This window comes from Phalacrocorax aristotelis, chromosome 2, assembly GCF_949628215.1.
Source record: "Phalacrocorax aristotelis chromosome 2, bGulAri2.1, whole genome shotgun sequence".
In the NCBI taxonomy this organism is placed as follows: Eukaryota; Metazoa; Chordata; class Aves; order Suliformes; family Phalacrocoracidae; genus Phalacrocorax; species Phalacrocorax aristotelis.
The window spans coordinates 2,895,613-3,027,411 of record NC_134277.1 but is presented as its reverse complement, the minus strand read 5'-3'; the positions used below and the strand labels follow the sequence as shown (position 1 = coordinate 3,027,411).

The 131,799-nt window shown below is 45.7% G+C and overlaps 1 protein-coding gene across 2 annotated transcripts; it reads left to right on the top strand.

The window, feature by feature from the left end:
• The first annotated feature begins 10,716 nt into the window (after positions 1-10,716).
• WNT9A (Wnt family member 9A) lies at positions 10,717-70,174 on the top strand. Of its 2 annotated transcripts, none has more exons than XM_075082149.1 (4): positions 10,717-10,871; positions 46,492-46,751; positions 50,700-50,962; positions 63,330-70,174. In XM_075082149.1, exons 1-4 carry the CDS (start codon positions 10,777-10,779, stop codon positions 63,801-63,803), a joined length of 1,092 nt encoding a protein of 363 aa, XP_074938250.1. In that variant the 5' UTR covers positions 10,717-10,776; the 3' UTR covers positions 63,804-70,174. The 2 variants fall into 2 exon arrangements, with proteins under 2 accessions (XP_074938250.1, XP_074938251.1); XM_075082150.1 differs by lacking the exon at positions 10,717-10,871 and adding an exon at positions 11,211-11,292.
• Positions 70,175-131,799: the final 61,625 nt, after the last annotated feature.

Below are 131,799 nucleotides of genomic sequence, written 5' to 3'. Positions count from 1 at the left end.
ATTCTCACATATGGATTTTACTGATTATGTCTTCACCGACTAGGATGAGAATTTAGATGTTAAGGGGAGAAGAATTGCCCTTTAGGTCCCACTACATATATTGCATAGATCTCCAATAGCTATAAAAGGAGTCTGACATGAGTGTCTGGGTCAGATGGAGGTATCTAGACTGCAGACCTCTACATCCAACCCAGTGAATCTCATTTAAGGATACAATGGAGAACATGTGAACCAAATATAGCCAGCTGGTGGATTTTGGGCCAGGTCTGGAGTGACCCCATTGGTACATCTTGGATGAGTATCCTGCCCTATAGACTGCACGCAGATCATAGCTTACCAATGTGGATGGACCCTGCTTTTCAGTGCTCTGCTTACCAACTACCCAGCCTGCCCACATAATAACCTCTCATCACAGACACAAACTAGACAACACAGCCTTGGACTCTTCCTAAGATTTGGACTCTTGGACTTTGGGAAGGTTCAGCCCACCTGCAAGAGCCTTGTGGACAGACAAAGCTGGATGCTGTGAGATAACAGGGCTTCAGGCTGCCTCTCAAACTGGTTGTATTAGGTGTTGAGCTGCAACCTAAGACATAAGGGCAACAGAGTGGGAAGGGAACAGAATGAAACAGCGAGATGGCTTCGCTCAGCACGATGGTGTCCTTGTAAGGAGTTACACTGGATCAAGCAGTACACACTATCATCATCCTTGGCCATCATGACGGAGTCCGACCACCAATGGTATCTAAATGCCTAAATATGATGGCATCACAGAGTTCAGCGCTGAGTTATTGCAGTGGCTGTATATGGAGACCACCCCAGCTGCACCAGTTAGCTCAGTACTGATCCTCAAATCTTCCCAGCAGTGAGTTACCTATTGATATCTGGTATTTTTATTCTGCCTGTTACTGAGATGGAAAAAAGTGGGAAAGGATTTCAGAGATGTCGTGGGCTGGGATAAGGTTTGCAAGGGCCTGAGTAGCAGCTGGCACATTGCAAAATTATTATTTCCTTACTCCTGCTGTGCAGGGAGGCATTAAACATGGAGCAAGCGAGCAGAGAGCAGGACTGGCAGCAGGCAGGTAGCGTAGCAAGAATGATCCTCTACTCTCCTCTCCGGCAGTCCTAACCCTAGGAACATTTAAGTCTTTAGAAGCACCCTGGGTTTTCAAGCTCCCTTTACAGCAAATGGAGATACTCAGTGCCATTCACGGGGTGGACTTGGCAGTGATAGGTCAGCGGTTGGACTCGATGATCTTAAGGGTCTTTTCCAACCTTAACGATTCTATGATTCTATGATTCTATGATTAATGGGTTGAGATTCAAATATCTGGACATGGTCATCTGGTGTGGTTTGAGATGCCCTGAGGTGTCCCAGTGACCTTCAGCTGCTCCAGAAGACACACATCTCCTGTGTCACACCTGTGTGGGTGTCCGAGGCCAACTTGCTGAAAACAGACACCTACTTTCCATCTGTAACAGGGGCTCAGGTGCCCAACAGACTTGGGACACCTCCACTGGAGACCTCTGGATGGAGAGGGCTGTGTCCCACTGAGGGGTTCTGTGTTTTGCCACGTATCCACTTGAGAGCACCACAGCTGACAAGCCCAACGACTGCGATCCTGGCTTCTGAGCTTGAGTTTTCTTTCTAAAGGCTCATTTTGCTCACAGGTACGGGGACTTAGTCATGAGGAGCTTCTTCCAGTCGGGCTCATGAGCAAAAATCTGGCAGCCTACTTGTGCACTAACACAGGTAAAACTACCCAGCTTCTGGACTCTTTGGCTGAAAACCAGGCAGATGACAACCTTCAAGACAATGACATTTCAATTGCAGCAGTAAATCATAAGTCCCACTTTAAAAGAAGGCTAAGCACTGTGAAATAAAACCCTTTTATTAGCATGAAATGTCCAAAAAGTGAAATAACGTGACCGAAATCACCCTTCATCTAAAAATAAAAGCAAAGAGAGAGTTTTCAGCAGTGCTGGAAAATACCCGCTGCGTTCAATGGGTGGGCTTGATATTGTGACTACAAAAATATTTTCGCTCAGTTTGTTTCTGGCTGTTTTGCAGCTGACAGGTTGCCAGATCTCTTGGCTGGATCGCTTCTGCTTTGGCATTCAATAAGATGGGTTTGCTAGCTTACCCATATGGCTTGAAGAGACGGCGGTGCCACTGGACTCGGGAAGTGACCCCCCAGTAAATATCCTAGAAATATCCCACCATTTTGAGCCACTGCAACTGTCAACAGTTTCAGAGAAACTTCCCAGAACTGCTAAAAAACAACCAACATCATCTTGCTTTGGTATTTTGAACAGAGCGTAGCAGGACCGAGGAGCAGCAGTTTTCCCCTTTTGTTTAAATAAGTGTGGCTGCTCGCAGGACGGAGGAGCACGGGAGGACAGGTCCCTGGGGAGACGCCTGCCATCCAAGAGCTGGCGGTGAGTGGTTTTGGACAATGCTCTTGGCTCCTCTCCGCCAACCAGCACAGCCCCAGCCTGGGGGGAAGAGAGGTGGATCTCCTGAAGGGCAGCCAAAGGGAGGCTGAACCCAAAAAAACAAGGGCTGGGAAGTGGTGACAGAAGTACGTTCAGGTAGATTGGAAAGACCAAAGGGTTTGTCTGGGTGTTTTTTTCAGGCTTTTCAGCAAAAAAAGATGAAATCAGAGAACAGCAAATGTGCTTTTGGCTCAGCTCGTAACAGTCCATTTGAGCTCAGTTGCTGGTTTTGTTTCCTTCTGAGGGTATTTCACTCCTCCCTTTACTGCCTTTCCTTTGCACATAGAGATTTTTTTTTAAAGAGAAAATGTAATTTTCAAACAAAAAGGTCATATTTGGAAATATCCAAGGAAATCTGTTGGTATTTTGGACCTGCCTTGAGAACGTTGCAGGGAAATGTTTCATTTTTTCCCCAGAAATTTTCTCCCACCTTTTCTCCAGCCCACAGAATTTCAACATGTGTTTATGAATATCTGCTGTCCCTTCCAAATCTCCGTTTCCAGAAAATTCACTATTTATAAAAAAAAAAAGAAGAAAATAGAGAAAAGACACTACCCAGACCTGCTCTTCATCCATTATGAGTATGATTTCTTGTTCTTTGCCGTATTAAAAGTTGATCCAACATCCCTTCTCAGTGGAGCCAACTGAGGGAACAGGATCCAGGATGCGCATCCACCAACCCACGCCCTGCTTCTTCCCTCACTTCCCGTGACCACACATTGACATTCGACACACACCAGCCCATCTCAGCCACGGCTGGCCCTGTGTTGTTGCAACCCACGTGCATAAATGCAGTCCAGGAAAAGCAGATGCTATGACCTGTCCTTTACCAGCAAGGAGAGATCCAAAATGAAATGGTGATAAGAAACTAGGTATCAATAAGAGGATTAAAAAAAAAAAAAAAATTATGAGAGCAGTAATTAATTAGGGGAACTTCAGAGAAACCCATGGTGGATGGCAACATCCACAGACAACTGGGATGGCTAGAAACTGTTACAGAATGTCAACAAAAAATTAATTTTCAGAGATCTAAAGAGGTTTCTGTGTACTTCTCCTCAAAGGGACAGCAGTGACTGCAGCCAGGGACACAGAAACATGGGTCAGCTGGACTCCAGAAATGCAGCCTCTACTCCCCTCTCTCTATTTTTCTGTTCTTTTTTTTTTTTTTTTCCATTATCATCTCACTCATTTTCCCTCTCAGGGACCATGCATGTCCTTCAGTTAACTGGTTTAATGTATGTTCAAGGTCAAAGACCCTTGACTTGAGCATATCCCTCGTCATTGCCATCAGTCCCTAAGATACTGAGACAAGGTGGGTGACCTCAAAGATAGAGGAATAGGTTACCTCAGGGCATCTGTCACCTATGGATGAGGTAAACAAGAGGCCCTACAGGAGCAGAGCTAATGAGGTCTCCTATAGATCTGCAGATGGCATCGTGACATCGACCCTCGCAGTAACCCTTGCTTCACCTTCAGCTCCCCTAATGCCTACCTCCACACACTCACAACCTCAATTTCCCAGTTTCCCTCCTCTAGTCGCTCCCCTACCACCTCCAGTATCTCCCCAGCCAGCCCACGAGCAGCACGGCCGGGGGCTGCTTCAGGGCTGGCACCACGTTAGTGGCATTAATCAGCTCAAAGAAGCTGCTGAGCCCACACAGGGGCCTCTCCCTCCACCGTGCACCAGTCCAAGCCTCTCTCTTCTATCTGATTTTTCTAAGGAAGCAAACTCTCACCAAAAGCCCTCAAATAATGGTCAGTAAATCACTGTGTTTTACAGCACAGGCTCAGGCAGAATGTGAAAAGAGTCCCTGCTTGCTTGGCCCTATTTCTTCAGACCTGAAAAATACCTCCTGCAGCTCTGTCTAACAAAAACACATTCATTCCTAGCATGCCTGATTGTCATAAAGACAATAAGGACCTTATTTTGCACTGGGACTAATTGCATTAAAAATCACTCTGGCCCAGACTATAAAGTCCCCAATTCTCTGTGAAATCACCAGGAGAAAGGTGTCCATGTAAAGGACAACTTGTCTGGGTTTACTCAGAGAGGCTGTTTTGATAGTACTCATGTACTTAAGAAGAAAAGCCTTTTCAAGAGCAGAACACAACTCAGGGAAGATATGCAAGGGAGCAGGAGGTGAAATATCCATTTTTTAGGTCATTTTTAAATAATGTTGCCAGCTCTTTGGAACATCAGTGAAAAGACATGTCCTTTGCTGCCAGAGAGAAATTATTAGACCCTAAGAGAAGCATTTACTGGCTTTCCATGAGTGGGAGATACTTTAAAATTTCAATTTTTTAATGACAGAGAGCAATTAAAAAGTCAGAGGTTTGAAAACATTTTGTTTCACACACACACACACGCATAATATCAGCAAGCCCTGAGGTTTGGGGACCCCCTGATGGTGCTTTCCTCTGGTTCAGGCCCATCAAAGCCATTTGGGGGGGTCCCTCTGAGTCACCCTCTGCTCTCCATGTTGCTGCAAGGCCCTGTTGCCTGAAGGGCAGCATCCCTGCCTGCCCCTGGGCATGATTTGCTAACGGGTTCGCCTCATCGATGGATGCAGAGCTCTGCATAGGCATCATGAGGACTTCGTAGTCCAGGAGTCCAGAAAGTCCCCCTTAAATGGGAGACACGGCTGCTGCTGGAGCCTGTTGAGCTTCTTTTGGTTGGACTGCCCTAATTTGGATCTGCAAGCCAATGCAGGCGCTGGGTTATCACTGCCGTTGCACATCAGTCCAAGAGCAAATGTAACAAGGCATCAACAGCTCCTGTGGGTCAAGGTTTGTACAGTGGACCTTGGGATGTCGGAGCCCTTGCAAAGGATGCACAAGGGTAGACCAGCTGCGTCTCCACCTGCGTACGATGCTTGTATGCCTCTCGGGGAAACTCTGTGCAGCCACCATGAGCTCACTTGATACAAAGAGATGATGAACTCCGTCCTTTCTGCAAGCAATAGCCTCTTAAATTAGAGGGAAAGGTGTGAGTGCTCCTAAAGATCACCCCTTGCTCTTCTTGCATGAGATACAATTCTTGGAGGGGCCTTAGGAAAGCTGGAACGTTTCCTCTCTTCTCTTGGTGGCATAACAGGAGAGCAGAATGCCCACTGATCACTCTTAAAAAAAATAAGTAAAGGAACTGTGCCTGCCACAGAGTGGGGGCTGGACTAGATGACCTCCTGAGGCCCCTTGTAAACATATTTTATGAGATTGCCCGATTATACCGAGAGCTGGCAATGCTCAGAAAGGATCTGCCTGAGCCTGTTACCGTGGGCCAGGAGTAAGGTGCTTGCTAATGCTTAATAAGATTTAGCTGCTGTGTAACAGATGCCTATTGGGACCTGTTGGTTAAGGCTCTTTCAAAGTATTTTAATATGGGTCCTGTAATCAGTTAAGAGAGGGGATCTCTGATGGGAGTGAGGTTTAGAGAAACCTATGGCTGGTTGAGATTTGGTGTGAGGGGCCCTGCTAGGGGTCAGTCCCATGGCAGCTTGGTGCCCTGGCCTGATTCTGATTCTCTTTCCATCTGATTGCCTCATTTTGGGGTACACTTACAGTGGAACCAGCAAAAAACTCAACACATGTAGCCCAATGAGCTATGGCTCTCAGTCTGGCATGGTCCCCACAGGTCTCAGGACAAAGCTGGTGGTTCCCCCTCTTCTGCAGCTGGGAACAGACACAGCCTTACAGACCCCCCACATCCCTGCATCCAGCTTTGCCCTGGATGGAAACCGGGGCTCCACAATGGAGAACTGCTTGCAGACCATCACGGCTTGGCAGTCTCTCATTTGCTTTTCGCCTTCAATAATGCTGAAGTAATGGACTGCAGCTGGCTTCAGTGCCTTTTCTTCATCTGGAAAGGTGCGAAGACACAGGGTAGGAGTGGGGACGGGGGCGATGAGGACCGTACCGCTCCTTATTTTCAGATTTTCAGTGATTCGTACTATTCAGAGCCCTGGGGAAGCAGGGGTGCTCTCAGCCTGGCTCTCAGCAGCCCAGCTGAAAGCAACAGGCATATTTTGACCACATCTCTACCCCTCAAAATCAGCGACCCTGGCCAGAGGGCTGGGTGCTGGCAGGATGGAGGGAAGGGATGGAGGTATAACACAACACCATGTTGCTTGAAGCTCAGAGCTGTCTCCGGGGTGACTCTAACTGCATCCAAGCCTGATGGAGAAGAAGCAAGAATCTGGCTTTGAGCTTGTGTGTGATCACTCAGAGGGAGGAAACACCCTGGAAGTCCACGTGATGGTGAAAAAAGAGTAACTGGAAATGAAGACGGTGGCAGCAGTGGGGAGTTGCACGGCGTGATCCCTGAGATGGTGGAATAAACAGCATCCCATGGGCAGGCGGTGTTCCCGGGTCTTGTCTGTTATTTCAGACTGTATCCGGAGGGCAGATAAATGCCAGGCCCACTTCTAATTAAGGAAACTGAGGAAGGGAAATGTGAGTGCCTTGTCTCGGAGGTGATTTGTCGGGAGGAAACGCAGCTGAAGGCTTCTCAGCTATCCCGGGCACAGCCTCGGATACCCAGCCCAGGCGGAGGCTGATGAGGTCCCCACCTCTTGCTGCCTTGCTTGAGTTACTCCGACCTGGGAGTGAGTGCCAAGTATCTGGTGGGGAACCCATGCAGGACTGGCAGCGAGGGATGAACGAGATGACCTCATGGGTATTTTCCTTCCCTCTCGCACTCCTATGACTCAACCGCCCCGCTGAGCTGGAGTCGCTGCCCTGGAGAGGTTGGGTTCATGCAGCAAGACCTCAGTGAACTGCTCAAAGTCCTGGCTTCTCTAACAGGAGCTGCTTGGAGGGCAGACGGAGCTGGGCTCCAGGCTGCAGAGGAAAGCACTGGGAGCAAAGCCATAGGGAGGGAAGGGGAACCCTGAGCGAAAGAGGCACTGGGTTTCCTGCAAAAACCGTAACAGGGATGGTGGTGAGGGCTCCTCGGGGCAGGGAAGCCTCTGGAGCGATGCAGGCAGGCTGAGCCCCAGGAGCCGCTCGAGAGCTGAGTCATGGAGAAGGAAACTTGAAGTCATCCTCCAGATCCCCCTGTGGTCTAATGTGCCTGGGAAGAGCCTGACAGGGCAGCTGCAGCAGCCTTGTGCTGTCTGAGGATGTCCCACTGACTGTGACCGCTGGCTGTCACGGGTCGGTGTCACCTGTGGGGCTGGGAGGCAGGGCTTGCCCCGGCAGCAGGTGCAGGATGCCAGGACCCTTTGCTGGGATCCTCACGGGGTGCTGCCCCAACTGCCTGGCACACAGGAGCAAGTTACAGAAGCACACCGGTGCGTTCGGGGGAGGATGCAGGTTTTCTGCTGATGCCAAAGCAGAGGCAGGTCTGGTGACGACTGCTCTGGGGCTCCTTGCCCAGTATGAGTGTTGCACCCTGGCATCTTTTTTTTGATCCCAAAGATGGTTTCGTGCTGGTAGCGATGCCATTCCCTGGTACGGTTATGGCCCTTTGAAATAGTCGCTTGAAATGCCAAACTCCTTGGCCTCTTAACTGCTTCACTCTGGCTATGGTGTGTCACCTACATCCTGGATATAAACCACCCTGCTGGAAAATGCCCACTTAAAAAGCCAAGCGTACCGTAACATGTCCACGCTGCCCGTGACGGCACTGCGCCTGTGTGGCACTGCCCTCTGCTGTCGGTGGCTATGGGGACACCGGCCGAGGCCACTGCTGCTGCGTAGAAACACCCAGCTTTTGTGTCACCCTGGGGACTGCTGAAGGACCTGGAAAGCCACAAAGCCGCCCCAGGAGGATGCTGCGCCCAGGACTGGTGCATGGTTCCCCCCCGGGCATAACAAGCCGCATCCGCAGGCAGCAAAGCCCTGGAGGGGTCAGCACCCGCTTGGGCTTCCCTTTTCCCCCGGCTGAAAGCAGAAGTGGTGACTATTTTTGGTGCTGTCTCACTTCGGAAAGAGTCGCGCACACCCCAGAGCATCACTCTAGCTACGGCACCTTGCTCTGGGCAGAGGAAATGAGTAACGGCGAGGGTCGCGCTGCCCTTCCGTGACCCGGTCCCGGCTGGGTGCCCCAGAGCTTTGCCTCGGGGCTGCCTGGCGTAACCGGAGCTTCCTTCCACGTGCTGGGCTCACCAGCTTCTTGGGGACATGCACAAAGAATGACTCGCAAACTATCTTTTCCATCAGGGAAACACTCAGGCAAAGCCTCCCAATGTTATATAAATAACCTTGCTTGCCCTCTGCTCGATCTGCAATCCTTTATTGCCTTTTCCCAAGCTGGAAGAGCTCAGGTGGGAGCATGAGGATACCCAATGTGACCCCAGAGCTGGTCCTCATCTCCCAAACTCTTCTAAATGAAAGGCCTCTAGATGGGGCTTTAATGCAAGATTGCTGCTGGCCTCAGCGGGGCTGTGATCGCCCGCGGAGCCCGGGGGCCGCTCACCTCCCAGCCCCCGCGGGGGCGCACGGGGTGGTGGCATGATGCCACTTCGCCCCAACCGCAGGGATAAGGGAACGGAGATAATCCCAGACCTTGGCGAATCATGCGGATTTGAGGAAGCCGTTTGTTGGATTGGATTTGACACCCCACCTTCCCCCCAGCAGCATATTTCAGCCCTCACCCCAAGGGGTTGCTGAGGCTTGCGGTGCAGAGCTGCAGTGGGGACCCCCAAACCTCACGCACGGGCACGTGCCTGTGGATGTGCAAAGGTGCAAAGGTTTGCGTGGCGCAAAGCGGGCTGCTTTTCTGCAAGTCTGTTTTGCAAAGGTTCAGTCAGGGACTGGGCTGGGATGTTTTACACATTAAAAATTAAAGCAGCTTTCCTCCCCCCCCCATCCCCGCTTTTACTCTGAAAATAAGCAGAACCCAAGACGTTTGCACAGTGCTGGGAAAGGCTGGAAATGCCGGAGTGCATGGCCAGTGGTGAGAATAAATTCAATGAGCTCCCAGTGTCGCTCCAGGGGCTATTCCGGGACAAAAGGTTCATCCTCATTAACCCACCCCCTGCGTGATTCCTGAATGGGTTTGTCCACAAACTATTGGAGTCAGAAACACAGTTATCTGAGGGTCTCTCTGTCACTTCGTGCGCCCAGTTGTCACCTGCTGAGCACAGATTTGCAGAGTTGAACACCTTAAACCCCTGGGGACAGTGGCTTTTGAGATGAGAGTCCGATGCCAAGTACCTGCGTGTCCTCCTGTCCCCGTCCCCACGGGACGCAGGGCGGTTCGGCAGCTCAGGAGGGAAACTCTGTTGTTCTTTGGCAACAGCGGGTGCAGCAATTGCCCCGAGGATGATGGCAAGAGTGATGTCGACCGACCTGGAACTGCCACTGAGCACCCCAAGAGCTGACATTTAGGATATTAACACCTTCCTAGCCGGGGTGCTCATTATCCTGTCCATGCACTGGGGTCCCTGTGTTCCCCTCCACTGCACCAGCATCACTGGGGTGCATCGCTTTTGCACAGGGCTGGAAGTGTGTGCACAGGAGTGCGAGGTGCCTGTGCCTTTCCAAGTCCAGCCTTTGCACCCCCGATCAGCTCTTGCATGCTGGATCAGCCCTTGTCCAGCTTGCCTTTCCATGCCTGTCTAGTCCTTGAAATATTGAGCAGCATGTTCAACCCTCGGACAACTATCCAGCGCTTGCACAAGTGCCTGGTTCTTGCACGATGGATCAGTGCTTGCAACTGCAGCCCTTGCGTGACCACCCAGTCATTGCACGTTTAGTGTTTGCCTGACTGATTGGCCCTTGCATGTCTGGTCCATGCATAGCTCATCAGCCCTTGCACACCCAACCCTTGCACACCCACCCCTTGCACAACAGCCTGACCCTTGCACGGCTGCCTACCCTGGCACATTGAACCCTTGCATGCCCAGCCCTTGCACAGCTGCCCAGATGTGACATACCCACCCCTTGCCCACCCGGCCCTTGCACGACTGCCCATCCCCGGCACATCCAGCCCTTGCACACCCACCCCTTTCCTGCCCGGCCGTGTCACACCCACCCCGGGACACCCAGCCCGAGGACACCCCGCACCCCCCTCTCCCCCCCGTCCCTCCCCGCTCTCCCCGCCCCGCCGCGCTGCTTCCCCCCCCCTCCCGCCCCGCAACGCCCCACGCCGCGGCTCCCTCCTCCCGGGGGCGTGTCCCCCCGCCCCCCCGCCCCTGCCCCGCCCCTGCCCCGCCCCGGCCCCGCCCCGCCGCCGGCCGGGCTCTCGCCGCCGGCCGCGCTATAAGAAGCGGTGCGGGCGGCGGGGCCGCAGCGGGCGCGGCGGGGGAACGAGATGAGCAGCGCCGGCGCCGCTGCAAGATGCTGGATGGACACGTCCTGCTGGGATGGCTCTCCTCCTGCGCGCTCCTAGGGCTGCTCGCCTGCGCCCCGCGGCCCTCCGCCGCCTACTTCGGGTAGGTGCTCAGCGCCCGCACCCCCGCTCCTCCTTTTTAAACTTTTCTTTTCTCTTATTTTTTTGCAAAAGGGGTTTTTGCACCGTGCCCGAATCCCACCCGAGGTGGAGATGCTGCCGGCAGCCTCCTTTCCCCGCGGTGGGTGCGGGCATCCCCTCCGCCGGCGCTGACAGCCCCGGTGCGGGGCTCCCGCTCCCCCCGAGCCGTGTGACCCGCATCCCCTCGGCGTCCCGCGTTGCACGGCTGGGGTCCCCGGGAGCCGCAGGTCGCTGCTTGCCGGGGGCTGCCGTGCTTTTTTTTTTTTTTTCCCCAGGGCAAAAACTCTGCGGGCGAGGGAGCGTTTTGGTCTGTCCTTCCCCGACGGGAAGGTGGCCCGCACGGAGGGGACCCGTAGCGGGGTGGCCGGGGAGTTCAGCCCCAGGTGCGTGCTGTAACCTCCACCGGCATGGCGAAGCCCCGAAAAAACTTGGTTTTCCCCCCAATTTTAAGCGCATGCTTCAGCACCAGGTGCTGGCAAGCGAGGATCGACATTATCCCGGCGGAGTTGTTATTTTTACTGGGGGGGATATGCATGCTGCTGTCACCAGCCTGGGGCGATGCAGAGCTTTACTCCCGACGGAGGCGGGGTCGGGGTGCGGAGCCGCCGCATCATCCCGCGCTGCTCACCTGTGCGCGGTGCCGGGGCGCGGCCGGCAGGGGGCGCTACCGGCCCGGTCCGCGCCGCGCAGGTGGATCCCGCTCCCACCCATCGCCCCCCAACCCGGACCCCCTTATCCCCCTTCCTTGGGCGAGGGGCTAAGCCGGAGCAGCCAAATAAACCCCTTCACCCCCTCTCCTTATAGCCCTCCCCGCAACCGCGGTCACGTCGCGAGGCTTCATCCCGCAGCGAAGGGTCCCCGGCTTCCATCTCCGCAACCCCCCCACTTTGCTTTTTGGGGTGTCAGTGTAGCTGCTTCTTGTCTTTTTTTTAAAGACTTGTGCTTAAAATGGGGTCGGTTTACGCGGGAGTTTGGATGCGAGCACCTGGTTAAAGAAGTTCTGGTGCAAGTTTACTCAGGAGTGATGGTTCTTGCTGCTTTTTGGGATGCTGTGTTGTGACCGCTGGTAGGAGCCACTGGACTGGCCCTGGAGAATGTTTTAGCAGACTTGAGGTTTCCCCCCCCCTCTTTCCAGTAAAACAAATCCTGGTGTTGAGGCTTGTCCATTGCTTGTGGTCTGGCAAAGTTTTCCAAACAGTGCTACTTACATCTTCTGTTTCCAGCTCAAGAAGCATTTAACTGAGCTGCTGCTGGGGCTGGCTTTGTGAGGAAACAGCCTGTCCTGCGTGTAGGGCTTTAGGAAAAGCCCTCTTCTCCCCCAGCAGCTCACAGAGGGCTGTACCGAGCCTGTTAGCTCGTGTGTCTGCCGAAGACCACCGGCACTGCAGTTGTACAGGGAGTGACAGGGATTGTAAGGAGTTTGGCTGTAACTCCCCTGTTAATCCATGCGGTGCTGGTATCTGCTGTAGTGCAGCAGGTAACTCATTCCAGTCGCTCGCTTCTGGGACTGCTCTTCTGGCCTCGTGTGGCTGGTGTAGGTTTTAACTTTGGAGAGAGCATGTTGAGCCGAGGGAATCGTGCTGCTAGGTCTGTCCTGACCACTTTGGGTTATTTTCCCTGTCTCAGTACGGCTGCTGTTTCTGATTTGAGACTCCCTCTCTGGCAATAAGCAGGGGAGAGGAGATGCTGCCAGCTGTGCACCCAGCCAGATGTGCCCTCTGGGGCTGCTGCGGTGCGCCGTGAAGTTTGCTTATGCAAAGTGTCCTGCTCCCTGGTTAGAGCCCCGGAGAAGGAGCAGCATCTGCTGCTAATCTCTTTGTTCTTCCAAGAGGCTGAGAGCAGAGATTGCACTTGCTGAGCTGCTGGGGACACAGGGGGATAGTCAGCGCTGAGGTCCAGGGTCCCTTCTAATCCCCAGTGATATGTGATCTAACTAGTGTGTGTGGAAGAGCTGAGCCCTCCTTGCCGTGGGCTTCTGTATGTTGATAAGGAACGGAATCTTACCTAGTAAAAGGTGTGTGTTCCTGCAGAGCTCTCAATGCCTCTGCGAGTGCCCCGTGAAGGCTGGAATTAGCCCTTCTTGTAAGCCTAGAAAGGTAATGACATGCATGGAGGACTCCTCCAGGTGAGGAAGCACACCTGTATTCAACATAAACCTCTCTTAAAAACCTGGATGCATCACCCTTTGAGGAGCTGAGCTGAAACGAAGCAGGCTCAGTTAATGCAACACCCTTTTGAGGCAGGGGAAGGGACGCTCCTTCCCAGTCAAAGCTACCACGATGCCTTTTGGTGGCCTGCTAGACCCTCGGCCCTGGGTGCCAACATCCCCGTCGGAGGAAGCGGAGGGGCACGGAGCACAGCAGACGGCTGTGATAAACAGATGTCATGTTGTAGCTGCAGCATAGCTGTTCTGTTCTGCAGTCTGGTGGGGGACAGGGACAGCTGTGTATGATCCCCTCCACCCCATCCCCAATGGCTTCTTTCAGGAAAAGAATTCGGTGTCTCCAAATGCGTGGCCTGGCAGGGGAATTAGTTCATGGGGACAGAAATTGGGCATGGTTACATGATAACAAGATTGTGTCAGCATGTAGTTATGTCTGTGCCTGCCCCACAGGGGCAGCTAGCGAGTGGGAGGGGATGCTGGGGTGGGAAGGCTGTGGCTGGAGGCTGCTGCTTCTCTGTGTGCCTGGCCTTGGTGTCTTGGAGGGTCGCATAAGCAGCCAAAAATGATAAATGCCCTCTGGAAGTTTGGGGTATGTGAGAAAGCGTTGGTGCAGGTGGGGCTTCTGCTACTTGCTCTGTTCCCAGGCTGCCTGGTGAGGACATGTGCGTACGGTAACAGTTGGCTGTCCGGGGTGAAGGGAGGGACAGGCTTGTCCCTTGCCTGGGGTTGTGGCTGATGCTCCCTGGGTGTTGCTGGCCCTCTCCCCGCTGCAGCAGAGGAGGTGCCAGCCTGACCTGATACACAAAGGCAGGACCTGAAGTGATGCTGCTGTGCAGGTGTGAGCAGAGCTGAGTCCCTGTAGGCACCCCCTCAGGAGGGGTCTGTCAGTGCTAATTACTGGAAAAAAAGCTGAAAGAGGCTGGCTTCAGGGATGTGGTGGTGCTACAGCTCCTAAGCCTTGTCTGATATGAGACCCCTTGATACTAGAGAGGAAAAAGCATGTTTGCAAACCTGAGCGGGCCCTGACGGCTGGTGCTAGGTTTGGAGTTGCCCATCGGGTTGCCTGATGACGAAGGGTGTGTTTTAGGGTAGGAGTATGTATGAGAGACTGTTACTGGCTCAGTCTATACCAGAGGGGGAAGCATTGCCTTGAGATAAGAGTCAGCTGAGACTGGCTTGTTGAGATGCACTGGCTGTTCTAACAGTGAGCCTGCTTTTATGCTCAGCCATCTCCTCTGCAGCTGGGCTGTCTGAAAACTAATTTGCACCATATTACAACTGGCTGGTGGGGGTAGCTTGGAGCAGCCCCAGACTGCTGGGATCCCTGAGAAAGCATTGCATTTCAGTTTCCTCCCCTCTCTGCTTTCCTTGTGCCTTACAAGCTTTGGGTGTGGGTTTCTCCCCTCCCTCCCCTTTCTCTCTCAAACGTGGCTAGGGGGTGGTGGAAAAGCCATAGCGGCATCTGGGAACTGTGTTGGGTCTTGCACTGGGCTTTGGAAGTGGCAGATGAGAAGATGAGCCATGCTGGGGTGACAAGCAGGCTGGTTAACTTCAGTCCTGCTGTGCCTGGGTCCTAAGCAGGGTGGCAAACCAGCCTGTAGGAGCTTGCTGCTTTCCTGAGCTGCCTGGTTTGCAGCTCTGAGGTTGCAACCTGTCCAGGCCGTAAATCAAAACCCCTCTATTTCTTTCTGGGTGTTCTGATTTATAATCTCAGTTTTGACACACGCCCTCTATTTTTCTTGCTGGAAGAAGTGTTGGTTTCTGCAGCTTGGAGTTTGCTCTGCTGTCCTCCAGCAGCAGCAGGAGCTGAGTAGCTCTGCCCCTCTGCAAACACTTGTCAGGACAGTAGTAATGTTACAAGTGGCTCATGCTTACATAGTGTTTATATTGACAGATTGCAATGTTCTTCATAAATGTAACTGATCTGTACACTGCACGCAGGCAACAGGAACCCTTAAATGCTTGTGTGGGGGAGAGGGAGGGAGGGGAAGCATAGCTTGCTCTAATTTACCAATGCATCGCTAGCAAGAGCAGGTTCCTCGCTGCATGGTGGGTTTTTTTTGGTGTGGGAAGTGCAATATATTTTTGTTCCCATTGGCAGGTGCAGAATAGGTACCCTGCTATGCTTTAGGTGGTGCTGGGGTAGAAATAATTACATGCCCTGCAATTCAGGGTGTGATTCTGCTAAAATTCCTTAGAAAAGATACTGGGCTTGAAGGGGTATTCAGGGGTTGTGACCACCCGATGAGGTCTGCTCTTAAGGGGGCCTGAGGGCTTAGCATGAGTTCCTCAACCCTGTCACTGCAAGCACATGGCGTCAGCTTGAATGTCATCTCCAATAAAAGCAAGCCCGCTGGTGCTGGCAGGCTTTGCTGCCTGTTTTTTCCCAGCCTGCGGGATATGCTAGGTGCTAACATGGCTGTTGCATATCAAGAATTTCTGTACCTGTCACTTGATGGTAGTGTGGGGCCACACACTCACGTTTGCAGCTTTCGACTGAAGGCGTGTGAACTTCTCGGGAAGCTGTTGCGTAGCCAGGCCACAGCGTGTTGGCTTTCCAGACGCGCCGGTCGTCTCTGGCATGTGTGAGATGGAGCAGCTGGTTCTCAGCACAACCCAAAAAAACAAAACCTGGACTCGGGTGGCGAGGGAGGAATGCGGCACGCAGGCAAACACAGCTGGAGCGTAAGGAGGCAGCTCCTGGGGCTGGGAGAGTGGCTTTGCCATCCCACCCTGTGGTGTTCTGCTTTTTCTAGATGGCGGTGCTGGATTTAAGGTGCTGGATTTCTGGTTTTCCTTGGAATAGGAAGGGTGTGCCTGGCTGTTTGTTTTTTCTTTTCCTGCTCCTTTTGAGCTGGCTGAATTGTCACGTAGAGACTGATCTCTGAGTCCTGACTGGCCTCTCTCCCAAAGTTGGCCTCTCTGGGGCAGCTGAAAGCGGTGTTTAACCTCCGTTCCTTTGTGAAGGGGAACCCTGTGCCCAGAAGAAGCATTTGATTTGTAGGTGCTAGAAGGTGGCCCTGGACTTGATGAAGTGCCATAAGGGTTGTGACAAACCCAGGAGCGTTTGGAAAAATAACTGTGTGTGCAGCTGATGTCCAACAGACCTGCATCTTCAGTCCTGGGGACCCACATCTGCCCAAATTAGGTTGGGAGGTACCTGAAAGCTTCCTCCATCCACAGTGTGTGCAGAGGATGGGGCAAAACTGTGTTCAGACTTGGATTAGTATGTCTTGGATTCATGTACGGGATTGACCATGTTGCTTGAGACTTGAACCACTACCTTGTGCCTCAGTTTCCCTTTCTTGGAAAGGCGCTGGGGCCATCTCTCTCTGAACTCCACTTGTTAATGGAGGCAGCGGCTACATACAACGCTCACCAAATACTGTGTGTTTTATTGGCAGGGGCCACCAGTGCTACAGATGACTCCCTAGGGGGAGGAGATGCCTCGTTGGGACAACACTGAGTGACACTTGGCAAAGCAGGAGGTGGCCAGTGACTTTCTTAGTGTGACTGGTGATGCAGAACTAGAGACCACGAATCTATAGGACTCTGGTCTCCTGGTGAAAGGCTTGGTCAATGATTAACTTGCTTTCTGGAAGCTGCTAAAAACAATAAAAGGGAGTCCAGCCCCACAACCCCAACACAAAAAGCCCATGAGTGTTTAATAATTAAAGGCCTCATGCTTTATTGCAGGGTAATGAGAATCGCCTTGAGGCTTATTCAGTGGTAGGTAATTGAATTAGGTTGTGGGTTTGGGAATGGGGAGGGTTAAGTGGAAGGTCTGGAAGACTGCGTGGAGAAGCTGATGTGATGCTACTGAGTTTGAATCTTGCTGACCAGACTGGGTTCTGTCAGTCTTTGCTGCTTTCTTCACTTTTCTGTCTGCTTAATCCACGGTGCTTGCAGGGTTCCTGTAATTGCCTCCTGGAGATGTTCCTGTCCCAGGGATGCTCCATTCCATTCCCTTCATTTAGGGAGATCCTGACAGTGTTTTTTATTCCTGGTATTTTTCTTGAGGAAATGTTGCCATTTAAAGGCTTCTTGAGATTTTCTGGTGGAAAAGCCGAGCCAGGAGGCACTGCTGAACTAAGCTATCTGTATTCTTGGAGGGGTCTCAATAGCCAGAGGAGGTACTGAACTAGTGAGCATCACCAGTGCTTCCACTGCATGAGGCAGTTTCTGATGCAGAGCTGACCTAAAAGCTCAGCTTATAAAAGCTGAAGGCCAAACCTGCCTGTCCCCTCTCCCTCCTATGCCTCTGTGCATAGCTCCTCTCTAAGAGGAACTTAGCTTGGGGAGGGATTTTTAAGCTTTTTTGGACACCACTGAAGAGATGCTACACTGGAGTATCCCCATGGGGGAGACTGTCTTGAACATGGTCTCCTAGGTCAGGCCACCAGAGCTGTACGGGCTTCTGCCAGAGGCTTTGTATTGACCCCCTGTTCCAGTTATGTGGGCAATGTAGCAACGTCAGGGCTTGGGTTTTCTGGTCACTCGAGTTCTGTGGAGTGCAAATGGGACAGCTCTGATCCTAATGTTTGCTGCTTGAGGCATTTGGGAGGACAGGGCTCAATGCATTAATCTGCTGTAGGTAAAGGGACCCTCTGCCACACCATGCAACCACCTCCTGGAGAAAGCACTCCTGGGTGGGATGGCACTTGCTTAGTTCGTACTAAAAGCTATGTTAGACACAAATGTCTTTACCCTGAGTTCCCTGACTGTCCAGGTAGTGACCTGCCAGCTTCCCAGTGCTTCTCTGAGGGTGTGTGTTGAAGCAATCCAAGAAGCCTCAGGTACCGGGCTTTCCAGACTGCAAATATGCTCAGTCTCTGGCTTCCCTCCATAATGAAGCAGCCTTTCTCTCGGCAGCCAAAAAAGCTCTCTAGTGGCTTGTAGCATGTTAATGCAATTGGTTTCCCAACCTAAGCAGCCCTCAAGCAGAGGGCCTGTTGCTTGCACTGTTAAATGCTGATGGGAGGCTACTGCTCCTCCTGCAGAATGTGGCTGCAGGGAGACTGGTGCTGCAGGTCCTGCACTAGCACATGGTCTGGCTGCAGGCAGGGCAGGTAGGATAAGTTTTCCTGATTTACTGGACCCAGAGCTGGGGAGCCAGCTCAGGTGAAATTGAGTAGGAGCTAGAAATTATGATGCTGGGTGGAAAGGGTTAACCCTCTAGAAGCTGGGGTTTTTTTTGACATCTAGTTGCAAATTTTTCTTCTCCTGTTTTTAACTGTGCTTTTTAAGGTTCCCTCAGATCATGGCTGTAAGTGCTAATGAGCCTTATCTCCTGAGATACTGTCATGAAATACACTTATGAAGTTTATCAGCTCAGTAAGCTTTACATTTTATTGTAATGCGTGTTTGCACTGTGCTAAGTGGAACAGGGAGTATTTTGACTACATGGATAAACATAGCAGTTACGGGATTTGCTCTAGCTGATAAAAAAAAAATCTATTCTAACTCTTTTTTTTCCCCTTAGCTGTTGCAGAGAACTCTATCTCAAATGGATCAAGCAGCTCCTGCATGTGCTATGTGGTCTTCCAGTCTGCTTGTGACCTTAAATCATTCTTCTATAAGGTGTGGGGAATATTCTGTTAATTCAGTTGCTGAAGGATTTCTTTTGGGGGAAGGGGAAATGATAGGTTAAAAAAACTTGAACTCTTCCTTTGGAAAGAGCACAGAGCAAAAGAGCTTTTCTATACATCCACTGTAGAACATGCAAACTCAACAGTATCTGACATTAATGCTGAGTCTGTGCTGGCTTGGAAGGGAGCATGGAGCATGCGGTTCATGCTGATGGGATGTCATGCCCTATGGGAGCTGGCATGAACTTTATGAGCAGATTCATTTGGCCTAGCTCATTAAAATAGCATTAATTGGATAGCCAGATGCTTATGCAGTTTGGGGAAAAACTAGCTTGCTCCAACTTCTGCATTTGCCGTGCGCTGGATGGACAAGTTTCACAATTGTAGCAAAAGTTTCCTTTCTTAGAAAAACTGTTCTGAGGCTTCCAGAGACTGAAGTAGCATAATTGGTCATTTACCGTGCATAGCAGGAGGTAGCTGCTTGTGCTTTGGAGCAACGTGTGATTTCCCCTAGATGTGAATGAAGTACTGAGATGCCCATAGAAATATCTGGGCTTTGCTAAAAAACCTGTCAAATGGCCCTGGCTGGCTAAGGCAGTCCTGGGAGGAATGGGCAGAAACTTAGCCAGAACCTTGGTCTGCTGTTGAATTTCTGAAACCAAACTGTGGAGCGGCCTCGCAAAGTCCTTTTGGAAGAGGTCAGATGATGAGCAAAAGAATGAGCTTCCATCTGCTCTTGGTCTGCTTAATTTTTTTCTCCATTGTTAGAGTCCAGCAAAATTAAGTTTCCTCTGAGATACACAAGGGTGTCTTGAGTCTGATCCCTGGGTGATGCCTTCATGTGTAACATATATGTAGGCGAGACAGGCTGCCAAGATGAATTACTTTGATGCACGGAGCCCCTGGTTTGACACTGGGATTCCTGCTTCTTTGTCTTAAGCACTTCTTAACTCCTTCCCAAAAGGAGCTGGTCAAGACTCTGCTCCAAAACCATCAGCACTGCCAGATGAGCATCTACTGAGGTAGGCTCACCCATGTCTTCAGGAATACCTGTTCTAACTTCCAGTCAGAGCCAGTTATTACCCTTTAAATTCCACTTCCACAGAGTGCCTTATGTTGCCTGCTGTCATCAATCAGCTGTATGTGACAGCTTTCCCAGCTCTGCGTGTGGGAGTGCGCTGTGTGTTGCTACAGCGTGCGCGGGAGTGCGCTGGTGCTAGCTGACCCCTCCGCAGGCTCGGCTGGAGGGGCCGTTGGTGGGGGGCTGCAGGATCGCCAAGTGCTCGTGTTACAGGAGTGCCCATCTGCCGAGCTGTGGCACGCACAGCCTGGCAGGTTGCTCTCATGACTTGGCTGCTGGGATCTTTGTAGAATTCCCCACCTCATTGCTTAAAAGAAACTGCATGGAGGCATTGCTATGGCCTAGTCCTCATGATTTGCCTACAGCTAATTCCCGGTGTAGCTCTTGCTGTGTGAACCCCTGCTGAGCTGGGTGCATTGACTGGCTTTCCCTGTTATGGTGAGCTCAGGCCTTTAAATATCCTCATTGTAATGTCTTCTCTGCGGGTTGATTTTTTTTTTTTAAAGATCGGTGATCTCATGCTTGGTATTGCAACAAAACAAAGCCAGGCAGCCCTGGGGGGCATAACTGCGCTTCTGTTAGAGATTGCAACTGAAGATTGTAGGTGAAGCTGGTTTTGTGTGTTGCAGAGGACCACTTGTGGGTCTTTCCAGCTCCATCTTCCAGGATTACTGTACATAAGCACCTTGCGCTCTGGAGTTGCCAAGGTGAAGTGTTCAATCTTCTGGATGTTGAGAGTGCTCCTTGGCTATGCCTGAAGCTGAGCTTACAGGGGCTTCATTTTACCCTGGTGACCAATACAATGCCTCACTGTGAATCAGAGCTAAGACCTCTGGTAGCTGACTGCTGGTGGGGTGTGGATTGTGGTGGGGATCTACCCTCCTTGGCCTTGACACTGAAGCTCCTCACTCTGCCTGCAGGAAGGGTAGGTGTCTCGCCTGCAGAAGGCCTGCCAGATCCTTTCTCAGATGGCTTGCCACCCCCAAATCTTGCTTTGACTTCAGTGTCTCCTGATTTCCATAGAAAACCAGCCAGTCCTGTCTCCTGTGGGTGCAGAGCCCCTTCTAAGGCCATGCCTTTCAGCATTGGGGAGTGTGGGTGAGGGCACATCGAACAAAGCCTTGCAAAATAAGCAAGCAAAGAAAATGTGCTTCCACTTGAGTTTAGCCTAGGAAGAGCACTGTATATTTTGGTGTTTCTCAGCTTCTTTAAATCCTACTGCTTGCTAGCCTCAAGCACAAATATCCCAACCCACCCAGGCTTTGGGTCCTGCCTTCAGTAGTCTCAAAGGAGACTTCCAGTGTGGCACCTCAGGTATGGGAGCATCAGCACCCCACTGACCTGGGGCATGTCATGGCGCTACTTGCCCCTACCTCTTACAGTGGCTCTGCTTGTAGAGCTGAGCTTCTCCGCTTTATGGAACAAACTTTGGTCTTGCTCAGGTGAGAGTTATGATGTGAATGAATGAGCTCTGATGTGTGCTATGACATCGGAGTGTCTGGGAGCCAAGTTCAGTTCAGGGTGTGGTAATCACCTGGGAGCCAGGGCAGTTGGTGGGACTGGGTACCCGGGAAACATCTGAGTGCGATTGCACTTAGGAGGAGGATCCAGCTTTGGCAAGTCCTTTTGGGCTGGCTCCCTTGGTGTTGGCTGCAGGGACTGCTCTCCCAGAGCAGTCAGTGGCTTCAGTGGAGCTTGCCCAGCTCAGCAACACAGAGTTCAGCTTACTGCTCTGTTGCAAGCCCTGCTGTGCTACAGCACTCCAGGGCCGCCCATCTCCTCTGACAAGAAATCCTACCCTGGAGCCCAAACCCCTCTGGGGACAGTTCACCAGAACTGATACTTTATTTAAAAGAACTGACTTGTTTTGCTTAATCTTGACAAAATTCTTTTCTAGCCCTAATCCTCTTCCAGTGTAAGGTGAGATCTTGAAATACCTGGCAAACTTATAGCATAGCTCTTTCTGCATCTCTGGGCCCCGCTGTAATCAAAGGTTGTGGGGGGTAGGGATGTTTTCAGCCCCTGCCAAAGATAAATCTCCTGCTGGGAGCTAGCAGGGAGCTGTTTCCCAGTCTGTGGTTAGCAAGTTGATCTGACAGGCCAGAGGTGAAACAGCCACTTGAGCTGAATTACAGGGTCTAACCAAAGATCCAACACTTCCTTTGGCTCATTAGCGCGGCTGTGTTGCATCCCCGGTGACTATTTCTATCTTCTGGCTTGTCCCATGTTGACTCTGGAAATCCAGAGGCTAGTATGAGTCTGAAGAGGGGACTGAAGCTGAAGAGCTGCTTTTGGGAGAGTGTGAACTGGACTAAACAGGCTTTGAGCAGCCCCTGGGGTCAGTGCTACATGGCTATTCTTTGAAGCCATTATCTCCATGCTGGTTTTTGTAGCTGATGGAAATGTGTTTATAGTCAGAGACTTGTCTCTGCAAGGTGCAGGGTAGATGCTGGGCCAAAGCCATAGCATTTGGAGGGGAGTGGGACCAGGCATAATCCTATATCTGTCTCCTGAGCTTGAAAGAGGGATCAACAGCCATGCAGAAAGAAATTTTACTTGATGTAGTGGAGATGCCTTAAAACTAACTGCGGTTTATCTCTGAGGAGCTTGTGGTCCCAGTCTTCCCTGGTGCATGGGCTGGATTCCCTGCGGGCTGTCCCAGGCACTGCCTTGCGGAAGGAACCAGGGTAAGAGAAGGGCATCCTCCCTCAGCACTGCATTCCTTGAGGCACTTGCTCGAGCTGCAACAAGGCTCATGGAAAATCTGAGAGCTGGCACTGGGACGGGGGAGGTGAGCTTGAAGGCTTGGCCTTTTCTGACTCATTGGAGTTTGAGACCGCACCAGGCTTGATGACCCTTTTACGTGGTGACGCTGGCCATATTTTTACTATGTCCCCTAGCAGCTGGCGGGGGTTGGGTGCTCTCCCTTGCAGACCCCTGTAGGCAGGGGGGCACCTCGTGGCGTGGAGGTGGCCGGTGAGCCCATCTGCTCCCAGAGGCTGACTGCTCCAGCACTGAGTGTGGTGTGAGGCTGGAGAGCTGCTCTCAGGGATGCTGTGCTTTTGCTGTTGGACAGATCAGCACAGGGTCAGAGGCAGCTGGGTAGTGCTGTTCAAACTGATGCCTGCTTGTGTGGGGCTGTTTACTCTTACCAGAGCCCTTTGGAGCACTCCTTTCAAGTGCTTGCAATTGAAGTGGCTCTAGAGCTGGTGTCTGATCTGTCTGGATGTGTTCAGAGGCTGGGGTAAGTTTTACCTCGTTGCTTCATGGGGGTGGAGGGAGCAGAGAGATTGCCAAACATCTGCATGGCTTTGGGCACATCCATTAACCTCAGAGTACTTCAGCTTGTAAAACAGGGCTGTTTTCTGGGGGAGCAGGCTGTGAACTGAGTCAGGGACTTAGTTCACATCCATTGGCTCATCTCAGGACCTCCCAAGGGTTGTTAGATTATAGACCGGGTCTGAAAGTGTCTCCCATAGGTGCCTGATGAAGCAGAGCCCTCTGGGGTTGGAGTTACTGCTCCTGTTGCAACAATAAAGGTGTTTCAAAGGCAAATGTATGGGGGATCTACAGATGGCTTAGTGAACTCAAATGCTAATAAGCAGGAAACCCCCTAGCTTCAGCCTGCAAGGTCTGACTTCAAAACAAGCTGTGTAGTTGGGCCTTCATTTCAAGGGTGCAGTGTTGCACCCCTGTCCTTTTCCAGAGCCTTGCTGGGAGATGCATGGCTGGATTTCCAGTGCAGCTGCTGCCCTTGCATAAAGCACTAGCCACACATTGCTCTTGCTACTGTCAGCTGCCTGAGCGCCTCTGTTTATGTATCTAAAACTTGAAGGCTGGAGAAGGAAGAAATCTGACCAGTGCAATGGAAACCTTCAATTCCCTGCGGTCCCAGGAGGAGAAGAGTAGCTTCAGGCTGGAGCTAGGAATGAACTTCATTTGTACACTGCCTCGCCTCTCCAGGAGGATCAGCCAGGAAAAATATCAACAGTTCCATTAAAAAGTCTGCTGGTTTGCTAAAGTAGTGGAATAAACATACCTGTAGGCATAACGGCCTGAACCGCACAGGAAACATTAACTAGAACGAACACACGCAGACTTGCTCCCTCTCCCCCTGTATATCTACCAGATAAAAAACACTGCGCGTCCATGGTAATGTGTAAATCAAACAGCAGCTGGGGGGATTATTCTTAGCTGGGGAAGAACTGGCTTGGATCAAACAGAGGGGCTCAGTGCTTTCCTAGAAAGGCAAAACCTGTGCTGAGCCTGCTCTGTGCTGCTATGCCTGGTCTGGGTGGGGGGAAACCTGCACTAGAAACTGGGGCAGGATGGGTTTTGGGGTGGTTATTATCCCTATCTTTGATTTCTTATTGCCCTTTCTTAGCTTCCCTTTCCCAGTTTCTGTGGGAAGTGTGTGGGGCTGAACTGGTTTTGCTCTAACCAGTTGAGTCTAGTTGAAAAACTGGTGTGGAAACCAGTGGGAAGTGGGTAACACCCTGGGAGCTTGCAGAAGAGTAGGGTGGATGTGATAGCATTAAGTGGGGGAACCAACCGCCCCCAGCCATGAGTGTGTGGTGGAGGCGGTGCCTTCGGTCCTCCACTGAGCCCAAAATACCTCTCCTGACATCTCTGGGACAGGGGGAGTGGAGACCTGCAAACTTGTGTTACGTATTTTGGTGAGGGGATGTGAGCTTCAGGCATGGCTTGAGTGAGAGATGCTGCCAGCACTTTTTGGACCAGTAACCTGGTCCCTGAGCTGCCCATAAAAACAGCTTCCCCCTTGGCCTTACCCAGCATAGACGGTATGTACAGAAAATACATGTGGAAAATGCCTTCAGTTGCAACCAGATGGCACCTGTCAAGCACAAGTAGACATTTCTATTAGTGTTCTTATTGGAGTGTCTTGGACCACTACCAGCCTCTGGATAGCAAAAGAGCCCTGCTGTAGCTGTCCTCCCAGAGCAGCCCCAGAGGCAGATTGATGTGATTATTGCATGCTAGAGACCGTCCCTGTGCTCCCAGGCCTCATCTGCACAGCCACTTAGCACAACTAATCTGAACTGACTTTTAAAGTGGATTAGTTCAATTACTCTTAACTAGCCCTGGTGGAAACACTCTCCTTGGGGATTAAAGATCCTTAATTTACTTTAACATACTGGATTTCAATGCAAATCAGGCTAAACTGAATCAAGGGTACTTTAGAGCCTTGTGTGGAGGCACTCCTTCAAAATTGATGTGGTTTAACCACCCCACTTTGCATTCCTGTGCTCAATTCATTCCGGTTAGCATTGCTGGAGTGTCCCCTTACAGATGACTAATATAGGCAACCTCTCAGATATAAAGCTGCAAACATGTTACCTAGGCTAATGTGTGAACCAGCTCCTGTGAAGAGCTGCATCTGCTGATTCAATGCTTAAAATTGCCTAGCCAGGGTGTTTTAGAGGTGTTTACTCTTTTGGTTTTTTTATCCTTTTTTTTCCTTTTCCATGTCTTGCTTTTAATTCTTCAAACCAAGCTTTTTGCTTTTTCACTTAAAACGCAGGGCAGTGAGTCATGCATCAGTGTTTCTCTGCTCTCCTTAAGTCACTGGATAAAATGGGAGTACTTCACCAACAGTGCGCTCATCCTCTTAGCTCAGTCATTTAACTCTCCAGTTGAAGATGAGCTGTGGTTGTGAAAGATTGGCCTCTGTTTCCCTGAAGCTCGAGTGAAAAATAGTCATTACATCTGTGGTGCTCTGGGCAAGTGGGCAGGATAATTCATGCTTTGGTGAAATTTGGGCGGTACAGGGGTTTTCTTCTGTGTTTTAAGTGTCAGAGGATGTGTGTCTTGAGGAAAAGAGGGGAATCCTGCCAGCACCAAGTGAGGGGAAGACCCATGATTGGTGGGAAAAATTATCACAACATTCTTTCCTTCATACTGACCCTAAACATTTTGGGTCCCCTTTCTGAAAGGGAGAGGATGTAGCGCTGACCCCTCTGCAGATGAGGCTCTCCATCCCCTTGCCTGTATCCCTGCAGTCCATTAACTGATTTAATACCATCCTGACCCCCTGGGCTTCACCTGAGACCCCTGTTTTGTTGCTCTGGGCTTAAATTTAATCCCTGCTGTGTGGCTGCCAGACTAGGGAGGGGATGGCCACTTGGTATGGCTTTGCCATCTTTCACAGGGACAGCAGCCAAGGAAAGGAAGGGTTAAACCCGATGACTGAAATGAGTGCCAACATTGCTCTTGGTACTGCTTCTTCAGCCTGCCAGAGCAAAGGTTTATTTTGCTAATAGCCCTCTAACTTCACTCTCCCCTTCTTGCATTTCCCTCTGCTTATGATATTTCAGCTCCTTTACTTAGTTTAGCACCACTTAAGAAATAGGTGAGCAGTTTGGGTGGCCGCAGGCGGAGCTGGCAGCTATATGAGCTTTTTTTGGGGGAGCAGAGGGGGGAACAAACTTTCAGTTTCTTTATCTTGGGTTTTTCATGGTGCTCATGAGAAGTCCCCTGTGCCCTGCAGGCTGCGGAGAAGGGAACAGGCATTGCACACAAGCGAGATGTGGATGCTGCTGTGCTGGGGCTGCGAGACCGCTCTGTGCTTCGATGCTGCAGCTCTGAAATCCCTCAAAGGACCCACTGTGCTACTGTGCAAAACCTGCATCTAGCTTACAGCCGTGGGGATGGTGGAGGAGAGGCATGCCCAAAGCTGCCAGCTGTCCCTTTCTAACCAGGTGTTCAGATGTTCAGGGTCTGTAGGGCTTTATTTTGGGAGCGGAGGTGGAAGGACAAGGCAGCCCACCGCAGCTGCATTATAAAATGGATCTGGAAAGGGCCCTATTTGCAAGTGTCTGAACAATCGCTGGCAGATACTTTCCCACAGCAACCTTTCAAATGCTCCATGGAAGGTGCTTTGCCATGAGCCTGGCTCCTTTAATCAGTGCTTTGCTTAGTAATAAAGGGTTTTTCTCTAACAGGTGAAGGAAACTACTTTGGCTGAACCATAAGCTGTTGTCCTCTTATTTTCTTACCACCAGGCAACTCCTTCCCTCTCTGTAGCACGGCTCAAGAACATCGCCATGTTGCTTTTCAGTCCCTGGTTGCCTTTAGGCTTGGCTCTGAGGTCAGCACAAACAATGACAACGTGGATGTTTGATGTAGTTATGCATTAAATCTCATCTCTCTGGCAAAGTTTTCTGGAGCAGTAATGTAAATCAATGTCCAGGTCCTGGGGGGAGTTTTCCTCTTCTTGCCCAAAGAATACCAGCAAAAAAACACACTTGGAGTATTGTCTACAAATATGGGGTTTTCCCATAGGACCTCAGTCCTATAAATTTTATTATATCCTTAGGTCTTGGCTCAGGTAATTAGCAAGACAGAGGTTTTTAGGTTTTGGTGGCAAGCCCTAATGAGTTCAGTACCATGAGGTGTTGGTGTTTCCTCCTTGAAGACATGGGTCTGTTAAGAGATGCTAAAGATGTTAAGATTTTCTGGGGATTATTGCTCTGGGCAGTCCTGAAAAGAATGAGTGCGGAGCACACATGATTCCTTCTGTGAGCAGCAAACTTGTTTTCTCAGGAGTGAGAAAACACCAAGATCTTACTGAAAGGAGATGTTTCACCTAGGTGCAAATCTGTACTTGGGGAAGATGCTGTCTTCCAACCTCATGATCCATGAAGAGTTGCATTAATACGTCCTGCCAAACTGTGCCATCCACAAACTACCTCTTCTCCTAGGGATGCCTGGACAAGCCTGGGGGACCTTTCCAGGATAGCTCTTTGAAGGCCTCTCTGCTGAGGCCATGCTTGTATGAAGTAGGCTTTTTCAGTAGAAGACAGCAAATAGGGCTACAGATGCTGGGAGATAAGGTGCCCCAATAGAAAAGAGGGGCCAGCTCCCCTGATGAATTGCCATCCCTCTGTGCAGCAAGTTGGAGGTGAGGATCTGCTTTAGGTAATTAGTCTCCTGCCTCTATCTTGGGGGTGTCACCCTTACTCAAAGCCTGTGATCAAAAGACCTCAGACTTCAGCAGTTGAAGGCAGCTGGCATTTGGCTGAGTTTGTAACCATCATCTAAAGGAGGGAGGCTAACGAGCTGCCTTTGTAAGGTGGCCCATCAAAGAGCAAACCAAAGTGTAACTTTCTAAGCCTTGGGGCTTCCCAGGGTGGTGGCAGGGGGCTCCAGGGCTACTCTTGTAAGTAGTCAGGAGTGCTGGAAACCTAAATCCAAACCTGCATAGACCTGTGAGCTGCATTTTGGACCCAAATAAAGTGATTCTGCTTGAGATATGACTTCTTCCATTGTGCATTGCGATGACCGTTGGGCAGAATGGTAAAGGATCTGCTAGAGTGGCCCTTAAAATGAGTTTTCAGTAGGTGGAAAAAATCTGGCAACATCTGAACTGAATTCTCCCTCCTGTGAGCTTGCAGTCTGAGGGATGATGGCCTGTGGCATTCATGGGGTCTGTGGAGTTTTCTTGCTTTGTTTTCAAGCTGTGTAAATTGACCCCTTCCTTTCTACTCTTGCAACTTGACTGTAGGGTTGGAAAGTGCTGTAGATGCCAGACTTCCACCTACAAAAAATGAACTAAGCAGTGTCAAAATTGGGAGTAATGGTTCAAGTGAGTTATTGGTGTAGGGGTTTTATGGCTTTTTGTGATTTCAGGTTGGTAAGTACAAAGTTCAGAAGTTGAATTCTTGCTGTAATCAAGTGGTGACTAGGAGGAGGACTGCGTGGAGGAGCTGAACAGAACTAAATCTGGGGTAGGTTCTAGGCTGCTCCCAAGTCCTGTCTCTGGCTACCAGGACTGGCCTACAGGATACCCAAAGGAGAGGTTTCTTTGCAGACTAAGCTCTTCAGTTAGATGATGAGGCCACCATCTTCTCTAGTACTTATAAATGTATGTTTAAGAGGATGATGGTGTTCTCTTAAAGTTACTGAAAATTCTTAAAATCAATAAAAATCCCTGCTGTGCGATTTTTTTATACATCCTGCTTAAAGGGTTCAGACTGGAACTATTTCTTGATCTCTTGCTACCCTGTTTTCAGCAGCCTCTGGACACCCTGTGGGCCATGGCATTTAGATGCCAGTATAATTTGGTGAGGATTTGTCCTTTTTAATGGTTTCTTTCCCAACTCACTTTTAAAAGCTGCTCTAATTCCATATTGCCCTAATTGTGATTGCAAATTTTAAAATGAAAATCGCAGCCAATGTATTTTAAGGTTCTTATGGGCAAGCAGCCCCCTGCTTAATGTGATAAATTGGACAGCTTTTTTCACTAAGGAAAATAAAAAGCCTTCCAAATCAAGAAAATTATGTAAGCAAATCCGATGAGTGTGCTCTGAAATTAAACCTGCCTCACAAGCTCTTGCGCCTTCAGTGTGAAGTTGATGAAGACTATTCCAGGGAGACTGAAATCTTGCCTGGGGGGGTGTCCTCAATTTCTTTCCCTCCATTGATCAACTCGCCCATTTGATGCGACCAAATGTGTAGGAAGATAAAACTGTCAGGGACCATCCTTGCCCGGGACCATCTCCCCAACATCCTAAATGAGCCACGAGAGGCACTTAGCCCAGAAATGTCTCAGAACAACTGAATAACTTTTCTCCTACCCTCATGTAATTCTTGCCATGCAGCGTCTTACTCAAAGGCATGACTCTGTAGCACAGTTATAGCTTGGTGTGGCTTTGCTGTGGTGGAGCAAAGTGATGTATCATCATCTGTGACTAAAGATGCCTGGTGTGAGCTTCCTAAGCCTGGAGTTTGCAATCTGTTACATGTGCTCTGCAAATATTGGTTATTCTAGGATGAAGGTGGCAAATTAAGTTACAAAGGCTTTTACTTGCCATCTTGCCATAACCCCTGTTGCCCTTGTTTTGTGTGCAATGTGAGGATTCCTCTTGCCTTACTGCTGTATCTTCATCTTCCCTTCTGTTTTATTACCTAGCTCTTCTCCACTTTGCAGTTACATAAAGCATGTTTTTCTGTGGTATGTGGCCAAAGTTGCTTTGGAAACCTCTGTTTCCATGCTGTGAGCTCTGTTTAGAAAGGGTCAGCATTATCCTCCAGGGATTCGTGTCTCTATGAGGTTTCCCCGCAGGGACTCTGGTGCCAAACTCTTCCAGTCTGGGCTGGGAGAAGGGAAGTATCTCACCTCTGCATGTGGTTACCAGTACAGTAACTCCAGCCATGGTGGTACTTAACTGACCTCCTCCTTAGCATTTGTGCTGAGATGGCTTTAGACTGTTGATAGACTGGGGTGATCTTAAGGGGTTCATGGCCAGATATAAACACCTGGAAAGTCTTAGCAGGGAGCACCTCTCACATTATGCTCTTAGTTCTAGTTATGCCCAATAGCTCTGTTAATTCAGCTGCACAAGGTATTTCCATCTGGGGAAAAATCCCCCTAATTTTGCTTTACACTTTTAGTTGCAGATTGATGACAGGTTTCTAGCAAACATACAAAGCATGTGTTAGCGTTGCTATCCTTTCCTTTCTGCCTGAGTTGTTCTTTTTCTTTCTTGGCCCTTGGTCCTCCTGAGCTCTTGCAGCCAGGAGGCACAGAAATCACAAATGTGCAAAATACAAGATGGATAAACATCTTAATCTCACAGATACTTCAATATAAATGTTTCTCGAGGCCCTCCTTGAAGGAGGATTAGCCGGTAACAGTGTCTGAAAGGTCGTAGCCTTGCTTCGATTTGCTCTGCTGCTCAAGATACTAAACGTGTGTGAAAGCTTCAGCAAAAGGCCTGGGATGCCATCACTGTTCTCTAAGGCTCCAGGGAGCATCTGTGTGTCCTCTTGGGCTTTGGACATTCATCTTGGAGCTCTGCCTGCCTGTATTAGCCATTGTGATAGCGTTGCCTAGAGCGCCCAAATGTGACATGTATCAACTGGCATTTTGGCTGCACTAAGTGTAAGATTTTTTCCAGTGTAGGTTTATATCTGTTTTTTTTTTCTCAAGTGTGTGCATATTACTGTTATGATTTATTTTCAGGCTGTAACTTTGGTTTTATCACTTGAAATGCTTTGGAAACTTGGAGGGCTTTTTTAATTACTTGCAAGCCCTCTTTAACTTGGAGGAAAATTCCAGTGTGAAGAATGCTGTTGATTCACAAAGAAATTATGTTACAGAGCTCCGGTAGAAAGGTTTCCTCACATATTTGCATTATTTGGGCCTAACTTTCCTCCCTGAAGCTGCCATTTGCTTTGATAAACCTGACTTTGCTTCTTGACAGCTCCAGAATAGATCAGAGTTTGTTATTGACATGTCAAGACTATCAACATGGATATCCTTCAGCAGAAAGCTGGGTGGGAAATCATGAGCATGGGAAGCTAGTCTCGAGTACTTAACTCTTAGACAAAGAGTGGAAGAAAGGAATAGGTATAAGCTTATACAAATAACGGGTTTTATAAGTAATAGCAATAGTTGTGTGCTAGGATAGGTTATTCTCACTCCCTTTTGTTCTGAGACCCTTTAATCGCCCCGTAACAATGAGAAAGTGAATGGCTCCCCGTTGTTCCTTTGCTATAAAATAAAATGTCTTTCTGTGATTTTATTTTCAGTAATGCTTATTGCTCCAGCTGCGCACTCAAGTTGTATGCTGTTGGGGCGCTTTCAACCACTGCTATTTTGGGGCTGGAGAGGGGTAAACTAGAGGGATTCCTTTCTCCACCACTGAGAAAACAAATGTCACTCTGGGGATCGCGGTGGAGAGAAAGCTGGCAAAGCAAGTGAGATCCTGCCACTCTTGCTGCTGTGGTTCAGCCTGCAGAATTGCAAGTGTAACCCGTGCTCCCAGAGTTTCAAGGAAGTGAGGTGTGAGATTTGTGGGTTAGTGTCCCTTGGGGATGTGGGTCAGGGGATGCTGGATGCCTCTGTAACCTCAAGGAGGGCTGGAGGGAGCCAGGGAGGTTGGTGGAAGGCTTGGCAGAAGGCACACACCCTTGCAGGGATGAGAGACCAAGGCTGGGGGTGGGACAGTTTTCTTGACACGGGGCCAACTGGAAAATCTCAAGTGCAGACGAAGAAAGGGGAAGGGGAATGTGATACCGTCTACCAGGGAAGGACGTAAAACCTAAGAGAAGGACGTCGCCAAGTTTTGTCGCGTTGCTATAGGGTTTCAGCTGCTGCTTCAGCATTGCTGTTTTGCAGTGATCTGCTTAAAGCGCTGGGAACTCTAGTTCTGGTTTGCAGAGTAGGCCAAAGGGATCTCTCACCTTGGCTTGTGTAGCTTTTTAAGCATAAAACTTTCCTGAATCTCCCAGTCATTTCCCTTTACCTTGCACTCATACCCCATCTTTCAAATATGCTTTGCCACAGGATTCAGGGGAGAACGTAACTCACGGTAAATTTGGAATGCAAGCTGGGTACAGTTGGTGGCTCAGCCAGTTTTTGACTTCTTTTGCCCTGACTTCTGTCTTCTGCATGTTACACAGCGTTGAGTGGACAGCTCTGGTCCTGCTTCTCACATATGGTGAGAAAACCTGCTGGTTATTCCTAGGCAAAATGTTTCTGTTCTTGGAAACATAGGCCTGTACTCTTGCTCCAGTATCACTGTTTATAATTTTTGAGATTTCACTGTGTAGCTGGGCATCTTTGTGACACTTAGATATTAAGTTAGAACTTTCTGATCTTGTTTTTTTTAGCCCCTTGGTTCTAATTCTGATAGGTTCCGTGTAGTTGCCCTGTATCATCCTGGGGCTGATGACTCAGTCTCCAGACCCACTGAAAGAGGTGGGATGTGGGAATTGCAAAGCAAGCCCACATGCGTTTTGAAGACAGATGGAAACTTCATTTCAGGCTGGATCTGCTCCGGTAGTGAGTAGCTCTAATGAGCATCTGTTGATGGAGTAGTCCAGGGAGGGGGTTTTCAATATTCTTTATTAGTGATCATGTTAGGATATGAAGGGCTAAACTGAAAAAGAAGATACAGGTTATTCATGAAGACTTACAGCAAAGCTTACAGAATATGTCCAATGTGGTTTTTAGTTTTTCTTTTCCTGTTTGTAGTATTTCCATGTCAAACAAATTCCACCTGCACTAAACCATTGTCAGAAATAGATTTATTATCTGATAGTTTATACATGCCACAGGATTTCCCTGATGCATATATATGCCTCCCAGGTTGGAGTCCCTAGAATTTGCCTGTCCCTTGTAGTGCTGGACATAGTTTCTGGCAAATGCATGTATAAAACGGAGCATAACTACTGAAGGGCGTCTGTAAGTGAATCCAGGAGCAGAGCATTTTAATGCCAGCACCTAAAGCATCTGGAGATACCTTTTAATACAAAATTACTGCTAATGTAAGGCTTCACAGTTTAATTTGGGAAACTTCAGAGGTGAGCTGTATAAATAACCTAAATCATCTCCTTCGTGCACGCACACTGCGATGGAACATTGTGTTGTGATTTCATGCAAGTTTTGTTCTGCATCCTTGCCTCTTTCAGAGAATGGGCAATTACTAAATATTTCTCTTTACTGTTCTCATTAACTGTGTGGCCCCAAGGCTTATTTGGAACACATTATCCAGGTTCTGTACTCGATGGAAAACACATTTGCTTCCTCATGGGTGTGTTTAAGACAGTCTGAGACTCAGAGCTCAAAGAAAGCTATCAAGAGTCCACTTATCTACAGCATCCCTTCTGATGCTGAAAGTCAGCTTCCTTTTTATTACTTCTGAGTACTTAGGATTATTATAGGTCATCCCATGTTTAGTTGTCATCACTAGGGAAACCCAAAGACTCAGTACCTGGAAAATGAGGCGTGCTAATGACTTGTGAACAACTGTAAAAGCTGTTTACTGAATTTGCCTTCTATCGTGGCCCTGCTGAAATAGATTTTAATTCTCCAACAAGATACTCATAAGATCATAGTTTGCTCTTCCTGTGGTGCCCTGTCTCCATCTAGTTGCCCTGAGGGAGTGAAGGCAAGATGGGAATTTGGAAAAGAATATCGATCTCATGCAGTGTTCCTTTGCAGAATGTGGTTCCATGATATTTTTAGATAGAATTGATTTCCTAATGCATGTATGTCATTATGCTGATTCCTGACCCTTGTGTGGCTGAATTGAGTCATTTCTATATGACAATTTTGTTCTTTTTCACTTCTTTCACTTCTAGTTTTCAAATTTCACAAGGAATAATTCAGAGAACTTCCAAATCTCTTCTACACCTGTTTCACCTATGGACTCTAAAGCATTCTGAATTCTAGAGGAGTTTAGGGATACAGACCACAATTATTTCACATGACATGTCAGCTAAATGCCTTTGTGAATCTTGGGAAAACTGATCATTCAGCCCTGGACTGGGAGATGGATCATGTATTTTCAGACCACATAAACAATTTATTCTGTAAGATGGAATATCAAGCCAGGCCATTCTTAGAGTGCAGAAAGTGCACTCGTCGTTTTTGTTCTTCCCTGTTGGTTTTTCCCAAATGTCCAGATTAATGGGACATCTCTCACTTGAGGCTTCTGACCTTGCTGCAGTTTCTCACAGCTGAAACCTCTAGGCTATTCTTGATAATCTTTCTAAAGGAAAAGACTCAAATCCTGCTCTGTAGATTTGTTGAGGAAAGTGGACCCAATGATGTTTCTGGGGTCTAAGAAGAAAAACTATTAAGACAAAGGTAAATGGGAAGCTTTTTCTGTTAAGTTCTTTGGGGCCATATGCTGCATTAGATATGTGGCCACCATCTTCCCTTTCAGTCCTTGGAAATGGCCATTATATGACACGTTGAAATGGCATACTCAGTGTTAGACTGGCATTTTTATATATCTCTTAATGCTATTCAGTAGTTGGAGATAAAGCATCATGTAGTATGCACCCACAGAGCTTACAGCTTACCTCCAAGGCATTTTTGGGTAACCAGTGATGTAAGGACTGCCTTTCTGCTGTGGTGGTTTTGCTAGCTGTTGGTGGGTGGCTTAGAAAATGGGAACTTGCACAAATTCGTTGATGGTGTCTTGGATGATGTTTGCACGCTGGGATAACTCTAAGCCTGTGGATCCTCTTCCCATAAGATAGTTTTTTCCTCAGGATGGTTTCTAGCGTGTTTTCTTGCACTTTTTACTTAGAATTGAAAACGTTTCTCCCTTTAGATGTCTGCAGGCATTGGGAAGGAGTGGTGTACAGATTGGCCTAGACTGCTATAGGAATAACATTGTGTAGCTCTGCATTTGTGGGGACTTCCTTGTCAAGCATGAGCAACCTGAAAATCAAATGGTTTCCTCGCTGGGTTTGCTACTTCTGAGGTCATGTTTTACAGGCAGTGGTTTTAACTCAAGGCCTGCTCTGAGCTTCTTGGAATTGAGGTGAAACAGTCCCAGCTTCATGAAGCATATGTCTCAGGGAGCTGGGGAACTGTGCTCTGCTAAATGAATGTGGATACAACTGTGGCATCCCACAGTGCTGCATCTTTACGTCCAGTCTTAAAGTGAGGCTCCATTCCTCCAAAGTAACTTGAAATCTGTCAAAAAGTTGTGAAGGACCGTTTTCACATTTGGTGAGGATTGGGCTGGCGAGGTGCAGTGTGACATAATATGTCTTTGCCCTCTGTAATCTTTTACCCCTTCCAACACCCAGGCACACAAGAGCCGATTCAATTCTTAATCTTGGTGTAACGAAACCACCTCGTGGTTTCTGTATTTCAGTTGCTCTAAATTGGGATGGCAGGAGTTCCTGAATCCAACAGCTTTAGGCTATTTTAGGTGGTGAAAATCTGCCGTTGGCAGTATGGAAGGCATTTATAAGTAACAAGCTAATTATGTAAAATGCACACTGTCCACTTGCTAAAATCTTCTTAAAGTTTCATAATCTAATCAGAATTTGCTATGTATAACACTTGGCTTGTTGTCCTCCCCCCTGCCTTTTTAATGCAACTTAGTTGGATGGATTGATGATCAATACAGGAAGGAAATGCTTTCCTTAATACTGGTTGGTTGTGTGTCCCACATGCCTTTTTACAATGCATAAAGGATTTTTTTTTAATTTCTGAGCACAAATATATTGCTTTGAAAATGGATGATATGCAGTCCTGTCCGCTAAGCAGCACTCAGAATAAAGCTTTTGGTCTCCCTGGACTATAGTACTTCGGTTAACATGACTGTTCATATAAATACTATATTGTACCATGAAAAAGATGTATATGCTGAAGTCGCCAAGTATTCTGAGGGTATTCACCTGAAGTGTTGGCAAAGGTAGCTCTGACTGAGGTCCTTGCCAAAATTCTGTAGTCCAGTCACCTTCAAAAGGTAAGTGAGGGTCCTGCCGGCAGCACGGGTCTCTTAGAGACATCTTAACTATCAATATCAAGTTATTCATCACCGGTGATTAGCCACTGTCACAGCATCTGCTTCCCTTCCACAAAACTGAGCATCCTTTAAGGAAGGGTTGCACCATTTCTATAATGGGGTGGGACCCAGGCCTTTCTTGATGGTGGCGAATGGACATCTAGAGATTGATGGCAGATGTTCACATGGTTCTTTTCTTCTTGCTGGGATGAATTGTGGTGTTTTGGGGTGCTGGAGGAGATCAAGGGAAAGAGCAATGTTGTTCAGCAGATGGCAGTGAGGGCAGGACCATGCAGTGCCGTTGCATCTGGAGCAGAAGACAGTGAGGCTTGTGATGTTGGTTGGCTTCATGGGAACCTGTTGTAGGATACATCAGTGAGAACATCTCCTGCTGGTGGCTTACCCTTATCCGATGAGTTTGAAACCTTGGGCAGAGCTAGTTTGCTTAGCTGGAGATCTGACAGTTGAAGTTTCATCTGAGGCTTGTAAAACCACAGGACTGCAAAGCTCCTCCAGAAAGACATTCATGAGACACCTTTTGTCATGGTATGACCTTTATGCAAGAGCCTTTGAGTATCCTCCTGTTGAGTTTTGTAAGGAACCAGCCTCTATGTTCACAGTTCATTCTGTTGGAGCTCAGAACAAGGATAACTTGTACCATCCCGTCACCCTAATCTGTCTCGCATGCATTCTGCTCTCTCCAGTGCCCAGAAAGTTTGTTTTTTCACCTGTTTAGTTTTTAAACCTGCCACGAGGATAATATGACATTAGAGTGGAAAAGCTATCGCTGTTGTGCAGGGGAGGAATTGCAGAGCTGTAAACTGCTCCCAAAATAGACCAGATGATGTGTCAAACCGCCCAACCATCTAAATACTCCACGAGCTGACCTCGTGTGATACAAAATAGGGGCTGGGTGAAATGTTTTGAGGGGAGGGGGAGGTGAAAACCACCTTCTGTCTGAACCTGCACGCTTGTTTCTAGAAGTTGTCGTTAGTCCAGAAGTTGATTAGGAGCCAGTCTCTGCTTCCAGCTGGGACCTCCAGGTCCGGAATATAGAAGCTAAGGCTGGGGAAGGAGGAAGCTCATTCTCAAGTTCTTTTTCTGTCCCAACGGACTCAGGGAACTCTCTGCATTCACTGTGCTTCCCTCAAAGGTTCAATTTTGGCCCCCCCCAGCTTCTGAGATCTGTGTTGTCTGGAGTAACCTTTATTTTCTCTTTAGTTGCTGTGTTACTTGAGTGTGTGTGTGCATAGGGATATCTCCAGGCAGCGAGGGAAGTTGCTGCATTGGCTACAAGGAGTTTCTTCCCTGGCTGCCAATCTCTGTGGTCTGGGCAAGGGCAGCTATGTAACTGCAGCATCTGCCGAGAACAGACGGGGCAGTGTTTGGGAGGGACAGAGCGATTTATCCGACAGACGGGCTGGTGGAGGAGGGAAAGGAAGAGGCCAAGTCCTGCTGTGTGATGAGTGCTGTGGAGCTGTTAAATTTGGAAGATAAAGGCTTAACAAAAGGGCTGGCTGAGGTGTTAGGGAGACAAATGGGTAATTCTTTACAAAGTCAGATGCGTTCCCTGGCAGGGGCGGATGGGAGAGACTGACACTAACACATGTCTGGCTGTGCTGTCGCTGGAGCCGTGCGAGGCATGCCCACGTCCCAGCGTGCTGAGGGCTGCCGTGGGTGGGAGGCTTGCTGGGGACGTGGCAGGATGGCTGCTGGGACCGCGGAGGTGGGGTTGCTGAAAGGGGGCGCAGCAGCAACAGCCTCTCGGGGGAAAGAGCAGGGTGTTCTGGTTATGTGAATCCATCAACCTGCTGTTGCAAAGTGTTAGTGTGTGGCGTGTGCTTGACGCCGCTGGGTTGCTTCTTGCTGTCATCCAGAGGGTTGGAGAGTGCAGGTGGGTTAAATGCTGCAGCCGAAGCAAGGTCCTGCAGTGCATCTTACAGGCACCTGTCTTGGTCCTGAGAACATAACTGCTATACAGGGTTGAACCAAAGGTTTCTTCAGCCAGGCACGGGCATCTGGGGAAGCCAAGGAGAAGTGGGACAAGTGATGTATGTCCTGCTCGCTCCTAGCAGTCAGCGGTTTAGAGGCTTCCTGAGCCAGAGGCTGTGTTCGAGCCATCATGTCTCACCACCCACCTAGGTGAACCTCCCTTTCCTGTATTTGTCTAATCACTTCTGGAATCTGTTCATATTTTTGGGCTTCGCAACATCCGGTGGCAATGAGCCTTGCAGTTTAACGATGCGCTGTTTGGAAAAAAGGCTCCATTCTCAGTGTCTAGCATGTATTTATTTATTTATTTTAATGCTCCTCCTGGCCTGACTTGACAGGTCTGACACTTGCATTGCCCTGAGGAAAGTGCTCCCTGTGGAGCCCCAGCCTTGGGCAGATCTGCAGGGCTTGGTTAGGCTTCATGTCAGTAGCTTGAGCTGTAGAGTCCCAGAAGGAGAGACGGGAGGTTTTTTGGGGACTAGAAGTGCCCTTGTGCAGGAGTGATTTTACCCTATGTGTGATGCTTTCTGATGCCTTCTGTGTAAACCTGCTGGAATAAATATAAAGTAGCAGCAGTGCAAAAAGCACAGTGAACAAATATCTAAGGTTTTTTGGTCCTCTTTGTTTCGATTTCAAATGCTAAATATCCCTTGTGACATGCAACTCTCCCCAGAGAAGGGAAGTTACCAAGAAAGACCTTGAGGTTGGATTTCATTTGCTTGGAACAGAAAACCAAAACTATTACTGCAGGTTTATATCACAGAGGACTTTCTGCCTTTTAAGAATTTGGGCTTTATGTAGGGGCAGACGTAAGAGAGTTTGCACGACCCAACCCTTTGTTTCAAGAAAATCATGCCATTGAGTACCTGGCCTGTTTCCTCTGGTCTGTTGTCTTTAAAATTGGTATAAATTATTTGCTGTATTCCTTTGTGTGATCCATTACACCTGTGGGGGTGTCCTTGTCCTCAACCCCACCAGAAACATTAAAAAAACAAGGCGGGGGAGGGATGGTTATGTATATTTTCTATAAGTGTGACCTAGATATGTCCCTTTTTTATATGTCATGGAGAGCTCTTAAACCCAATCTAGATTAAAATGAACTGATCTAAACCTGTGTCAAGGATGGAGCTGAGTTGTCTTTTACTGCATCAGGGATCTGAGATCCTGGGATGGCAGAATTTTCATCAGTGTAAAACAAAACACCCAAACAACTCCCCCCTCAAAAAAAAAAAAACCCAACCCACAAAAAATAAATCCCCAAACAACTGAAAAAACCCACAACAATCAAACAAAACCCCCTACCTTATGTTTTGTCTTCCAGCTGCAAGGTGGTGTTACTGTAGGGCATAGGTGTGTTGTGCATGTGCGCATCTCTCACCAATTTATCATGATAAATATTCTGAAAACCTCTTTCCTCCTTCCATACCACGGGGAGCTAAATAGGTTAAACCAAGCCTTTTAGCCTTTTTTACTCTGAGCTTATTTCTTCATCTTCTTCCATCTTAGTGCTCCCCACTTACTGCTTCCTTGCATCAAAACTCACAGCTACACGTTGCTTACGGTCTAGTGGGACCCATGCCAAAAGAAACGATAAGCTGAAAAAAAAAAATAAATAAGAATAAGCAGTGGCTGGGGATAAGAAGCTGCAGTGGATCACAGGGCGGGGGTCTGGGGGGGTCCAGGAGCTGTCCAGCCAGGGAGGGGGGCGCCGGCAGGGGTGTAATTCCTGGCACAGGCTGCCAAGGGCAAAGCTAATGCCCTCTTAAATCAGGAGTGAAAGCCCCTGTTGCTGCCTGGCCCATGCATTCCACTGGCACCGTGGTTCACCGGCCAGTTTTAAGTTGGGTTGAAAATCCTTCGTAAATCTCACTTGCTGTTTCATTCTTGAGAGGATGAAGGGGAGGGGAAACAACCTTCCCCTCCTCTCTTCCTTTCTCCACCTCTGCTTGCTTATGGACAAAATGGGTTGTTCTAGGGGAATTAGGTTGCAGGCAGCTCTTGAGGCTAAGCTACTGGGGACCTACCAGCCAAGGACAGCTAGTAGTCGTTGAGGTGTAAAATCTGAACGCCGCCTCCTCAAAAAACCAGCAGTGTTTTCTAAAGGTGGTTTGGTGCTGGGAACTGTTCAGTACAAGCCACGGGAATTGCAAGGGACTATTGCAAATGCTTGTAGAGTTCGTCCTGATATTTGCCTTCTCATTGTATTTTTTCCTTTCTGGTGAATCTTAATCCTGCAACTCTTAAGATATTTGCCTAGAATAAAAATGCCTTTTGCTCTTGTGGACTGGCAACTTCCTGAATAAGGTTTGTTCGTAAGGAGTGGAGGAGGGGATAGGAGGAGCGGTAGTGCAGCCTTGTGGTTCAGGCACACCACCAAGGGCTGAGAGACCCAAGTTGGATTCCTTCCTCTGCTGTGGGGTTTCTCTGTGATTGCTTATGCCCTCCCCACTGGGGGAAGGGAGGCAGAAGGGAAGGCAACACTTCCTTCCTTCAGTGGAGTGGTATTAGCTGTAATTCATAACCTGTGCAGGTCTTCTGCCTTGCATAGGTGGGAAATGCTGTAGCAGCTTGAAGTATTTGCTTGTGGTGCTTCTGGTTGCCACAGTGCAAAAATAGCTGCTCCTCATGGCACCCTGGTCCCATAGGTCCTACGCAGGAATGCACCGTAACAAGAACATCTCCAGCTCTCCACATCTGAACTGAGTCACGTATTCCCTGCTCATTCACTGAAGTATTTTTCCTTCAGTTGCTAAATTTTGCCCTCATATACTATGTGCCAAACTCTTTTTTTGGTAAGTTGTACAGGAGAAGTTGAGGGCATGTTTTGGCAGGAATTTGCATGGAAGCTTATTTATACATGCGGCAACCACCCTGTATCTGGGAGGCAACCGTCTGTCTTGTCACATCAGCCCGGAAGGGATTTTTTTCTGTGAATGGGGCAACTCCTTTGTAAGGGTGTTGGGATCCACCTCTCTTCTCGGTGCAGGACAGCTGGCATGAGGGGGTTTCACTTGCTTGGACCTCTGCATTCAGCAGCCTGGGAGAAGTCCTCTGACTTCTGTGTGAACTTCAGCTAAGGTTAAAATGGGAAACCTGGATCAAAATAGCAATTGGGCCGCACTTGTGATGAGGGTATCTGTATTTTCTACTCGAGTTTCCAAATGTTTTTTTGCTTTGTTTAATGGTTTTCAACAGCAAGACACTGTTTATGGAGAATGACATGGAGAGCAAAAAGGAGAGGTGAGCACAAGCAGAGAGTTCTTTTCCTTCCAAGGTCATTCCCAACCAGCATGTGCATAAGGGCAGTGGTCTGTGGATGATGACAAGGGGAGGAAGCCTTGCAAAGTTCCAGGACAGATGGAGCTTTAGCAAAGCTGGTTTTGGTTTCTAGGTGGAGTGTAGGCTGTTTAGCTCTGTCCTGTAAAGCCCTCGGTGGTCTACATTTTCTCAACCTTCTTTGACCCTCACAATGTTACAGTACCATGCCAGAGATCGGTGGAAAAATTACACTGAGGAAGGGTTGAGCTAGAAGAAGCGAATACCTCTAACAGCAATCTTCATGAAGGGACTTAACACTTGCTGAGATGGCAGGATATTGTGGAAGCCAAGAAATTCTTGCTGAGGTTTGGAGAATGCATTGCGTTATTTTTTTGTAAGGACTTAAGGGGATATGGGATTTTATTTTTTTGCATGTGTATACATCAGCCAAAGTAGGAAACTTTTGGCTTTATAGCTCAGAGAATGGCAGAGAATTTGGAACTAGCATGTGTGGCTTTGGATTTTGTGGTGTAAGCAAGGCAGCAATAGACATGAATGCCTGAACGCTGGGGCGAGCAATGCATCTTGGAGCAAAAACACCTAGTTCTGACTTTGAGGGGTAGAAAAAATAGAGAACTAATTATTTACTAACAAAAACAAGAAAGTCTTCTCTGATCCCAAAAGTTTGGGTGTCCGCCAATGGTTCTGATAGCTCTGGGAAGAGCAGAACTGAGGTTGTTGAGTGCTCTTCAGACGGTTTCCTCCAAAGGACATTGAGTTAATGGGAGCACAATGGTGGCACCTCTACCTGTGAATACTTAAACCCAGACAACACAGTGCAGAATGAGATAGTTGATGCTTCAATGACCAACTTTTGGTCCATATATCAAGTCTTCATCACTCACCATGGAGTTCAGACTTTCCTTGGACTTTTTCCTTCTTGCACTTCAAATAGCAATTAGCCTTTGTGGGATGGGTAAATAAATTGAATCAATTTAGGAAAGCTTCTTCACAGTGAGGGAGTGTGCTGATGGGAGAGAGGGGGCAAGTGAAGGTTGCAAAAGAATATAGACCTGGTGTCCAGCATAACTCAGTCTGATTCCTTCAGTTGTAAAGTCAAATTAATTAAGTATTGCAGTGAAGAAGGTTAGCGTTCAAGTTGTCAACTTGTCATAAACTCTTATAATTATTAAAAGAAAGGAAAGTAGTGGTGGAAAGAGAAGTAAAAGGGTTGGAAGAGTAGCAATACTGCAGGAAAGACATTCATGTAAAAAGTGAAAATAGAATTCGGTCATTGTACAAATGTACCAAAGATAAATCTCCTGACAGAAAGAAGCAGTGAGGTAGGAATGCAATATTTCAGCAAGCCTGTCATTCCAAGGAGGTATAAAAGAGGTGTTTCCTTGCAGGAAAGCAGCTCACCTTTGCTCAGGTCTCTGGTGGCACTTGCAAAGGAAAGTCTTGAGCATATCAAAAATGAGAGTGCACTCACAGGTCTATGCAGGTGCCTTACTTCTCTCTTGTCCCCATCAAATTCTCATCAGGAAAATCCTTAGACAAGGGAAAATACAGGGACACCGATGGAGTGAGCTGGTGAGGCAATAAAACATCCTGACTTGCAGGATGAGCTGAAAGCAGGACTGATCTTGAATTGCCTCTCTGGAAGGGCAATAATTCCATGGTGCTACAGATAAATGTTGGCTACACAGCTATTGGCATGAGTTACACTGTGGCAGGGGCTGTGTTTGGGATCTCTCCCAAGCCTGGGTCTTTCTCCAGGTTCCTAGTGGACAAACACACCTTCACCTCAAGCTCAACTTCCTTGATCCAAAATAATACAATTGCACAGAGCGCTGGCTGGCAATTTAATCATAATAGTTGTGGATCGGGTGTATATAAAATAAAGAACACCCCGATCGCTTCCCAAAAAATTTCCTTGGAAGGAACAGCTCGGTCTTTGTGAGGAGCTGAGAAAGCATCCGACTCTGACACCGTTGCCTTACGGGACCTCACTCAGCCTAGGTTGCATAAAAGGGCTTTATAGGATTATAAAGGTTCCATGCAGCGGCAGCTCCAAGGCAGCATTTCAGGTGGGGGCACCGGCTCTCCCTGGCTCTGCCTGTGCTTGTTTATTATTGATGCCACGCTCTGAAAAGTGCCACCTCACCCTTCGTGGGGCTGCTGGAATGTGTATGCAGAGCTAAGGCTGCTGCGTTGGTCCCCCCCTGCTGAAATGGGCACGCATCCAGCGTGGGGGAGGGAAAACGTGTGTGTGGGTGTGCACGTGTGCTCCTTCCCCTCATGGAGATCTTCACCTGGAAGAACTTCTTTGCTTGTTGGCCAGGAAAAGCCTCTTCCCCTAAACTTATTCCTTGTCTTGTTCTGGAGATGCTTTCCCTAATTCACTTGCTTTGCTCTGATTCAGACCAGTTTGAAAGCCAGTGAAATCAGTCCGAGCAATAAGCCAGGCAGTGATGGATGTGCCTCTGTTCAGTGTGCGTGTTGCATGACTTGTTTTTCACCAGTTTGGATTTTCACATCCCCTTTTCTTTAATGGGTGAGGGCAGGGAAGAACTGGGTCAGGCAACAGGAGGTGGAAAGAGGTGGTGTTTTGCCCTCCCTGTAAGAACGTCCTGTTGGTGTCGTTGGGTTGTTTTCTTAGGAAAGGATGGAGTGAGTGTCTACATGCTGGCCCAGCTTCCTCGGCTCACCATGGCCGTTACCCATGTCTTGCAGGTATCAGAGCTGGTGAACTTCTGCACACGCCTTTTGTACAGAGCAGTGAAAATGGACACTGCTGTCATCTGGTCCATTTAATGCTTCAGTCTTCTACCATTTCCCAGGGCTTTCCATACACTAGTTCTAAGTGGCTGCTGGAAGCCTATCCTCAGGATTCATGGTGCTGCACAAAACCAGTTTTCTGCCTTCTCTCTACCCCGGCTCTTTTTTGTGTCTTTATTTGGGTGACTCTTACGGAGACCCCCTTTGGAGTGAGACACGACTGGGCTGTGCTATCAGCAACTACGCTTTGAAGTATGTCAAAGCCAAGCACCTAAGGGGGAGGGCGGGGAAGGGGTTCAAAATCACTAATTGTTCTGCAGAAGTCATGGCCGTAGGATCAATTCCTGTATCCCTCCTCACTGCGATAGCCATCTGCTACATGATACTTGGAGCTTATGTTTTCCAGAACATGTAGCTGAACAGTGCCTGCCCAGTTGGAAAGGTAAACTGGGGAGGAGGAGCTCTAGAAAATGCTTTTATACCCCCCTCTCCTTTGCCAGCTGAGGGTATCTTTTGCACCAACTGTGAAAGCTTGCAGGAATGATGCTTCAGAGCAGAAGTATTGATGAAGGCCAGGAAAGAATGTCCTGGAGTTCTTCTTTACTTCTGTGAAACTCAGACCAAGCAACTTTTCTCCTGAACAAGCCTGCTCAGAGCTTCAGTTAAGGAGGCACCAAGGCTGGGCGGTGTCCCATCTCCTTGGGGAGCAGTCAAGCCTAAGTCCACACTCTGTCCTGGCGCAGACAGAGCAAAAACATAAGGGTTAACATTTGTCAGTGCTTCAGATGGACTTGCTGTTTGGCCTTTTGGGTGTTTTATCATTTTGGAGGAGCAGAATTGGGGGAGGGAATTTTAAAATTTACACTGGTTACACTAACTTTCTATGTTTCCTACAAATCACTCTGACTTTGTTTTTACTATTGCAGTTTTCTTCTTGAAATACTAATACTTTTGAAGGTAACTGAAGGAGAATATTTCCCTGCCTGTATTTGTTCCCCTAAAAAAAACCCAACACACCAAACACAACCCATCAAAATCCAGCTATTTTTTTCTCACCTCGTTAAATCATGAGTAATTATTGGATCTGTATGGGATGTTGCTGGCTGTGGCTCAGGTCAGGATTTTGTGCCCATTGTGCAAGGAGGTTTGGGAGTTAAAGCATCCTAGCTGCTTGCCCTCTGGGACTGCTCCTGGCACAATGCATCCCGCTGATTAGACAGAAATCTTTATTTAAAAAAAATAATAAAGGAAACAACAAACCACTGCTGCTGTAGGACAGGTGGGGTTTTAACGGGTTTCCAGGATCCAGTGCAGTGATCCAGGATGCAGCCAGTGATGGGGGTGAACGTGCTCTCCCCTCCTGTGCTCACCACCCCATTTATCCTGGTGGTCCTGCACTGATGGGGATGTCTGAGCCTGTGACTCATCCCCATCCTCGCCTGTGTAGGATTGCAATGTTCCAGCATGTTTTCAATTCTGGCTTTAAACAATTCTTCCTTTTTGGCCTGAGAAATATGTCTTCAGGTCCCTTGAAACTCTACATAGTGATTCTCATTGACTGCGTGGACTGGCACCTGGCCGGAAAAGGGCAGAGCCAGGAGAGTGGGGTGCGGGCAGCTTGGCCAACAAACTGCTCATGAGCCCAGCAGATGTTCCTGCAGCCTCTCTGCTCCCCGGGGCCGATGCCAGCCTGGTCCTCTTCCAGCAGCTCGTCACTTGACACCGGGAACAGTACGCTGGCTTCTTTTGTTGCACATTGTACAAGTCAAGGACCTTGTGCTGGGAGAAGGCAGGGGAGGGGAGAAGGCAATAGGACATGTATTTCTTCAGGTCATTATTTTAGGTTTCAAGCTAGTTCTGCCCTGTAAAAGCTTTTGGCAGTATCACCTGAAAAGTGTATCCTGTTCTTAAGCCTCAGGCTGTGGCTCGCTAGGTTTTATGTAAGGAACTTTTCTGCTGAGGGCAGGGTGGCTGTATGTGCTTTCCCGGTGTGTCTTTTGGGGTCTGGTGGGACGAATCACCCTCTATTCCTTCCCAAGATCGTTCTGGCTCTGCTTGATGTGATAAAATGATTCTTTTGTTTATACACAGGAGAGTGACTGTAATGCTCTTGTATTTTTCTCCCTTCCCAAGTTCATTCCCAAGGTACTTTCAGTTATTTCTTCCCTATTTCAGTTTTCCACATGGTCCTGTGGTGGATATTGCCAAGGCCTTATGTCCAAACAAGCTCTGTGAGAGCTGGTAGAGGAAATAAACCCAAATATTACTTCTTACCCTTTTCTTCTTGCTCCCATGTTGCGCACACACTGCAGAGAGCCTTGCTGTAAAATCACTCCTTGCCCAGGCATCGGCGAGTCCACAATCCTACCACAGCCCCCACTTCTGCAGTGGGCTGTATTTCTTTCTCCTTACCAGTGTGTCCCTCTGTCCCTCTGCAGGCTGACGGGGAACGAACCCCTGACCATCCTCCCTCTGACCTCAGAAATGGAGGAAGCTGCCGTCAAAGCCCACTACAAAGTCTGTGACCGCCTGAAGCTGGAGAAGAAGCAGCGCAGGATGTGCCGGCGGGACCCCGGTGTGGCTGAGACCCTGATGGAGGCGATCAGCATGAGTGCGCTGGAGTGCCAGTACCAGTTTCGCTTTGAGCGTTGGAACTGCACCCTCGAGGGTCGCTACCGGGCCAGCTTGCTAAAGAGAGGTGAGCAGAGTTGGAGGGGTGCTGGCACCCCCTGGTACCCATCGGCTTCCCTGGCATTTTACAAAGCGGTCATCCTGTTGCATCCTTTGCCAGCGGTGGGTCACTGCCTCCCCAGGGGTCCAAAAATGGCTCATAAAGACAAAGCCAGGATCAGCTCATCTGTCAAAGCACACAGCAGGCAAAGGATGTGTTATATGGCAGTAATTTCTGTGCTTGTACTAGCAAAGCAGCTCCTGTCCACCTCCCATTGCTGGCCGTGGCTCCTCTCCTGGGAGGCTGGAGATGTTCGTGCATGCGTCCGCAGCCAGTAGCTGCGGTTGCTCCTCATTTCTGCTGGAAGTTGAGCTGTTGCTGGAGGGGAAGGTGTTGAACTTTCCAAAGCTGCCTCCTCTTTTATTATTATTATTATTTTCCTATTTATTATGTCAACCTTTCAGGAAAGAAATTGAGAAAACACCTTGTTGAAGGAAATAAGTCAAACAGGACTGTTCTGTGCTGTCCTGATAGTGTGGGCAAGGGGAGCCCTATCGTAGTGCAGGGCAAAACCTGCAAATGTTTGTGTGTCCTGTTACTGCTCTACCCAGGGAAAATCTCCCTGGATGTGACTGGTGGGTAATTCCCACACCCCTTCCCAGCAGCTCAGGGGGAGATGACTAGAATCTGAGTGGGAGTATCCAAGGAGCAGGTGGTGGTATTATCTCCCTCCTTTGTGCTAGGTCATATAGTCCATTTTCCTAGTAAAAATCCAGTTCTTATTTCTGGACTGAAGCTAACAGTGCAGCAGGGCCATTTTACAGGCAGCTGGCATGGGTGTCGAGTGCCTTAGTGACTTCCAGAAAGTCCCTCACGCAGCATTGGAGCTGGATCTAGAAACCCAGGGCTTGACGTGCTCAAAGATAAGAGGTTCGCAAAGCGCCCTCCCTTGCTAATTAGTGGGGAAGGAGTAATTCAGAAGCACTGGGGCTTAACTAACACACTGTCACTGACTGCAGTGGAAACAAGGAAAGTCCTTATGAAACCCAAGAGGTCCAGCCAGAGCTGCAAGACATTTAAAAATATCCCTGCATGCCAGAGGAGTCCCTGGGTTAGTGGTGCCTTGGGAAAGCCAAGCACTTTCTCATGCTGACACCTGGAGGCCACAGCTTGTTCCTTCAGATATCCCTGCCCCCGTGGGCAGCCCTCGGCAAGGGGCATTTCAAAGCAGCCTGAAGTTGAGCTGCCTTAACACGCCATCGAGAACCACCCCCCCACCACCTTGTCAGGACCCCGTGTAATAAATGGTAGCTCTGAGGGATGCAAGACTCTGCCTGCTGTCTCATTTTTCCATGTTTTATGCCCCTGCAACATCTCTGCTCTCCACCGATGCTGTAAATCCTTCAGATGTTGTTCCTGCAGCATAACACACTGCCCTGTAAATCTTTCTCCTCCTTTCCAGGAGCCGCTGGTTCCTGGTTCAGCATTGCAGCAAGTGATACCCCAGGGCAAAGGGGCACATGTATCACCCACTAAGACACAGCTATTCAGATATGTCAGTGTGGGCTTGCTTCCTCTCCTTCAGGACCACTGCAGATTTTTGAGGAGAGGAAGGGGGGGGAAAAAAGGGCAAAAAACCCCACACATTTTTCTTAAGAATAGTTTCTCCCTCCGTTTTTACACTTGCTCACCAGAACAGCCTGGCTGCTGGTTTGCAACTTGGGCTGATGCAGCCCGTTTCTTAAAATAACGGGGGATTGTTTAAGGGACTTGTTATCCTCTTTGGATACTTGTGAACAATTTTGGAAATGGCTGAAACTGGATAGCCGCGGATGGCAGGCTGTCGATGCACTGCGGGTTAGAATGCCTGCATTGATTTAAAGCTCATTATCTTGTTACAAAATATCTTGGTGCAATCAAATAGTGCGTGGTGGAGATGGCTTTAAATCTGGCCAGAGCCAAATGTCACATGGACTTGCTTGGAAGCTGCCTGAGCTGCCTGTGGGCAAGATGATACCTGTGCTGATGGGCACTGGGAATTTGTGAGGCTTTTAGTGATGGAGAATAGGAGAAGTAGAGCCGAAGATGATGGGGAGATTGATGGAGGGGGGAGAACCTGGCAAATGAGCCATTCCTCTTGGCTTTCTGTCAAACCTGGTATGCGCTGTGGTTGCATGGTACTGACTTCTGCTGAGATTTCACAACCACTCTGAATTTAGTGCTTCAAACCAGGAGGCCTTCAAGCAGGTTGTAGATCTGGGCTGTCTGCTAAACCGGACCACATCCAGGCTGTTTGCTGTTAATTGCAGCATCCCAGATGAGAATTTCTATGCCCTATTACATCGGGGACTTTAGGTTAGTGTGTTGGTACCTCTTCCTTCCATAGTGCAAGTAGTAGCAGTGGCAAGAGGCCAGTTCCACAATCAGGGAGCATGGAGGCTTGGGAGCATCTGTCTCTAGCAGTGGCATCCCTCTGACAGGCGTGTGGGCAGTCTGACCGAGGATGTAACCTAGAAAAAGCTGAACTAGCCTATGAAAGATGGAAGCTGCTTAGAAGGCATTTTCTACCTAGAGGAGTTCAGTGGTCTGCATACCCATGAGTTTCTGTTGTGTGAATTAAGTAAAGAATTCTCCCACCATTCCCAATGAGAGATTTTACAATGCTGAAGTTATTCCTAGGGTGCCAGAGGATGCGGTCTAACTTTTTCAGGGAGAAAACAAAGGGGGAAAAAACCCAAATTTGGCTTCTCAACCCTGACCACTCTTTACAATGTCCTCAGCGAGTGTGGAGTCAAGCCTTTTTTTATTTTAGCCTTCCTTTCAGTGAGGGAAAGGTTCCTGCTCCTCTTTTCCACATGAGCAGTAGAACGGTTGGAGAATTCCTACCATAACCTAGTTTGAGTCTCCCCCCCTTGGGAGGATCAAACCTTACTCTCCTGGACTGGATTTTCATCATTAAGTGCAGCATTGTGCACCTGGGAGTGCTCTGGGAGGGCAGGCTCTGGGGATGGGCCAGGGTAGTGCCCCATGAGCTTGCTACCATGAACCTCCCAAGGAACAGTTCCAAAAATGACCTGGCAGTGTCTCTGCATGTCCTTGGTTGACACACCAGCTTACAGATATATCCACTACTGTCACCATCCACTTGTGTTATTTCTGAGTGGGGGATTTCTTGAGTCGGATCCAAAGCTGTTCTGGAATTGCATCTCAAATATGCAGTCGTTTACGGCTTCCATAGCCGGAGAATGAGGAGCTATAAATACTGGCATGTTTGCTTTTTATTTCTGGCTTTTATCATTTGGATTGAAATAACGTGTCTCTCTGGGCCTCAGTTTACCTACTGGGGGGAGTGGATGCTGTGGCATCCCTGCAGGTGAACATGGAGGTGTAAAGGGTTGTGCATGAAAGAATTGAGGTCTAAATTGCCTTCTGAGGTGCTGTGTTGGGTGACAGGCTGGCTACTGTGTGCTTCCCAGCCCTCAGGTGCCTTCTGTTAACAATTTTGTTGGTCTGGAGTAGGACCCCAGTGATTTTATTTTTCAGGGGTAGAGGGGAAGAACAAGGAGCACCTATGGTTTCTATCCCAACCATCAGAGTTGGAAGTCTCAGCTGGTTCCTGCTATTTGGTGTCCCTGTGGTAGCAGTATTGCTGTACTATGGTGATGGGACTTCCACAGCCTGTCCAAGTCTTACTCACCTCTTTCTGTTTTCAGGCAGAGACTCTCTGCAGAGTGACAGCCACAGAACTGGCCAGATTTCATTTGCATTCTTGAAGCCTGGCTCATGCCACCTCTAGCCATCATTCCTTGCCCTCCACTGTGTCCTTTCCACCATCAGGATACATACAAAGCTCAGCATGCTTTGACATCACTCCAACTCTTCTCACAATGGGTTTTCCCTGGATTTCCTAATTTTGTTCTCGTTTTAACCCTTGTTCCAGCTGCAGTTAAACCCATCGCCTCCTCTCTCCTGCAGGTTTTAAGGAGACAGCCTTCTTGTACGCCATCTCCTCCGCGGGGCTGACACACGCCATGGCCAAGGCGTGCAGTGCAGGGAGGATGGAGCGTTGCACCTGCGACGAGGCCCCTGACCTGGAGAACCGAGAAGCTTGGCAGTGGGGTGGCTGCGGCGACAACCTGAAATACAGCAACAAGTTCGTCAAGGAGTTCCTGGGGAGGAAGCCCAACAAGGACCTGCGAGCCAGGGTGGACTTCCACAATAACCTCGTGGGCATGAAGGTGCGTTGCAGACTGCTTGGGGTGGGGGGTTCAAGCTGTTGTGCGGATTGTGGGGACAATAAGGTACTGCGCTTGGGTGTGGAAACAGGAGTGTTGGATGCAGAACATGCGGAGTGATCCTTCTGCTGGAGGGGTGAAGCCTCAATTATGGGACTGAGCCCTGTTTTTGTCATGATGCTTCAAGAGTTGTGCAAAACCACTGGAGGGAAACCAGAGGGAAAGAAATCAGGACTGTCCAGGCCTCAAAAATATGAGCTGGGGGGGAAATTGCTGACTTTCCACAGGGAGGAGAGGGTTTTACACTGCAAAGGGATGGGAAGGCAGGTTCTCCAGGCTTATGTGAGGTAGGACAAGGAGGAAGGTATTTACGCTGCTGCAAGACAGGTTGAGGGATGCTTTTTTTACAGCAGTTCAGTAGAGCATGGACAGTGTAGCATCTCCATAGCCAGGCTTCTTTAAAACTGGCTGGACAAGCACCTGATGGGGAAACAGGGTGGACATATTCCCCTCTGACTGACCTCAGTCCTAAAAGTCCCTTCAGACTTATCTTCTGGCAACCTTCCACTCTGTCTAGAGCTGCCGGGATGGCAGCTGGCAGTGCTTGGGTGTGTAGTTGCTCCTTTCTTCTTTTTTTTTCTCTCCCATCCTTACCTTCTCAGCTAGAAGGCTTCTGCTCTTTATTCCAGGTTCCTCCCATGAGGCTTTACCCTCCTGCCTGGGGGCCTCCCTGCCGGACTGATGTAAAGGACAAAGTGTCTGCAATTGCTGGGTCATCCCAGCAAGAGAGGGGAAAGCAAGGGGCTTCCCACCTTCTCCCATAATCTGCTTGGCTGTACCTAGCCTGGCGTTGCTTGAACACGAAAATCCCTCAGACTGGCCAGCACAGGTGCCTAGGATCAGTGTTTCATTGCGCCAACCTCGAAGGGGGACATACTGTAAGGTTATAAATAGCCTCCGAGCCTTGTTATTGTCAGTGTGATTGGATGGAGGGTTGGGGCTGGGATGGGGGACCTGGGTCTCCAGTTTCCCAGGCAAATGCAGCCCAGCCAGTTGTGCATTCTAGGAATCGCCACCCCAGCTCAGTTGTTCCTGTGCGTATGCATAAAATGTCATTCCTCGCAACGGAGTTGGGGCATCAGAGAATGTCACCAGTGAGTGCTGGCCAGCAAAAAGACTCCCCCTCTCCCCACCACCAGATGCTCCTAGACAGCACTGAGATCAGGATTAGAAATATCCTGGATTTAGCTGGTGTCTGGCTTTGGCTGACAGCTTTTCTGCCTCTGGATTAAAAGTCTCAGTGCCTCTGAACTCCTGTTGCAGCTCTTTGGCATGTGAAACAGGCTTTGCAGGGCGATGAAATTTGTTTTAATCCTTGTGGTTGGTTGTTCCCAAGGGCCTGTTCAACTCTTTGGAGCTGGCTGTGCAGCAGATGGGACTAAAAATGCAGAGAGTGGTCCATGGAGGCTGTGAGACTGGAGTCTCACACTGGAGACTGCTGTGAGATGTCCCTGTTCTCCTCCCTTTCCAGAGTCATATAATACAGTCTCATGAAAACCTCAAAGGCTGTGGCTATAGGTGCCATTGACATGTTCCTGTAACTCCAGGAATATCTCCCCTCTGGCAGTAGTGGGGCTAAAAACATTTACCCAAGGGACTAGACCTAAATCACAATGCTCTTCACCCCAGTAGCTGCAGTCAGGATGCCCATGTGGCTGAGACTCTTGGATTTAGGTCCTTATTTGTCATCTCTGCTCGATACTGTCTACGTGACTTTGAGCTAAACAACCTCAATAATGAGTTGGAGGGAGTGAATCTCCCCTTCCTTGTCCTGATCTCACTGTGAGTTAGTTCCCAGGGGAAGGGGAGATGTCAGGGACACTCTTGCATCCTCTGCCTCCACTTTACTTGGCACGGTCAGGCTCTGGTCATTGGCAGTGATTTCTAAGTGCTAGTGTAATATCTGCAGCTAAACAGCTGAGTAACAGTTGTGACGGTTGTCCAGACACTGAGAGCCCTCATGGCAATCCAAGTCAAAGACCTTTGCTGCAGGTCAGTGATCCGGTGTTCCTATTTTTGTCCACCCATGCCATGTCTGTCGAGTCGGTATTGCTGTCTGACAGCTTTCCTTGCCTATTTGCAGCAGCAATTGAAACGACTTCTCTGTTTATGCTTCTAGAAAGATTGTACCTTAGTCTGGTTGAAAGGCAAGCCAAGCAGCCCACCAGATTCACAACATCACCATGAAGCCAGGCAGAGAACAAGCAAACTGCATGTTGAGAAGGAAGGTTTTAGGAGGATGGTGGCTCATGATCAGGAGAACATGTCTGTGTAGTCAGGATACATGGACCTAAACCATTGGCATGATATGGGGCCATTAAGATGATGATGACTGATGTTCGAGTCAGAGGAGGACCCAGGCTGGCTTTGTAATTGCAAGGTCAAAACTTACAAAGCTTGCTTAAGGTTTCAATAATGTGAAACTGATTTGAAGCCTGAGCATTGAACTTTTTGGTGTGGTTGATGGATTGTCTTTGGCATTGCAAACACCTGGATGTAGATTAATATCATGTTCAACCTACTACTTCTCTTCTGGTCTCTCTGCCAGTGCAGTGTTGGAGGATGAGAATTGCTCAGCAGACAGTACTAGGCTCCTTTGCTGAATTTATTGATATTTTCCTTGATAAAGGTAGTGGGTTACACATGAAACTCAGCATGTTGCTTCTACTTGTCTTTCCCCAAAGAAGCTGCCTATCAACTAACTGCTGCCTTATAGATTTTCCAACCCTTGACTAGCAAGAGATGCTAACCTAGTGGCTATGACAATCTGAAACCACTTTGAACTAACCTAGTTTGGTTATTTGGGCAATAACTCATATGTATTGGATCTGATGGGAATCAAAAGCAGTATGGGTGTGCAGATAGCCTTGATCTGTGCCATTTTGAGACTGACAGTTTTTGAACTGGAACACTCATAACTAAGATGCTCTTATGGCCTCTAATGCGTTAAATATCCCTGTGAGTTCCAAAAAGACAATTATGGCCATTTTAAGGAGCTGAGATGTAAACTGAATGCCTTTCCCAAGGTTGTGCAGCAAGCTGATGATGGAGCTGGAGACTGAAGCCAGTTCTCCTGAATTCCAGCTCAGCACCTGCTGGGTTTTTACTCTAACCAAACTGCAGATTTTGTCTGTTACTGAAGCCTTACATGCATGAACTCTGAAACCTTTTTGCTTCTTGCTACAGACTGCTTTGGACTGGGCTGAGAAAGGACAGGAGACTTTCTTTCAGTACTTTGTCTTGCTATGGGAGCTTGCTGCAGTGCCAGCCTATGTTGGTGTACCTACAGTTTATGTATGGATGTGCATGTGTGTGTTTCCCAAGGAGTGGAGGAATATCTGTTAAAGGTATAACACAAGCTTGGTGGTCTTTCACTGATTCTTAATAACATACAATCCTTCCCATCTAATTACTCCCGACCATGGCAAAATGGATAACTAGTCCCTTGAGACTCGGCAAAAAAGGGACCTGTGCTTAACTGACTGATTTGGCAACCAACCCTATACCCTTCTAGTCAACACAGCAGTTTCTCCATGGTGTCACGCTAGTAAATCTGTATATTTCTGTGAGGGTGAAATGATCCCATCCCGCCTAGTTTTAGTGTCTCTTGGTAGACGTTCTCATTTAATTATTATTTTACTTCTGTTTTTCACAACCTTGATGGGCTGACTGTAATTTTGCCACCACCAATGAAATAATCACTGAACATGTTGTGCCCGTGATGGCTCACAAAGTTACATGATATGACCTCAATCGCTAATGAAAGGGCGAGCTTGTCTAGTGTGAGGATGAGGTAATTAGACCAGGACTTCTCCAGCCTCCTCTTTATTGAAAAGTAGGAGCTCTGAATAGACCACTTATTAAAAAAGCAATTTCCCTTCCTTTGCCAAATCTACTCTTGCTCATTCAGCTATTCTTTCAGAGGGGTCTTGGGTGGAGAGGGTGTGTGTTGGGGGGAGATGTGTGTATGTGTCAAGGGGATGGGGGGCGGTGGTGGTGAGAGAAGTCAACTGTATTAAAGCTCTGTTGCCAGCAATGAAGTTTCTTGGCTATATTAAATGAAGCACAGGCAGCCTTGCTAAAGCTCTCTTCTCCTCTATATCCTCCCCCTTTTCCCCCCCTTGTACACACAAGTGCAGCCCTCTTTTGTAACCTATTAATGAAAAGTTGGAATATTAGAGCACTCAATTAGTTCCACTGGGCTTGAGTAAGTGATGTTTTAATTAAATTTGCCCAGTTTCTCAGCAAAGTATCATTAAACATGACTTTCCAACTCCCTCTCTGGAGCGTTGCTAAGTTTCTTAATCCCGGGAGTGCTGACCTCTTCCAGAGGTATGTCTGGTCAAGCATGTCTTACAGATCCAAGGGGCACTATTAAAGGGGGCTGCTGTTACCCAAGAAAAAAAATTGTCATGTTCTCATTCCCTTTTTCCTTTATCCTTCCAGAAGGAGGGATGCAAGCAAGCTTTTACCTTCAGGACCCTGACATCAGGGGTATAACCACAGTCTCCTTGAAAGCCAAGAGTGTTTAGTGCAAAACTATGGGAAGGCAGAAATGGAGAACAAGAAAATTTCTCCCTCTCACCCCTGAAATATCTCTCTTTAGGCAATATCCCCCTTCGAAACTGGTTGCCTTCAATGAGGCTTCCTTAATTTTTTTTCTGCAGTGTCAACCCATATGTTTTGGTCTGTGCAGACTATATATGTATGCACGTTTCTGAAGGATCTTTGTCGTCCTTGTTGCTGTAGGTTTAAATTTCAGGCCCATTCTGAGACTCTTTATGCCTGCATCTGTGAAACCATATGGGATGCCCTGGAGAGGACAGTGGGAGGTGCATGGACTTTTCCTTGGTGTTGACTTGCTTGTTTTGGAAGTCCATGCAAGGAATGGCTTTTCCCCTTAAGCAGTGGTGCTGGCAGGGATCTGTCTCAAGGGCTGAGCATGCCTCCTGTGCTGGAGATGGACTCTCCATATCAGGTAGATGTTTGCCCAGCTATCATCTGTCTGAGGAACTTCACGAGCTATCACATAACATGTTATCAGAGCATACCACCCTCTTCATTTCTGTATCTCCATTTTACAGAGGGGGAAATTGAGACCTAGAAAGATTAAGTGACTTACTAAAGGTCACACACAGGCGTAGCAAAGCAGAGACTTGCACCCTGGTCTCCAGTTGCAGAGAGTGTTTACAGGCACTACCCATCCTGCCTCATACAATTCCTACTAGCAAACGTGATTCCAGTCAAACTCCACAGTATGTCCAACAGGTGAGTTTAAATGCTAATCCCTCTGGTTTTCTGTACCTTCAAAAAGTGTAATAATTGCTCTTTTTGAGACAAATCCATATAAGCTTACTAATATAGTTTGTGCAGGAAAAAAGAGACATAATGCATCCTTTAGGGAGTTTCTTTAGGGGAGTGTTTGCAGTGACAAATCTAGCATCGCACTCTTACTGAGGTACAAATCAAAGCTAGCAAATAGCAGCCTCTCTGAGACTAGCTCTTGACTTTGTATGTACGGATCAGTTTGCAGGGCCACCGCTAGTATTAATTGCTCCAGGTTATGACAGGTAGGAATGCATAAGCATGCTCTCTGGATTTTCCCCTTCTTTCAGGCTGAGACTGGCTCAGCCAAATTCTTTCTAAGGCCTGGAAATCAACACTCTGGAAAAAATTGCTTGCTGTGTCCCATAAGTAATTGCAGTTAGTTGTTTATGTGAAGCTTGCTTGGTGTGTGAAGCACATTAGGAACACTGAAGGGGAAAAATACTTTTTAAGTTCTTAATTTAAAGTAGGCTTATGTTTTTCTGTGTTTAAGTGTTTGTATTTTAATGCCTAATTCACTAAAATACGAGTGGTCGTATTTTTAAAGAAGGAAGGGTAGTGGAAAGGGAAAACTTCTGAAAAACAGTTTGAAAACAGGCTCAAAAGTGTCTTTTTAACAAGATAGAAGAAACAAGGGAAGGGAAAAGAAAAGAAAACGTAACAATCTTAAATTTTTATAATTCAACCAATGGTAATGGCCAGCATTAAGGGACAAGCCTGGTCTTCTAGTCATTTGGGCACTGAAGAAACGGGGACTGTGGCTGCTGTCCAAACAAACATTAATACTTGAGCTGAGAGAATAACTAAGCGTATTCAAATCGAAGGAGGTTATGTCTATAGAGGATGGAAGAGACCTGATTTGTAAAGAAGCATCCCAAAGCCCTTTCTGAAGTAAGATGAGGGCAAGCTTTTTCCTGGATGAGCTGGCTCTAAGGAGGTTCATCTGCTCCCTCCTCTCCCCCAAACCATAGCGAATGGTTTGAAGCCTTGGAGCCGCAGACCAGCCATGACGATAGCAGAGCTATAACTGAGGAATTCCCACGGCTGTGCGTCCGCTTCGGACTGCTGCTGCCCAGACAAGAGTTGTCTGAAAACCACCGCCAGAGCCCCGTGACCCAGCTGGGAATGAATGGGAATCTGTCCTCAGCGTTTCAGCTAAAACACTGAGAAATTGTGTGTTGCAGCATGTCTGAGACTGATCATTACGGGGGCACTTAGTCTGAGCTTCGTAGCAAACCATTGTTGTGAGGAAGGATTACATGTTGCATAGCAATGCTCTGCTGTGATCCCTTTTCCCTATGGCTCTTGTAAAGCCATTTAGGCAGGCGGTCCTGCAGTGATATCTAATTTCATCTTAGCAGCAAGCACCAATAAAGACGCTTCAGTCTTGCTCTATCATAATTGTTTTCCTCATTGTGCTTTTGTCAGTATTTGATATTCTCACGACGAGATCAATGGGAGTTTGTGTTCCTAAGTCAAACTAATTTGCTCAAAGAGCTTTATTTTCCTCCCAAATAGCTCTCCTGTTTGTGAGACTACTTGACCAGGTGGTTGTTCAGGGGAGAGTGGGAGGACATAATTTCAACATGTGATGCTATTGATGATCCACAGATTGCTCAACTTTGCTTTCATGGTAGAAGCTCTCTACAGCATAGAACATGAAAAGGATTCAAATGCACACTTTTGTTACTGGGTTACTATGATGTTTATAAGTTTGTGGATTTAGCCCACGGGGAGCACGAGAAGTCTTGTGCTTTGGATTTAAGCTAATATATTTTGCTTCACATCTGTAACAAGATAGAAGCATTTGTGTGGTGACTTACCATGCTGTAGATGAAATGTGATTATTAAACAAGCAGTGAGGCTGTGCCCGTTCAAGAGAAGTTCAGGTCTGTATAGGATGGAGTCAGATCAGGCTCTGAACTGTGATGTGCCTTGAAAAGAAAACAGGAGCTACCTATGACTCTTGAAGTTAAAAGCTCATGTTAAAGTCTTATTCTACTATGTGTAACCTAGACTTTTTTCTGTAATAAAAGCTAAGTTATTCTATCCTGGAAGTCCCTGCAGGTTTGAAAGCATGATCTAGACATTTACCCATTTGTCCCAGGGCCTAGCCAGGAAAGGTTTCTCCAACACTGCTCCAAGCAACCTGCTGACTTGGATAAGTCTTCCTCTGCTTCCTGGAGGAATGAGGTTGGTGTAGGTGTCTCTGACAGGAGCCTGCAACAAGAGGAGGAAGGTCTTTGTGGAACCTGGGGAACGAGACAGGAAACAGAAGGGCTTTGCCAAGATTCATTTTGGCTCGTGGGTGGTTAGGGGCCTGTAGGCAGCAGTTCTCCATCACACGTCACCTTGAGTAGCTGCATTGTGACTGACAGCAGCAGGGGAGGCTGGCTGGGGAAGAAATTTTGCTAGGATTTTTACTATAGCTGCCTAATAACATTCTTGAGCCCTTCCTGGCTGTTCAAGGAGAAGGTTTATGGGGTGGTTGGGATGCACCACACTTGCACAGTGGCCATATGAAAATCCACATGCTGGATTTCATGAACTTGTGCATTCATGAGTACGTGGACAATGGAAAGCTTTTATACTTTGGTCCACTGGTGCATGACATTTAAGCTGTCCTAGTCACTGATTATCAAGGAGCTAGAAGTGGGTCAGGAGAAAAACAGACTGGGATTCATTAGGGGCTTTGTTCATCACTGTTTAAACACTGACAAGGAGAGTAGGATTCATCTACCTAAATATATGCATTAGTACCTTTTGAGAGACTGTTATGCCTCTGGAGGGGCAACTGGTGATGAAGTGCAAAGTTTCACGGTGCCTTAAATGATACTAGATGCTAATATTTAGGCACCTGAATTTGTCCTAGAGGGTGGGATTCTACTCACAGTTTAAGATAACTAAATCGAGGTCCCTCTGTGTGAATCGGGTCCCTAGGCTCCTGTTAGAGAGTGGAGAAGTGGTCAGCACGGTTGGTGGAGCCTGGAGAGCCGTTCAGCTGAGCATGTGCAGGTGTCTGCTTTACTGTAGGATCCCCTGCCTGCTTTGGTTCCACTGTTGGCTGGGAGTTTAGAGGTGTTTCTCAAATGTAGATATTTAAACTCAAATGTCTGCCTCAGGGAGGTCAACCCTGGCTGGATGGAGTGATTCAGGTGCCTAAACCTACATGCCTATTCCTGACTGAAGGTTTGCTGCCATCTGCTAGCTGCCAATCCATCAAGGTCTGGGTGTGTTGTGCCGTATCTACCAGCTCTGTGTGGATGCCTCGAATATCCTGCACCTGCAATGTCTGCTCTCCCACTGAGCCCCGTGTCTAGATTGCCTTCCTGCATTTCATGACCATGCCTTGTTCAACCAGCTCTAAATCCAGCCAAGCCTGTGCACAGGGACATGTCTACCAGCCGAGCCAATTCCTGTTGGTTTCTTGCTTTCCCATCTCCTGTACAATAGTTGTTGTCTCCTTTACCAGGTGGAGCAGATGCAAATGGGTTGGGGGAGGTGGAAGGGTTGAGAAAAGCCTGAACTGATGAATGACTGCAGTGTGTAGCACTTCTGCAAGTATCTCAGCAATTTTGCCCAGTTCGTTGATGGTCTGGGCGTGAAATCAGGTATGGGAGCTTTGTTTCACATGAACTCAGCTCTCACTTCTGGACAACCAGTGAAATGTGACTTTACATGAGGGACAGAATGGGCAAGGTTTTTTTTGTTGGTGTTGAAATGTGTTCTGTATGCTCTTGTCTAACATTGTGGGATTTCTTGCAGAGTTGGCTAGACGCTTTGGCATGCAAAGCGTAACAGCCCCTAACCAAGCCGGCCCAGCTGAGTACTAAAAGCAGTAACACATCTCCCTCTGTAACCCGTCACTTGTTTGAATGCTACTGTGTATTATTGGATTGCATTTGAAAAGGTCTTGGCTGTCGCAGGAATGAAGTGTGACCATTGGCTGGGCTTTGCTGAAGGCCGTATTATGCAGAGTGTCTTTCTAAAAATGTCTCTGTAATATCAGGATTGGGCCAGACCCCAATTCTGAGTCCATGACCTATTGCACATTTGCACATGGTGCTCAGTAGGACTCATGCAGCCAAATAATTAAGAACCGGATGGTCAGGAAATGGACTGGAGCCAGTCCTCTGTTGTCATGAGGCCATAATGTTGGCAGATGCCATAATGGGCAGAAGGGGGAGATTTCATTTTAATTTTTCAGATGCTGTAGATGCTCAAAGGAAGGGCATTTCAGTAGTACCTTGTCAGGAGGCAGCTCTATAAAACAGGCTCTGTTCTAACTTGCTATTTTAAGGGGTGGTTATACTTTACCCATTTAATGTCAAAATGTATCCTATTTTGGGGGGGTGGGGGGGGGAAAGGAGAACTAGATCTATAAATACATATTTATAATCTGTGGACAAAATGCAGGTTATCTGTGACTGTCCAAATAACTTGTCCGCTCTCATGTTGCCCATGGAGGATTCCCAAGCGTAAACCTACCTCTGGAGAGGGTGGGCAAGAACATTCAGATGCCATTTATAAGGAGATGAATATCCTTTTGTGCCATGAAGCATCTTTATTGCTGTCTGATTTGAAAAGGACAGGATCCTTTGTTTAGCATCAGTCAGTTTATGGGTATGGGGTCCTTTACAGCACCTGGGGGACTCTTAGCACCTTTGTGTCTCTCTAAGATGAATTGACTGTCTCATTGCTTTCTTCTCTTCCCCTCCTGATACTGCTTCTCCTTCCCATGCTGCTTTTGCTGTTGAAAATAACCTTCTCTTTCTGTTCCCTCCATCTCGTATGTGACCACTGTGGCTCCACTGGCTCTGCTCTTCCTTCTGTATTTATGCGTTGTGGAGGTCTGAAGAGCTATTCCCATGCAAGCTATCCTCAGGCAAGATCTGAACACCTTCCTATATGGAGACTGACTTTATTTTGCCTTGTGAATAACTTTATCAGACAGTAAATGTATGTGTTTTCTTGAAGTTATTTCCATCGTTTAGGGATCTGTGAGATGAACCTAATTTCTCATTACAAAACCCACTACAAGTGTTTACCTATTAAAATAAAGGATTTGAAACTGAGCTTTGCCATTGATATTGCAGGCAAGAGGCATAAGGAGGCACAAAGTTTAATGTGAGAGTCGTGGTGTGGAGGGGACATAATGCACTTCAGTTTCCTAAGGTTTAAACATCTTCCTTTTCTTTTTCACCTTGAGTTTGAAGACCTAGGTCGCAAGTGCTCTGCTTTTTTTGTGTGGAGAGAATAAATATACGTTTCCATTCTAGTTGGGAGCACCTTAAGAAGGTTCTATCAAAACATTATAGGACTTATGCAAGCCTGGGACTCTAACCTTGCGGCGTGGTCTTTCCTGGACAGTGGCTTCTGTAGCCAACATTTGGGCGCAGCAGCCTCTGAATGCCCGTGGGATGCCGTTTATCCCTACACAGTGCTTAGCTAAGTGGTTTTTCCATCTCTGGGTCAGGCTTTTTGTAAACACTTGTGGCCTTGCTCACTGTCTTGCCTGGTCAGATCTCAAGATCTACTCACCCTGAGGTGCTGCTGTCATCAAGGCAGCAGTTGAGGTTCCTCATCCTGATATGGGGCAGCTCCTGCTTGCTCATGATGGGGCAGATGGGGCAGCTTATAGTACAGGGAGCCTGTTCCCATGGCCAGAACCGAAAATTTTAAGTCCTTTTATCTCCCTGCAGAGTGTCTGCCCCACATCCTTTCTCTGGTTTATAACCAAAGACTGCTCCCCTAGACCTCCCTGCAGCCACCAGGCCTGTCATAGTCCTCAGGGGTCACTGCCTGATGGGCTGAACCCACTGGGATGGACACTTCTCACTGCAGCATCAACCCAGATGTCATGTTTTTCCCTTTGAAACAATGTGCGAGAAGCTAGATTCCCTTTCCAAGCTGCCTACAGCTGGTACCACAGGCAGAGTAAATCCTGGGGGCTGCATTAAAGCACCTGGAATTACTGAACCCTTTACACAGGGGTCTGTTTTCCATTTCTTCACATCTTAATTTTTCAGAGAAAGGAAGGGCACAGAGGAGACTGAAGCAGCCTTGGGCTTTACCCTGTATGAAAACATGCTTCATTAAACATGTATTTGGCCAGCAAGCAATGGCACTCTTTGTTTTTAACAGCACATGCAGGCTTCATTGCTAGCAGAAAAAAATTGGCAGGTACTTTTGGACATGCTGCCACACTCCAGAGCAGGATCCTGAATGCAGGCCGGAGAGGCAGAAGCTACCTAGATGCTTTTGGAGCTGACGTTTTTGGTGGTGGTGATTCAGGCTGTTGTTCTTGAGGACTCATATATAACTTCAGCTACACAAAGTTTTTTTCTCAGTCACAACGTGAACTGGGTAGGATGCTATACCTAGTCGCTGCTGGTGGAAACGGCACAGCTTAACCGTGTTTCCCCTGAGCCTGTGCCGCTAATTGGGAGCGGTGTGAGTTTAATGAGGTATCCTGTGTATGGCGGTGTGGAGGAGGTTCCTACTGTCCACGCTCATGTTCTGGAGCATGTGCCACCCCACCTGTCTGTGTGTTACAGCAGCTCTCTCTCCCTCTTCTCTCCACTAAACCAACTCCTTCAACTTTTGTTACATCTTGTCTCTGGGTTCTTAAAGTAGATAAATAGGCCTTAAAATACGTATTAATCTTAGTTGCATCACAGCTTCAGAACTGTTGTCTATCTAGATGAGTGCCAGCACCAGATAGCCTTTGTACGCCTTACTAGTGTCATTAGCTAGTCAACAAAGCAATATTCCAGCAGGTAAACGTCATATTCCTGGAAACTGGGACCCTTCTAAAATGTGTTTCCTGTGTCGTGTGTTTTCTGTCCTCTTCCAACAGACAGTTTTTGTGTTGTCATCAACTTTGTGTTCCAGGATTCTTTTCTAGAAAATAGGGTGTTTTTTTGCTCTGTCTTGATTTCTTCCCCCGTAACTGATTTTCTTTTGGGGCCCTGTGTGTCTGCAGGTCATTAAAGCTGGAGTAGAGACAACCTGTAAATGCCATGGTGTATCTGGATCCTGTACTGTCCGAACGTGCTGGAGGCAGCTCTCTCCGTTCCATGAAATAGGGAAGCAGCTGAAGCAAAAGTATGAGACATCGCTCAAAGTGGGCAGCACTACCAACGAGGCCACTGGGGAAGGAGACATCTCTCCACCCAAGAAGTCCATCCCTGGTCACAGTGATCAAATCCCAAGGACTACGGATCTTGTCTACATTGACGATTCCCCGAGCTTCTGTATGATGAGTAGATACTCGCCTGGGACTTCGGGAAGGAAATGTTACAAAGACAAGAACTGTGACAGCATCTGCTGCGGGCGAGGGCACAATACGCAGAGCCGGGTGGTCACCCGTCCGTGCCAGTGCCAGGTCCGTTGGTGCTGCTATGTGGAATGCAAGCAATGCACCCAGAGAGAAGAGGTTTACACCTGCAAAGACTGATGCGTCTTCTGCTCGATGGCAACCCTTGGTGACGGGTGATGGCGATCTATGAGAACTACATATGGAGACAAACAGGGTTTGATTGACCTTCTGGGATCTGAAAGCTATGTTGAGACATAAGCACTTTGTAGGGTACAGGTGACCCAGCTGTGTTGCTGTTTTGTTTTTGGTTTTGTTTTGTTTTGTTTTCCTGTAGACTGAATTTTAATGAGGTCCAACCATGTGGAAATAAGTGCCTGTCACACTGGGGTTAGACACCAGTTGACCTTCACCTTAGTCATCCACGCAGTTTGACAGATCATTCATCCTTGGAACATCTTGATTGTTTCACCAATCCTCCATGAGCTCCTGGGCTAATATATTCTCTTTGGCATAAGTAACCTGTACTACTTTATTCCTGAAGCTTACCCAACTGCTTAGAGAGCTAAGCAGATAAAGATCTTTCTGCTTTGGAAGTGATGGTATGGGAAGCAGTCATTCATTTCCCCTTCTAAAACTGGAGACAGGTGTGTAGGGTGAGCAGGAACAGCCCTGATGGTTCCTCTAGTGGAGTTTCTGCACATCGAGCAAACAAGGCTCTGACAGAGAGGCCCACAGGGAGGGTAAGCTTTTAAACGACTGCTCCATATCCACATGCTTTGATCACCAAATACAGCTCAAAAAATGTTGGGTCCACCATGTTGCAGACAGAAATATATCTGAGAAAGAGGTTGGGAAGACAGTAGAAAATCTGACGTGCCTGTCCCCTTCAGTCCAATCACACGTTCTTTTTTTAAAACAATTGCTTCAAGTGCAGTTTCTTTAGCACTATTGCTGTCTTAATTTTTTTTAAACAAACCACTAGATACTTTTATTTTCAATTTGTGCATGATTTCTTTTTCTCTCCTCTTCCCACCTCTTGTTGATTGAATTTACCCTGTGGTAACTGCTTCAGAAATCTGAACTGGAACTTCCTAACCTTATGCCAGCTGAATTTGGACATGTGTTTCTGAGTAGGACAAGAGAAATTCCAGTGCATCTTGGAACGCAGTGTTGTCTTGCATTGTATAGCAGCCATTTTGGACTGGATCAGACCTCTGGAGGAGTTGACTTTTCTTTTACTAGGTCATCATTCCATTTACTCTAAACCATGGCAGTGGTACATGACACAAGCTGTATGTAAACCCTATGACCTTAAGATTTTTTTTTAACCACTAGATTGAGAACTGTATTTTAAAAATACAACTGCTAAATGGTAACCAGCTATTGATTCGGAACAAGCAATCAATGAAGAGACAAACTATCAAGTGTCCAGAGAAACCAGAAGTTGACTGCAGTGGTAGATTGCTCTGATGCTGTGAAGTAGATGACAACCTTCAGCATTTTGATTTTTCTTTGAAGAGGATACTTACAGTCCAGGTCTTGATGTGGCAATACCCTTCAGTCATATAAAAGTGGATTGGAAGCAGCCAGTGAATGCCTCAACGAAGCTTTCTAAAGAAACACTGGAAAGCGGAGGGCATTTTATTTTACTTTTGGTAGCAATTTTTGATTTGTCCAGTGGTAGCAATTTTCACTAATTTTATATACGATCTAGCTCTCAAAAGAGGAAAGCTGGCTGGAGTTTTTCAAGCAGTAGTAGATATTAGCCAAGCAAAAAGAGAGCATTTTTCCTAGATGGACCATTATTTTCAAGGTGTTTTTTCTTAATATTTTTTCTTTAAGCTTTTTTAATTTCTCCCCCCGAAATAGTAGCCACTAATATTTAAGCTCTTCATGTGCATCTACTGGGAGGAGAAAAGATTTTTTCTTTTTTTTCTTGGTAATAAATACATGCAGTCCAGCTTGGCTCATTGGCATTAAATCTTGAGGTGAGGGTATGGGGAGAGACAGGATGTTACTCTTAACATCGCTATGGTCCTGCAACGTGAAGCATGGTGTCTCTTTTTTTGATGTTTTCTTATTTGCTGTACGATTCTGGAGGTTGGGGTAGTGCTGGAACAGGAGGGATCCACACATGGTGTTTGTCCCTTCCCCCACGGCAAACGCGCGGTGGTGCGTTCAACGCAGAGAGTTTGCAGGAAGGTCTTGTGGCTTCTGGGACGTGCACCGCTTTGAAAGTGACCCACGAGCAGTTTATCTAATGGTTTAAAAAAATAAACTGACTAGAAACCTATTATTCAGTGCGTGCATGTGTGTGTATATATATACACGCATGCTGACACATAAATATATATATAAATATTGAATGAACATTTATTTATTGTAAAGCCCTTCAGAAGGACCCTCTTATGGTTTCAATGTGGTATTATGTTAAATTCTCTTTCTCCCTCTGTCTCTCTCTCACACGTTATGTGCAAACTCACTGTTACATTTTTGTGTGTGTGCTAGAATAGCTCTTCCCCTCCAAAGTAAGGCTGGATCCAAACCTGCTCAAAACAGGAGGATTTTTGGTCTGAATTACTATTTCTGGTCCCATTCTTTTTTAAAAAAATATTTGTTCTTGAAGAATGGGCCACAATTTATGTGCATTATTATTATTAATATTATTATTGTTATATTTAAACCATGGGCCTAATTTTCCTTCTTTTCACTGGTGTCTCTGTCTCCGTTGACCTCGCTGGAGTAACTCCACATTGCACTGGTGTGAGAGGAGAATGAGTCCCTAGATGCAGAAGAGAGGGCAGTGTTGGCATCGATACCATTGCAGAGCAAACGCCTGGGTCGGATGGGATAGGGTAGCCTGGCGTGTTTGGTAGTGAGGGGGGGGAGAGAGATGGGTGGGCAATAAGGCAGACTGTCAAAGCTTGACTAGAAGAAAGACGCAAAGAGTGAATGAACTACTGAGTGAAAGAGCTCTTCTGTGTATTATAACTCACGCACTGAAGCCTGGATGCTTTCTGTAAGTATTTAAAAAAAGAAAAAAAAAAACACAAAAAACAAATTGTATTTATGTTAATGTGGATATATTACTTGCCTGTTATATATTGTAAATAGCAAGGTTTATTCTCCTGTGGTTAAAAAAAATTATAAATAACTAAATAGTAGCGAGGCACATGTGTTAAATGTATAGGCAGTGTATAAAATATACTAACACTCTGAAATCAGGAGAACTTGTCTTCTTGGCCTTTTGACCTAGGGTGGTAAAACATATGTGGGTTATTTTTCTTCTTCCCCCACCACATTGTGTGTGTTTTGGGTGGGGTGTTGTTTAGTTCCAGCGTTTTCCAATGTTTGCCTTATCTTTGAAGAAAGAATGGGGGGAAAAGCCTCGTTTTGGAAAAATCCAGTGGAGATCGAGTAGGATGAAACAAGAGAAGATGTCAAACCCTCTCAAACCCCTCTCAAGTGCTTGACCTGGGTTTTCAGCCGGGGATAGATGTGTGCTGGAATCGAATTAACCCATGGAACAGCACCTTCTGCTTGTGCTACTCCATATATGACTTCAGAAAACCCTGGAGAAGAGACCCTGAAGTCCTCTATAAAACATTTGGTAATGTCCTGCAAAACCCTTTTCGTTCCAGCTGTATGAAACTGGATATTTCCAGAGAGGCTAATTCTACCACCACACCATGGGATCTCCAGTGCAATTCAATGAAATTGCTCATTTTTGTAAAACTACTATGAGTGGATTTGGGTCCCTGAATCTTTCATGGTGTCATTTCATATTAAAAAAAAAAAAAGTGCAAAGCAACTTTTCCCCTTTTACTTACCCCCAGAGAAACAGGTTTTTGCAGCAGATGTAACTGGAGAAGGATGGATGGGTGTAGGGGAGGTCTCTGGTTTCTGATCCCCTTTCACCCCCTGTCCCCCCCAAAAGTGTCAAAGTGTTGGTTCTCCTAAGCTGATCCAGCAAGACTTGCGAGATCAGTTTTGGGGTGGGGGGGGGTGCAACCATTATTTATATAACTTTTTTATTAATTTTTTTAAAAGAGAAGTTAGCTGATGGAAGAATATTTTTATTGAATAGTGCATTTAGTTATGTCAGAAATATAAAAAATATATATAATATTTTTGTAAACAAGGCAAACTGAAAATGTTTGCTGTTTTATATTAGAATTTTCTATTAAAAGAAATAAAAACCCACACAAATAATTGTTGCACCCGTCATCTGTTTTTTAACAAGCTTCTATTCTGTGTGACTGACTCATATATGCCGGATGTGGAGACATGCAAAACAAGTCCTAAACATTACATTCTCATTGTCTTCCAGCTCTCAAAAGACTCCAGTTGGTGAAACAAGCAGTGTTTAATCCAAGGGGCTTTTTTTTTTTTTCATTTGTTTGATTCCTGACACTAAAAATGACGTATGAAGAATCAGTAGCTTGTACTTAAAATACAAAAACTTACCCCAAAACCTCAGGCTTACCCTTTATATTTGTGCATCCTGGTCTTGAGATGGCTCTGGATGGAGAAAATCTGAAACCTATTTCTAATAACTAGATATTTGCCATTGATATCAGTTGACTTGGGAAGGACGACTCTTAAAAAGCTTGTTGGGGAAAAAGAAAGTAATCCAAGTACATGGGAAGGTTAAATGAAGAGGACCAAATTCCAAGCTTGATCCTAACACAGGCAATTTTTATTTATTTGAATGGGGCAATGTAAAACCGGGGAGCTGGGAACTTGGTCTACTGTGGTTCAGGAAGCCCATCGTTCACCTTTGGAAGCAGGGGGTGAGTTATGGACCATCTGTTTTCAAAAGAGCTTTTGGGATTGCTGGTTTGGAGACTTGATCGGGGCGAAATAATTTCTGAGGGTTTTTTGTTGTCGGCCAGCTCGTACACATCTGCCTTCTTTCAGCCCAGGTCTTAAATTTCTTTGTTAATTGTTTTTCAGCTGCCCTATTTTAGCCAACACATGAGGAGAAGTTAGGTTGGTTTGGCCGTAGTAGGGTTGGATGAGAACCCAGATGAAGGGACAGATTTCTCAAGGGTACTTTCATGGAGTAGATGCTGCTTAAAGTAATTTTCTGGTGGATTATAGTGCCTGTGAAAAATTCCTTAGTTGATGTTGCAGTAAAATTAGGTCTGTTCTATACTCAATAAAACAGGTGCAGCAAAGCTCTTCATTCCTGGTTTATTCAGCTCTGTGCACATCTGTTGGGTTGAGTCTGGCTTCCGTGGTCAGCTCATCCTGGCTGTCGGTTTTCAGGGCGCTAACTAGGTGATGACTTCTGGAAAGCAACATTTTCCCGCAAGAGAAATAGTGCCTTTTATGATCATTACTGCCTGTGTAACTTGAAGGAGGCTCATTATGGGACAGGATCAGGCCTGTTGAAATCTGGTCATTGCTAGAGCAGTTAAGCTTGGGGCCATGGATGTTACCATAGAATAGCTTTTAGATCTATTTTTCACTGATGAGCATTGGATCTGACCAAGCTATCTATACGTTCCAGGAAACACAATAGTTCTGAATCATAACAAAAAAGGGGATCTCTATTATTTGTGAGTGGGGAGGAAAAGCAAATGGATATTGCAAGCACAGCTTAATTCTGGCATCACGGTAGGCTTCCTGTAACTACATTTCTTCAGGGGCAGGGAGTGAGCAGGGTGTAAATTAAGACCTTAAAATATTCAGACACATAAAATTCAGCAGGCTATCGGGGGATGTGTCTGAATAACATATTTTTCTCAGTAGTTGCTGAAAGTTTTCAGAAATGGGCAAAACCCTTACCAGCAGCATTGGGCCAGGTGACCCAAAGGGATGGGAGGTTCCTCCCTCACCCACACCTCTCTTTCACCACAGGGTTCCTCAGGAAAGTTGGGAGAGATGCTGACACACTTGGTGTAGTGGGGCTTTTGCAATGGGCCTGGAGTCATCCCCCCTTAGATAAGGAGCCTGCAATCAGTGTAGGCACCTCTAGAAGCTGTTTTGGCCCATGTGAAGGTGCCAGTTTCTCCCTGACGACAATAGAAGGGGATAAAGTTATGGACACCCAGGTTAATAGATGTGGGGATGAATTCAGGACTAATCAAAGTATGGGCAGATAACCCTGCCAGCTCCCCTTGGGCATGGACCCATCTGAAACAACGATCATCAAACTAGCACAGGAATTTTCCCTTGTTCCAACCCACCCCAGTCTCTAACAACGCCCTTTGAAGCCTGAATGTAAAGTCTAGGATTTGTTTTGCACCCTTGGGATGGCATTTCCTTTTAAAGGGAGGTGGGAATACTAACATGAAGGATTAATATTTTTCTTTTGTTTTCGTTTTTTTTGTTTTCCAATGTCTTATGGGAGCCTAAGTTATTTTTCTCTACCTCATATGTACAGCTTGTAGGTATAAATCTGATTCTGAGTGACTGTTGAGAATGTATTTAAGTTATTTAACATCTTTGTATAACAAAAAAAAGCCAGAACAAATGAAACAATAAATGTATTTTAAATTATACTTGAAGCGTGCTCCTCTTTTTCACATCTGCTGAAAAAGGTCTATGTTCAGTTGTTGCAGGAGCCCATGTGTCTGCCTCGGCACTACTCCTGACCTCCACTCAGCCTGCACCTGTGGCTAATGTAAGCCTCGAAAGGCTGTTAAGCCTAGTAGGGTGGCAAGTGTGGTGCCTAGAGGAGTAGGATGGTGTATTTCCAACCTGAGGTCACAGTATGCTTTGGGAGAGGTGAAAAGATTCCCATTAATTGGTTGAGTGGTAGAAATCCTAATCTATTTGGTCCCATTGTTGCCTTCCCCCTTTGAAAGCCCCCAGGCCTTCAGGGGAAAGGATGCTCACAACCTTCATAGGAGAAAGTGGTGTTCTCCTTTTCTTTCTGCAGTAATTACACCTTCAGAAAGCAGAGTCAACAGCTCAGGAAACAAGTCCTTAACAAGCCCAGCCTTGGCAACAATTAACCCTTGCCAAGTGAACCCTGAGATCTGTCCCTCCTAGGTCCTTGAGCTGGCCCTTTGATCACAGCCAACGTACTGCTTCAGAAGTTTAAATGTAGTTGCCCTCCTAGCATGACCTTGAGATGAAGAAATGCCTCTATGCCAATTTTGCACAACAATGTCTACAGCAAGGCCAAGCCCCCCAGATTTCTGCTCCCCTCCCCAGAATGCCTGCCCTCCCAGTGCAACAGCTTGCAGTGTATGATCTGATTCAGTGCTGTCGTTCGGGCCAGTTGCTGTGCCAGTGTTTTGAGCAATACAATGTTAAACAATCTCAGGAGGTTGATGGACTCCATCAGCTTTTCATGGGATTGCATTAGTCATCATGCTTTGCTGGGGAAGTCACGGTACCTCAGCAGAATGTCACTGTCATGAAGTGATCGCAAAGTTACTCTGATCGAGTATCTGGCAGGAGCTCAGAACGGGGGATGTGGCCAAATTTAGTCTGGCTGAGTGACAACGATTAAAAAAATAGTCATTATCCCAGGCTACATACTCTCTTGCCTGACCAAATATCTTTTTCTTTGCAATGGGCCCCTGGAGCTATTTAGTACCTAAAATTCAGCTGAGCTTTAAATAACCAGAGCCCATTGCTGTTCACCTCATAACCTACTAATGACCCGAACATGGATGATTTGGGTTTGTAAAGCCTCTGAGAAATAACATTGTGCCCCCATACATGGGTGCATGCAATGAGATGCTGTTTCTCTGGACCACAGTTGTGGCACAGTTCACAGATGCTGCTTTTCATGTGGATGAGGAGAAAGCTGAGAAATCAACCAGCAGCCACCTGAGGGCCAACTGCTCAAGATGTTTAAAACAAACAACCAATCCAACCCAAAATCTAGCCCTGAGTAGACAAAACTTGTGGCAGAAAAGACCTCATTGAGATAGCAGGTGGTGAGCTACTAAGTAAGAGGCTATTTAGATTACTGGGCTACTCTCTGTTGAGGCAGGCAACCAGGCACAGGCATCCTTGTCATCTCCCTCAATGGTCAAGTAATCATGTTATCATAAAGCATCTTCATGGGGTGAGGTAAGGAAAAGCACACAACCAATAATGGTTGTTCAGCTGGCAGGAGGTAACTTCATACCCTGCAGTAACTTAATGGCTCTCCTGCTTGTATCCAGGTACTCCTCAATGGTTTGGCATCCTGTCGAGGCAGCTAAGAGTGGTCCACATGATTCAAACAAGCAGACAGCCAACCCAAGTTGCTTGGTAGGCTGACTGGGCACGTAACAGAAAAACTGAGCTTGGAAAGAGCTTTAGCTCCAGCTGTCCTCTCAGTGTACCCTTGACAGCCTTCTGTATGTCCCAAGTTAGACTATTGAACAAGGGCTGCTGTGTTCTTGGTGGTGTGCTGGAGGACTTTTAAAACTCTGACTTGTGTCTCCAAAGTACTTCACAAAGTTAGAGTTGGTTATCTATTTCTCTCCTTCCTATGCATGAAAAAATTCTTGCATTTATTTTGTCTTCCAATCTCATTTTCCACTGCGGTGCAGCAATCACATCCAGGCCTTTAACCAACCCTTTAAGAGATAGCGTCTCAGTACTTCACACAGAATCACTGCTGTCCATCATCATACTGAGATGATGGTATCATTATCCAGTATCACGCTGATGTTAGTATCGTATCGCACTGTTACACACCTCACAGCTTATTATCTGCAACATCGGATACTAAACTAATATTTAGTAAACGTTATGTTTACTAAATCAGTGAGAACCCTGCACAACCAATACACCTTCCACTTCTGTTTTGCTTTGCCCCTTGTGATGAGAATGATCAGCACCAGGCTCTGACAAGTCAGGCAGATACTTTGGCTGATATTTGGTCCTGGTGGTTTTAAGCAAGAAAAGTGGAGGATTGGAGATGGGGGATCCATGGAATGACCTGTGGTCTACCTCCCGTCAAACCCTGCAGCGTACCTCCCTGCCTTCTTCAGCTTCCCATCCGACCTTGCGTTACACTTCCTGGCAGTTGGGTAATGAGAAATCACAGGCTTGAAACCTCACAGCCAGCCTCCGCCAGACCCTTAAAGAGCTGCTAATGTGCATCGTAAAGCCGCAGTAGCCTAGGATGTTACAGCGTTTTGACAGCTGTTCCCACAGAGGAAGTGGGTGAAGCTAGAATGCATATTGTAAGAATCTGGGATTTAAAAAAAAAAAAAAAAAAGTATCAAATGAGAGACGTCCAGAAAAATAAAATTAGTCTCCTTCCCCCTTTTCTCCCACTGCTTTCCTTAGGGCCACTGCTAGGTCTTTGCAAGAAGGAGGTTTCAGCCTCCATCTGTGGATGTGCTGAGAAGCAGGCGAGCATGAGCACTAAAGTAAAATCCAATAAACAATAGAGGTGGGTTAGCTTGGAAAGAAGTAAGGACTTGCCTGAACCTCAGACGTGCTACGCATCTGAGGCATGTGTTTTGTGTGGAACTGTGTGTGTAGCCCAGCTAGCAAACTAAACTAGCGACTGAGCACAGGGGAATGTAGAAAAGCATGTGTATTTGTGAGCAAAATAACCAGAAAGTGGAGAAGGAGAGAGAAAAAATAATGAGGGGACAAATTTTATACAGGGATTCCTCTAACATAGGCATGAAGGATGAAAATCTGACTTTTACTTGGACAAAAATAAAATTAATCACCAAGAGATGAGACGGGAGAGTCAGGTCGCAGCTATTCATTCATCTTCATCATTAACATAGCTCAAGCTGCATGGGTGCTTTTGACTGTCTAGTTGTAGAGGTCCTAAATGAATTATTTAAGAGACAGATGCTATGACTACTCTCTTTCAGTCTAAAAAGAAGCACAGACACAGAGTCAGAGACATGAAAGAGGACTAGAAAGGAGATGTGACTTGCCCAAACTCATGCCTTGGCGATTTTGAGAACCAGGCCTAGAACCAGGTAGCTATAAGTGCCCTCAATACTATTCGAGATGTGAGGTTACCACTGGTGGGCAGGAAAAATATGCAACTCATGCTACACTTCAGTGTTCATATCCTGCCTTTCTGCAATGGGAAGCAGATGGGATAGCAGCAGGATTCTTGTGTTTTCCTATGGATTTTCTTCAAGCCTGGCTCCCCAGGCTTATGCTAGAAGCTGTCTCCTCCACGTCTGCCAGTGGGAATCAAAGCTGGCTGGAGATGATGCTAAACATATGACTCCCTTGTGTGCTGTTGGCTACAGTACTGGTGGGCTGTAGCTGGGCTAATAAAGGGTGTAGCTCTGTCAAATGCAAAATGGAGCATTTCCCTCAGGACCTGGGATATAGAGGTAGTGAGAAGCGATGCTGTCAGTTGCTTGGAAAAAGAGGAAGAGCCATTTCACTGCCTACATCCTGTCCCATGTCATCTCTGCTTGTACATCCAAGAGTCACAGTGTCAATATAGGAAGTGGATTAGGTTTTCTGGCTACATCTCCACTAGCTAATTAAACATAGCTCTTATGCTGATGCCACCTGGCATAAAACAGCCCACATCCAACCTGTTAAATACTCTTGCCTTCCAGGACAAGGTGGCTCTATGTAAAACTTCTCCTGGGAATGGTCCTTGGCCCATGCTAACCCTTGAACCATGCCCAGCAATTGCATGGGAGTGTGTTTTTACCTGAGCCAAAAGCACAATGGGGATTTTCTAATATTTTAACAATACACTTGACCAAGTACCAGTGTCCAGGAATGTTCCTTGTCACTCTGTAAGTCTGCTAAAATAGATGCAGAAATTCAAGTGCTCTACAGACAATCCTCACACACTAAGCCTGGAGTATTTGTTGGTCAGTTCTCTTATTCTGCTGGTGGGGAACCACATCTCAGAGAAGGTTGGCCTTCCTGGTTGACCAGGACTAAAGCAAGAAACAAGTCAATCACAGCTGCTCCAACACATCAGCCTCCAGATACCCCTGAACTGATTTCTGTAGTGTAACTATAACTAGACCTCACAACACTCATCACTTTTTTGGATAAGACATGGCCAGACCTTGAAAAAGGCCTCGTGCTAAAAGACAACCAAAGCAGGGATAATCCATTTGTGTGGTTATCACTATTTGTAGGCCCTGCATAGCCTTGTGCTGCTTCTTTGGCAGGCTCAAGGACTGAACAGCCACGGCTTCCTTTAATTATTTAACAAGGTACCTATATGAGGAATGTAGATAATACAGTCTCCACCTCTAGTTAATGGACAGGTAATCACACCTAAGAAATAACAGAGAGGGTAAGTGGTATTTCTCAAATGTCTTTTTTCTCCATTGACTGGTTGTGCCTTGGGTTATCTGCGTGTGTGTATATGTGTCTGTGCTCGTGCTTATATATTTACATTCACGTATCCTACAAATTTAATGGCTGGCAATGTTCACGACAAGAATGCTAAACCCAGGGACTGATAGAAAAGTTTTTGGCATCAACTGAAAGACCTTAATGGGATCTGATCTCAGTATGAAATCCCACATCCTCTTAACTGATATTAGAATAGACGTTACAAATACTAGAGTTCAAGTCCAGAGCCTGTGTTTCAGTCCATTCTCCACCTCTTCTTCGATGATGACCTTCTCTGATATTAACGCCAGTCTGCTAAGTGCCCTCTGGCCAACAGCTCCTGCTTTGAAGAGCTTGATAGTGCATCAGGCAAGACAAAGCAGGAAGAGTTTCAGAGCTCTGCTTGCCCAGGGCCTTCCCCACATTTCTAGGCTGTGCTATCCCTGTCTTCCACCACCTCCAGCTCCCACTGACTCTAATAAGAATTTAGACTTAGCATCAGAATGACACTTCTGTCCTGGATATGCTTTCGTTTATGGCCTTCTCAGCTTCCCCAGGCAGCGTTATTTTCCAAGGTGCTAATTGCAAGGGCACTCATCATAAATTATCACTCATTTCTCCCCCTCACTTGCATGGAAGAATCCCTCAAGGGATTATCCTTATTAAAGCAGGACCAAGCTCCCTGTGAGCCATGTTCCAGGAGAGCTGGGCAGCCTGCTGGGAGGACTGAGGGAATAAAAAGAAAATAAAGGTGGTTGGGCACTGAGCTGTAAACCTGAGGGACCTTCAGCCCTAGGGCATCCCCCAACATCTCTTGGGAAAGTCTACCAGCTAACTCTACTTGATGATTCAGACAGAAGGACAGAGGACTCTGTGTAGCTGAGATTTCACCGCTTTTTGTAAGGATTAAAGGTGAAAAAAAATAATGGACTTAGTAACTTCTAACAAGGTAGCACTTAAATTGAAGTATTGGACATGGTTTAAAAAAAAAAAAACACCATAAAGATGACATTTGCGGCATTATTGGGTAGCCTTTACCTGATTTGGGATCTTGGTTAATTTTACAGACTGGCACTTTATCCCAAGCATCAAGGCTGGTCTGCTATCATGTTTTCCATGAGCAACCTCTCCCTTGTTCTTCTGTTTATTGTCTCCTGAGGCAAGGAAACCTCAACAAAAACCACATTTTCCCTTCCCTAGGTGTGAATGACCTCACTTGTGCCTGTTAGCCTTCCTTTATTCCTGTGACCCACCTGAGAAGCACAATCTGGCTCTACAAGGACACAGTGAGGAGGGAGTATATTTAGAACCCAGTTTTATTTCTGGATTGCATTGGCTATTAACTTTGAATTTACTCTCTTTTAAAAAACTTATTCTACCAGGAAATATTCGGAAAAAAGATGAAGAAGTCAGCCTTAGTTTTCTTGGATGCTCTGGGCAGCCTATCACAAACCATGCTCGGTTGACTCGTCCTTAATTCCCTCTCTCTGATGGGCTGGCTCATCTCAGTTTCTACAGCCATAATGGCACTGAAATATTATTAGTCAACTACCATCAAGAGAAATTACTTTAAAGCCAGTCAAATAATTTGTTTCTTAGTTTCCAGGTCACAGCAAAGTGTGCATGGAGGCTGCATACAGCACCATACGACAGACTTGGCATGAAGATGCTTGTCCTGGATTGCTTTTTCTTCATGGATCACCACATTAGAGGTGGTGGAAATCTTCAATCAAGCAATCCTGTGAACTCCAGTGGGTGTCCCATGCTGTTGATTCCCTCAAGGATGGTTAGTGGTGCCTCTGAGTGAAATGGAAGTGAGTGTAAATACTGGATAAGTGAAAGGAAAGATGGCAAACATCTGTTTTGTGCAGATCTTGCTAGTTCCATGCAGGGAAGGCAGCTGTTGTTTTATTGTGGCACTAAATTGCATTGTGAAATGAAAGTGCTGCAGGGGAGTGATGTGCGGCGTGAGGGCTCCGCTGTGGAGAAGCTGGTGCTACCGAGTAAACTATGTGTTACCTGATGGAGGGAAGGTTTCCACTTTCAGTCATGGCTTGAAGGTACAAAGGTTGGGATAAAAAGGCACACGTGACATTTTTCTGAAGGTTCAGCAAGATTTGGTGACAGAAAATGACCTGTAATGGGTTATTTCAACAGCATGAACAGGCCACTAGTGCTGGACGACAGCTGATTGGATAATGTTTTGTTTTGATTCTTTCTCATCTGTTTAAAAAGAATTTTTTTTTTGTTAGAAAACTGAAAAAGGGTAATTTTTTTAAATGAGAAAATGAAGCTGTTGATGCCTTGTGAAAATCAAAGTTCGGTTGCTGCTATTCCCACTCTCCCCTATAGACTGGCCCCCTGCTCACACAGACTCCCCTGACGCACAGCATGTGCCCCCGGGGGCACTGCGGGAGATGAGTTGGCTGGAGAGCTTGGTCTGCATCTCAGCAGAGGCAGGAGGCATTTGAGCTATAACTCTCATAAGCTAGCATGGGAGGGGAAAATGTATTTTCAGTGCATGGAAGTACAAAGGAAGGGGGGTGGCAGGGAGGAAATTTAATGAAAATAGCATTATTTTCCATGGAAATCAGAGCATATTTGAATAGAATTGAAACAAAATTTACAGGAATATTTTACCCATGGTTATCTGTGGATAAGAGGATTCTCAGAGAAGATCATCATGATAATACTGAAGTCTCCTGACTCCACCTCTTGGCTCCTGTTGCCAAGATCACCCCAAGGCCAACCTTACCCACGCCACCTCAGTTTTACATCACGCTCACCTGAATTTCATTTGAGGTACAGGATGTGCAAGAGCACTCAGAAAGTGAAGGTTTTTCGCATGTGAATCCATATTTCAGTTTCACTTTGGGATGCTTTATTGTTGAATCCTGATAGAGAGCCAGAGCCCATTCTACCAGGTTGTACTCATTTCAAATGCAAACTAAACAGCTGTGTGAAAAACCTTTTAATTTCAGTATTCAAGAGTTACAGAACTGAAGATATGTTCCACATTTTAGGAATTATTTATTTTTAATCAGGTATTTCATTAGCTTAAAATGCATGATCTTTTTTGTCCTGTTCTTTTCTTCCCAAATAAGCATTTTGGAACATTCTTGCTTTTCACAGGACTCTCAGCTCTCTACTTAAAAGTATTTGTCTGGTACATTTGTTGTAGGAATCACTAATGTAAGGAAACAGATGCTGTGATATATAGTTCTAATCACTTTGAGGGAAAAAATACTGCCCTTGTGAAAAGCATGAAATCTGAGTAGGTAAAAAATGCAACCTTTTTGTTAAATGCTCCCCATAAATGCTCTGTCACGCCTGTCTCCCACCTGAGCCGTAATTCAACTAGAGCTTATAGGAGTTATTATGACCACTGTCAAAGTTGTTTTGGAACTAATGAACAATTAGTGACTTCACCTTGGCTATTTCCAAACATCTGGGCTGATTCTGGGGTTAGGGGAGACTGTGGCTCTTGCCCTTCATTTTCAGGGTTGGAAAAGCTCTCTACGCTGTCTTCTGCCCTGGGAGAGAGCCAAATGCGGATTTTGAGTTGCATCCTTGGTGCCTTGCTGCTGCTCACTTCGGCACCTCTCCCTTCCCGAAGGGACCTGCCCAAGTGGGTGGAGGACACCGAGCTGCAGCGAACTGCCCTGTAGATCCCGATGGGTGGAGGTTAGATTGGGACATCTGCTTTGCTGGTCTCCATATGGCTTTAACTTAATATATACTCAGGCAGTTTATAGAATAAACAGGATTCCAGTGGGATGCAGCCTTTTTGGAAGCGTTGGCAGCATGGCTTTGCCTCCCCTTTTTCCCCCCCTTCCTTACGCTCTATTGTCTCTATACAGCTTCATCAGAGTTTCTGAGCCTGACATTAGCCCCCTATAGCTCCTATAACTTCCTATGAAGGCTTCACTTTTCACACCCTGATGTTTCTCATGCCAGTGACCTCAGCTGTTGGCATGTGTAAGCCAGGCCTGTTACTTGTAAGCTAGGGGAAGATCCCCAAAGGATACACACAGCCTTCCCAAGAGTATTTACAGCAACCATAAATAACAGTATTTGTAATCAGCTTTATGTCAGAAGTCATAGGGTTACATGCTTGGGTCTGTCTTAATTATCTATGAGCCAGTCCCAGGACTTTTCACCAGTTCATGATTTTTGATAATTTTTGATGTCTAGAAATCAGATATTTAATATTTAGGGGAAACAAGACACTTTTTCATTATTCTTTTTTCTCTGTTTTCTCAGAAAATATATTCTGTTGTATGTTTTGAAATACCAAATATCTAGCATTTGAAAAAGAGCTGTAATTATTTTCTGCTTTTAAAGGAGGGATGTTCTGCATTTGGTCTAGGACTAGTGGGATTTTCTTTGCTTTCTTCTTCCTTTCTTCTTCATTTCTTTCTTTCTCTCTCTTTCTCTTGTTTGTTCTCTTTTTCTTTCCTTCTCTCAGAAGGTAACATAGCAAAAAACAAACCAGACAATGAAGTTGCTGTTTTGATTGTTGTAGCTGGAGAACTTTGTGATAAGGTCTAGCCTGAGCTATATTTTGGACCAAGACATGACCAAACGCTGGAGCTATATTGACCAAGGCTCATTATCTGACACATTCAAAAAGTCAAAGTTTTGAAGGGTCTTGGATTAATATAGTGCTATCTGGGGATGTCTATATCTGTATCTTATCTTTTTACAACTCCTTATCGTTGCGGTTGTGTCAAATATACTGATGGAGCTGAAGGTATCTTCATCAGCACAAGGCAGCGGTGCAACTTCCACTCCTTCATGTGAGAAGGAAAGCAGGACAGGTGAGACACTACAGGTCATCTCAAAGGACATGAGGTGCCTACGCCTGGGCAGTTGAGTTCAGCCTTGGACCTCCTAAATGCCAAGCTACAAGATACCACTGCTCTAACCACACTCAAAGAAGACTCTTGATGGTGTTTTGTGATCTTTGATGGTCAGGAGTGATTCAGCCTCAAGGCAAATACTGCAAACAGCTGTCAGCTATGCCTGGCTGCCAGCCCAAGGCTCCCTTTGCTTTCTCGCTAAGTGCCTTCCTCCCAGCTGTGGCTTCCCCACCGCACCGCAATCCCCGTGCACACGTGCGGGAGTCTGAGCTTCCTTAGCTATGCAGCGAAGGGCTGTTCCCGCCTCGCGAGAGGAAGCAAGACAATGCCACGGAGAACATTTAACTCATGCAAAATGGCAGCAGTAGAAGCTGAATCCCTGTCCCTTTGGAACCCAGTCCGACGCCCACAGCAATAGCCCGAATAGTCCTTTTTGCCACCAGGTGGAGCTGGGAGAGAGCTCCTTGGAACGGGCCAGCTGACAACACCCTGGGATGATTGCACAATCCTTGTGGCTAACCAAAAAGAGGAATTTTTGTTTGGTTGGTTGATTGTTCGCCCCCCCCACTCCCAGCCCAGGAAATTAATGTCTTTCTTACTAAGAAATTTCCTCCCAAAAATCAAAGAAGGGGGAATTGGGTGTGGTTTCATTTTCGAAGAACGAGCTCCCGAGATGTAAATCTGGCCATTGCAACTAGACCTTGGCATGGTTGACCGTTAGCTGGGAGGAACAGCTAGTGCAATGCTGCTGTCACTGTTTATCCTATGCACTCGCTCAGCTCCTTGCTCCTGCCTGTGGTCACCTTGTAGCTTGGGACTGCCCACCCAGGCTTGCTGGGAACAAGGCTGGGTTCAAGCTAGCCTCATGGAGCTTCTACCCTTGTCCCTCGGTAGCTGCTCAGGTGATGGTTGCAGCATTGCTGACTGCTTCTGTTATTTCAGCCCTGAGCCAAAGCGCGTGGAAATGCTCTGCTGATGCACTTCTTCCATCTATAAGAGGCTCTCAACCACAGAAGACACTGAGGCAACACCTCCTGCTTAACAGCTTATAGAAGCCACTTAAAGTACCCTGCCTTGACTCTTCTTTCTCTAGGCTGTATATTTTGCCCTCTACCCCACCACAGTGTTAGTGTCCAGTCTGATGGTCACACAGAGGCCCAATGTACATGAATAAAATCAGATGAAGCAACTCTCTGTTGACCTTGTTCACTGTTGTGAGCTTCTGCTTTGTGACTTTCACCCTGGTGCTGAGGAACTTTAACAAGACTTAATACACTTTATCAGCAGTGGAGATCTATTACATGAGGTTTGCCAGGTCTCCACAGATGAAGTCAGCTCATATCTGTCTGCCTCAACAGCACGGTGGGGAGGTCAGATGGTAATGGCTGCGAGCTGAAAGCCATTTGAAAAGGTGAACATAATGCTGTATTAGTGCTAATATCTACTGCTTCTGAACAGGGCTCATCCCATGAGAGTCACATCTGCTGTAACATGACTATTTGGGGCCCAGGAAGGACCTGATTCACCTGCAGCAGGTCACAGTATGGGTCTGTTGCTTGGATGTGCTGTTAGGGGTTCATTGGATGGGTGAGGGCAAGCAGCTCAGCAGGCTGCACTACAGTCTGGAGCCAGGATTGTGGTGCTGTGGTCAAGGGCATTCATGGTTAAGAGCTGGAGAAACTGAGGGTGAAACCAAACTAAGGTTCAGGGCAGGAGGCTCTCATGGTGCACTAAACCCCAGGAGACGAGAGAAGGAGAGAGTAAAGAGAGAGGCAAAGAAAAAGCGTGGTCCTGGGACAGACCAAAGGTCAGAAAACACATTACACAAGGTTGAGACCAGGAAATGGAGCAAGCGTGGCTAAGGCAAGGTCAGGTACTGGAGATCATTCAAAGAGCCACTCTTCTCTAGGTTTTGCCCAGGCAAACCTCCATTCCTGTCTGGGTAAAGCTGTGGCAGGTTCATCAGCTGACAGAGAAGTGATGCACAGACAGTTGCATGGGTCTGGTCTGCACGGGTCCTGGATATTTTGGTGCCCTGTTTTCAGACAGGGGAGACCCCACGCTGGCCAAATGCCATTTGCCTGGCACACAGGGTCCACCAGCCCACCTGCTACTCAGCTGCTGCTCTTGTTTTTACTCTGGGCTCCATGTAGAATAACAACGGAGGTGATTTCTTGCCTAGACTGGTTCCTGTGTGGTCTTTGCTCCAGGAGCAGGCAGAGCCTCCACTCTTGTAACACATGGAATGAAACAAATTATCTGATGACTTGTTTTTATTTTTTTAAACTGGACTGACCCTGATATCTTTGACTTCACCTCATACTAGACAGTTCCCCTCCCTATTTTTTTTAATTATTATTATTTTTATTCCAGCAGGATTTGATTTCCTTTTGTTATATTTTTTAGTGCTGTTGAACTTCAGTACTCAGTTCACAGGCTCTCATTTGCTTCCTTCCAGCTCACAGATGGTCTCAGTGCAACGAGATGGAAAAAGAGACCTCTAAGGTAGAGCTGGGCTCTAGGAAATGGCTGTTGGGGCTTCCCTGGGTCTGGGTTGCAGACCAGCAGTTTTCCTGTTTCACACATTATGATCGTATCTTGTGGCCACAGCCAAGGGTCCAAATTTTGCAGTAATAAAAATGCTCAACTTTGATTTCAGCTAAATCACATTTGGGGGACTCTCTCCCCTGATTGCATGTAAGGATGGTACTTCCTTCACCAAAAATAACCAGCATATGACAGGCTCCGCTTCCCATTTGCAGTGCAGTGCAGTGGCCTGACCCCACAATTTTTGGTGCTCACACATCAAGCAGGACTGATCGCCTTCACCCCATACCCAGTGCTGGCAGCACCTGGTGTGATGGCTCCCGGAGCAGAACTTGTGCTTCACGCAGAGGCTGATCCCTCAGAGGACCCTCTCTAGATGGGATCTTCTCACCCTGCAGCCTGGTCCAAGTCCCTTCCCATTAACACCTCTCCTCCATCTGCCAATGCCCAGCAAGTCCATGGTGCATGCCTCATAAGGAGGAGAAGTAAGAAATCTCTTCTCACCACCAACTGCACCTCCCTATCACCAGTAGAAGTGACCCTCACTCGTGAGATGATGCTGAGCAGAGGAGTGAGATGTTTTCTCCCAGGGTGTTCACCCACTCAGTTTTATTTACACCCAACCAGTGTGTTTCTAGCCTGTATTTTTTTTGTGTTTCACCCAGCTGTGCCGTTCCTTCCTCAGGCTGGTTTATTTCTTTTCCATATGCTCGGCATCCTTCACACGGCCGCTGGAAAGGCTTTGCAAGCTAGCTTGGAGGTAGCATAGGTAATAAAATACACGTTACCGAATGCTATGTAAACAAGTGAGGTCACTGTGTTTGGTAAATCTGTTTTTCCCCCGACTGAGGATAAAACCTTGTTCTCTCAGAATGCTGGAAAGTCTAACGCCTTCCTTTTTTCTTCTCCTTCTTCTTTGTTCATTTTTAATTCCCTCTGTTGGTTGCCCTTGTGAGTATCCCACTTATTTATCCAGTGCTTATTATTGCTGTTAGGTAACTGGCAAAGACTGACATCTTGGTGATCGGTCTCCCAGCCCACAGTACTGCCTTTTTCCCAGCCCCAGCAAAGAAGCTGAAGACCACTAATACCAGCTTTATTTTTGTTGGCACTTTTCAGAGCTGGAGCCACGCAGTCTTTCCGTGCCGAGTGCTCCTTAATCAATACTAAACGGCTGACAGCGCAAGCAGCTTCCCTCTGCAAGCAATTATTAATGAATGTTGGGGAGCTTTGGTGGCGAAGGGCGGGCTGTGAGCCTTTAAGAGGGGAGTGAATGGGAGGGTGGGGGTGGGGTGGGGGTTGGCAGTGGGGATATGTGTTTATGTCAGGTGTATGCTCACATGATCTCGAGAGCAGAGGGATGAACGCTGCCCTGTGTTCGTATCCAGGACCTGATGTCATTTGTGCCAGTGTTGAATGGGAACGATTCCTTCTGTTGGTTTGGTTTCTTTTATTTAGGTTTTTTTTTTTTTTAATGTTTTTCCTTTTTTCTTTTTTCTTTTTTTTTTCTTCCCCCCCTTCTTGAATATTTGACAGTTCACATCAAGCCCAGACAAGTTTAAGTTCTGGAGTAGCTGAAGTTGTGTATTGACACTTTCTTTAATTTAAGGGACATTTAGGTTCTTAGCTAGAGAAACATGGTTAGAAAATAAAGGGTATAAGAATTAAAATCTGAGAAAATAAGAATTGGCTCTACCTAAGGACTGTTTCAATTTATCCTTAGATCCTGAACTGCTTCTGAATACACTGATTAAAATATTTAAATTCCTTCAATTTAAAAGGAATTCTTCAATTGCACTATAATATTTTTCTGTGAAATGCATCTTCTGGGAAAGGAATTGCTGGGCAGTTTAAATTCTTGGAGAACAGAAACAGAAAACACTCTTTCTGACCTTGATATTGCAAAGGCCTGTCTGAGAGCCAATGGGAAATTTTAGGAAGGAATGTTTTCCTGTTGGAAAAAGCCACTTTGATAAAACTGAAATGGTTTGCAAATGTTAATTTTGATAAACTTTCATTAAAAAAAAAGGTTTGGTTTTCAGTTTCAGACTGTTTTCATTTCCATCTTTTACTTGAGGCACTATAGCATATTGGTTGTATAGAAGCAATAAACCTCACACTCGGTCCACGAATTTGTCTTTATTGAGATGAACAGTTTTATCAACTGTGAGTGTCCTTTTGTCTCAGAATTCTATTTAGTAGGAAAATTTTGAAAATATTTTGTTTTCCTTTGGAACCAGACTGGAAAGATATTTGAAAGCACGGGATTTACCACAGAATGGAAAATTTGATTCATCTCCAGCTATGGTGCTTGCAGGTAACAGGCACTTTACGGTGCTTTTTAAGAAGGATACAGGAACAGACTGTGGAATAGACTTTCCAGGAATGTAGTAGAACCCCTCATTGCTTCAGGAATGCTAAAGCTGATTTGACAAAGCCCTGGAGAATATGTTCTTGAGGGCAATTTGGTATTGGCAGGCAAGTGGACGGGTTGACTTAAGACATTCTTTATATGTCCATGAAGGGAGGACAAAATGTTTATTTTGGTTTCAGGGTTTAATAGGTTTGGAGATATTTCAAGCTACTGGAGGCTTCAAAATTAAAGTATTCAGCCCAGAGACTTCTCTTTTTTTTTTTTTTCTTTCAGGAGGACCAAGAGCAATCTGGGCAGTAACAAAACCGCAGTTATCTGCACAAAACCTTTCTCATGTTACACTTTGGGACACAATGCACTTTTCCACCTGAAGAACGAGGTTTTATAGGGGAATATTCTCTCCCCTCCACAACCGCATTATTGACTCTCCTTCAACCTTTGGTCAAATTGACATGGAAAAAGTATAATCAGAGAGAAATAAAATTCCTGAAATGAATATTAATTCATCAGTTGTTTTCTACAGTAGGGATAGTGTCTCATGGCTTCTTCTTCTTCGTTTCTGTTGGCTGTTGATATTTCCCTGGGGCTTTGCAAGCAGCCGTGTTTTCTTCAGAATGTGAAGACTTTCTTGCCTTTCAGTTTTCCAACTGCATGTCAGGAAGCCAAAGTCCTTGGAAATGTCGACTCAAAGGGGAAACAGGTGATGTGAACTCAACATGAGTAAGGCTGGAGGGTGGCTGCAGAAGTACGGCGTTCCAAGAGCTCTATATATAAATGCCGATCTGCTGGAGCATGAAATGACCCTGCTGGTGTATTTTTTTTCCTTATTTTTTTTCCTTCTTCTCTTTTTCCCCCCTCTTCCTTTCTTGCCTCTTTTAGTTGTGAGTGTCCTTTCCACTGTCCAGTGTGTTGTATGTTTTGGATGAGGAGCCACCTCCTGCTCTCCCATGTGATGGCGATTCAAGGACAGGTCCACCAAGAGCATTAGGAGAGCAGATAAAACCTCGGGAAATCTCTGAATCCAAGTGTGAGTCATCAGAAGAGTTGATTTGAAAGGACAGCTGTACTAACATTGACTAAGATGCCTATTAAAAATATTGGCAGTCAAAGAAGGATCACTCAGTATTTGATCATCCATTTTGGAAATTAGCAAAACAATCCACAGACACTCTGAATAATATTTTCATGTCAAGATAAGGACTTTTCATTTGTGGGCGTTTTTTGCATTTTATTATTTCCTCCTGGTTTTATTCAGGAAATCGTAGAAACACAAAATACTCCTTTGGTGGGACTGATATTTGAAACAAAACCAGAAGCCTAGAGTATGTTTTGTAAGCCTAATTATGATTTTCCCCCATGATCCATTATATTTTTTATTAGCCTGTGACAAACTGCCTGAGGGTTCTGGGAAATGAGCAGTTAACTCTGTCCTCTGGCACTCAGTTTGTGGGTGGTTTGGTGCCTTGCAATGCATGGGGCTTTTGGGGCAGTTGTAACCTTTCTGGGAAAATCCTCAGTGAAGACAATCTCTTTCCCATGGTATCTAACGGGCACTGCAAGATATGCTCCATCTCCAAAAAGCCCCGTGTTCAGGTGTGGTTTTGGGACCACCTCACAAGATTTGTACCTGTACATGGTGGTCCTAGACCCGCATGTATTTTACCCATCAGTAATGGCTTACTAAGTCCAGTAAGGTGTCCATTCACCCAAAGCATTATTGCAGCTAAGGTAAGGGGCAATGGTGAACCTCAGAGTCTTGCAAGCAGAAGAAACTGGCTGTTTTCCTGTGTTCCTCCCATGCCCAAGGACAAGTAGAAATGCAGGGGAGAGGGTTAGGATGACTTTGGTGAGGAAGGACCTGCAGTCAGATGCCTGGGACCAGGGTGAGCTTCAGGTGAAGGATTTTCCTTGACCTTCCTTCCAGGGAATCCCTGCCTTTAGCCTCTGTTAGTCGATCCTTTCTACTTTCCCCCATAACACACCCTTGCCAGGGTGGGATGCAGCAGCATAGGGGCTTTGCTGGGTATCTGCTCATTCCAGAGACGTGAGGGTGTCAGGACTGGATTAAGTGTGGAGACCTCCTGGCACTTATAGAGGTAGCATTTCTATATTGGCCCACGTTTCCCTACCCATCTGCTGGTTCAGGGATTGTTGGATATAAGGATTGCCTTTGTTGTTTGTTCAAATATAAATGATCTTTTTGATGAGAACATTTAAAAGTGACCAAAAATATATTGAAATTTGAATTTAGACCTCCCACATCCAAGACAAGGTACTGGACCACACATGACAGCTGCTGGAGGGAGGGTGATGGTCTGATTGTGCTCATGCCGTGACAGCTAAGCCTTTGCTTTTGCTTCATCTTCCCAGGTTATCTTCCAAACAGGTCCTCAGTGATGGCTGTAACTTAATGGTCCTGGTGTTGTCCTCCCCATTTCAGAAAAGGGGAGGAAGGGACCAGAGGCATCTGCGTCCTTTCAATGCCCTTGCCTGTGCTAATACTTAAGGAAAGTCACTCTTTCTCCAGAGATGCTTTACATTGCTCTGGCTCAAGCCAAGCTTTCAATACCTCTCTCCATCCACCTGTGCTTTGCAAAAAGCTGGGGATCTTTCTGCCTTTCCATCCTTTGGGGAAAATGGGAAGAGCTGAATGACTGGTGAAGGAAACCATGAAAAGAGAACCAGAATTTCATTCTTCCCCAAGGTACATACTCTCACCAAAAGTCATCATCCCCCTTGCCACTGTGGTTCCAGATGACATTCAGAACTGTGCTACTCTCCAATGAAAACCCATTTTCTCATACTGCTCATGTTGACACTCTGCCAGCAAAGGTTATTAGACACCATCCATAAAACCTGTGGCACATTGACCTGTTCCGAGGGAACCAAGTGAAAGCCTATCCCCTCCCCAGCCAGAGCCCACCCAGTGAGAAACAGGCTGGTGGGTTGACTAAACTCAGATTATTCTGCCCAGAAAACTACACTTTTAATGTATTAAACATCTCTGTGTTTTGTGGTTGTGTTCTTAAGAAAGAGAATAATTACAAGAAGCAAATGTTGAACTGGTGTATATCTTCATCTTTTGATTCAGAGTATTTTTTCTTTCTTCTCTCCTCCCTGCCTCCTTCCTCTTCTGGTCTTCTGCATACAGAGAAGTAAATTTTGTCGCAGTGATATTTCTTTGGCTGAACATGATTCAGCACCGCTGGCGCTCTAAATCAAGGTAATCAAAATAATCATGCTCTTTTAATCCATCCACTGGTCCCAACCCTGTGTACAACATATATATTTTTTTTTTTTTTCCTGAGATTTGGCTCTGACATCACTGAAATACTTCAGAAAAATACCAGGACTAATGTCAGGAATAAACCAGCATTGTTAGTTCCTTTCTTTCATCCAAAGCCAAACACCTGCAGCTCTCCACAGGCCTCAAAGAAGACCTTGCTGCCTAGAAATGCCCAAACAGGACTCCTTCTCCAATGCTGTGCTGCTGCAAGAAGTGGAGTCATTAAGGGGAAAAGCTCAAGTCGCAGATTCCAAGAGAACTGCAAAGAGGGAAACAAAAAAACCACAACAAAAAACAAACAGGAGGGGCAGATCCTCAGCTGATGTCAATTAGGGGAACTCTGTCAATGTCAAAAGCTATCCTGATTTACTCCAGCTGAAGATTTCGCCCAGGATCTTCAGTCTGAGGCTCCCAGAGGATATGCAAGGATATTCTCAAGAAGATCTAAAAATGGGCTCTTGGGTTCATTTTCTCCATGTCTGCTGAGCTCTGCTGATCAGCACCAAGGTCTGCTCAGCAGAAAGCAGTACCCTCGCTCTCCATTTGCCAGCCCACCCAGGTTGCTTTACGTTGCTTCCACAGGTGGGGATGGTGCAATGGATTTGCCTCTTGAGAGTCTGGGAGGCTGATAAGGACTATGGGAACTCCACCAGGAAGGTGGGCAGTATCAGGTGTCAGAGATTTTGGTGAGGCTGAAACAAGATTTGCTTGTGCTCTGTATGTGCTGTTTGCTGTCTGAGGAGCTTTCTCTTACTGCTTCCATGGCTCTGAGTCAGCTAAACCTGCTGGAAAGCAAAAATCTTCAGCTCAGGTACAATATTTAATACCATACTGATGCACTATGTTGTTAAAAGGACTAAGGTGGTGTTTCTATATGGTGCCAGACTGGGCTATATGAGGAGGCTACCTGGAACTTAGCACGAGACTCTGCACCATTCTCCACTGCTCAGTCTCAAGATTCCCTAACTTTGGATCTCCTTATGTAGGAAAACCCCCTGCTCACCTCCATATGACCACTACAAGTGGTTACCACTGCTAAGAATGGAGGCTTTGGTGCTTAAATCTTGATATCCAAGAAATTATACATAGATGCTGCTAAAAATACATGCAGCTTTTTAAAATTCTGTGCTTCCTCATCCTGCATATGTGTACCTTGATTATATGGGGTCTGGGAATCAGTGTGAACAGTTAAATTTTACACCCAGTCTCTTTATGCTGATATCAGGGAGACTACATCAATTCCTCATTTGAAATGTTGGCTTTGGGAAATCACTAAAAGTTCCTGGGAAGTAACCAGCTTGAAGTTTCAAGGAATCTCACTGAGAGGCTATGACTAACAGGAGAAAAAAACAAAGGCCAAAACTGGCTTTCCAGCTAACCATTTATTTTCCCAGAGAAGTCCCTTATTAATTTTTATGGTGTATAAATGCCAGAAAACCAGACACCATTAATTAGTGAGTGGTTTTGGTCTTCATACTGAACTCGGTTCAATCCAAGCCAAACTTGGGTTTTTTTCTTTTCTTTTTCTTTTTTTTTTCAGGTTTCAAGAAAAGTACATATGTGGATGGATGTATTTTGTTGTTTCTTTCACTTTCCTGAGCAAGTCTGGTCCCAATTTATATGAGTGCAATTGTTTTTATTTCAGTCACCAAGACCCTCTTTCACAAGATGTTATCCTTCACCTCTACCCCATATATTCTGTCAGTAGCTGACACACGCCATAGTGCATTATGGATAGACACAGGATCTTTAAGACTGAAGTCCATTTGTTTTAGCTCTTGACGCAATGGATGCTCTTCCACTGACACCAGTGGGCACTGTGAAATGCCTTGCTGAGATGATAGACACAAGGCTGGGTGTGCAGTGCCTCTCAGGCAGCTCTCCTACTCCAAAAGTAGTAGAGGACAGGCAGGAGACAACAGATCCACAGCAGATCCCTGCCCCATGTCTGCACGCAGTGCTCCAGCAGCCGTAAGCGTTTTGGCGGCCAGAGTGGCATCAACGTGTTCCTCTGCTGATATAAGGGGTTCTTGGACTTGACTTTCTTCTCTCATGCCTCACAAGGTCTGTTAGCCAAAGGACGTATTTGGATGGGCCCCTCTGTTGTAAGCCAGGTTTATCATGGGAGACAGAGGTTCTCTTGACCTTGATCACCTGATGTTTGCAGAAGGCATGTCTGACAGACATGGTGACTGTCAGGGACTGATCTGCACTTTCTCTTTGCTGTCAGTTGCTGACAGGCTTTTTCCTCATGTGGGGTTTGTTTTAAGGCTTATATGGTAGACCCATCCTTTAAAAAAAAAAGCACATATATGCACCAAGAATCTGATCTATCAAATTCTTGAACCTGAGAGGATTTGAGTGTAATGAGTTATTGGCCATTGGGACTGGTAAAGGATGATATTTCTCCGAGTACTGCATCTGCCAGTAAATCACATGGAAGTCTAACTTTTAATCTCTTTGTATGTTGAAAGCATGCCTTAGGTATTGTGTTAACCCTTTTGTTGTCAGGCTGTATTGCGGCACTCTTTGTAGAACTGCATTGTAACTAGCTGGAGAGAACAGCAGCTGTAGAAATCTAGGGCTTCCAGAGGCTTAGAAAGGGTATTCAGTGGGATCTCAGTGCCTAACTCGCTTAGGTCCCAAGAAAAAAAGCCAAGCCTGAACATCTAAGCCCAGTTTGCTTTGAAAGCTTTGGAGACTGGACCTACTGACAGCATCAGTCAATGGGGGTATGGCTGTACAGTACACCCTCAACCCAACCCAACAATACGCTTCTGTCTCCACAAGTCTTGGGTTTGTGGCTGGGTCTTATTGCAGGTCCAGCGTTTCTGTTCCAATTCCCACAAGGTCAGGAAAAGAAATCCACCTTACAAGGTGTTTTTCTCTCAGGTCTGGTGACAATTTAGATTGGTTACACCTAATGTTGGTTTTAGGTGTAAAATCCATTAAATTGTCTGCATTCATCTGGAAGAGATTTGCTTCATTTATGGTGAGGGTATTGATGGTATGTGACTGGTCCCAGCTGAAGGAAAAACCCATTATTCTAGTCACCGTGCATATGGTGACTAGTGACTGACAATAGCCAATTAAAAAATTTACCTCCCAAATACTGAATTCCTCCTCTTTTTGATGACATGAATGACCTCCTTGATAGAGCCTCTCTACCTCTATCAGCGAGATGAGTGTGCATGGTTAGTCTGAAGACATGGGTAAGACTAGGGCTGAAAGTTGCAAAGACTTCTTCACCCACAAAAGGATGAGGTGGGAAGGAGTTAGAGTGGCCATTTTCTGCCTCACTGTCCTGTGGTTTCTTTCATCTCCATTTTTATCATCCCACATCATTCTTCTGCCCAAGTGTTGTTCAGTAAAGTCATAAACTAATGTTGATCAATCCATCCAGGTAGGGTTGGTTGTTTGGTTTTGGGGTTTTTTTTCATCACTCTCTGCTTCATGAAACAGTTATTAAACAGAGGAGCCAATTCCAGAAGCCAATGTAAATCAGAGCACAGAAACACAGTGGACTGAAAGCATTTTTGCCTACAGGCACTGCCAACTCTTTTGAATGAGAAGATAAAGTGAAAATTGGAGATCTGCGTGTTTAGACCACAGAGCTGGGAAAATGGAGTTGACTGAATGTATGTTGGTGAGAAATGGTGTGAAAATTACATGTCTTCCCGACTCAAGCACAGCTGTAGAGCACCCAAGGGTATGCACTGCGCTGGGTTTCTGCTATTCTTGGCTCTCTTAGTACCTCTTAAGTGGCAGATGACATCTTGAGAGTCTCCATACGTGACATGATCCGTGTGCTCTGTAAAAACTCCATGCAGGATTAACGTGCTGTTTGCTTAGGAGAAAATCTTGAGGTCTTGGAGAGGCTGAATTCAGTGTCATTCAGGGGAATTCACTCACAGAAGTTGCCCGAGTGGAGCACGCAGGAATTTCAGAGCCTTGGGAATGGCTTGTGCGTGTTCAGCTTGACCTTATGTACATAGTACGTGTGATATTATACACAGCAGATGAGCAGATTGCGCAAGGAATGCTGTAGGCACTTTTAATGGGTTGGTTATTACAGGGGGATAAGAGGGGTAAACGGTCTCTCTGGGACCAGCCTGACTTGCTTTTCTGTTATACGACAGTGATGAATAGTACATGTGTGGGCACGGAGATCTCTTAAAGATGCTGGTTTATAGCCCGGCGACTTTACTAGTAATACTGCACTCTTTTTTCGACATTTGCCTGAAATCTCTGCTGACGTTACAGTTTAACTAAAGACAGACTGGCTTGTGGCTTAGGAGATCTAGGTGTAAGTCCCCAGTGGGTTTCTAGACAAGCCACTTTAACCTCCCCATGCCTTGGCTTTCTTCTCAGAAGTGAAATGTTTTGGTTTTAAACAAAATATTTTCCCCCTTCTAAATGGTTTTTCTTTCTACATTTTATATTTTAGATGGAAAATTTCTAAAAGTTGGGTTTTCTGTTGGTTTTTTCTTTTTTTCTTCTGGTTCCAGTTCCTGTTGGAAACGTTTATTATTTTTTTTGTGGAAAACACAGCTTTTCCCATAAAGTGTTTTGAACTCTACTAAAGGAAAGCACGATACAAGATCTATTATTCTTGTGGTGCACTTGGGGTCAGGATGCATTCATTGGCCATGTAACCTTACCCAGTGTGCTCTCCTGGAACGGGAGTGCTGATGGGAGAAAAACCCTCAAGGACAAGTTTTTGGGTTGGGTTTTTTTTTTTTGCCTATTTGTTTTTTGAACATTTCTAACCTCTTCTTAAATGTAGGCTTCTGAGCTCTTTTTTTTTTTTTTCAACTGTTTCCAAACAAAGGAATCTCAAATCCATTCCTCAAGACTTTTCCTATGTGGAAGTACCACACACAGCTCTTGTTACCCTCCTTTACCTCTCCCCCTCTCCACTCTTCATTCTTTTCCTGAGATCCCTCCTAAACACTTGGGTTTGGCTCATTCCTGAAACCAGTTTGGCTTTTCTTTGAGAAGCCTTTCCGCAGCTCTTGTTGCAAACCACTCATTAGCAAGGCAATGAGCTTCTCCAACCCTCTTTGCTCCTTGCTAGCTGTTGTGAATCCAGGGGAAAAAAAAAATAAAATCTGTCCTCAAGAATAACAAACATCCCTCCCCTGTCTGCAGACCTAGGTGAAAAAGTAGGACATTCTGGTCCTGAACCAGAAGTTCACCAGGTCAGCCTCCCTGAAGTGGGTAACATGATGGTGATTTGCAAGGAGCCATGCAACTGGGTGCCCCTTTGGTGGATTCAATGTCTGGTTTGGAGCAGAACCCATGACCTGGATGGGAACGTTTAGCTTTAAGGGGAATCTGGAGTCTAACTGTCCTTTGGTTTTGGCTATGCTGTAAGCATAGAAAGGGGGTAAACCCAAAGCTAGTGAGGGGTGATTTGCTTTGGTTTATTTTGTTTAATTCTCATGAAAATAAACCAAGAGAAAAATAGTCTAAAAGGGGGGTGTCTGAGCAGAGAAGCAAGAATGTGATCAGGGAATGTGAATAGGGAGCGATTTTACAGCAGCTGGCAGTGATTGTTCAGGATGTGTTTGTACCCAGCTCTCAGATCTCAAGACAAGACCTCTTTTCTCTCACTTGCCATCAGAGTTGATGGGGAGTTGGGACTCTAAGCGAGATGCGAGGAGCTTTCTTGAGACTACAGTAATGAAATCTAATTATTAGCTAGATGTCTGCATTTATAGGTGGGTAAGTATCAGTGCATTCATCTGCAGTGAGGCAGTCTGGAAGGCAGGCAAAATGTGTGGGATCTAACTTTGGCTTTGAAAAGATTTCTGTAATTTACAAAAACCTAAACTTTACCAAGAAGCTAATCCCATTCCTTACCCACTCCCCCAGATTGCTCAAATAACATGAATCATTCCACCCTGTACATGACAGAGAAGGAAATTTTCATCTTAAAGCATTAATTTTCTTATTTTTCTGGGACAAAATGTTATCAAAATCAATTTATTCCTGTATGGTATTTCCACCTCTTTTCCTGAAAAAAAAAAAATTACAAAATTCCAATGTAAAATCTTCCAGAGACTCAACAGCTATCGAGGTCCTAACAAATTCTTGGCACTGTTTCTTGCTTTGTCACTGCTGCTGGTTAAAAAGCACTGATATAACCAACCAAACCATTGTCAGACAGTGTTGTAGTGCCCCACTCTGCAGTGCTGAAGACATCACTGACTCAAGCTCAGGATCTTTTTTGGTACACACTGAAACCTTGAGATGTTTTTCAGGTCACAGCTATCAGTGCTGACTTTCAAATGAAGGTATTTTAAAGTGCTGACCCTCCTTTCTTCTTTCTTTTTCTTTTTTGTGGCTAGTGTTTTACTATTTCCTCAGGGTTGCCTGTTTCTCCTTCCTCTGCCAAAACCCCTCTTTTTCCCACTTCATTGTGTGCAAGCATAGCAGTAGCTTGAATTAAGAGGTATATCGTCTAACGACATTATGACTCAGACACATAGTCTCAAGAAATCAGACTCTAACATTCATACAATGTAAAAAGAGTGAAATAATTCAGCAGGGAGATTAGGACAAGCCAGCTCTGTCCCCATAGAGAGTGTCACCCTTTGAGATGGATTGATGGGTTAAGCCTGCTGCCAAGGTAACGTGGACAGAGGGAGAGCTTTACCTGTCTTACAGCATTATCAGTCATGGTAAAATAATTTTGGTCACCCCATGCTGCTTCATCCAGGGGGGAAGGCTGTTGAGAGCTATTGTTAAGCCCCATTGCCCTCTCCATGCTGTGGGACTTTCCCACCCCACCACACAACCATATTGCTGCTCACCTCGTTTCCAGCTCCTCCCTGGCTCTGGTGGGGACAGCTATTTTCCTGACCCCACCACCTGGGTGATAAATGCTTGATAACAGTCATTAGCAGATAACTTTTGGAAGAGCATGAGGGGTGATGTGAAGCCAAGGAGAAGAGATGAAATTGCCATTTCAATAAATCACTCCAGACCCCCTCTGCACTTTGGAGATTTTTTTTACATCCCCAGAAAAATCCACCCAAATCTATTTTGCTTCCATTTTTGTCCTGTCTCTTTACCTCCCTTGCAATGACCTGTGTTTCATTTGAAGCAAGTGTGTTGTGCTCAATGAGTGATATTTTCTCTTCTACCCATCCTTTCCTCATTTTTCAGCCTGCCCTGGAATGCAGGATTAGGCGTTGTAATGTGGCATTAGGAGCCATAAAGGTTAATATCCTGCCTTCCAAAGTCACTTGTAGGCTCGCAGGCTTTGTTAATGAAAGAACCCCATACCCCTCCCCTGCTTTCCCCTCCTCCCCTCAAAAAAAGGATTTAAGAAACAGGTCAGGGTCTCTTCTTGTCAAGGGTGAGAAAGGGGGAGGGAAATAATAATGTTAAATAAATTAAATAAAGACCAAGCCCTGTCCTGCCATACATGGGAGTCAGGAGTTTTTTGCATTCGAGACACCCAGCAATTACTAGCTAATCCATTTGGCAAATGCAAGATGGTGCATAGTTCAATTCTTCCCAGCCCAGTTTTTTTGTGTGGGGAATGTTTGCTGACTGAATTAAGGGACACGCAAAGAAAATACCCTCCTTGTTTCCCTCAAGGCAGCATAGTAGCTTGACAAAGCCACTGGATCCTTGAGCTGTAGTCTTGAGAGATGGAGGCTGCTGAGCCTCTAGATGTCTTGGAAGGCTGGAGGAGTAGCGGTGCTTTTGGGGAAGAATTCATGCCTGCACCTTGGCCCTGCGTTGGCCCCCTCTCTGCTAGGCAAAACTAATCCTCTGCCATTTCATCTGTCGTTGGCCACAGTTCAAGGCAGGCTTAAGCAGAAGGCAGGGGCAGGAAGGAGGTTGTGTTGTAAAAGAGGGGGGTGGAAAAGCCTGAGATGCCGCCTTGCTGAAGCCACCTTGCACGGTAACTCAGGGACTTGATTCTGGAGGGTTCTGGACTTGCAAGGATAGGTCTTGGCATGGGGAGGTGAGTCTAAGCTGGCGAGGTTCATTTTCTTGTTCCCTGGAGGTCCTAGGAAGGTTAAGGCTCCCCAGAGCACCTAGGAGGGATGAGATACCTCACACTTACCTGCTGCTGGTGCAGCTTATTGCATTCAAGGGTAGGATGGATGATTTCTTAGCCCTGCTTTGCTCATTCATCCTCATCTCTGAAAAGAAGCCCTCTCTTAGTACTGAGGAATACATGTGCCCTTTGGAAGGAAGCATGCCTCGTACCCCAGTCTGAGCCACACGTTAAAATGAAGCAGGCTGGGTTTGGAGTCAGCACGTTGGTCTGAATCACAGGAAATACAGGTCCGAGTTCAGCTTTTTCCTTAAAGTCCACAGCTATCAAACATATGCTTTCAGTGTGGTTTTGTGTCCTACCCGTAAAATCGAGAAATTATATATTTCTTTATCTAAGGAGCTGGTCACCTGAACCTTGCAAGAAGCCAAAGAGCTGCACGAGCCAGAAGGTAAGAAGGAGAGCTGGCTATGGTATAAAAACCTCTGCTTCATGATAAATCTCAGAAATTAGTCTCTGACTCTGGTTTTCTCATCCAATCTGTTCTCCCAAGCACCAAACTGCAGCGAACTTCTTGGGAAGCTTTTTCAGGCTCTGATGGGAAACTTTACACTGAACCTGAGAGACTCTTAGGCAGTATCTGCCTGGAAACCAAAGAGGGTTTTTGCAATGAAATGACATTTTCCCATTAAGAACAAATAATCAAGCAGTCTTTTGAAGCCAAGAGGTGCCCCACCAGCAAATTCCCAAACAGCCCTGAGTGGCAAACAGGGAAAAGCATTTACGTGTTGTCTGTCTTGTTAATTGCCACTGAGTTTGAGCAGGATTGACATATTTTTGTTAAGGGGAAAATCTCCAATAAATGATAATACCTCCAAAGCATAATAATGATTCAGTCTGCTTTGGTTATTTCATGAGTAGTTTCATAAAATAAGAACAGTCCTTACTCCTGCTCTGGACTAGATAGTGCTCATGCATCTTTGGTTATTTGAATTTCTGTAATATTCTCAGAAAGATGTGTCTAAGTGATCCACATCTATGTGAATATGTTCAACAGAGTGTGAGAATGAGTAACTGTAGGTGTCTGGAAAAATCTTAAACTGATATTTCAGGCTTCTTGCTTGTTTCTTTTCTTGGTTACAGTAGATTAAGGTGGCGAATATTCCCTGAGTATTCCCTCAGTAACCTCAGCACTGACTTCTAAAGCTGCGTAAGTGATAGATAAATAAGTAGGTAGATAAATCAGTATAGTTAAAAATGCCTGATATGTTAGCATGATGTCCCACAGACTCCCATCTACCACTGCCCTGGGTTTCTCTGGAATAAGTACATATATTTCTCCATGAGAGACGGTCCACAGTCACAATTAGTTACATGAGTCCTGTCCCAGCAGGCATCAGGAAAGTTAGTTTTATACTAAATTTGGATTGAGTAAGAATATTTGAGAGGGTTTTTTACATTCTCAGGTTTCCACAATCCTTATCAGGAATCTGCTGGAGGCTCCACTTTCCCAGCTCAGCAACTTCAGTAAGCTGCAGTGATCTGGTGGGAGTGACAGCATTTCTCCTACCCAGCTATGGGAAGTGCCATAAAAAGTAAGGAGAGTTTGAAATGAAAATCCACAATTGATGGTGCTCACGAGGGCCATATACCTAGAATTACTCCAGTGTTCATAAACTTAGGACATTCCACTCAACAGCTCAGGGGAAAGGTGTCCCTTTGACACCTTGGCTGTCCTCCAGCTCAAACTCCAGAGAGACCTCACACAGGGCCACCAGGAAGCCAGATGAATATGAAATAACCTGAGCCTGAGGCCATGGCATGTCAAGACCCGAAGGAATGGTGGAATGGTTATTAGTCTGGGAGAATTACATGTTTCCGTGAGTGTTGTGTACAGTGTACATTTGTGAGTTTGATGCTATTCGTAATGTGAGATTAAAGTCCTGTATTGATGGCTTGGAGACCTTAAACCCTCCGATTAGCCACAGGACTAATAGACCATAACAACAGCAAAAGAGCACTCCTCCATCCTCCCCTGCTGTGGCTAATTCAGTCCTGCTGCAGGGGCACCTGACAGCCAGGCAAAAAACCACGTTGTTTTTCTTAGTTTGTTCTACCATTGCCTGTCTACTTGGATTCCCTGGTAAGGGCACTAGTCAGATCCTGTCAGGGTTACTAACTGGGCTACTAGTACTAAAAAGTTACTACTTATCTTAAGAGAGAAGAAGTTTCTCCTATATACTTCATCTTTCTAGCTCATTTGACAGAGGCTACTGAACACACATAAAAATAGTTTCAGCTCTGATGGACCAAGATGACTCCTGTAAAAGGAAGAAGACAGAAAATACCATGTTTTGTCTTTGCAGCAAATGTCTGGTGGGTTTTTTAAAATTATTTTTTTCTGAACATGGTTCATGCATTTTTAGGGGACATTTTTGAATCTGGAATTGATTCCCATAAAACCGCAGCATACAGGAATTGTATAGGAGTGTAAAGAAGATGAGAGGGTATGTTGAATGTGTTAGGGAGTTACCAGCACTGGCTGATCTCAGGAAAGGATGACTTTGTGCAACACATGCTAGTGATGATGGATATGCTTTGCCTGGGATGATTTTAGGCATGGAATGTCTGTATTTGAAGAGAAAAGGGTATGGAAAGATCCCAAGTGGAGATGGAAAGCAGGGTCAAAATGAAATGTCCAAGAATGTGAGCAGAAATGGCTTATCAGACACAGCTTCCATCAAGGGCCTCTTCTGCTTCTACATTCTCCAGATCCGTCCCAAACTCCATATATCTTTACTTTTACGGCAGTTCCCACATGCAGCTGAGTACATCAGCACACAAAGCACAAAGCAGTCGAATGGAGTAATTTATGGCGTTCTCCGGTCACTTTACGTGGAAATTACCACAGGCCTAGCAGTGTCATTGCAGGTGGGGTGAAACCTTCCCTTCCATCCCGATGGGTCCCACACTTCCCATGAAACGTGGAATTTAAGAAACAACTCTCAAGAACTAGCTCTAAGTCTTGCCTTAGCCTTTGTTTTGGATTTGTCATTTTGCTCCTTTGTTATATTTTCCTTCGAGCACACTAGACAAACAAAGAATTGCTTTTGGGGTTTTTTTGCATAGCTGTAGAGGCCTGGTTACTATGTTGGATAAACTGGCTTGAACACACAGTGTCAGTGAGTTGGGGACCCAGCTAGGGATTTGAGGGTTAGATCTTGTCACCAGGACAATTCCCTCTAACCTATAGCATTTGCCTTGAAGAGATGGCTATGAAGGCAATGCATGGAGTCCAGCAGCTAAATATGTCCTGTCATTGTCTGGTTTATAATTAGCCAGAAAGTAAAAGTCAGCATTTGCTGTTATCCCATCTGTAGAGCTTCTGAGAAAGGGTCCCAATATTCACATCCAACCCCTACAACCTAAAAAGTTGGATGCACTTGTCTTATGGAAAATGTAATGTAAAATACCCCTCTCCTGTTTCTTCTAGATGGCTAGTCTGAGAGTAGTCTGTTTTGGCTGTGGTGGTCAAAGGATCTAGTGTGCTAGTGGTGACTGACACAAAATGAATTTGTGGTCTCAGCCCATTTCTCAGTACCTTCAGGGGCTGTGTCATCCTTAACAGTCAGGGTATTCAGCAGAGAAACCAAACCCTGCCCTATGTAGGGGGTTAATTAATGGTCTTTGCAAAGGAAGATGCAGTGGTTGGGAAGTGGGAAGAGGTACAATGCTCTGACCCTGATTAAGTGTGGGTTTGTGGGTAAAGCCACCTCCATTTCTGAACCTCTAGGAAAACCAAAGCAAACCAAATGAAACAAAGCAAAGAGAAGTTATGGGTAAAGTCACTGCTTTAAAAATTAAAATAATCTCTGTAAGAGAAGTTTGTAGAATGCAGAATTTACCATCAGAGTTTGAAAATGCTTCCTGAGATAAGGCAGTCACTAACCCCAAACCAGCAGAGACTGAATTTCTGCTTGTCTGTCAGTCTTCAGCTCAACATGTGTGCTATATCCATGGATACTCAGTACTTCAAGTCTTAGGTGAAGCTCAGTAAAGTCAATGAGCAGTTCTCCAGATATATCAGAGGCCATGGAGGTAGAAAGCCATCTATGGCTTAGCCTTCCCAGGTAAGAAGGCTTTCTTTGGTGTGTGCTCCATAAGGCTTTAAGGGGACTTGAGAGTCAACACATAGAATGGAAATAGATATTTGTTGTTTTGTCCTGTCTTTTTTTATACCTACATACACAACTAAGTAGCTTTCCTTTCTCCTTCTCCCATTCCCACTTACAGATCAACCCAGACACATGACAGCTTTGTCACAACTTTGATCATCAACTAGAGCAAGACAGGCCAACATCTGCTTTTGAAAAAAATGCTTCAAAATGCTCATGTCACCTAGGAGCTGAAGGCTGATCTGGTGTAAGAGTCATGGGCTGAATTAAACACTGGCACTGGGAGGATGGATTGGGGAGCTACCCACCTGGAAGTCACACTGGGACGGCCAGCAGCTCCTGATTCCTTCCTTGATTCTTCTACCCTAAGGATGGGGTGGCTGTAGAGGAATGTAGTTGTTCAAGTCCAAGTTTTGTTCTCAGCCCAGCCAGGAGTAAGTCTTCTGCCATCAGCAAGATTTGCCCAGATTTACCCCCAAGGCAGCTGAGATTGAATTTTAGCCCCTGGTTGTTTGAATGGGTGATGTATTTAACAGCTGATGTGCTCAGGCCACTCCCAGATTGTGGTTGGTTATTAGGACATGGACAAAACTTACATGACCTGTCTGTGTTGCATAAATCTTGGAGGGCTTTGTACTGCTCAACCTACTGCCTTATAAAGGCAGAGGTTGGGAACATCTTTTCTTTGGATCAGATTTTCTCAGGGGCTGTTCCAATGTGAAATTAGAAGTAGTAAATATTAGTATTCCTGCTCATCCATTTGTCATTTGGTTTTTAATGAAGCTGAAGGATTTAGTGCACCGGAGAGAATTTAACTTCTCAAACTGGCACCACACCCTTCTGATAAGTTATTTTTCTTGCCTCAGTTTCCCCAACAAGAAGGAAAAAAAAGGCATGCGCTGTCATCCTTGTTTTCTAATATTGTCCATGACTTTAAAGGCTTTTGCTTTATTGCCCTTAGCAGCTTGCATGTTGTTTCAGAGGGCACAAAGTGCTTTAGCACCTCTGCAGTACACCAGCTTTCCACACTTCATGGCAGCAAACACATCTAACAAGTTGAGCAAAAGCACCAAAATCCTCAGTTTAACTGACTCCTGTCCCATCATTTCAGATTTCGGGGATTATTGGTCTGCTCTTTAGCACTTTTATAGTAAACCTTCTCCACTAGGTGCCAAAGGCTTCTTGCCTGTGATTTCCAGTGGAAGGGAAGGAGACAGTTTGACTCAGAAGATCAAAATCAAACCTGGGACTCAGTCCAAAACAGGATCATATCTATTTTGAGAATTTGATTTCTAGTTTTAATTAAGGAAATCTTTGGATTGTCAAACAAACAGCCCTGTGGCTTTGTAGCAAGTATAGGAGACTCTTGACTCATGGAGTGGAGACCTGATCCCCTCTGCTGTGGCATGGTGGTGGGGTGGGGATTCTTTCAGAGAGAAGTCATCTGCACGTCCTGGGGTTTTACGGGCTGGCTCTGACCACCAGCGGTTGACTGGGGGGAGAAAGGTTTCTGGGATGGTGTTGGGAGGGGGAGATTGACAAGCCTGTTGTGACTTGCACAGGGAGAGGAAAGTGATTTGTCAGAGCTTTAGTAGAAGGGATAGTTGATAGGGATCCTTTGTGTGGTTAAATACCAGCGGGGCTTTGCCTCAAAGGGGAGGTATTCCACTTGGGAGGGAACCCAACAGCATTAGTAATGTCGTATGACCGTATATACAAATCATCTGCTTCTGGTATGAATGGTCCTGCAACCCCTGACAGCAAGTTGCTGCTGTATTTGGAAACGGTCTTACTCATGCCTTTGGGATGCAAATGATACAACTCCTGACTCCCCCCCGCCCCTTCACTGTATCCTTATGCTTCACAGGGCCAGAGGCCAGGGCCCTGCTGTGCCACTGCCGTGTGGGGACAGCCTAAGGGACAAGCAGCACGCAGAGCGGCTGGGGATATGATGCGAGGGCAATAGCATGTGGACGCGGTGCCGATGGAGCGAGGCTGAAGCTCTGCGGTGGTGCTGCTGTGCCTGTGCCAGCTGTGGCTGGGGTGGATGCATGGGGCAGCCAGCTGTTCTGCTTGGAAACCCACCCTCCTTTCCCTCCAGATGTTCCTGCTCACCGGCACGGACAAACCCCAGCCCTTACCCTCCAAATGGATCCTTATTCCCTGACTCCAGTACTCAGTTCCCAGGGCCCCTTTGCCAGGGTGCCAATTGGGAAATTAGCTGGGTGGATGTTTTGTTTAATAATTAAGATATATATGTATAATAATACGATCAGGTCTCAAATAATGAGCTCAGATTTTTTCCCCCTTATTCCTGCTTTCCAGGGAATGCTGGCAGGTTTGGCTCTGTGCATCATACCACAAAAATCTCCCTCCTCCAGAAGAGGGCTAATGCACGACGGAGGTTTCTACCAGGCTGATGTATCACACATGCTTTATATATCAGCTTGGATTTCTTCAGTCCAGACAAAAGGATCAAAGATATAGGGAGGGGCAGGGTTTTTGGGGAGCTTTAATTCTTGCAGACGTGGAGAGCAGGGCAGCGTATCATGGCTAGAAAGGCTCAGATGTAGCCAAATGTAAGAAATGGTATTTATGAGCTGTGCTTTGAAATTGTTTCTGAAGCTTGTAGAGCAGCTGGTGTCACTTTCAGCTGACATTCATACAACTGAAACACATACAGCACAGGCAGGAGTAAGAAATACAAATTATGGACAAAGCGTTGTGGATGAAGGACTGGGAAGTACGTGTTGTGTGGTCCAGGTTGCCTTTCTACAGATTTATGTCGTATTATCTACATGAAGCTAAGGCAGGTATTAATCCCAGGACTGAAATGCTGCTAAGAATGAGAGTAAATTTAAATGTCTTCAGCTAAATTATTCCACAAAAGGATACTATTATAGGTTCTGCCACAGGTCTCCACCTTTTAACAGGCAAACATCTGAGATCTTGCCACTCTTCTCCAGCTCTGAGGGTGTCATACAATCACACTCTTGACTTGGAGAAGTTACCTCTGAAGGATCACCAGTGGTATGTATTTAACAGTAATAGAAGGAAGGATGTCTGGAGCAGTTACCCAATAGTAGTAATTTAAAATTTATTGCAAGTCCCAAATATTTGAGTTTTTTTTTTTTCCAAACATGATTTACAAGGTTTTCTATGCTTATTAAATGCTTGTTAAGAAACTTCACGGTGCCTTGTCTTTGAATTTTGACTAGGAATCATTAACACCCACTCAGTAGGGTTTCACATACCAAGCCGTGGATTTTAAGCCAGTTTAATATATTCCGGACAGTGTAGGAAAGAACAGACCTGCAGCTTGCTGTCAGATAAGCTGGCAGCAAATAGAGACTATCCTATTGACACATATGCCCATCTCCCATAGCTGCTCTCCAGCAAGGAAAGTCTTCTGCCTGGCCTCTCAGAAAACCAAAGAAACATCTTTTTATGGTGAGGTATGGTGTGAAGATGAAAGACTCAGCAATGTATGGGGTTGCCCCCAAGCTAGCACTGATGTGACAATGTCAACAGGGTTTGGAAAAAGAGACTTTATTTCCTTTCAGTGTGGTTGATTAGCAGTGTCCCTCCTACCCACAAAGTAGGTTTTTAGACTGGAGTCAATACCTGAGCAAACCTTTGCATGGCAAAGCGCTGTATTACATGGATGCAGTAGCTCACCCCTGTGTTAGCTCAGGTGCCTCTGGGTGGTTCTTTGGTGGCTGGCATGGGCACCCCCACCTCCAAAACTGTCATCAAAATCAATCGTGATGGGTGCTCCAAAGGAAAGCCTGAGCTAAGCCATAGCCAGCCTTCGGTGGGGACCTGTCCTGCCATATGTTGAACAGTACTGAAAGATGAACGCAGAAGGTCAGAAGGCTGCTATGGGGGATGTAGAGTGGCCTTTGCTCTCAGGATCTATTCAATCCCCGACCCTAAGAGCAATAGTCTCTTTCCATGCCAAATGACCAGTTTCCCCCTTGCTGGGTCACCCTTGATCCAGACAGGATAAGAGGGGACAGAAGTTGTCTGGAATAATCCTGGAGATCTCTTGACCTTTGGGCTTTTGACCTTTGGGTTGCCTCCTCCTCCCCAACCCCTCACACAACAAATATAAATATATATATAGCTTTCATGTGTGCCAGCTTTTTCTGGGGACACAGTGCTCCCTGGAGCCCAAATGAGACTTGTGAAGACCAAGAAGACAAAGTCAGACTTGTGTTAGTGGTGTGGAAAGAGGGGCGGGAGGTGCCGCTCCACCTCATCCCTGTCAGCACGACATAGGTTTTACTGTTCCTTGATGATCTATTTTCATTGCAGGAATAGCTGGAGAGCACGGCGCACATTTTTGTTCGCTCTGCCACTGCCTGGGTTGGCAGGAGATGTTGCTAAGCAGTCATTGTGAGTGTTTGTATACACTCGGCACCAGGATACCATAAAGATTTGGGAAAGATCCATCCTGGAGGTGACGTTCTCACCACCACGACGTGACTCCCTGAGCAGTTTTCCATGGGTGCAGGGAAATTGTCCCTCTTTGCAAATATTTATCTGATTTTTTTTTTTCAAACAATGCCAAACATTTTGCTCTTTCTTACCTCTTACCGTAGAGTGGAAAGCTGATATGATGTCAGCAGAGATATGAGGTCAGCAGGGATGGTGGCAACCCTGCTTGGAGTAAAAGAGGGAAGGAGCTGCATTATCAGGCGCTACAACATCATCACACAAACTCATTTACAGCATCACCCAGGGACAGGGTGTGTGCATGGAGTAATTTTATCCCTACCATTTGTTTGGAAATTGGGAGTGGATGCAAACATAGCACCTCTCCTGGGTGCTTTCAGGGTGGGAGAAACCAAGCACCCCCTGCTCCTCCAAATCTGACTCAACTGTTGCTTTGCAGGGGTGTCTCACCAGATCATGAGAATCATAATACCACTGCCTTTAGAGGCTTACTGAGGTCAGAAATGGGAGGTGGGAAGGGATTCTTAAAACAGAGGCTCCTGGACCCACGACAGGGCTGAGTGTGAGAGCAGTTCAAGGGAAGTCTTAACCAGCAGGAGGCCAGAACAACAGTCCTGGTGCTGTATCCTGATCTTGCTTCGGTGGATTTACAGCTGGTTCCTTTCCTGGAATGAAAAGATTAGAATCGCTGGAGCTGCATGTGCGTCTTCCAGCGAGGAGAACTAGGTATGCAACAGCTGTAAAAATAAAGAGCCCTCTCAGGCCATCGTAGTAAAAAGGTTTGGAAACTGTTGAAAGTGGGGTGGGGTGGGAAAATCCTCAAATTTCCTACTTTTTTTTTTGTATTCTGAATTTCAGCATGTCAGTTTTGAACTTGATTTGAAAGAAAAGAAAGAAATTTACATGAAACTGGGGGGGTGGGGAGTGAGGAGCCATAGCGTTAGAAAAATGGTTTCAAAACCTCCTTGAAATCTCAAAAAAAAATCTGATTGATTTTGTCTCATTTGTCCCATTACTGCCTTTCCCAAAAGCACTGCTGATATCAGAGAGCCTGGCTGCAAGAAATTAAGGATACAAAACCTGATGAGAGGAATTTCAGAGCAACTTGACAAGATTAGACAGTGTGCTTAGTTATGTGATTAGTTCAGCTTATCTTCATGCTTCGGGACTTCAGCTGAAGACCTGCAGGAGTCAAGAAGGGGGCATGCAGGTATATACCTGCAGGTCAACAGAGCTTTACCTGGGACATTGAACTTGTCATTTCCACTGATGTATCAATTACTGAAGGAAACAGAGTAGAAGGGAAAACAAATAAGAAAAATAGTGTCCTAACCAAGTCTAGCGAAATATTGTATTAAGAACTGGAAAAGTGAAACCTCATCTGGTTCTTCTGATAAACCTTTGTGTAAAATGGATTGAACAGAATAGCAAATGGCTGTTCTGCTATTCATGTTGCTGCAAAACTTCTTGCTCACTCCATGAGACTAGAGATCTCATGAAATCTGAATTTTAACACAATGCTTGGGTGAAATTAGAGTGGGGGAACTCTCTTTTGCTCTCTCCATGCTCTGACCTCACCTGGAGTGTGGGACCTGTTCAGAGGAGCTTTCATTTCACAGTGATGGCAGTGGAGAGAGATGGCACTGGGAGCTATGAGACCCATTTTTCATAGATTCATAGAATGGTTTGGATTGAAAGGGACCTTTAAAGATCATGTGATACAAACTCTCTGTAAAAAGCAAGGATATTTTCTGCTAGGTCATGTTGCTCAGAGCCCCGGCCAGCCTGGCCTTGGGTGTTTCCAGGGATGGGGCATCGACCACCTCTCTGGGCAACCTGGGCCAGGGTTTCACCACCCTCATTGTGAAATTCTTCACTGAATTTAGCCTGAATCCCCCCTCTTTTAAGTTTAAAACCATTACATTTTGTCCTATCATTTTACTTTCCTTCCTACATGGATCTGGACAACTGGTAAGGCAGCACCACCCCAGACTTTCCTCCTTGCCCTGAACTGGCTGCAGATACCCTCTTCTGGCACTGTCAGGGGCAGGAGAAGGAGAAGCACTGTCTGGGGAGATTCACAGCCTAGGGTGCAGCTAGCATCAGCTCCAGGGAATGGGGTGGTTCCTCGATGACGCTGCCAAGCAATGTAAGTTTTGCTCAGGAAAAGCACACCACTAAGTTCTTTTGATAGTGTTAGTCATTAGTAGGGGTGGTTGATTTGTCTAGTGGAAGAAGGCTTGATGTTACTGGACATGAGAGCCCTCCGCCTAAGTGCAAATGCTTAACTCTCAGCCTCTGAGTTCTCTCATCTCCCTCTGATACTAAAACCAGGCTGAAATTACAGGGAAAATAGGGCAGACTGAAAACGGCTGCTTCCCAGAGACCATTTTGTTATGGAAATACACCTCTCGCCTATCAGTAAGTTCAATCTGTTAATGTCTTTACTCAGTGAACTGAAATTGTTAATTGCAAACATACTGTGGCTCTTTTCTTCTAATTTTGGGACCCTTGGTCTTCACTTACCTTTTGTTTACCTTTAGGCATGCCCCTTCGATTGGGTGGCTGTGGTCTGTCCTTCCAGAAAGGTTCTCTCCCGTTGTGAGCCCTGCAAAGCTCCACACAGGCGGGAGAGCATCACAGCATGTTACACACTCGGTTCCTTTCATCTTTGTTCTATTTGTTTTCTGGATGTGAAGACTGCTCTCCTGGCTCAGACTATAGATCCAGAACCTGTTCTGAATCCTGAGCACTGCAAGTGCCCTCTGCTACAGAAAAAAACCCTCTTAATCAACAACTATGGAAAGCTGCTCTTGGAAAGTTTCTTCCTGACTTGCGTTAGCAAGAAATCAGTTTATTCGGAGAGTTTCCATGCCCTCCCAAAAGTACATGTTAAAATTCCTTATTAATCTTGTTACAAGGTCATTATTGATCAACATATACTTTAAGTACATAAGGAAAATACTAGGATTTGTAGAATTAGTTTTTGGGTAAGATTATTTTCCCCCCTTAATAACTTTTTACAGCCCCTCACAGAATTTGTTGAGCAACTCCTGAGATTAGAGGCTGGTTTGGACATGGTCCTAGAAAACAAGCCAAGTATGATAAATAAAATAAAACATCTGGAGGTCTAGCCATCAGAATATCATCAGATATCCACTGATTCTGAGGGAATGTTATGTATGAAAGGTAATAATCTGAAGTATTGAGCTTTTCATAAAACATAACTCTCTGAAAGAATGTAGAATGAGACAAAAAAATAATGTTGATCTGAGTTGATTGTCTAGAAAATTTACTATGGAAAATCATGAGGTCTGTAATGAATAGTTGGATCGCTTTAACAAGCGTCTGTGCCAATAAAATCTAAACATAAATTTTAAAACCAAAGATAACAGAAGTCAATCTTGCTAAGCAGAGATGCAAGGAACAATGCGAAGGATAAACACTGTTGAAAGGGGAAAAAAGGCAAATAAGGTTCTAATTAGTGGGAGGGACTGAATAGATTACACAGAGAAGATAAAAGCAAAGAAACCTAATTGGAAACACAGCAATGTAGTATCAAACAATCCAAAGTATGTTATCTAGCACAAATGGGGTTTCAGCTCTTTCCACAGGCAAATGGTGAGTAAAAAGGTTGATGCTCTTGAGGCTAGAAGACAGGAAGCAGAGAGAGGAAAAAATATTAGTGACAACTAAAATGCCCACTTCCCAAATTGAGTAACAGGCACATGCAACGCTTCCCCCATGGTGAAGACTGCAGTTTCACTCCCAGCCCTCATGGGAACACATGAGCTCAGGTTGATGTTAAATGTTCAAGGAGTTCATCAAAGACCCCATGTTTCTTCACATCTTTCAGTGGTGGTGGAAAAAAAACCTAAGTTCAGCCTGACCACTGCTACCATGTTACCTCTCTGTGGTGGCTCATGTTGAAAAAGTATTTCTCTGAATTTGGCCGACCCACTGAAGACACCAACTGTAGACTTCGTAGTGCAGAAGCAGGAAACGTCAGTGGGTCCTCTCACTCCCCAGCCAGAAAATGGTGTGGTAGGTACTTCTTACAGGGTTAAAATGGTTGGAGAAAGACCTTATATTCAAGTATGCATGAAGGGCTTTGATGCTCCTTTTGGGAGTCAACTCGAAATCCAGATTCTGAGGAAAGATGGACAACTAAAGGAATAGGAAATTGCTCTCCTGAGTTTATGGTGCCTGTGTCTGTTTTACATGCTGCAGCTGGGGGCTGGAATATGGCCATTTGTTCTCTACGTGCAAGCATCCTTACTAAAAAAATCTAGCAATTCTCAGTGCTGTGTGGAATTGCCCTCCGTGGTGTCCTTGTTTTCAGCTGCAGAATTACATGCACAAGAAAAAGTGGCCCATTTTTTTCCCAAACTGTTTGTGTTTAAAGACAAGGGAAGAGATTAGAGCTAGGAAAACACTCTGTAGTGAATAACCTGTTGGCTGCCTTTCATCACTTTCTGTCTCCATGAGTTATATCTTTCCTGAATTGATGCCCCAACTTTGACTCTTGATGCAATGAGAGTAAGCACTTAGTGAAAAGTTGGTTCTATGGGGTTCAACAGTCCCTGAGGGTGGGCTGCTTCAGCTGGGTGCCCGAGTCACACAGCAGTGGTTTCTGTTCTTTCAAGTGACAGGCACAGCTTTTGCAAGTTGCTTTGTAGAAGGAAGATCCCTTCTGCAAATGGCCTTCAGCAGTGTTGGCTTGAATGCCAGGCACGGCTTGGTAAATTCACCCCTTGCAGAGAACACAAGGGTGCCTCGCTGCAATTGTTTAGATTTGGCTGCTCCCTTTCCAACCAGCAGACTACCAGACAACGCCAACTCCTCTAGATTTTAAAGCACATGCATATTTGTGGTCATTTCTACTTCTTATTTTGTGGGGCTTTGCTCAGCAGTACTTGGAACATGTTGGCCTCATAGACTTCTGGCAGAAGACAGTAATGCTGCAATGCCTTCTATGAACAAAGTGTCTGTCTATCTATCTATCTATCTATCTATCTATCTATCTATCTATCTATCTATCTATCTATCCATCTGTCAATCTATTCTAGCTCTACTCTAAGCAAGCTCAGTTATTCCTGGGGTAGGAAATCTGCCTTTCCTTCTCAGGGAGCAGCAGGCAAAGACCCATCCCCTGTCTCAGAAGCACTGGTTTTCCAGATTTTGCTGTTTATTTTAGTAAACTAGAACACAGGACCATCTTTGCTGTGAGTCCCCTTCAACCTGCTGCCATAGACAGCTTATTTTGCTTCTGGATAGAAGCTGCCTTGCATTTCTGATCTTTTAAAAAGGAAAATATGTTTAAAAAATGGAACTTGGCCGTTTCCACTGCTGTGATATTCCAAACAAAAGTGTCATGAATGCTTTTAGCTCCTTCCCCCATCTTCCTTTTTTTTTTCTAAATCTAGGGGGGTGAACAGATATAAAAAGAGGACAGTACCAGCCTTCCCTAGTGACTATTGTTTTTAGGGGTCAGTGCATAACTAAAACTCGCCAGCAGTGTTCACAGCACCTTTGGTGTTGTAAAGAGATCAAGCACCTCTGATTAACAATGTGCAAAGAAAGTTTCACAGCCTTGACTGTTTGCCCTGTAAGCCTGACGGCACCGAGTGACCCGACCACTCAGACACTGACCGAGAAAGCAACACGCCAATGGTGAAATACATCTCTAAATAAGGACAGGAAAGATGGCTGCAGGAAAAAGAATGCTGTCTTGTCTTAGCATGTGGTAAACTTTTGAGGTTATTGATGGTGGCCAAATATAAAAAGCAGAGAGCCATATGCTCGCTTGATAAATTTTAAGCAGAGGACCGTGCTGTGGTTGAGGTTTCCATTTCAAATATGGAGTGATGGAGTAGAAGAAAAATTTGGCACAGCAACCAAAGGTCAGGAATCACGCTGTAGACACAAGTGGAAAGTTTTGAGGCAGGACAAAGGTTATGAAGTTAGAGATGGGATCAGACGACTGCAGTAGCAAGACTCAAGTGCAGCAACTGGAGTGACTCATCCACACACAGTTGTTCCTTGCAGGAACCAGGATGGGGTTTGTCTCTTGGGGTTCAGTCTTGCCAAATTAAGCTTTGCTAGATTACTGATGTAAGGTACTGATGTCAGGTTCCCTGACAAATCACTGCATATGTGAGCCTCAGTCTCCTGTGGTGATGGTCTTCCTTTCCTCCCCACTTCCAGGACAACCTTTCCCCTGAAAGCTCTACTGGATCATAGGCAAATTCAGGTCAGAGGGGACTGCAGATCACCCTGTCCAACCTCTTGCTCAAAGCAGAGTCAACGCTGAGGACAACCCACAGCTAGTAAGAGGCGGGGTGAGAAGAGCTCTTGCCTTAATTTTTTTGTTTGGGAAAGGGCAATGAACCTTCTTTAGCAGCTGACACGAAGGACAGCCTTTCATGAATCAAGTGCGATGGCCAGCAGGTCCTTTCAGCCACTGAAAAAGCCACTGATTTCAAAATGACCCAAAGTTGTGAAGAACAGCCCTTGTTCCTCTGGTTTCAGGGATTAATCTGAATTGGCTATCCTTCCCCATTTACAGAGAATGAAATTAAAAGGACATACCTCTGCAAGCAGAATGAAAGATCTAGAACAAAGAGTTAGCACTGAAGACAATGCTGCTTAAGCCTGGCTGCTGTAGAAAGTATTTCCAAGGTCTCCACTGCCCCTGCATTATTTTTAACAGCTTGTAACCTTCCAGTACGCCTTCTGAAGTGTGGCAATGCTAATATCCTCATTTTCCAAGTTTAAACTGGGGGTGGTATAAAGGAAAGAGTAAGATTCACTTCAGTCAATATTAGGAATCTAAAACTTGATATCTTGTCTAAGCTGGTCATTTCGACACTTCCTGGCATAGCTGAAGTTAGATATGCATATTTAGAGGGCAAATTAACTGATTTCACAGGAATCTGTATTAGATGAATCCTGGTCAGACTTTGCCAGAGTATCATTTCGATAGTTAGAAACAAAATGGAAGGGGGATGATGCAAATTGAGCCAAACACTTTGTTTCCAAACATTGCCTCTGATTTGAAAGACCTGTTTTACTTGGAATTAGTATTTCAACTTTAAAGAATTAATGCATTCAGTAATAATAACAACTACATAAGCCTCCAAATTAGGTTATTATTTTATTAGTCCTTAGACACTCTAGATTCTGATATAACTTCATTTTCCACTAAAAAACTTTGAAGCCTGTAATTTCTGTTCACTGTTTTTGATCACAGGCTTCTCACCGGAGGCAGGTAAGACTGCGGAACTCTTTACCAGGCTTAGTGTGATGAGTGCCTTTATGACTCCTGCTCGGTGATTTTTCTAACTTCCTTAACTCAGCTCGATGTCCTGACCTGGCTGTACCAGATCTACAAAGCTGCCACATCTTCAGGATGACTTTGCAGGCAGCTCCTCTAGGGATTTCTCTAAAGTTGGATTATCAGCTGTTTTCCATCTGATCTAGATTTTTTTTCTCCCCTTTCCCCTGCTTTTGCTTTGATCCAGAAAAATCAATAAATATCCCAGGAAAAAGCACTCCTGGAAGGTTAGGGTGCACGGAGCCACATTAGCCATTAGAAGTGTCTGCAGGGCACAGTTCCCAGTCAGTAGATGTGGGGGTGGGATTTCTCTCATTTTAATATCAGATGTCTGCAAATTATTTAAGCCTGTGCTAGTCACTCAATTCTCTCCTCATAGTGAAGGCAGCCTCCAGACACCCATTCACTCCCTGGCCTCCAGGTTGACTTTCATTAAAGGCTTCTGTAATCCTGTTTAAAAGAAAAAAGCAAAACAAACAAACAAAAACAAACCTCTAAATGGTTCCTCCATAGAAGCAGGACAGGTAGAATTTGAAGACTGCCAGACAGTACCATCTCTGAGCCTCTCAAGGATTTTGTAAGTCCATTTTGCCTCCAGCTGCCTTCTCCTCTCACAGGTTTTTCTCACCAGAGACTCTCTTAACCCCAATCCATTGCAGCTGACTTAAGCCCCTGCAAGTCAAATAAAGAGCAGCTAAATTTTCAGCAAAGTAGGGTCAATTCCGGTTTCATTCAAAATGTAAAGCCAGGTGCTTTAAATGCACTTCACAAGAGAGGGTTAAGTTACAATAATAAACTTACTTGCACTGGCACTAGCTCGTGTAGAAGGAGAAAAAGAAAAATTATGCTCATCCAATTCTATACAGCTTGGCAGGAGATGGGGAAAGCAGAACACGGTTTCTAGGAAAGCGCAAGGAAAGTCACTGCTTAGAAAGCTGATCTGGTGAATTTTGCTTTTTTAATTTTTTTTTCCTGGATTCTCACAAAACCACACAGGCCAGGAGGGATTTACTTCAGTGTCTGCCACAGTGCATGGTAATGAACACTGGTCCAAAAAGAAGCTTTTTTACAGATGATGTTATATGTGCTGAGCATTTCTGTGGCCCTGTTCAATTAGACGAGAAAGAAAGTTCTGAAGTGCAAAGAGCACCAAAAATGCGTTTCTAAATCTTCAGCCATGTAGAAAGCCAGACTGCAGTTCATGCATATGTCTATACTGGTAGCTCAAGGTATATTTAAGTTATGACCTTAAAATGAGAGTCAAGGGTCTACATATCCTTGTAAAGTTAGTCAGTTGGACAGGAACAGCTCTGCTTGATTTGGAGGTGTGAGACCCATCCTGTTCCCCTTTGCCTCTCGGGCTCTTCTCTTCCTGCAAAAATTCCCTCAGATCCTGAGACACCTCCAACAATCCCAGGTGTCTGGACCTTCTCCAGGTGCGTATGGTCCTGGAACTGGTTATTCAGAAGCACTCATCCAGTTCTCTGCTCCTGCTTGCCAAAGTGTTTGGATGCCCCCTAGTAAAAAGGGCTGGGATCCTGGTGGGGTTTTGCTCCACTTCCCTCAGCGCTGCTGATGAGGTTGTGACTTTTCCTCTGGTATAGGCATCTACAAACTGTGGTCCTCTGGAATAGGTGACAGCAAAGGGGACAAGGATTTCTTAAGTCTTTTCCTTCGTGACCCCAGCAACAAAATGGAAACTCATAGAGAATTAGTTTATGGATATTTGGTGTTTAGCAATAAGTACAATGCAAACAGAAAAGCAAACATTGATGTTCAAAATTAAAGATTGCTTTACAGAAAAGACGTTTAGTCTGGAAATTAGAAAAGACTTCATCACTGAAAGGGTTGTCAGGCATTGGAACAGGCTGCCCAGGGAGGTGGTGGAGTCTCCATCCCTGGAGATATTTAAAAGAAGGGTAGACGTGGTGCTTGAGGATATGGTTTAGTGGTGGGCTTGGCAGTGATGGGTTAGCGGTTGGACTCAATGACCTTAAGGGTCTTTTCCAACCTTAACAATTCTGTGATTCTATGATTAGTGTTTTAGGGGTATGCGAAATCCTCTGTAGCTTTATAGAACTTTTTGTTCAGTATCAAGGTACAAAGAAAGCTTTGGGGAGACTGTAGGTGAAACTGTGTGTAAGCACATGTTCAGAGCTTTAGGAACACTCTGGTGGAATGGAGACTCTCTCACTATCTCACCGCTGATATAAAATGCCAGGATAGTATTACTACTAACTTACATAACTTGTATTTGATAACCATGTATATCTACTGTTAAAATAATATTCACTTATTTGATATAAGAGAAAATATATACTACTTTGCTGCTTTTAACAAGCTGTCTTTCTGGTCTCTACCAGGGAAATACTCACTAAATATTTTCCTTAAAGATGTATTTGCAGGCCAATAATTTATTTAATTTAAATTTTATCTTTTCTTTTATTTAACAGTTTCATCTAACATTTCCTACTACCATACCTAAAGAAAATCTAAGCATGCACATCTGTTATTTTCATTCACGTTCTGATTTCTTTCTCGCATTATTTTCAATGATATTTTACACTATTTAATACACAAAAGCCTACTAAATTAATTAAGATTAACTGATACGTCTTCAGTCTTGTCGGACAAGTTTGGCAGTAAGTTAAATGTATAATCTACTCCAAAGACCTCCAAGAAAAACTTTCAGTATATATTCTTGTCACTCAAAAAGGATGGCCCAGCTCACCGTGTGATGGAACCCTCTGATGGGTCTTCCTTTCAAAATGGTTAAAGGATGGGAAATCTGTGGTAAACTGTAGCTCTGAGCATCCGTCAGTCTAACCAGTCCAAGAAATACTCTAATCTACATGGGGGAAAAAACCAAGGCTGTATTGGGCAGGGTTTGGGGAAGAAGAAAAGAAACACATTTGAGTTCTTCCACCAGAGAACATGACTGTACACAGCTGTAGTCCCTATTCTGAGAAACTTATGGTTAAAGTCTTCATCTAACACAAACTACACTAGCAGCAGCAGCAGAAAGCTCCCAAACGTGTCCAAAGGGGCTTTGCAGTATTACCACAAATAAGAGGGAGACAACTGTGTCACAGAAGTTTCACAGATTGAAAAAGAGATGATTATTTGGCCAAAACACCACGCCAGCAACATTTTCCTGGGGACTGGGAGCAGAGGATTGTGAACAGTTTAGTAAGTTGTCATGCTGTTGGATGAACTGTGGCAACTTGACCACAAGTCCACTGTAACATAAAGTATTAATTTTCTTAAGCCATCTTCAGAGCCCATTTACATGGATCTCACTGCACTGAAGAAATGGCACATAGTTCCCTAAAAATAGATGTCTAGTGCCATTTGAAGCTCTTGAGAGTCTAAGACATCCACATGGGGCTGGTGGATACCAGACAGGTCTTGCAGAAGACTGACGGTCCTCCACATGCTGGAGATCAGCTGGAATATGCTGATGGCATTGGACACCTTCGTTTAGGCAAATCAGTAACGGCCCATAATCACCATGGCCAGCTTGGAGGAAGGGGGAATGGTTCTCCATTTAAAAAGGCTGAAAGCTTTCAAATTGGTCCAACATATAGTTATGAGGATCTGACCTTGACCTCAATCTGACTGCCATCCCAGCAGGGAAGATGAAGTAGTAATCGCAGTATTTGCTTACTTGCATATTCCACATAATGAAGAAAAAAACTGTGAAGACCACATGGGTACAACAAGAATGGGAAAATCCAAAGATTTTATGTGATTTTGTCCCAGTCTTTAACTGGAGAGTTTTTTTATGCATCCCTCACTCTGAAAGACAAGTAATTATGAGGAAATATCAGGCTTGTTTTAAAGAGAAAACAAAGTAATAATCCTCAGAAGTGCAGAATAAACCTTAAAAAGTCAAAATAGAAAAAATTCCAGTATGAGAAGGCAAATAAAAAGAACCTACATTTATTTTTGTAAAAGTCTGATGAAGTTTAAGTCGATAATATGCCTGGCTTGGGAGGTGGGAAGGCAGAGAGGGTTGACTCACGTTTTTTGAATGTTTGGGGTTAGCACCAGTGTGTTTGGCAAATTCTTGTGTGTACTTAATATGTGTGAAGGAAATTATAATTGGTCCATAGATGATTTGTTAACTAAAAATAGGGCTAAAGCTGTAAAAATATTTGTAACATAAAATTTCACCAACTCTTCATCATTCTTTAGCGTGTTTCTCAAAACACATTGCTAACTATGGGGTCTCTAAACACCTCTCCAGGATAATTTATTTGAGGGCTGATGGCAAAGCTGAAGATGCATTTCAGCATGTTGGGCGAGATCCGCAAAGGCAGTTAAACCAGATGAGGACCTACCAAGCTAATGGAGCAACTTCTTCTCAATCACAACATTGAATTCCCTCACTGACATCACTGCCTTTACAGTTCGTGCATCCCTTGTTGGTTCAGAAGCTTGCTCTGGTCTTGTATTTGTAAGTGAAAGAGCAGCAGCTGAGGTTTGGCTTTCTGGCTGTCTAAGCAGTCTGTTCTTGGTGGTTGAAAATGTCCCCAAAGCAAGTAACTCATCCCAGGATTTGATAATCACCATAGTACCTTTCCAGCCCTAACTTCACATGTTGTCTCCATATTTTGAACATCTTCATGCCACTTAAGTTGTCTTGGTTACTTCTTTTGAGACAATAGCAAAAAACCTGCTAGGAGACCTGTTTTCTGTGCACCCCAAACAGGAATGTTCCCAGATGTCCTCAGCAAACTGGCCATGAGAGAGGAACCCCAAGTGAGTCACCCCTGTGTGGTCCCAGTCATTACATGACATGTCACCTCATTTTCTTGTGTCCATGTAGGGAAAGTCTCAGGCTGAACCTGGAACTGATTGAAAGTCCAGTTGAAGTTGGTGGAAATAATCCTCTCTTGACCTTCATGAGCTTTGGCTGGTATCCAAACTCATGATGTTCACACCTCCTTAATGCAACCTCCAGCACTTGAGCCATGTAAAGCTGGGTCAGGGAAAATGTCGGGTAATGCAGCATAAGCAGCCACCCCAGAGGAGTTATCTCCCTGTCACTGCTCATCTGCCCTTTATTAATAGGTGGATGCACTTGAAGAAATCCTGCAAATTCCTCTACTTTCCCCTTTTTGCCTTCCCATCTCATCTCTCTCCTGCTGCTCTGCACCATTCACCTCCCAACCCACCCCCTTCTCCCACTCCCAGCCCAAGTCAAAAAAGCAAGAATAAAAACAACATACATTCCCCAGGCTGTTAACCAGTTGTATGAGCTTAAGCCTCATCCACGGCATGCAACTAGAAATAAGAAGGTGTATGTGCTCACACACACGTGCAAATGCATGTGCACGGGCGTGAAAACTGCCTTTGCATCAAGGTTTGCATCTTGCTGCAGAAGGGCGGAATGACTGGGAGGAAATCCGTCTGGGAATGGGAACGAGTTAGAATCATAGAACAATTTAGGATGGAAGGGACCTTTCGAGGCCATCCAGTCCAACCCCCTGCCGTGAGCAGGGACATCTGCAACCACATCAGGTTGCTCAGAGCCCCGGCCAGCCTGGCCTTGGGTGTTTCCAGGGATGGGGCATCGACCACCTCTCTGGGCAACCTGGGCCAGGGTTTCACCACCTTCACTGTAAAAAATTTCTTCCTTATATCCAGTCTAAATCTCCCCTCCTTTAGTTTAAAACCATCACCCCTTGGCCTGTCACAACAGGCCTTGCTAAAGAGGTCACCCCCACCCTTCCTACAGCCCCTCTTTAAGCCCTGGGAGGCCGCAATAAGGTCTCCCCGCAGCTTCTCTCCCCCAGGCTGCACAACCCCAGCTCTCCCAGCCTGGCCTCGCAGCAGAGGGGCTCCAGCCCCTGGAGCATTTCTGTGCCCCCTCTGGACTTGCTCCTACAGTTTCATGTCCTCCTTGTGCTGAAGGTTGAGTTGCAGGTTTTTGGTTAATTTAATTTCTCAGTTCAATCTCCTCCCCAGCTCTCTACATTCAGTTGTGCATTTTTTCCCTTAGGGAACAGATTTCTGCTTCTCACAGGCACTACGTTGAATTGCAGGTCACATCTCTGCTTGGTGTAAAATCAACAGTTACATAAGTCCATACACGCTAACAAGCTAACTCTCACTTATTTGGGTAATTATATTTCCGTTCCCTTCTGTTATTACCAGGGGATGCCTAGCATAGTGTTGCTGGAGCAGACCTAGGTGGTTGATGTCAAAAAGCGGCTGAGCAATTTGGAGAAGTTGGGGTCATAGTTGCCACATCCTGGTTGCCCTGCGGACGACTTATGACAGCAGTGTGGGGACAGCATGGGAAGCCAGCGTCCAGCAGTGCTGGACGGTATGTCCAAGTCAAAGCTTTCTGAAACTCAGGTATCACAGTAGGCAGCAAAGTCTGTCTTCAATGGATCCAGTGGATTCTTTGTTAGGTTACATTTATGCTTATATTCTCTCACAGGATCAAGTTGTGGTAGAATCACTTCTGCATATGCTGGTAAAGACTCACACCCTTCAAAACTTCTTGGATGCATGGAAACTACCTCTTGGAAATGTTTCCCTTCCATGCTAACTCCTTAACAGCACCCAAGAGTTACTTACAGGTTCGTTAGTTCATCTGGGCTAATACTGTCCTGTGGTCAGTGTTAATCAATGAGTTGTTTGGACAACCATCCCTCAGTCTCCAGAGACAGTCCTTTAGCTCTTTATTTTGCTGCTAGTGGAAATCTGAGATACTAGTAAGCAAAGAGAAAGCTCTGTGTAATCGACAACTCCCCCAGTTAAAGCTGACTTCTTAATATCCATTGCTAATTAAATAGATTTGGAGATACAGGCTTTAGACTGAAAATAAAGGGGCTGTTCATTAGATAAAAAATTTCAGCTGGGGCTTTCTCACATTGTGTACTTACATTTGGTCCATTTTTTCAGAAAAGAAGGTCACCATTATCTACCTTCTGTGCATGTGACCTCCACAAGATTTTGTCTTTTTCTTTAGGAAAGCAATATCACTCAGTCATCAGCATCAATGTCGGCATCAGCATCATCGGAGGCAGGACCTCAATGGTCTGTGTTCCTCTGTATGACGGCTAGGCAAAGCTGGACTTCTTTTAACATATCCCTGTGATTAGAGCTAAAAAGACAAGTTTGACCAGAGTTGTTGCTCACTTTTCCTGCTGGAGGAGCTTTGCCTGCCAGCCTGAGAGCCAGATTCACCTAGATCTTGGCTATTCTCTTGGATTCTCCTGGATTGTTGGGCTGGTGGTAGAGTCTGGTCAACTTTAAAATAAATATTGCACTTGGCTCCCTGGAGGTAGTTGCTGGAGGGAGACGCTGATGTCTCTAGTTGTAGATCACTGTGAATGAAGGGCTCCCACCCATCCAAGTGGCTTAGGAGACAAGCTACTGTCAGCTGCGCTAGCGGGATGCAGGAGGCATGACTGTCTCTGGAAAGAAAACATACAGCAAACGCCCTGGATATTTTTTTTCTCTTTCTTTCCAATTTTGTGAGTGCCGGATTTGTGCCAATTCAGGTCACTGCACACAGCACAGCAGAAAAAAAATAAAACCAAAACAAAAACCCTAAGGAACTCGGCACTGCGGAGCCGCCCAGGCTTCAGTAGCTGCAGCAGCAGGTGGGCAGTGTTAACTGGGCTTGGCTGTCTTCAGCTGTTTTGAACATTTGCTGGTAGAAGGAGATGATCAGAGGTCATGTCTGTGTTACAAGGGAGCGCTGTTTCCGGTTTGGGATATTAGTTGTTAATTAAGAGCAGGTGTTGGTCGTCTAGACAACTCTATGGGCTAGCCAGAAAAAAAGTGGTTTTCCAGGTGATTATTGGCAAAAGATTGGGAGTTAACTACTTAATGACCTTCATTTTATTTTAGTTTCGTTTACAAAGTTTAACCATGGAATACCACCTTTTTCCCAGTGAGTTAATGAATAATTTTATAAATCTGGAGCATTATCTTCAGGATTCATCCTGATTCTCCATCAAGAAGATCAGACCTGTATCTGGTAGGATTTCACTCCCTTTCAGATTTCAGACAGAAACATTACATCTCAGACTGATCTGCTTTACCTAGTTTTGATTTTTTCTGGGTAGGAAACAGCTGGCATCAACAGGTTTAGAATGAGGCCGGTGAACCCGTGCTCGCTTTCCCATGCAGAGTTGCACAGAAGTATCATTAACAGCCACAGGCAGTTAAGAGATGAGTATCACCTAATCCCATGCTGCTTGGATATTGGTTCCTCTACCTGCTAAATCTTCATTCTCTTGGAGCTACAGCATGTTGTAAGTCCTCACACCTTCTCAGCTGTGATGTGTGTCTTTGCGTGTGTGAAGTACTTTGTGAAAGTATGGTTATATCAGGATAGGGGTGTGTGTGTGTGTATATGTATGCCTATATTTTGGCCTCTATTATTCTAAGGCAGCTTCTATTTGAAAGGAAAAGACTGTTTTGGCCATTATATGCTAATTTCTATGTTCCTACATTTTACTTTTTTGAATCTGTTTGCTCATATGGCACTTGAAGATAAATTTCTTTAGAATCTGTAAGACGCACTTTCCAATGGGTTACACCAACGATACAGCTCTGCATTAATCTAATTTTAAAATCAGTTTCCCCTTAGTGGTGTTTGCATGCTGTCTTCATATTCTCCCTAAACGGCTTCATCAGGGGCACACAAATCCTTTGGCAGGACAGGTCATTTATAACTACAGTACTTGGTTCTAGCTTTCTGCTGTCTGGACTCATGCAGAGCTCCCATCCCACCAAGTGATATCACCGCTTTCCATCCATGGAGGAAGGGGGAAATTCAGACCATGAAGTTTGTCCTGGTCAGCCAGTGAGAGGTTGTTGTCTTGTAATGAACCTCAACTCATTGAATGTATGTGAAGGAGACCAAAAGAAAATCCATTTGATACTCGTTGTTGAATTTATAAGAGATTAATAACCCATCTGAGTAGAAATCAAATTTTACACCATGTTTGGGAAGCACTGGCTGAGTCTGAAATTCACTATTTAATGACCCTGTTTTGGACTTGTGTCTTCTGATCTTAGATATTTGAAAGACTGGTGTCTCCATCTAGCCTGATCACAGCAGCCTGCCTTTATACTGCCTCACTAGAAGACACTTCCCGGTGTACAGCAATATGCATAAGACCTGCTAGCAGAGACCAAAAGCTATAATAAGAATGGGATTGTGAGAGCAGAAGAAAGCACCCATATCCTGTGATTCTTTACTAGAACCAACATGGGCTCTCCATGGAAAGGTTTGAGGCTTCTGACTCAGGTACTTTCTCAGTGGAAATGGTCATTAGTTTGGGCAATCTGGCAGACAGCCTCAGAGCTCTTGAAATCTTCGAGGTACAAATCTCTGTGTAGTGGGAGAACATGTTTGAGCTACATCACTCAGTTCTTGCCCTGGACTCAGGCTCTACGTCTACAGCACCTGTAGGAGACATGATGCTGGGGAAAACAGATACCTGAGCTGGGTAGGTATGGCTGTCCCGTAGTAATTTTCCTTTATCTTTCTGCTACTACACAGTACTAGCGATAGAACGAGAGGTAACAGCTTCAAGCTGCGTCGGGGAGGTTTACATTGGATATTAGGAAAGGTTTCTTCACTGAAAGAGTGGTCAGGGAGTGGAACAGGCTGCCCAGAGAGGTGGGGGAGTCACCATCCCTGGGGCCATTTAAAAGATGTGTAGACGTGGCACTTCAGGGCATGGTTTAAGAGACATGGGGGTGTTGGGTTGATGGTTGGACTTGATGCTCCTAGAGGTCTTTGCCAACCTTAATGATTCTATGATTTGATGTTATCAACCTGTAAGTGTATATCATTTTCCCTGCATGTTTAGACACCTCTAAACCACATGGAAGTTGCTTAAAAAGAAAGAAAAAAGGTTTTCCTTATCAAGAACAACAATCCTTTCAGTTCTTTTGGAATAAATGTAAGTTTTCCTCTGTAATTAATGTGTGAAAAAAGTCACACTTGACTTGCATGCGTTTTTTTTCCAGAAGGACTTAAGCATAAGCTTAACAGGCAGCATATTCTTAGAGTCTTTACTGAACAAAGGCTTTGATCTCCATTAATTTTTTGCTTCTCCCTCATCTTTTCTCATCCGCTACTTCTAATCTAAGCTTGCCTTGTATAAATAAATCCTAAATTGACGTCATCTGCCTGTGGTATGGAACACTGTTTATGTTGAATCAGGTTTGCTGTTTTGTTAGCATGGAGGGCAACCTGAACGGTCCAGGTGCAGAAGCCCAAAGCTTAGTGGCTTGAAATGAACATGTGGATTGATCCAGTCAAATTCTTACATTAATTAACTGTACTTCTTAACTGTTCTCCTTCTTTTTTGTTCCCCCCACCTCTCACTCCTTTGTTAGATGAAAATATTATCTTGATCCATGCAGTATAGATTTGCTTTTGGTCTGACAGAGAACTGAAGTGGGTTTTCCTTGGCAAAGCAAGGTATTGCACAGGTTGCTGAAAACAGTGTGTGCTCTCTATGTGATTTTTACTTCTCTTTTGTTTCTTGCCCTTGCAGGTGAAATCAACATAGATCTATAAATGAGGTGTGTCTAATTTAAATTACTGGCTACTTTATTGGTGACAAATTTGCTGTAACTATTTCCTGAAGATATTTGTTTTCTTTTCCCCACTTATGCTGAGAGTTGGGACATTATTTTTCTATAGAAAGGCCATTTAGAAAATCCACTTCCAGCTGAAACAGCTCTAGTCTTTGCTAAAATATGTATTTGTTTAAATTACTTCTACAGAAAAAAAAAAAAAAAAATAACCCCTGAAAAGTACAAGTCCTTGATCAGACCTTGGTGGTTTAGGCTTCATTAACAGCTTTGCCACAAGTTTCCTCTGTAACTTGGGCATGTTATGTTACCACTTTACCTTATTTATGAATTGGTAGAAAATATGAAAAAAGGTTCCCTTGCCTTATGTCTCAACGCTGACCATTCTGCATAGCAGGTTTAATACACACTTTATAATAGCTGTCTGTAATTGAGTGGAACTTAAGGGTCCCTTTACAATGCCAGAACAGTGTACACATTTATATATCTATCTATATATAAAAGAATCAACCCCTTAATCTCTTCATGCCTTGATCTGTAATGACCGTGATAATACTTGCTTTGTCTCTAAGCTCTTTGATGCAGGGTGGTTTCCCGCTCCATTGCTTTTGGGAGTCCCTTGCTGAGTGAGGACCTTGTTCTTCCTTGGACCTACTACACCATTCACTATTTCCTAAAACACAGCATATGTTTAAGTTCTAACTGCTATTGTGAAACCATGTACTTGCCTGTAAGGTAGGGCTAGAACAACTCCTGGACCATTCAGTGTCCAAAAATGAATGGGACCCTCTTAGAAACTGTTCAATGTTATATATTATCGACACAGTTTGGGGTTTTGCCCCTGGCTAATTTTCTGAAAGCTGCTCAAGCCCTTATCTGAGAACAGAACAATCATTTTCCTTTTTGACTTCTCTGTGGCACTCGTATTTCACAACAGCCGCATGGTTGCTTTCAACCTTTTTACATATGTAGACATATGGGAAATTTGCAAAGCTGGAGCATGCTCTGAGCAGAAAATTTAGCTCTGTTAACTTCGATCTTTTTTTGTGTGCATGAATCAGAAGCAAAAATGACATTTGACTTTCTACAGAACTTATATGCATGTTTGGGAAAGAGGAAGAAGGGTGCCCGGTAGAGAAATGAAGGGTTGGCTCTGAGAGGGTGTCACTACAGACCACCATTAAAAAATAATAGTAAAAATATAATAATACAAATTCTGCACTCATCTCTCTTGTAAATTAGACTAACAGCATTGGATTAACCTCTTCTCACTTTATATATCTATAGACTAGATTGCTTCAGCTGAGTTACTCACGCTCAGCTCCAAAACCCTACTCCAGGCTTCATCAGCTCCGCTGGCTGCACTCAGATCTCTGTGGCCATCAAATCCCGAGGGCGCTCATGTGCGAGTCCATCATTTTTTTACTTACCAGAGCAGGCTGTAAGACTCCATAAAGCAATTCCCACAGGACCCAGGCTGCTGGAAAAACTCTGCTAAAGTATGAGAAGTGTCATTGGAGGAGATATCATGGAGATCAAATATCTGACCCAAGGGTAGCAAGATCTGGTCAACAGTGGGGTGGTGCTGATTGCTTTTTGAAGGCAGCAGTGAGGTGGGTGGGTAGCTCAGAGAGGATGTGATCTCTTGTGAGGTTCGCGGTGCCTTCCATGTTCAGTGAGGCTGGTGGGAACCACTCGGTGCAACGATGGAGCAGTTGGTAACAGTCCCTCCATGTGAATTTTGGACACTCATGGAATGTGGTCATTTAATTTCTACTCTGACGTACAGTTCACAAGATGCTTTTCTTTTGTAGTGATAAAGAACCTGCCTTCCTCAGAGTGGTTTGAGACTACCAGCCCCGAAGGAACTCAGATGGTTTCTAGACCAGGTTACTTGAACTGGTGTCATGTGAACTTTCTGCTGTTCCACCTCCCCTTGACCCAGTCCCCATTTAACTGAGTAGGATGTGATGGGCTGGTCCACCAGCCATCTTGCAGTCCTCCTCTGTGGCATTGGGCTCTGAAGATCTGTGCAGACATACCATAATGACATACCCTAATCTTAGGGTATACCCTAATCCTAACGGCAGACACTTACACAAGGGAAGGCAGTGATTGTAGAGAAGGTAGCGCAGTGACCGATCCTTGGAATCGCTGGGTGCTAATGGTAATAGTGACAGTAGTATGGTGCTGCTGAAGTGAATGTGAATTGGCCAAAGAGAGAAAAATCACTAGTTTATTTTAAAAACTTTTCTTGTATTTCTCCCCTCCACCTAAATATTAGAATATGAAAGAAAAATTATATCAAAACAAGGAAAAGAAAAGCAGCTATGTAGAAGTTATTTTTTTGCTTCCTATATTTCTTGCTGCTGAAATTAGGATGCCATTTGGGGAGAAAAAGGAAGGAAGGAGGTAATTTTTCTGAGTTTTCACCAATTTAAATGAAATTTTTTGACGTAGTTGGGGCCATGCGACACAGCTGAAAGTTATTGTGGTGAGGGAGATGCTAAACATCACTTTGCTATGCAGATGATAGAGGTTTGGCCTGTGGACTTGGTTAAATCCCAGTAGCCTAATGCAAAACCCAAACAACTGAACGCTAAAGCATACCTGAAAATGATTTGGCCACTGACAAATTCATATCTCCATTGTTTAGTGACACAAGGGAAAACAGTCTTGTCTACTGTCCCAGATTTCTACATCCTTGTGATTTACCATCCTCACTGGGATGTTATCAAGCCAGCTCTAACTCCTCCCAGATTCCTGCCAATGGCAGTCCCTTTTCTTCTGGTGCTTAAGCAGCTTTTCTGGGGAGCGTCTCAATAGGCCTGTCTCTGTGCCGTAAGCTGATCCAGCCATCAGGCAGGAGGTTTTAGCCTGCCTGAAGAATTTGGAGGAAGGGTTTCTACACTTCTCGATGCGTAAGCCATGCGAGCATCTGGCCACAAATCCTATAAGCTTGGGCACTTAGTGGTGATACAATAGCACTTGATGGACTCCTCTGGATAATGCTGCTGTAACGTAAGGTGGATGTAGCAGGGAGAGAGTGGAGCCTCATCGTCGGATCTATGGGCTTTACTGTCTTAGGCAATGTGGCAAATGTCCACCGTAGACACAGACAGCTCCAGCATGCAGCAATACCTCTGGGCAACTGCTTGAACCCCCTGACGCAGAGACATAATGCCCTGCATCATCTGCCAGGAGGAATTTCTGGGAGAGGAGGCCTGATGTCCCTCAGCACAGCTGAGAGCTTCCCCCTTGCTCCTCCTCTTACCCCCTGACTGAGGATGGAGAGCATCTGTTTCGCCCTCTCGTTCCTTCCCTGTTCCCCTGAATCACGACGCATATTAAGGTTGTTGTTTCTGTGTTGGATGCTCTGTAGCCTCCATGAGCATCAGGGCCCTGAAATGCCAGCCCTTGTGCCAACAACAAGATATTATAAAGGATTTTTCTGATTTGCTTCTATCTGATTACAAGCTGATCGTGCCGTTTCCTACTGGGGCTTACTGAGTAGCGCCACCCCCTTCCTCCCCTCTCATGTGTCCTGGGGATGAAGGGGCTAATCCTTTACATTAACCAGCCCATTAACTATTGTGCCTGTAAAAACACCCAGCCTGTCACAATTACTTCTGGCTCTGTTCCCTCCTGCCCATCAACTTGATCGAAGATAATGTGTAATGGGATAGCGCAGTGCTGCATGCTGTTGACACTAGAAAGAAAGATCCCAGGGCTGAAGTGCCACTCAGGTTACAGATGAGCTGGAAAATCCACCCACTCATGAGAGTGGTGACAGCTTTGTATACAAACTCTTGCTGCCCGCGATACTGAGATTGCAGAGGCTGAAAGTCTGCAAGTGCTTGACAGACGGGACTTTGACAAGAGCCAACAGGGAGAGGGGCTGGGTGGATGTTGCTGGAGGTCAGCTGGGTCATCTCTTTTTAAAACTCGATGCTGTAGTGTAAGTGGAATAAGTTATTGGCTTAAGATAAATCAAACGAGGATATCTGCTTACCGCTCAGCTCATCCTTTTTGTCAGTCAGCACAAAAGGCAGATGGAGGAGCTGAATGCACCACTACGTCGTTGTGGCCATAGGTTGCTCTTGCATACTTGTGCACGTCAGGCTGCGGTTGGATGAATTCCTGCAAACCGTGACTGAGATGAGTGGCAGTCTGTTGCAGTAGCTACGGCATTGAAACCAAAGCATCGGGCATCAGCAGAGTCACGCCCAGGAGCCCTGCCTTGTCCTCTTGGTGCTGACACGGGCATTGCATACTCCACTGTTTTGTCTTGTATCAGTAGTTTTATAAATGTTCCAAGTCAGGACTTGAATATTGCCTTTTTTTTTTTTTTTTAATAACTTTGCTCAAAAAAGTGTGGGGGTTTTGTTTGGGTGTTTTTATGGGAAAAGGTTAAAATGTCAGCTTCCAACCTGGGGTGGCTGAGCCCAAAGCAGAACATTTCAGTTTTATCAGCTGGCACAAAGTCTGTTTCAAATCATTTTTGACAGCATATTAAGCTGCATTTCTATCTCAGCTTGAAATTGGCCTGCCCATTGAGCCCTTCCCTTTCTCTAGAAAGCAACATGCTTCTTTCCATCTGAAAACCAGGTAAAATAGGTGAGTGGGTGAATCACTGGGACATGATGTTGGCTCCGAGGAGAGAAAGAGGGACTAGGATTTTCAGAATATAGCATCAACAAGGAGCAGTTTGATTTTTCACTTGAGCTGAAAATAGCCATTGCAACCAGGTTTGATAAACTGAAACGCAATATTACAGAAATCCTGCAGTTCACTTTCCCCTGACGTCTGTTTACCAGCTGGCACAACAAGACTTCATTATTGGCTGGGACTTTCCATGAAAGTGTAGTAGTAATATAAAATCAAGGCTTCTGAAGAACTCTGGGCTGAGCTTGCTTTCCTAGGAGGGGTGCAGTGTGCTGGGACTAGATGCAGGTTTTAGAATAGGAGCTTACATAGAAAGATTATCCGTATTGGGATGGAAGAAGTTGACCAAAACTGTCTTTATATTTTTTCATACGTAGCCTTTCATAGCTGATGTTGCATAAAGCAGCTCCTCTTACTAAGAGAGAGAATGGAATAGCAGAAAATTATGTGTCACTGGGTTTCTGGGGACTCTGCACCAGCCATGAAGGTTTATTTTCATGATTTGGGCATTTCTGTTCCTTTTTGGGGTCCCCATAACCTTTGAGACATCTTTCTTAATGCAGCGATCCTCTCAAACTCTAAGTATTCTGAGATTAAAGGAAATGCCGCAAAGTAGTAGTCATAATACTAGCACAGATGTTAATTGTTTCATTAGGAATTAATAGTCATAAAAATAATTGTTGGGCTGAGGCAGGAGGAAATGTCAGTTCATGATGTCATGAATGCTGCTTGACCTCAGAGGGGTGATTCTGTCAGAATATCCTGTTTCTGGGGTCAACTTAGTAAGAAGGTAAAACTCAGATCACATTTTGAAAAGAACAGCTCCTCACTTACATGTCACGGTCAATAAGTCCTCACTCAACAAAGTCAGGTTTAAATGGCTGGGACTGTGGAGTCTAAACCAGATTCTGCCCTCTATGCCTAGACAAGGGGAATGCCCTACAGATTTCAGCTGATATCTTTTCTGCACAGCTGCCTCTGTTCACAGTGGCAGGCATATTCTGGATTAAAGTCCTCGGGCTCATTTGCAAACAAGGCAGCAAAAGCAATGAGAAACACTGATATCCCAAAAGAAGCAAGCAACTCTCTGGATAAAAAGAATAAGGAAAAAAAAAAATTATACAACCTCTGCTTATTTTAAGCGCTTTTGGAAGCCTCAGGGAAATGACACTGGGTTACCACCTATTCAGTTTGCACATCCAGACTTGACTTAAAGAGTATGGGAGTGTTGTGACTCTGGACGTGGGAGATGGGGATAGAATTTGTGTTGAGATCTAAGCTTCTCTAAAGTTCAGAAAAGGCTTTGTGATGTATACCCCCATTGATAATTATGTCAAATCCTTTTTTAAAATGATGCAAATACAAATAAAAGAGACTGACGGTAGAGGTATGATTACCTAAAACAAGACGTCTCTTTTTATTTACTCCTAACTTTACGTCAAGAGCAGAAGCAGTGTTTTCTTGCTCTTGCCCCATCACCCGTGAACAGCTAATGGCTCATGATACGATGCCAAACACTTCTTTTCAGCAGTTTGGATGCGAACCAACTGCTCCAAGTGAAGCATGTTTTACCCAAGCACAAACTTGCTGGTCCTGTTTCACCCTCAGAGAAAGTCTTGCCTACCAAGGAACTTGTCTGGTATTTGCCTTTCTAGTTTTAGTTTTCCCTCAGCTCTGTGTGTCCAGTCTAATAGGAAACACTGTCTCCCCCTGCAATCTTTGCTTATTGCACTGGTGTGGCAAGATTGTCTTTTCACTAGAGTGGTGGAACACCTGGAAGTCGGTCAGCAACCAATGCAAACAAGATGCACGTGGCTGATTTCAACACCTTGCTTCCCTCTGTAATGGGTGGTGAGGAGAATTAAGCTCCTAGAATGAACTTCCCAAAGCCAGAGTTGCAGGTGATGAGGTATCTACCCTTATCAGATGGAAATAATAAAGGGAGGGATGCTGGGAGGTCATTGGTGCTGTTTTAGGGCTATAACTTGTAAAAAAGACATGTCATAAAACATTTTCCTGCTCTGAGGAGCTTTCTGGGAGATATCTGCAAAGGATATTTATATTTTATGTTAGGCACCAGAAGCCTTGACCAGAGACCACTACCCTCTAGATTATACAGCCAGACTCCCCTTTGCTGACTGTTCTTCAAGCCCCACGACTCTTGCAAGCTTGAGAAACATTAGCAGGAGGGAAGATATGCATTCACTTCCAGACTACAGCTTAACTTTGAGGGTGCTTGTCCAGCCTGTGCAGATGTTTGCACAAGTTTGACGTTGGTCATGGAAGCTTGTTAACCACTGCAGTGGTCTTTGAAAACAATTTGAGGCAAATGAGTTGGCTCCTACCTTGGGAGGTGCGTTTGTGGAGATAAGTGCTGATATGTCTCTGTTCTTGCCTTACGGAGGAAAATAGGTGCTGATTGGTCTGTCAGTATTTGCTGTTAACACTTGCAATTTATAATTCCGTGAACTAAGGACACTGGGCAGGACATGTATAGGTAATAACACCGATTTAGTTTTAGAGACATCAGTGTGCAAGGTTAGGAGAAGGAAGAGTGTGTCTGTGTGATGGTGGGGATGGATTTGGAAAAATGAAGTAAGACAGAAAGCTGTAGCACTGCATTACAAGCCCTGGAGTCTCAAGAAACATGGAGCCTTTTTCTTTTTAGCTGCTGGAATTTTACTTTATTGTTGTTCATTTCTGTTCCTTTAATAAGGAATCCTGAGTTGAACTTCTTGCATGCTTACTGCACTCTGCCTTTGGCTGGCTTACCCAGGCTTTCCCTTGCAAACCCTGGAGTGAATCGTTTAATCCCCTGGACTGGAGTTAGAGAAACTCTGGAGCAGCTCGTTCATTCACTGGCGAGGCTGCACTTCTACACTGCAGTGGCTGGGACAGCCTACGCATGTTCCTGGACTCAGTGAGCTATCCATTTCACCGGCTGGTTCGAGCCGCGTGCTCCCTGCATTCCTTTGGTCACTGGGGCGTAGGAAACGATCTTACCGCTCAACTTATATAATGAAATGCCCTGGCAAAGTTAGCCATGATTTTGTCATTAAACTTCGATGCCTCCTCTCTCGGCCCTCCCCTCCTCCCCTTTTCTGCCTTGAGTCTACGCTTGTAAAACCGGCAATGAGACTACCACAGGAATCATTAATCCAGTGAGGTAGGGAGGTCTGTGTGCATACGTTGCTGACATGGGCTTTCATCAGCATGTTTGCATGGCTTTGCTATCCTGGGCTTTCCCCTCAAGGGCTTGGGACTAACTGGTGGTGGACGCAGGCAAGGACTTGGCCCGACAAAATGTAGGACTTGGTGGTTCCAGTAACCACTGGCTCCAAGCAAAGACAGAAAGCCAGCAGGGGAGGCATCAGAGTGAGGAAGGAATTTCCACCGCAGCATGATGTTGGCTTTGTGATTCAATACAATCAACAGGAGGGTTTTTTTTCTTTCTTCTTCTTTTCTGTCTTGGAAGAAAATGGAGGTGGTCACCCTGCCACAGAGAGCCAGATCGCTCTGCAGAGCCCAGGGCAAACTGCAATGAAGCTCCAACCTGCCACAGCAGGAAAAGCAGCAAATCACAGGCTTATAGCATGACTGCAGCCGAGATCAGGAGTGCTCAGAAAACACATCCCACTTTTACAGTAGAGCCAACAAAACCATGGGCTTAAGGAACAGGTAGGCTCCCTTTTCTCTAAACCAAGGTGCTGGTGGTGGATGCATACAGAAAAGCTATGGAGAAGCTGTCACACATTACTCTAATCATCCATACTTACTCCAAAGTATCTAAAGTTTTGGGTAGTTTACACCACCTAGAACATTATCTTGTGGTATGATGGCTTTACAGAAGTTTACTCTTCTACCAATATACTCGCTTGTGGCTGGAAGCTTTCTGAAGAGAATGCTTCTGTGTTGAAAGCAGGAATTTTAATTTTAAACATTTTTTTCACAAATCAGACTTTCAGAAAAAAATGTTTCTGCTAGTCCGCCGCACTTTGCAAACATATGTGTGTGTCTGTGCATATGCAAATGTAGCATTTTGTAGGATGGAAACATTCTGTCTTAATCTTGGCAGAAAGAGAATTACCAATTTTCATGTCGTCGTGACTCTTCATTTTGAAGTTTGTTTTATATGCTGTAATAGCCTTTATAATTTCTTAAATTAGTGTAATAGGATATACCTATTTCATACCTGTGAATGTTTTGTATTTTGATCCAAATTGTTCTGTCCTCTTCCCTCAAAAAGTCATTTTCAGATTCTTTTTCTCTTTTTGACAGTGATTTTCGTTTTGAATATTTTGAACTATTTCAGAAAAGAAAAGTTCTTATTATTGTGCAGACCTAGAAACATTTCAGATGCAGACAAGATATATGCAACTTTTCTGCTTATGGAGACCATCAAAACCCTATTAACAGTTGGGTGGAAATTACTCCACATGATCTAAGAATGTGCATTTTTGCCACATGTCCACAATAAAAGCCTTATGTGAATACTGCTGATATCAAACCTATGAGCTATGAGGTCTTCCTAACTCTCAGCAGCACAAAGTAGTGGAGTCAATGGCCAGCAGTTCCTCCAT

Excerpts from the sequence above, each read along its gene's own strand:
- WNT9A (XM_075082149.1), top strand. The coding sequence starts at position 10,777 with ATGCTGGATGGACACGTCCTGCTGGGATGGCTCTCCTCCTGCGCGCTC. Across the intron at positions 10,872-46,491 it reads CCCTCCGCCGCCTACTTCGG|GCTGACGGGGAACGAACCCC; the intron begins GTAGGTGCTCAG and ends GTCCCTCTGCAG. Across the intron at positions 50,963-63,329 it reads ATAACCTCGTGGGCATGAAG|GTCATTAAAGCTGGAGTAGA; the intron begins GTGCGTTGCAGA and ends GTGTGTCTGCAG.